Source organism: Lactuca sativa, chromosome 9, assembly GCF_002870075.4.
Source record: "Lactuca sativa cultivar Salinas chromosome 9, Lsat_Salinas_v11, whole genome shotgun sequence".
NCBI classification, from domain to species: Eukaryota; Viridiplantae; Streptophyta; class Magnoliopsida; order Asterales; family Asteraceae; genus Lactuca; species Lactuca sativa.
The window spans coordinates 67,915,649-68,059,827 of record NC_056631.2 but is presented as its reverse complement, the minus strand read 5'-3'; the positions used below and the strand labels follow the sequence as shown (position 1 = coordinate 68,059,827).

The 144,179-nt window shown below is 36.0% G+C and overlaps 7 protein-coding genes across 12 annotated transcripts; 3 read left to right on the top strand and 4 right to left on the bottom strand.

Annotated features, from left to right (window-relative positions):
- The first annotated feature begins 51,553 nt into the window (after positions 1-51,553).
- LOC111901624 (conserved oligomeric Golgi complex subunit 7) lies at positions 51,554-56,309 on the top strand. Its single transcript, XM_023897501.3, has 10 exons — positions 51,554-51,873; positions 52,459-52,548; positions 52,678-52,797; positions 52,900-53,001; positions 53,064-53,341; positions 53,412-53,557; positions 53,643-53,841; positions 53,921-54,575; positions 55,427-55,759; positions 55,833-56,309. The coding sequence occupies exons 1-10, from the start codon at positions 51,589-51,591 to the stop codon at positions 56,106-56,108; spliced, it is 2,484 nt and encodes an 827-aa protein (XP_023753269.1). The 5' UTR covers positions 51,554-51,588; the 3' UTR covers positions 56,109-56,309.
- A 3,831-nt stretch (positions 56,310-60,140) lies between these two features.
- Positions 60,141-63,113, bottom strand: LOC111901622 (uncharacterized). Of its 4 annotated transcripts, XR_008226291.1 has the most exons (9): positions 62,833-63,113; positions 62,493-62,621; positions 62,112-62,151; positions 61,949-62,024; positions 61,662-61,862; positions 61,365-61,577; positions 60,919-61,293; positions 60,564-60,799; positions 60,141-60,469 (listed from the first exon to the last, which is right to left on the bottom strand). XR_008226291.1 is itself a non-coding variant. In XM_023897499.3 (8 exons), exons 1-7 carry the CDS (start codon positions 62,873-62,875, stop codon positions 60,967-60,969), a joined length of 1,029 nt encoding a protein of 342 aa, XP_023753267.1. In that variant the 5' UTR covers positions 62,876-63,113; the 3' UTR covers positions 60,141-60,765; positions 60,919-60,966. The 4 variants fall into 4 exon arrangements, 2 of the variants coding, with proteins under 2 accessions (XP_023753267.1, XP_042753943.1); XR_008226290.1 differs by having other exon boundaries at positions 60,564-61,293; XM_023897499.3 differs by having other exon boundaries at positions 60,141-60,765.
- Positions 63,114-84,140: 21,027 nt separating this feature from the next.
- LOC111901620 (cell number regulator 6) lies at positions 84,141-86,024 on the top strand. Of its 2 annotated transcripts, none has more exons than XM_023897497.3 (5): positions 84,141-84,298; positions 84,409-84,518; positions 85,010-85,124; positions 85,225-85,496; positions 85,581-86,024. In XM_023897497.3, the coding sequence occupies exons 2-5, from the start codon at positions 84,414-84,416 to the stop codon at positions 85,818-85,820; spliced, it is 732 nt and encodes a 243-aa protein (XP_023753265.1). In that variant the 5' UTR covers positions 84,141-84,298; positions 84,409-84,413; the 3' UTR covers positions 85,821-86,024. The 2 variants fall into 2 exon arrangements, with proteins under 2 accessions (XP_023753265.1, XP_023753266.1); XM_023897498.3 differs by having other exon boundaries at positions 84,156-84,298; positions 84,414-84,518.
- Positions 86,025-88,514: 2,490 nt separating this feature from the next.
- Positions 88,515-91,412, top strand: LOC111901618 (NO-associated protein 1, chloroplastic/mitochondrial). The gene is made up of 13 exons (XM_023897494.2): positions 88,515-88,959; positions 89,039-89,224; positions 89,306-89,392; positions 89,468-89,547; positions 89,623-89,704; positions 89,798-89,818; positions 89,919-89,964; positions 90,067-90,185; positions 90,273-90,386; positions 90,487-90,591; positions 90,662-90,751; positions 90,828-90,934; positions 91,025-91,412. The coding sequence occupies exons 1-13, from the start codon at positions 88,537-88,539 to the stop codon at positions 91,281-91,283; spliced, it is 1,719 nt and encodes a 572-aa protein (XP_023753262.1). The 5' UTR covers positions 88,515-88,536; the 3' UTR covers positions 91,284-91,412.
- On the bottom strand, positions 91,252-94,494 carry LOC111901619 (uncharacterized). 2 transcript variants are annotated; one of them, XM_023897495.3, is made up of 15 exons: positions 94,094-94,494; positions 93,626-93,709; positions 93,346-93,419; positions 93,239-93,272; positions 93,057-93,115; positions 92,866-92,980; positions 92,720-92,757; positions 92,535-92,632; positions 92,403-92,458; positions 92,226-92,331; positions 92,029-92,147; positions 91,899-91,952; positions 91,712-91,777; positions 91,559-91,633; positions 91,252-91,483 (listed from the first exon to the last, which is right to left on the bottom strand). In XM_023897495.3, exons 1-15 carry the CDS (start codon positions 94,271-94,273, stop codon positions 91,421-91,423), a joined length of 1,221 nt encoding a protein of 406 aa, XP_023753263.1. In that variant the 5' UTR covers positions 94,274-94,494; the 3' UTR covers positions 91,252-91,420. The 2 variants fall into 2 exon arrangements, with proteins under 2 accessions (XP_023753263.1, XP_023753264.1); XM_023897496.3 differs by having other exon boundaries at positions 92,262-92,331.
- A 1,433-nt stretch (positions 94,495-95,927) lies between these two features.
- LOC111901617 (F-box protein At5g07670) lies at positions 95,928-97,893 on the bottom strand. The gene is made up of 2 exons (XM_023897492.3): positions 96,445-97,893; positions 95,928-96,330 (listed from the first exon to the last, which is right to left on the bottom strand). The coding sequence occupies exons 1-2, from the start codon at positions 97,737-97,739 to the stop codon at positions 96,057-96,059; spliced, it is 1,569 nt and encodes a 522-aa protein (XP_023753260.1). The 5' UTR covers positions 97,740-97,893; the 3' UTR covers positions 95,928-96,056.
- An 18,873-nt stretch (positions 97,894-116,766) lies between these two features.
- On the bottom strand, positions 116,767-123,272 carry LOC111901616 (structural maintenance of chromosomes protein 6B). The gene is made up of 27 exons (XM_023897491.2): positions 122,866-123,272; positions 122,669-122,774; positions 122,346-122,479; positions 122,166-122,221; positions 121,927-122,013; positions 121,526-121,846; positions 121,320-121,439; positions 120,948-121,082; positions 120,782-120,858; positions 120,617-120,692; positions 120,481-120,555; positions 120,277-120,381; positions 120,017-120,186; positions 119,834-119,936; positions 119,640-119,752; positions 119,342-119,546; positions 118,995-119,132; positions 118,790-118,904; positions 118,618-118,703; positions 118,443-118,538; positions 118,105-118,344; positions 117,953-118,032; positions 117,794-117,872; positions 117,447-117,504; positions 117,247-117,344; positions 117,053-117,147; positions 116,767-116,933 (listed from the first exon to the last, which is right to left on the bottom strand). Exons 1-27 carry the CDS (start codon positions 123,011-123,013, stop codon positions 116,876-116,878), a joined length of 3,174 nt encoding a protein of 1,057 aa, XP_023753259.1. The 5' UTR covers positions 123,014-123,272; the 3' UTR covers positions 116,767-116,875.
- Between the last annotated feature and the right edge of the window lie 20,907 nt (positions 123,273-144,179).

The window sequence follows — 144,179 nt, the reverse complement described above, 5'->3', positions numbered from 1 at the left end:
TTTTTTTTGAATTTTTTTTAATAGTATTTGTTATAAGGAATTATTATTATTATTATTATGATAAATATTTAAGATAAATGACAACCTTTGTTCTACAATTTGGGACTTCACGATTGAAGAATATTTCACCTTTTATTGATCACATGAAATTCAGTTTTGGTCAATTTTTCTTTTTTATAAGTCGTCTTTGTTGAATCACATGATATACAAACATGGTTAAGTTTTTAACCAAAATTCTATTATGGACTAAAAAAATGCAAACTTTCTCCAATTTAAAAGAAATAAATGAAAACACCAAAATAGAATCATATAAGCAAAAGTATAATAGCATATTTACGTATTAAAATAAAGTATAAATCATGTATACGTACACATATATATACATATGTATATATCATTAGAAAGGTATCGACGATGCGGTCATTATAAGACTAATGTTGAGTTCTTTCGACATTAGTTTAGTACAAATATCATTAAATCCATTTATAATAGTATTATAGAGGGGTGTTTAGTTGTTTATATAACTAAAAGGTCATTAAGTAATTATGGAGGGTAGTTTTTGAAAATTCAATTAGTATAAATAAGAGCCTTGGGCTCTCATATTTCTTGCACCATTCTCTTGATTCAAGAGTCTTTCTCTCCTTATCCCCCAAGCATTTCGGTCCCTCGTGATTCGACTTCTCTTTCTGTAGCTTAGTATAGTAAGGTGAGCGCTGAAGCGCTGCACGAATCTTTCTTAGAAAGATTCAGCGACGAAGTTCTGCCCCTGCAGAGCCCGACTCCTAGCTAAATCCCCCTTGTAAGTAAGTTATGCTTACCTTATTTTAATATAGCTTATATTTAAAATTAGTATTGTTATTATGAACTTATAATAAATATTTGAGCTATTATTATAACTTATATAAGTGTCGTTATAATATTTTTTGTTAACTACTCGCGGTACGGGGAATCTGGTTTAAAGGGCCGCATAGGGTTGTTGGATTTCAGAAGTGCTATATGCCAAAATGGTCCTGCCCTCCGGTGTTTTATGTCTGGCCCCTGTCTGTACATAGTGGTTGGAAAATATTGTTTAACGCTTATATAATAATAATAATACTAAGACTAATAGTTGGTCACGGTAAATATTAGACTAAAATTTAGCGATAATAATGCTAGGTTTCGTCGAAGGAAAATAGAATCGTTAGAAGCAAGCGCTGCCCGATTTTGGAATCATCACCTTAACAAGTGAGTGCATAGTTACTTTCAACTTACACATAGATATGAAGTATTTTATATAAATTACGTGCTATGTGTGCATATTATCTGAATACTTGTTATCTATGCTAGATGAACGTTGTTATACATGTTTTCAATGATTTAAACTGTATATGTATTTTATATCTACGAAAATGTTGGGGTAAAACATGGGTAGATGCAATAGGTGATGTGTGATAAAATGATGAGAGGCCTCGATGTTGATGTTGTTGATTCTGTCATCTAGCGGAGTATGGATGACGACCACGGACTCTTCTAGACAGTCCAGTGGAACACTAGCAGGCTCGCAACCTGTAGGTGTTTGTGAATGATATGTTCACCGGTGTACTCCATCCCCCACATGGTTGCCTTTAGGACATTTATTGCTGAGGAATCCCCTTAGCAGTAGTGTCCGTCCCAATGATGATCCTTAGGCTAGGTCCCTTATGATAGGTGTTTAGGGACGTAAAGTGAGGATAACGGGAACGGGTAATCGGGTTATTGTTGATCGATGAAATTAATAAACTTATTTATTGTGGGTTGAAAACCCTATGTGCTCACCAGGCTCCCAAGCCTAACCCACTCAGTTTTATGTATTACAGGTAGTGGCGCATGAGCATAGGTGTGATGTTTTGGACAAGGGATTACGGATATAGGCCTGTAGATATGAAATAATGTAGTAAGGCTTATATTGTACTATTTATGCTTTTGATCTGTACGAACATGACATCCCGAGTCTTTTAATGAAATACATTTCTATGGAAATGCTTTTGATAAATCTTTATCATATTTTTGTTTTGGGACAAATTCCGCAACACTTTCATTTAAAATGTAACTCTGATTTTTAAACAAAGCATAAACAAACCGGTCTTTTCTGGCCGTGATTTTGGGGATGTCACAGTTGGTATCAGAGCATTAGTTTAAGCGAACTAGGAATTTGTAGGATTTCTAGACTAAAACTTAGAATGCTAAGCGATGATTGTGAGGTGTGAGCACTAGCTTATTTTATGAATTATGCCTAAAATGCTTTTATGTGCTAAATGCTTTGTGCATAATATGTTGTTAATTGTTCGGATCTATAGTTTGTTGCCGACCGGATCTGGAAACCTTATGTGTTTAGGATTCTAAACGTACGACTACGATATTAGAACTAGCATGTAAACGTTTCGGAGTGATAAGGACGATTTAAAACGTCTATCCTAAATAAAGATCTAAATTCACCTTATTCGGTGTATAGATCAAGATGGCAAGGACCCGTAGCGGAAACGTGAACGCAAATGGAGGTAGGAACCAACCCCCAGTGGTTCAGCAAATACCTGTTGTTGAAGAAGTTGCACCTGAGCCAGTCACCATGGCTGGAGTTCAAGCCATGATTCAGGCTATGCTAGCTGAACAAAGGGAAGAAATGAGACGGATGCTCCACGAAAATAGGGACGAACCTACCATACATGTTGAACCGACGGAGCTAGTTCCCGAGCCATCTGAGGAAAGGAACTATAGCCGCCAAGTGAGTCAAGTAAGGACTCAAGGTGAGCAAAAGGATGGCCCAGAAGGGAGAAACAACAAGGATGGGCGGATGTACAAAAATTTCTTGGGTGCGAAACCACCAAGTCTCTCAGGAAGCCCAAAGCCTGTTGAGATTATGGACTGGATCTCCGAGATGGAGATGGTGTTTGAGAGCTGCGACTGCAGCGAGAAGCAGAAGACTGTCTTCGCTGTGAGACAATTGAAAACTGGAGTCTTGAGCTGGTGGAAGCTATTGGCAGATACAATGCCACGGGGAGAAGCTCTGAAAATGTCATGGGATGAGTTCTTGGAACAACTGAAGGCGCAGTACTGTTCAGAGATAGACCTGATTGATCTGAACAATGAGTTCCAAAATTTGAAGAAGGGGAGAATGAGCATCGATGACTATGCTGCTGCATTTACGGAAAAGATGAAGTTGTTTCCATACCTAGTGCCAACCGAACTTTCCAAAATTGAGAAATTCGCAAACGGACTGCCGGCTGACTTTGGCCCAACAGTCAAGATGGCAACCACTCTGAAATCAGCTGCATGAGCAGCTAAGAACGTGGAGACCCAACAAAAGGAAAGAGTTCTGGAGAGGGCTGAGGTTGGTGAGAAACAGAAGTTCAATGGATCCTCGAAGTCTAACAAGAAGAGTAGATTCTCGAAGTCTGGTGCGAGGGGAGGAGGATTAGAAGCGAAGTGGTGTGACAAGTGCAAGAAGAAGCACTCTGGGAAGCGTGACGGAGGGGTCACTTGTTACAAGTGCGGAAAGCCTGGGCACTACGCCAATGAATGCACCCTCAACCAGAAATCCTGTTATGGGTGCAATGAAGAAGGGCACATTTTGAAGGACTGCCCGAAGAAGAAGGAGACAGGAAGACCCAACATACCACTGAAGCTGAAGGCGAGAGCCTTCTAGATGACGCTCGAGGCTGCAAAGGAGGCAGCAGACGTCGCTTCAGGTACCTTTCTTGTAAATGGTTTGCCTGCAAATATACTATTTGATTCCGGAGCCAACTACTCCTTTGTGTCGCATAAATTTGGTGGGAAATTAGCATTGCCTGTAGAAAAACTAGATAATGCCCTGATTGTAGAAGTTGTCAGTGGCAAATTCGTACCTGTTAGTAATCGTATTAGGAACTTCGTCATTGACCTAAACGGAAACGAATTCCACGAAGAGCTATTACCCATAGAGTTAAACGGTTTCGACATCGTTTTGGGTATGGATTGGCTTAGCGCCAACGATGCTGAGATTCAATGCCGAAAGAAGATAGTAAAGGTAAACCCACCCGGAAAAGAATCATTTATGGTGTATGGGGACAAACGCAGAGTGAATTCTGGAATCATCTCCCTGATGAAAGCCAGTAAATGTTTGTCCAAAGGATGTGCATCATACTTGGCATTCGTAATCGATGCCAAGAAGGAGAAGAAAGAGGTGCAGAATATACCGGTTGTGTGTGATTATCCGGAAGTCTTTCCCGAAGATCTTCCCGGATTACCACCTGATAGGCAAGTGGAGTTTCGTATAGACTTGTTACCAGGAACAACACCGATAGCAAAGGCACCTTACCGATTAGCACCGACGGAGATGAAGGAGCTCATGACGCAACTTCAGGAGCTGTTGGACAACGGTTTTATTCGACCTAGTTCATCACCCTGGGGAGCTCCTGTGTTATTCGTAAAGAAGAAGGATGGAAGCATGAGGATGTGCATAGACTACCGAGAGCTGAATAAGGCAACGGTGAAGAACAAGTATCCATTGCCGAGGATTGATGATCTATTCGATCAGCTGCAAGGTTCGAGCTACTTCTCAAAGATCGATCTTAGGTCAGGATATCATCAGCTAAAGGTGAGAAAGCAGGATATTGAGAAAACTGCATTCAGAACGAGATATGGACACTACGAGTTCTTGGTTATGTCATTCGGGCTAACCAATGCTCCCGCAGCATTCATGGATTTGATGAATAGGGTTTGTAAACCATTCCTCGATAAATCCGTGATAGTGTTCATCGACAACATTCTCATCTACTCGAAAATCCAAGAGGAGCATGGCAAGCATCTACGGGAAGTATTAGAAGTGTTGAAGAAGGAGAAGCTTTTTGCAAAGTTCTCCAAATGCGACTTTTGGATACGGGAAGTCCAATTCTTGGGTCATGTTGTTAACCAGGAGGGAATAATGGTTGACCCCGCAAAGATCGAGGCTGTAATGAAGTGGGAACATCCAAAGAGTCCCACGGAGATTCGAAGCTTTCTAGGATTAGCCGGATATTATCGACGATTTATCCAAGGCTTTTCTTCGATAGCTGCTCCATTAACAGCTTTGACTCATAAAGGAGCTACGTATACGTGGAGTGAGAAACACGATGAGGCATTCGAGAAGCTAAAGAAGAAGTTATGTGACGCACCGATACTTTCTCTACCCGATGGAGTCGAAGATTTCGCGGTTCATAGTGACGCTTCTGGAGTCGGGTTGGGTTGTGTTCTGACCCAAAGAGAAAAGGTGATAGCATACGCATCTCGACAATTGAAAGAGCACGAAAAGAACTACCCCACTCATGATCTGGAGTTGGCAGCGGTAGTTTTTGCCTTAAAGATATGGAGGCATTACCTCTACGGCACGAAGTGCAAGCTCTTCACTGATCATAAGAGTCTCCAGTATCTCTTTAATCAGAAGGAGTTGAACATGAGGCAACGACGCTGGCTAGAACTTCTCAAGGACTACGACTGTGAGATACTTTACCACCCAGGTAAAGCAAATATTGTTGCTGATGCTCTCAGTCGGAAAGTCAATCTGGAAAGGAAAAGGCCAAGAGTGTTAAGAATTGAAGTCGTCTCGACGATTGTGGAAAGTATCAGGAAAGCTCAAGAAGAAGCTTTAGAGAAAAATGACCGAAAGGAAGAACGTTTGGGAAGAACGTTAGTGTTTGGTACAAACAGTCGAGGACTGAAGGTATTCCAATATCGAATTTGGGTACCTAAGACGGGAGGAATAAGAGATCTTCTAATGGAAGAAGCACACAAGACCATGTACTCGATTCATCCCGGTAGCACTAAAATGTATAGGGACCTAAAACCCTACTACTGGTGGCCGACGATGAAGCTCGATGTTGCGAAGTATGTGGCCGAGTGCGTAACATGTGCGAGGGTTAAGGCACAACATCAAAAACCGCATGGGAGTTTAGAACCTTTACCTGTACCCATGGGTAAATGGGAAGACATCACCATGGATTTTGTGACTAAACTACCCAGGACGAAGAGCGAACACGACATGATTTGGGTAGTGGTGGATCGTTTCACCAAGAGTGCACACTTCATAGCAGCCAATGAGAAGTGGTTTATGGATAAGCTCGCAAATGCTTACGTGAAGGAAATTGTAAGACTTCACGGTGTCCCTCTTACGATTGTATCAGATCATGATAGTCGTTTCACATCACGGTTTTGGAGGAGTCTACAAGAGGAGTTGGGTACAAAGTTGTGTTTAAGTACTGCTTACCATCCGCAAACTGATGGTCAGAGCGAAAGAACGATTCAGATGCTGGAAGATATGTTGAGAGCATGTACCCTCGAATTCCAAGGGAATTGGGACGAGCACTTACCTCTGGTAGAATTTTCCTACAACAATAGTTTTCACTCGAGCATCAAGATGGCTCCTTATCAAGCCTTGTATGGGCAGAAGTGTCGTACGCCGTCTTGTTGGCTTGAAGCCGGAGAGAAGCAGTTTATGGGCCCCGAGATAGTCCATGAGACTGCTGAGAAGTTGAAGGTGATTAGGGAAAGGATGTTAGCAGCCCAGGATCGTCAGAAGAGCTATGCTGACAAGAAAAGACGACCGATAACTTTCGAAGTTGGGGATTCCGTTTTGCTTAAAGTCTCACCGTGGAAGGGACTTATACGATTTGGGAAACGAGGAAAGTTGAGTCCAAGGTTTATTGGACTGTTCAAAGTTCTTCAGAAGATAGGGAACCAAGCTTACAAGCTGGAATTGCCCGAAGAACTCAATGGTATTCATAACACCTTCCATGTGTGTTATTTGAGGAAATTCACGGGAGATGTTCCCGACATAATTCTAATCTCAGAGTTAAGGATGGATGAAAATAAAAGGTTGATCGAAGAGCCTGAGGCAATTGTTGACCGTAAGACTAAGAAGTTACGACGCAAGATGGTCGACTTGGTGCTAGTCCGATGGAAACATTCGAATGGGCCGAGTCTCACTTGGGAAACAGAGGATGACATGATGAGTCGCTATCCACATCTGTTTGCTGATGCATGATTTCAGGACGGAATCATCCTAAGGGGGAGAGAATTGTAACGCCCGGGTTTCAGGGCTAAGCATTTTTGTCAATGTAATAGTCTAGGTCAACTCTTGTAACTCTTTTTGAAGTAATAAAGATGAAATATTTGAGTATTATGTGAATTATATGTGTTTATTATTTAATTATAAATGTATAATTAATAAAGAATAAAAATGAGCGTCAAAATTAAAGTGTGAGATAACACCGATATCTCTACATAAAGTTGTACAATATGTCTCAAGGTTTCCGTGTATATAAGGAACGCCGAAATCCGAGTTATAACGAAGAAGTTATGACCCGTCGAAGTTTCACGACAGAACCGGCACGATACCGGGAAGCGTGAATAGTGAATTTACGATAGAGCGAGATTTAGCCTTAGTGATCTAAACGAAAGCCGTAGAATATGTTAAACTAAGAACATCGATAAAAAGAACGCCCAAATCTGACTTCGTATGAAGAAGTTATGAGATTTTAAACAGACCAATCCTGTCCCGGCTTGTTAAAAATATAACTTTAAAAATAAAGTCAAAATTAGCCGACGGAGTCTAAACGAAAGTTGTAGAGTACGTCTTCACCTACGCGTGGATATAAAGAACGTCAAAAACGGAGTTCGTATGAACGAGTTACAAATTATAATAGCATATTTACGTATTAAAATAAAGTATAAATCATGTATACGTACACATATATATATACATATGTATATATCATTAGAAAGGTATCGACGATGCGGTCATTATAAGACTAATGTTGAGTTCTTTCGACATTAGTTTAGTACAAATATCATTAAATCCATTTATAATAGTATTATAGAGGGGTGTTTAGTTGTTTATATAACTAAAAGGTCATTAAGTAATTATGGAGGGTAGTTTTTGAAAATTCAATTAGTATAAATAAGAGCCTTGGGCTCTCATATTTCTTGCACCATTCTCTTGATTCAAGAGTCTTTCTCTCCTTATCCCCCAAGCATTTCGGTCCCTCGTGATTCGACTTCTCTTTCTGTAGCTTAGTATAGTAAGGTGAGCGCTGAAGCGCTGCACGAATCTTTCTTAGAAAGATTCAGCGACGAAGTTCTGCCCCTGCAGAGCCCGACTCCTAGCTAAATCCCCCTTGTAAGTAAGTTATGCTTACCTTATTTTAATATAGCTTATATTTAAAATTAGTATTGTTATTATGAACTTATAATAAATATTTGAGCTATTATTATAACTTATATAAGTGTCGTTATAATATTTTTTGTTAACTACTCGCGGTACGGGGAATCTGGTTTAAAGGGCCGCATAGGGTTGTTGGATTTCAGAAGTGCTATATGCCAAAATGGTCCTGCCCTCCGGTGTTTTATGTCTGGCCCCTGTCTGTACATAGTGGTTGGAAAATATTGTTTAACGCTTATATAATAATAATAATACTAAGACTAATAGTTGGTCACGGTAAATATTAGACTAAAATTTAGCGATAATAATGCTAGGTTTCGTCGAAGGAAAATAGAATCGTTAGAAGCAAGCGCTGCCCGATTTTGGAATCATCACCTTAACAAGTGAGTGCATAGTTACTTTCAACTTACACATAGATATGAAGTATTTTATATAAATTACGTGCTATGTGTGCATATTATCTGAATACTTGTTATCTATGCTAGATGAACGTTGTTATACATGTTTTCAATGATTTAAACTGTATATGTATTTTATATCTACGAAAATGTTGGGGTAAAACATGGGTAGATGCAATAGGTGATGTGTGATAAAATGATGAGAGGCCTCGATGTTGATGTTGTTGATTCTGTCATCTAGCGGAGTATGGATGACGACCACGGACTCTTCTAGACAGTCCAGTGGAACACTAGCAGGCTCGCAACCTGTAGGTGTTTGTGAATGATATGTTCACCGGTGTACTCCATCCCCCACATGGTTGCCTTTAGGACATTTATTGCTGAGGAATCCCCTTAGCAGTAGTGTCCGTCCCAATGATGATCCTTAGGCTAGGTCCCTTATGATAGGTGTTTAGGGACGTAAAGTGAGGATAACGGGAACGGGTAATCGGGTTATTGTTGATCGATGAAATTAATAAACTTATTTATTGTGGGTTGAAAACCCTATGTGCTCACCAGGCTCCCAAGCCTAACCCACTCAGTTTTATGTATTACAGGTAGTGGCGCATGAGCATAGGTGTGATGTTTTGGACAAGGGATTACGGATATAGGCCTGTAGATATGAAATAATGTAGTAAGGCTTATATTGTACTATTTATGCTTTTGATCTGTACGAACATGACATCCCGAGTCTTTTAATGAAATACATTTCTATGGAAATGCTTTTGATAAATCTTTATCATATTTTTGTTTTGGGACAAATTCCGCAACACTTTCATTTAAAATGTAACTCTGATTTTTAAACAAAGCATAAACAAACCGGTCTTTTCTGGCCGTGATTTTGGGGATGTCACACTGTAGAGTATGCTTCTTTATGTGTTAGCATGTTATATGATTGCATGTGTTTAGTGGGCGGGGCCTAAAAGAGACAGATCTGTATACCGAGCGGGGCTCGATGCCAGACGGGGCCCGATGCCGGAGTATTAAATTAATGGTTTGACAATTATGATTTTAGTATTAAATTAAAAACGAAATTTTTGTTCATGATTTTTGGGATGTTACACAATTAAAACAAGTTAGTTGTTTTCTTATGTACAAAAAATAAGAAGTTGTCAATATGTGAACACGGATAAGAGGTAGTTACCCTCCTAAGTCATTTTCCTTTTGAGTTACCAGTTAAAACATGTATTAACCGGTAATATTGGTGTAATTTAAACAATTAAAACAAGTTAGTTGCTTTATTATGTACAAAAAAGAAGAAGTTGCCAATATGTGAACACGGATAAGAGATAGTTACCCTCCTAAGTCATTTTCCCAACTTTTTTCTCACCAAGATGGAATCATACACATCAATTTACTTTGTAACATACAAAGTAAAAAAGAAATGCATTTTGTTTCGTAATATCGTACAGTATAAGTTTAATAAGATATAAGTTTATGAATTGGTTATTGGTAAATAAAATATATATTTATAATGAGTTATTGTAAACTAAAATTTAAATACATAATAAATCAAATTAAACTAATATCATTTTAGAAAATGTTTGAAAGGATAACACAAATGGTAATTAAATAAGAATAGTAATTTCAATTTCAATTAGGATAAGATATTATATAATTTGAATTATTAGGATTAAAAACATAATTTATTTAATTTAGGCATTAAGAAAAATTATAAGGTTTTAGAACAATGTCAAGTGGTAAAAATGAGGTTGTATTAAGGGACACGTATCCAAGTTAGGTTTGTTTATTTGAAACAATACTAATTTTGTAAAACCGTGAGACGCAATCTAAAAATAATTTTAAAATGCAAAACAAAATGATAAATTCAAAAATTCTTTTTTTAATTATTATTTTTGTCATTTTATTTATCTAAAAAAATCACTATATTTTTTTAAATTACATGAAATATTCTAATAGAATACTACACTGTAAATATTCTAATGTGATTTTTAGAATGTTAGAATATTCTATTATTCTACTAAATCTGTCACATATATAAAATATTCTAATATTCTACTAGAATATTTCACAAATATTTCAAAAAAACGATAAATTTTTTTATATTTTTATTTCATTTTCATTCTTTTTGGATATAAAAAAATGACGAAAATAATATTTAAAAAATATTTCGAAAATTTTCAATTGTTTTGCATTTTAAAAATATTTTTTTTATCTACAAAATGAGTTGCTAGGATTGTGTCTTACTGTTTCACACAATATAGTGGTCTCACATGAACATAACCATATATATATATATATATATATATATATATATATATATATATATATATATATATATATATATATATATATATATGTGTGTGTGTGTGTGTGTGTGTGTGTGTGTGTTTTAAAGCAAATTCTAATGTTCTTCTAAATTAACTTATGTCCTAGACCTGATTTGAACATTCGATCTTAAAGATGGATGATAATACGTGGTACCGATGGACTATAAACTCTTTGGTATATGTAAAAATACGTAGATTTGTATTGTTATTGATATTAATATTAATATTAATATTAAATATTAGTTATTATAATTACTATTTTTATAAATAACAACAAAAACAAAATTAATAATCAAAACAAGCAAAAAAACATAAGAATTCAAATTCATGTCTAATTCGTTGATAATGTTGTTGAAATCAACGACTAAACCACAAATTTGATGGATCAACCACATACTAGCAACTGGTGATCACCCACAAACGTAAACATTTTTTATTTTTCGATGTTCAAATATTGTTGTTTTCGTTCCATCTTTAAAATGGATACTCTGATTTTTCAAAAAGCATAAATAAAATTTTTAAAATGACCGTGAATTTGAAGATGTCACATTTGGTGCAAGCCGCTCGAAGGTCACACTATTTTGCATTGACCGAGTCATATTTCTGGCTCGTTTGTCTTCCTAATAGCGCGTGGAAGTGGTCTGAAACACGATCCCAAAAGCTTTGACCTGTTTGCGCGTTGCCGACATCCCTGTCTTGTGATATAAAATTCCAAGCTTTAGCTAAAGTTTCCGCCTCCTCCTCGGTCCATTGCGTACTTTTCTTTTTCCTTGGATCTTTTGATCTTTTTTGCCTTCTATGACTTGGTTGTGTTTGTAACACCCGGAATCATGAGGAGAAATTTTTGGGAATAAGCCTATTTCAAGTTGGACACGACATGCTGGAGGAACGAACACTAAGTGTCTAGAATGGAAGAATCGCGGGGATTAAATGAACCAACACGGCGTATTGAGGTGCCTCAACTCGACGTGTTGGCAGCTGGGAAGGAAACCCTAATTTTTAGGGTGTTGTACCATATTGAAAGGCCTTAAGTCCCTTTGGATGGCCTCTTTATCATCCTCCATTGTTGTCAAAACCCTTAATCGAGTTGTAGCCTTCATTGTCAAGCATTTGAGCCTTGGAAGAAACTTTAGTGTTTATTTTTTGCATTGTGAAGGAGTTAGGAGATCTTGAAGTTTCTAAGCTTGGAAAAGGAAGTCTTGGATCCATAACCACAACCCATTTTGCAAGGAGTTTGAGGTATCAAGTTCTTATCTTGATAGCAAGATGCTTAGATCTCTATTTTGGGTTAAATTGTTATGTTTTAGCCTTGGATTGGATGGATGTTGGGTTTAAGACGTCCCAAAGCCTTGTTCTTCCAGATATGGGGTTCTCATAGACTCTTTTGGCATAAAGGTGTCAACTTTATGGATTTAAGGGCTTCATGTATTCATTAAGTCCCTTATTAAGCCCTTCTTGAGCATTTGAGCTTATCCTAGGCATGTATGAATGTAAAGTTGGCAACTTTACATGGTCTTCCAGCTCTAGGGTGTCAGATCTTTAATTTGGGGCTTTGTCTTTGAAGATTTAGTGCTTTATGGTTAAGCCCCCACTCTTTTAAGTCTAGGGTTTGGGTTTGGACCCATTTCGGTGGTTCCTAGGGGTAAAGTTGGAAACTTTACCCTTATAGATCTCATTTGGGTCGAGATCTGAGCTTTGGAGCTCTTGGATTCGATGAAGGCAGTTTAATGAATTAATTTGTTGGGTATTGGGCGAACTCGGCAAGTTTGTTGGCCAACTCGGCGTGTTGGCTTGGTTTTCCCCGTTTCAAAGTTAATGGAGAAACACGGCATGTTGAAGGGACAACACGGCGTGTTGGGTCAACATGGATTGTTGATCTTGACTTTTTGACTTTTGTCTTTGACCAAGTTTGTCCCAAATGGTACATGAGGCAATCTGAATTGTATTAAGGAAATTATGGGCTTAGGATAAGGCCCATATGGGGTTGAGCCCAATTTGGAAAATTTGGCCATTAGTGGGCATTTGTGGATCTTTTGGTTTGGGTCTTGTTGGTTTTGGGCTTGGGCCTCAATTTTGATTCATGTTGGGTCACGAGTAAAATGGTCATTTTACCCCCAAGTATGGATTATGGATCATAGTTGGAACCCAATTTCTAACTAGGTGTTATTTTGGTATTGATAGCTCGAGGAGTCGTCAGGGCAGCAACTAGGGATTTCTTTCAATGAGCTTCAGCATTCAAGGTGAGTTTCCTCATTAGTTAGTGAGTCTAAGGCACCAAGGCCGGCCCTCGTTTGGTTATGTTGTTATACTTATTGTATGTGTGATACTTATATGTACTTGTATATGTATGTCTATTGGGTGGGGCCTGTTATGTGAGTGTGGGCGGGACCCGTATCTCATTATTATCTGAGTGTGGGCGGGGCCCGTATCTCATTATTATCTGAGTGTGGGCAGGGCATGTATCTTATTATTATCTGAGTGTGGGTGGGGCCCATATCTCATTATTATCATAGTGTGGGCAGGACCTGTATCTCATTGGGCGTGGCCCGTTATTCGAGTGTGGGCGGGACCCGTATCTCACTGCTATTTGAGTGTAGGTGGGGCACGTGTCTCATTATTATATATTATGTATGGTATGTGGTATTTGGGGAACTCACTAAGCATTGTGCTTACAGTTTGTGGTTTTTGGTTTTAGGTACTTCTGGTTCGAAAGAGAAGGGTCTGGCTTGATCGCAGCACGCACACTCGTGTTTTTCCGTATTATGAGATTTTGGGATTTAACTCTGATAATTACTTTATTTAGAAATGCTTTTAAATGTTTGGATCAAGTTACATATGTTTTTTTATTATAATAAAAATGAATTTTTTACCCTTGATTTGGGATGTTACAGTGTTTCTTCAACTCGTTCGTTGTCGTCGTCATTGTCGAGGTTTATAGGTTGAGATTGAGATAATGGAACTTGAGATGGTTGTGAAGTTTGTTGACGTTAGGAAGTTTGTGGTTGAAATTGTGGAGAAGGTTGTTGTTGAAAGGCTTGAAATTAGGGTTGATTGAATTGTGGTGATTGTTGTTGTTGGTAGTAGTGTGGGTGGTTTGGAAGATTGGTGAATAGAAGTTGTTGTTGAATTGGAGATGTTATCAATTGCATGTAGTTAAGATTTGCTAATGGATCATTTGGAGTGTTTGGGGGTGTTCGGGGTGGGTGATGTATTTTGGTTTGGATCCATAAAAATATGTGAGGAAGGAATATTTTTTGGTGAATATTTGTGTTTGTGTTGAAAAAGTGTGTGTTTGAAATGAAAAAAGAGTGTTATATATAGAGAAAGTTATAGTAATTAAATAATTAATTTTTTTAAATGTATCAACACTCGCATGGTGTAAACAATCAAAAAAACGAATAACCAATCAAATGACTCATCTCCGTCTCTGTGTCCACGCCACAGTCAACCCACCGGAGATGGGGGTGGTGTTCACGTGTCTTGGGAACTGACACGTGAGCCTTCACGCGTCTTTTCCTTCCTCATACCGGCCAGTCTTAGTGTGAATATAAATCTTAAAGTTCATAAGCTAAAATTATGTCTAACAGATTAGGGGTTTATCGGATGTTTCCTTCAAATTTATCCCTACACTTTGGGGTTGCCTAAAGTTCGTCTCTAACAATTCATGTATGATATTTTAATAAAATATGTGCAAGGCAACCCACCCGATTGATATTTCTTGAATTTTGTATTGCATTTATGTAAGTGATTTAATTCATGTATGAAATATTAATAAAATATGTGCAAGGCAACCCACCCTATTGATATTCTTGAATTTTGTATTGCATTTATGTAATTGATTTATTTTTCGATAAATTTGTTATTGATTTTTGTAGATTTATGTTTATTGATTTGACTGATATTGAAAGATACTATTAATTTAATTTGCTTATGTATTATATTTTATGCATTACAAAAAAAATCTAGATTTTCTGCAATTTAATAATTTGAAATAACAATTAAAGAAGCAACCGATAAGGGGTGACCTAGTCCATCACTACGCCGTCGAAACCATCGCAAAGTTCTTTGCTAAATATTCAATCCGTGACAAATCTTTCGCAACTTAGTTGCTTGACCTTTGGTTTGGTTGTTATAGTAATTATTTTATAAATGCGTTTAATAAAATTGAATAGCATAAAAGCTATATAAATTAATCTCTTATATGTTTCTCTTAGTATACTGAAGGCCTTGTCTATAACTACTATTTTTTATAATCATAGCATATAACATTTAGGGGTGTTTGAGATTACTTTTTAATATAAAAAATCCTTTTTTAGAAGGACTTTTTATGAAAAAAAAAATTAAATATGTTTGGAAGTAAAAAGTCATCAAAACTATTTTTGGTTTAACTTTTAAATGTAAAACCACAAAAAATCATTTTTTGCAACTTTTAGAACCCCCTCTTTTTTTTCTATGTAAAAAATCATTTTCAAAAAAACTTTTATATTATCCAAACACATATTGATTTTTTTTATTTTTTGAAAAAATTAAAAACCAAAAGTCATACTAAAACGAATCTCAAACATGTCCGTAACTGAAGTTCGATTTGATAATCATATACTTAAACCAGAAATCTCTAAAAATATTAATGCAACTCATAAAGAATTATGGCATCTAGAATGTCACCAACAGAGTTTTCCCATACACAAGTCATGCAAAACAGTTCTATGACTCCTATCATCAAGAATGGTTAATCAATCGTTACACAACACGTGGACTTTCCTAACATTCTAGTTTTATTAGTTTATTATTTTTTCTCAATATTTTTCTCTGATAAAAATCAAGCATACAACATGGATAATGTGATAGCTCAGAAGGAAGCTTCGAAGTAACTTCAATCTCTTGGTTTTTTTCTCTCGTGCAATCTCTATCGAATTAAAAAAGAATTTCAAACTTTCAATCAATCAGAAATGATTGAATTTGCTAAATGAGTATATACAGTTTTTCATTTTAAATCGATATATATAAGTTATTTTCTTTTGTAAAAACGTTACTGAAAAGCATTAACTCGCAATATTCCGAATATATATGGATTGAAACAGGTTTGGTTTAAAACAAGTATTTTTAGGGCATTGGGAAAACCGGCAAATACTTATTTACAATTTTTTTTTTTATAAATAACTAGTTCATTATGTGATTACTATATAATAAATTTTAATTTTTTAATAAAATGATTTAGGAGGTTGTACGCAATAAAATTAACTTTGAATGACCTGTAACCCATCTAACGTGCTCAACCTAGTCGACTAGTTTCCGTTTTAGTTTGTTTTTTCTGATAATTTAACTCATTTTGCGTTCACGAAATAAAACATAACCAAAATCAACTCATTATAAGTCAATGGGTGGAAATAGTCGCATCTAGATTTAACAATGAACGAAATACATATGGTTGAAATCTCGATGTAAGAAAAAATGTTGTATTTGACTTATTTTGGTCTAATTCACTGCTACGTATCTTCTGTTTGCAGTTAAAAATCAAATATATTAATCATAAAGGTATATCATAAACTAAAGAGCGGATGTTTTTGTAGAGGCAGACCTAGAAATTTATCTGGTAACAAAAAAAATTGTTTTCAGCGTTGGTGATGGTTATTTCGGTATTTTTTACCGATTGTCTACCAAAATGCTAATTGTTAGCAAATCAAACCTTTTTTATTGAATTTTTTAATGAATTTTTTAAATGTATAATATTTACTATTAATTGTTAGCAAAGTTCTGAAAAGTTCGTCATGGCTCCGGTATGATGCGTTATGTCTCTAAGGCTTACATGCACGTTTTAACAAAATGTCGTCTTAAGTCATATATATATATATATATATATATATATATATATAAAAATTAATTATAATAGAAAATATATATAGAATTATTAATTATATATAAAACTGTAGCTTTAAATCACGTCTTACAAACGACATGACTCGCCACGGCTCGTAAAAACTTGAGGCTCAACATTGCCGTTAAGTTATGTCTAACGTTATTTAGAACCTTAGTTGTTAGGCATTACAAATTATTAACATAAACATAATTATAACTAGAAAAGGTGTCCCGCATTGTGGGGGTTGGATGGTATTCATTTGTAATACGGAATCGAATATAGTAAGTTGTAGAAAGTATATTAGTATGGGTAAAAGAGTAAAGTACATTGTTATTTCGTGCAATCTAGCCTATATTTAACCAAATCCTTGGGGATTTATCTGGACAACCCTAGCAAAAAATAGTCATTCAATGATGACCTATAGAGGCGGAATGATTTAGATGTTTTCCCGGGTTGATTTGATTTAAAACTTTAAACTCATAATGTCAATGAACATGACATGACATACAGAAAATGGCCACCCAAAATGCAACACCTCAAATACAATTAGGGAAAAAAACCTTTTGTGTGTTTTTATTTAATTGAAATTTTTTGACAACTCCACAAATATTATATCTTGGGCACCTACTTATTTTGTAGCTATCTGAATTCTCAATTCAAGGCAAAATATATGTATGAATAAGCTTTTGATGGTCTCACATCACGGCTATTATATCAATAGCAAGCACCTGCAACAAACCAACTTATAATCCACCAACTCAATCATATGGTTACTTTTAAGATATAGTATAAAACTGTACATTAAAGAAATGGAAGTATGTTGTTGTTATGGGTTAAAAATAAAGTACGTTGCCCATTTTAGTAACAATCGGATGAAATTTTTTAAGAAAATATAGAATAAATAAATTGACCTTATCATGCTTTCCTAACAACCTAACAGAAGAAATAGGGAACTGTTAGAGTAGTGTCATGTCTTGAAGGGAAGTAGTTGATCCGGAAGAGTAAAAGATCGTAAAATCAATAAATTATCAATAAAATATTTATTATTTTTAGGGTTTTACTGTTCTAATATGTTTCCAGGCTTATTTAATTTCTACTAAAAGAGGCTATTGGACAGTAAATTGCTATTATTGGTAAAAAAAATAGATTGTTTATATTGATTAAAAGAGTAAAATTCACCATTTATTTATTTCTCTAAAACTTCTCCTTGTCAATGTCATAATTGTAAATACAATACCACTTGATAGCTAGTCAACTTTAACATTTCCTCCAAAATAATGAGAAATTTGTTAACAATGAAAAAAAATAGTTAGACTTTTCAATAAGATTTAAGAAGCACATTTCGTTGTGCAATAACTTCAAACAAATATTTCACTGAATGTTATTGAGGGGTGATATTACTTCAAAACATTTTGGGAAAACAAAAATGTTGAAACATGAAGATCCCAAAGTGGAAACTTTTGCAATTGTCATGGAAGAGGAAAACCTACAAGAAAAAAAAAGATAAATCAAGGGAAAAGGTAGAGAAAAACATACCAAGACCGACATTAACATCATCATTCACCTTGACATATAACTGTGCATCCCATTTTGCAAGTGTCGTAGAAAAGAATATGCAAGTTTTAGCAGTTAATTCATGATACCCTTCAACATGTTCCTAAGTTAGATTATAAAAACCAATTATTACTCGTGTATTTTCTTTTTCTTCTAATTTTATCCAAATTTGATCTCAATTAAATATTTTATCCATTTTCCAAGAGTTATTATTTTATAAAAAAAAAATAAACATAATTATCCAGACAACAGTTTATGTGAACAAACACTTAATGAGATTAAAAATAAACAGAGCTTCTCCATAGTTAAAGGCTCAATCTAGAATGATCTTAGATGTCAAACTGCAAATAAATATGTAAAATTTAAAAACTGATACAAATTGGGTAGGTAACTTGAATTCCTATAAACGATTTTCATTCCATGTTCTTCCTCATTCAAGGGATTATGTAATTTACTAAACTAATCTGGAAGCTGGCAATGTTCTCCTTGAGTTCAACATATTTACTAGGGACACCATTGAAAACTTCAGTAAAATGTGGGTTGACAACGTACGCAATGTGGAATAAAGAAGATCAATAGTAAAGTAGATACAAATGTCAAATATTTGTACTCATTTTTTAGAATTCAATCCTTCAGTGTCATAGAGTTGAACAGACGACAAATGAAAAAATGACCAAAATACTCTTTTACCTTTCGGGATAGCACAATAGTGGCATCCAAGTGAGTAGAAATGATGGCAGGGGCGGGATCGGTGAAATCATTAGTAGGGAAATTGATAGCTTGGATGGATGTGATTGAACCCTTTTTGTTTATCCAACAGCGGATAAGATACAACCCAATAAAGCAGACACCTTTAAATTTGCCTGAAGAACAAATATAAACTTTTAAGAATATTTTTCCCTTGTTGAATAAAATGTGTGAAATTTGAAAAAGAAGAAGTGAAAAACACATGTGGGTGAAACGGGAAATGTTGTTGATAAAGAGAAGCACATCATGGCATTCATCATCTCCAAAGTGTTCAACGACAATCAGGCCGGTCAACCTAGGAGTTTTTTTATTACCATTTCATATTTCCTCATATTTAATTGTCAGACTATAAGAATCACCTGATGAAGATGAACTGTCACTTTTAAATGACCTTTTGCATTTTTTAAAATAAGTACAATGAAGTCCAAGAATTCATAAAGATTTAAGAACTTTAGTCTTAGAAATCAACTTTTAAGCATTTAGAAGAGCACGGAAATCAACAAAAAGATTTCTTTTTTTCATTTTCAATTTTGATTGCAATAGAAAGATAAAATATTAGAAATTGTACTTGTATTTCTAATACCTGAGCCTTTAACTCGTTTATTCTTTGTATAGATTTTTGTTGTGAAAACGTGCGTCTTTTATATTCGTTTTCAAGCAATCCAGTTAACTTGTATCTTAACTCAACCATTTCCAGAGCTGAATCTGCAACTTCTTCTTTTGCCTTATATTGTTAATCTCTTAATTGTTCTTGCCAACAATATATAACATAAAATTTAAAAACTTACAATACCCATTTTGTATTCCGCTCAAGTGGCTCACAAAAAGTTCATATTAATCTATTTTACATCATAGTAGTTGAGCCCCCATATGATTCACATTCATGAAGATCAAGAATATGTAAACCTACAAGCAGCAAAACAAAAGTGTCAACTAAAAAGTCAGCATACGCAATTATACAATGACATAAAACATGAAAATAAATAAGGTAATAAAGAAAGCTTATCCGATTAGGAAAACTACCAGATTGTGCCGTAGACTGTATTTCCTTGGAAAATCCATGAATAAAATAAAAGATATTTGTATTTGGAAGGACTCTATAAAAATCTTCTTTATGAAGTACAATTGCAAGGAAGTACACAACAGAAAAAATATATTTATTCATATCAAATTGCTTCAAGTTTGTTCAATTTGAAAAGAACCGATTTCAGTATTTAGTCTTAAGTTCCTAAGAATTAAAATGATAATAGTTTTTAGAAACAGATTTACAGTTAATTAGTTAGCTGTTTAGTTAGTTATTAGTCAAAAGGGCATTTTCGTATTTTCTATGAAGAAGTTAGTTAGAAGATTGTTAACTCAACTGACTATAGTTAGAAGATTGTTAACTCAACTGACTAGAACCTGCTTTGTATATATGTTCATGCAATATGTTTCGTTTTCTAACTTAATTAGAAGATTTAGAAAAGGAAACAGATTACATGAACATATATACAAAGCAGGTTCCAATCAGTTAAGTTAACATTCTTCTAACTAACTTCTTCATAGATATGAAGAAAATGCCCTTATGACAAATAACTAACTAAACGGCTAACTAACTAACTAACTAACTAACTAACTAACTGTAAATCTGTTTCTAACAGTTGTTGCCTAAATGGCGTTAACCCTTTTTGAAAAAGAACAACCCATATACCATATATGTTAGGGTGCAAAGTCATGCTTGGATGTAGTGTTTTAGGCTTTCCTCTTTGTATGTGTAAATGGGTTGAGTCTTTCCTATAAATAGGAAGTGAGTGACTCCCATTATGTAAGAGTCCATTTGGAGTGTTATACTAGAGAGAGAAATTATATATAAACCCATTTGTATAATCTTTCTAGATCTAATAAGAGCTTACAAAGATTTATTTACTCCTTGTGTTCTTGAATTTGAATGATGAATCACTAGATCTTTCTAATTCCGCACATGTCATCATAATCAACACCACTACAATTGGTATCAGAGCGGATGTTCTTGATTTCATCAAGAATTGATCCTTGATGGCTATTTTGATTTGGTGATTCTTCATGTTCTTATTGATCTTTGTGTTTTGAGAGTGTTTTGTATTCTAGAAATCGAATTTTTCTTTGATTTGATCCATAATTTGACTTTCTCTCTCTAGAATACTTGTTTGTATCACTTTCTCTTTCTAGAAAATCCATTCAAAATCACTTTCTCTCTCTAGAAATTTTCAAGTTCTTGTGATCATGGTGGATTTGCCATATGATTCTTGGATTGTGATCGTTAAAGATGTGAAATACAAAGTCAATGAAGATCAATTTTATGGGTTGGTGTTAAGCAAATTGATTTCATGGGGGAATATGGTTTCTTATGGAGGTTTGAAGGATGATCATGGAAGCTTAGTATTTCAACCACTTTGTAAGATTGCATGGTTGAATAAAATTGCCTTGTCCATATTAGTTCGTAGTAGAAATCAAAAGGAAGGAGAAGAAAGAGATTTGTTCAATAAGAAATATGTTTCTCTTATTGAAGACCCAAATGATCTTCATGCTCTTAAGTTTGTTGAAGTTCTTGACAATGAAGTTCAATGTGATGTTCTTGATGTTCAAGAAAAAGGAGTTCAAGTTGATTCTCAAGATGAAAAAGTTTTTTGCTCGATTGGAGTTCAAACCGATGATATTTTGTGTTCTTGTGATTTGTTTGAAGGAATGATTCCTTATCGGAAGCCGGTGATCCAAGAAAATCACAAGTATCAAACTCCAAAAGATTTGATTCAAACTCAAAATGTTCATGTTGTTGAAAGTGGGTTTGTTCATGAAGTCAAGTCTTCAAGATGCAAAAAGATGAGAAAGAAAAAGAGGAAGAAGATTAATCGGAAAAATAAGCGGGTTTACTCACAAAAATCGTCAAATGTTGTGAAGCCGAAATTCGTGAAACAAATTTGGGTTTCAAAGCAACAATCTCCAAAGGTTGCATTGAATTTGAAGTCAAAACCCAAATGTGTTGGTGGTTCTTTTGAAAATGTTCTTGGATTGTTGAAGAACACGAAGAACACGAATAATGAGTTGTACATCTTGCATGGTGGGTGGTACAATGTTCGATTTGGAGATTTTCTCATTCCGACAAAAGAACCAAGATCTTCTAAATTTGATTCATTCGTTGAAAATGGATCTCGATTCGTCAAAAAGGTATCTCAAATTCTCAAATGGATTCCAAAACATCCATGATTTCAATTCGTATTTTGCGTTTTTCATTTTTGATCGATTTGCCTCATTGGATCAAATCCGTTTCAACCCCATTGATTGATCCAATTTTTTTTTTAGATCAATTTAAAAAAAACCAAAATTAAAATCATTTTAATTCAATATTCATATTATCACGATTTGAGGCCAACATTTGAATCGTCATTGTTCATTTCCAATAACTTTCAAGCCCAAAATAATGATCTTACTGTTCATTCTAAAGTTGAGCCCATTTCGTTACCTTGATATGACAAACTCATTGATTTTGGTTAAGTGCATAAATCTATTGATTCACTCTCAGTCGTTTGTTCAGCACCATACGCATAAACATGTTGTACATTCATGGACCTCTTTGAAATCGAAGTTCTTGGGTTTCATATTTCGCAAGTATTCTGTTTATCGATTTAGTCGTAATCAGAATGAATTTTGAAATCGATTGTTCTTGAGTTCTTCTTCTTGTTCTCAAATTTTTTTTGATCGGTCTTAAATGAAATTGTATCGTTGATTTGTTACAAAGCAAGGGATTGATGATTGAATCGTTTTGAGTTCACGATTTCATATGATAGTCATTCGATTTGTGTGTCGATCTGGATCTGTTTGAAATTAAAAGTCAAACACGTTTATGTCGATACAATTTCACGATTGGTCAATGTCGGCTTTGGTTCCTCATCACTGAAATTGATAGTTACGAACAGATCTTGAGGTCAAGAAACGAAGGGTTCATGAATCGGAGTCGATGTTGGTGTGAGGTTCTTTGATTATTTCGATTTGAGTTGTTGTGGTTGATAGATGATTCGCATCTACAGGGAAGAAAGAATTGTGATTTCGATGCATATGGAGAAATTGATTTCATGAAGATGATTTTCTTGGGATCGTTAAATATGAACAGATGGTTTGGATAATCGATGATTTGCGATGAATTAGATGGTGTTTGATTGAGAATTGGGGAGTAATGTTCGCAAGTTTGGAGTCGATCTTGATTGAAAAGCGAAAGGTTGACGGATAACAAGTTCGATTTTGTGATTTTGTTTACTGGGAGTCGATATTGCGAAGAATGATTTGGGAATCGAGTTGCTGTAATGAAAAAATTAAGTTCGCATATTGATCTTGTTTGGGTTCGCATCTGCCATGTTTGTTCAATTTGCATTTGTGTGAATCAAAACTAAGTTCGCATTTGTGTGAATCAAAATCAGGTTCGCATTTGTGTGAATGGAATTCACATTTGGTGTTTTGTTCAATTTTGGAGTTGAAGATTTTGATTGTGTTCGCATCTATAGAATGCGAAGGAGATAATGATTCGCATTATATGACAAAATGAAAATGCGAATGGTTGCAGAAAATCATTGTTTTGTGTTCGCATGGGTGTAAGATGCGAAGTCTTTTACTGTGAAACATTCGTGATTTGGGGAAGAACACAAAGAATTTCAGTTTGCACCCCTGATCTTTTCACTAAATTACAGTTTATACCCAACTTCGCAAAATGGGTAATATAAGCTGAGAAATTACAGAATTTACAGTTCTGATCCCTGCAGTTTGTGCGAATTTACGCTTTATGCCCGGTTTCGCAAATGGGCTAGAGTTTCGCATATTTGACTGTTTTTGGCGCAATGGGTCCCTGCAAGTTTCAGAAAGTGACAATATCTACCCGATTTTTGAAAAATCTTGCAACTTTCACCCGAAAAGTCAAAATTTTTCATAAATTGGAAATTTTTTTGTGGCTTTTTCGTGATTGTTTTTCCGTGCAAGATTTTTGGTGATTCATTTTTGGTACACATCAAGGGGAGTATTGTGAAGACTATTCCTTGGGCGCTTCTCATCCTTAGTGAGTTTTATAATCATTTTTTGATTATAAAAAGGGGGAGAATGATGGGTATTCGAAGCTTCTCGGGTTTGTCGAGTATTCATTTGTGGATTTGAAGACCGGTGTTACTTCGAGGGGGAGTTTAGTCTTGATCGCGCTAGCTCGTTGGATATTAAAGCCGGACATCCAATCCTAACTTTGAGGGGGAGAATGTTAGGGTGCAAAGTCATGCTTGGATGTAGTGTTTTAGGCTTTCCTCTTTGTATGTGTAAATGGGTTGAGTCTTTCCTATAAACAGGAAGTGAGTGACTCCCATTATGTAAGAGTCCATTTGGAGTGTTAGACTAGAGAGAGAAATTGTATACAAACCCATTTGTATACTCTTTCTAGTTCTAATAAGAGCTTACAAATATTTATTTACTCTTGTGTTCTTGAATTTGAATGATGAATCACTAGATCTTTCTAATTCCGCACATGCCATCATAATCAACACCACTACAATATATATATATATATATATATATATATATATATATATATATATATATATATATATATATATATATATATATATATATAATATGACAAATTTTTGTTTCTATGTTTTCATATATAAGTTGTAGATAAGAAAAGAACTCAAAAGATTTGATGAATGTCATACCTGTCCTCATCTTGCACATCAACATGATGTGGAGTATTTTTGTCCTTGTCTTGTAAATTTGGATCCATCCCTTGTGATGCAGCCACATGTTGTTCATATTAACAACGTGTTAGCATACAATGTTCTCTAATTGTATTATTAGTTTTTATAATTTTTGTAAATAAAAAAAAACTTACCATTAGTGTCTTTCGGAGAGAACCATTTATGTTCATGTCAGCTTTTTCAATAGTCACATGTTCCAGATCAAACATGTCATCAAAATGATTCATGTTGTTGACTTTTGTTGCATTCTTTCTTGTAATCTGCCAACACATATGAAGTTACAAATTGTAAAATTTTCAGCAATCAAAAGTGTGTGGTTAAACTATTGGAACGAAACAACATAGGTTTTTTTAGGTGTAGGATACGAGAGAGCACAAATCGAACCCAAGAAATACCCTAAACATACATACCGAAGTATTTTTGTAACGGTTGGAAGCATAAGCAAGCAAAATCAGATGCCAACGATTGAAAATGGAGAAGAACTTTCATCTAGGATGTCGTTGGTGGAAAAAAGCAGAAACAGACGACCAGAAATCGAGTACTTGTTAGCAAGAAGAAGTTAAGTTGAAACCTGGTGCTCGACAGTTGACTCGTTGTCGATGTTGGAAGAAAAGGGGGCAGCAGGACGAACTTGAAGCCGGTGAGAGCGACATGATTTTCGACACTCTGAACGCGTCAAAGAACCGGAACCAATCAAAGCAAGAAACCAAGGAAAAGAAAGGGTGGTGAGAAGAAATGGTTTCGAGGAGGGTAGCGGTGGATTCGAAAGGTTCTGGAAGTATTTGGATGGGTTGAGAACAATGGATGAGGGAAGAACATAACACATGTGATATGTGTTGAACACGTATCCGACCATTGATTCAGGGGTCGGTTGGCTTATGGTGGCGGTTGTATGACGGTGAGTAACAGAAGAGACAGATTTGATAGTGAGCGACCGCTTGTAGGACAGTGGTGGTGAGACCCTTTTCAGGTTTAACTGAGAGGTAGAATCTAGAGAATAAAGCAACTGATAAAAACACATATACAAAAAGGAGGTCAGTTATGAAAAAGTGGAGAAGAAGTACAAAAATCGGAATCCGATTGGATGAGAAAACGGTGAAGAAAGGCAGAAGATCACATAGCCACTAACAATATACAAAAAGGCAAAATATGACCCCTTGAAAAACCACCTAGAATTGCAACCTCATCCATAATCAGGGGACCATTTCTGTCAAATAGTTAGGAAATTTATTGTTCCTAACTTTAAACATTTTTAATATATATATATATATATATATATATATATATATATATATATATATATATATATATATATATATATATATATATATATATATATGAAAAAATAGAAACAAAAGCTATTAATATAAGTAAGTTAACATCAATAGGTAGAGGTGTGGAGCATTTACTTTCTTAGACTGGTGGATGTCATATCGCACGTTACAATATTTTTGGTCTGTCACGTCAGCGCTACATCATTTTCTCCCTACCCTCCCCTCATCCCATATAACTGATAGGAATTGTCATCTCTCACTGTCTCTCACCCCCCCCCCCCCCCCGGGTCATTTTTTTTTAATATTTAAATATGTATAGAAATGTATCAATGTTATATATTGTTTATAAGGGATTAAAAACCATAAATTTTGATATATATATATATATATATATATATATATATATATATATTTATAAATTTTTAATATATATAATTTAATAATAATTAAAAAAGAAAATAAAATAAAAAATAAGGTGCTCCAATATCCTCTTGTACGGTACCCTTACCGCAGTAAAACACCCCTGTTATATATTGTTTATAGGGGATTAAAAACCATAAATTTTGATATATATTTTTTATAAATTTTTAATATATATAATTTAATAATAACTAAAAAAAGAAAATAAAAATAAAAATAAGGTGCTTCAATATCCTCTTGTGCGGTACCCTTACCGCAGTCAAACACCCCGATCAGTTTCGTATTCACTGCACCACCACGGTGACACGCATTGCATGGTGCGGTATTAGCCCACTCCGATCGATCAAAATTTTAATATGAATAGAAGTAACAAGTAAAGGTGTTCGCGATGCGGTTTAGAGCCAAAACCACACCGCATATGCGGTTTGAGCTTTTTGGAAACCACAAACCGCACTAGAAAGCATTAAAAACGCATTATGTGATGCAGTTTCGTTGGGTGGTTAGTATGGTTTGATAAATATTTCCAATTTATAACCCTTGTTAGGTAATCATTCAATTTAAACACTGCCAACATACCCTTTAAAAGTCTAATAAATATTGTAAACAAAAAAAATCACAGAATGTTTGATAAGTTCTTCCAATTTATGAATATTGATACCATTATGGCTTTTAATTGATACCATTATGGCTTTTAAGTTTTTACTATACTTAATCATTATGATATAATATAGATTATTCGAAATAATGTTTAAAAGTCGAGAGTTCTTGGTAACCTTGTTATAATAATAAAGATTATATATATATATATATATATATATATATATATATATATATATATATATATATATATATATATAACACTCGGTTTTGGATGGATTTTGTAACGCCCATAGATTCGGGCTAGTCATTTTAAAGACGATAAGCATCAAAAATGAATTTTTGATGGAAAATTATTTAGAATGATTAATCTTAACTAAGTTTCAGTATATGTTACAAGGATTCCGTACATACAAGGAACGTCGAAATCCGAGTTATAACGAAGAAGTTATGACCTGTCGAAGTTTCGCGACAAAACCGGCACAACACAGCGCGACGTAAATAGTGAATTTACGCTAGAGCGATATATGGCCTTAGCGATCTAAATGAAATTTGTAGAATACGTTAAACCGAGAGCGTGCATAAAAAGAATGTCTAAATCTGACTTCCTATGAGGAAGTTATGATTTTTCGAAGTTTCAGCAACTAGCAGTATGCAGCCCGAAACTCGAGATTGAGGTCGAGTGATATTTAGCCAAAACTTTCTAAAATAGAATTGAAGATCTCATAAATAGTAGTCAAACGATAAAAAGACAGACGAAAATGGAGTTCAGATGAAGGAGTTATGAATTTCGAATGGAGTTTTCCTGTCCTGGCCTACTAAAAATAATATATTAATAATATATTAACATTGAAGTCAAAATTAGCCAACGGTGTCTAAACGAGAGTTGTAGAGCATAATCTCACCTACGCGTGCATATAAAGAACGTCGAAAACGGAGCTCGTATGCGAAAGTTATGAATTTTTGAAGTTCAGGGCACGAAATCCAATCCTGTGTCAGAACTCACGACGTGAACTCAGAAAAACATCACCTGGACTCTGTCAGACCCCACTTGTGATGATGCATGCAGTGACGATCAAGACCCACGACGTGAGCACTTAAATCTCATGACGTGAGACCTGAAAATGCCCCTATAAATAGAAATCGAGAGTCAACCGAGTTTGGGTTGCTCCAACTCCTGTCTCTCACTCCCGATACCCTCTATAGCCATCCCGAAGTACCCCGAAGCCCCGGTTTCATCCCGAGACCCGAATCAAGTCCCGAAGCCCGAAGATCCCGAGAAGAAAAGAGTTTCCGAGCCGAAGCTCTGCCCGCGAGAAGCCCGGTTTTTTGTGAAGATCTCCCGGTTTCACCGCAGAATACTACTTCTACAAGCCGTAGCGCTGTCCGATCATCTTCTGATCAAGTGAGTGTGTGGTCACTTTCATCTATCACATAATTATAAAGTATTTGATATGGAATACGTTTTATGTGTACATATTGTTGTTTATATGAGAGAATGCATATTCACTTTCTTCTAACACATAAATACGAAGTATTTGCTATGAAATACATGTTATGTGTTTATATATTGTTTGTCTATTTGAGATGGGCATAGAATTGATGTTTTATACAGGTGTTAAATGATTTAAACTGTGTAAGTATTTGTATCTACGCAAATGTTGGGTAGAACATGGGTAAATGGGATAGTTGGTGACTATGGAGTTAGCGTCTATTGTATAAACCTTGGTGACTGAGACATCCCCAAAATCTCGGCCAGAAAAGACCGATTTTCATTTATGCTTTTAAATATTTTCAGAGTAAATCCTTTTGATTTGAAAGAGTTGCGGAATTTGTTCACAAAAACAAAACATGATAAAACATTGTTTACCGAAGCATTTCATAAAAGAAATGTATTTTCATTATAATCAAAACTCGGGGTGTCATGTTCCGATACAGACCAATAAGCATAAACGAATACATTACAAGTCATATAACAAATATAAACATATGCAGACTTGTAAACAAAACAACTTGATGGTTCATCCATCTCATGCCCTTCCGCCACTACCTGTAATACAATTTAAAACTGAGTGGGTCAGGCTTGGGAGCCTGGTGAGCATATAGGGTTTTCAACCCACAATAAATATCATATTTAATTTTCACCAACCAACAATAACCCAATTACCCATTCCCGTTATTCTCACTTTAATGTCCCTAAAACAACTAACATAAGGGACCTAGTCTAAGAATATTTCATCGGGGCGACAACACATGCTTCGGGGGTACCTCAGCAATATAAGTCAAATAAGGCAACCATGAGGGGGATGGAGTACAGCGAATGAACACCCAAGTTCATTAACACCTACAGGTGGCGAACCTGCTAATGTTTCCACAAGACTGTCTAGAATAGCCAGTGGTCGTCATCTAAACTCCGCTAGATGACTCAATCAAACAACAACGATGCCTCTCATCTGTTTATTACACACCAACTGTCTACCCATGTTCTACCCAACATATTAGTAGATAAAAATATACATTTGTATACATAGTTTAAAGAAAACTTGTATAGCATGCTTTAATCAACACATATATCACATAACAGATGAGGCACACACACACATAACACGTATCTCATAAAGAAATAAGCAGATCTATAAGATAGAAGAGAGTGAATACTCATTCACACATAACACAACCAAATATATACACATAGCACGTATTTTTATATAAAATACTTCGTATTATTGCATTAGAAGAAATAACTACACACTCACTTGATCAGAAGATGATCGGACAGCACTACGGCTTATAGGAGTAGTATTCCTCAGCAGATCTGGAAGATCTTCACAAAAATCGACTTCTCGCGGGCAGAGCTTCGACTCGGAAACCGCGCTTCTCGGGATCTTCGGGATCTCGGGACTTGCCTCGGGGCTAGAGTATGATACCGGGGCTTCGGGGTGTAAAAATGCAGAGCTTCGGCGCAAAGATGAGAAGAAATGAGCAATTTAACCCTGAACCCTCGCATCCTATTTATAGTGAAAATATCTGATGGACCCGCCGAGTAGGGGACACCTACTCGCCGAGTTGGCCCCTACTCGCCGAGTAGGGAACACCTACTCGCCGAGTTGGCCCATGTGGCGGCTTTCTGCTGGTGCCACGTGTCAAACTCTGGGTGGAGCCACGTCACCCCTATCGCGTGTTAGCCTTCGAACTTAGAAAAATCATAACTTTCGCATACGAGCTCCGTTTTTGACGTTCTTTATATCCACGCGTAGGTAAAATCAAGATCTACAACTTTCGTTTAGACTCCGTCGGCTAAATCTTGACCGATCTCAAATTTAACAGTAGGAGGAGTTTAGACTGTTAAATGACTGCGAAGAATTCATAACTCCTTCATACGAACTCCGTTTTCGTCCATATTTTTACCGTTGAGTTCCTATTAATGAGATCTTCAACTCTCATTTAGGTCGCGTAAGCCAAAAACCGCTCGAACTAAAATTCGAGTTTCGGGTCGTGCACTGCTAAGCCGAATCTTAGAAAAATCATAACTTCCTCATACGAAGTCAGATTTGGGCGTTCTTTTTATTGACGCTCTTATCTTAACATAATCTACAACTTTTGTTTAGATTGATAAGGCTAAATCTCGCTCTATCGTAAATTCACTATTTACGCTTCCCGGTGCCGTGCCGGTTTTGCCGTAAAACTTCGACAGGTCATAACTTCTTCGTTATAACTCGGATTTCGGCATTCCTTATATCTTCGGAATCCTTGTTTCGACCACTACAACTTTATCTAATGATATCAAGTTTATTTTACACTTAAATTTTGACGCTTATTTTTATTCTTAATTAATCAAACCACATAATTAAGCAATTAAGCACAAAACACAAAATACTCAAATAATACAATCTTATTATCTCACAACGGGTTACAAAGGTTAACCTAGACTATTACATTGCTAAAAAATGGCAAGCCCGGAAACACAGGCGTTACAATTCTCTCCACCTTAGAATGATTCCGTCCCCGGAATCACACATCAACAAACAAATGCGGATAGCGACTCAACATGTCACTCTCCGTCTCCCAGGTGAGATTCGGCCCATTCGTGTGTTTCCATCGGACAAGCACTAACCCAATCATTTTGCGTCGCAACTTCTTAGTCTTTCGGTCAACAATTGCCTCTGGTTCTTCAATCAACCTTTTGTTCTCATCAATTCTCAATTCCGAAATTGGAATTATATCGGGAACTTCTCCCGTGAACTTCCTCAAATAACACACATGAAAAGTGTTGTGAATTCCATTCAGCTCTTCTGGTAGTTCGAGCTTGTAAGCTTGGTTCCCAATCCTCTGAAGAACTTTAAACGGTCCAATAAACCTTGGACTCAACTTTCCCCTCTTACCAAATCTTATAAGTCCCTTCCACGGCGAGACTTTAAGCAAAACCGAATCCCCAACCTCAAAAGTTATCGGTCTCCGCTTCTTGTCATCATAGCTCTTTTGACGATCCTGAGCCGCTAACATTCTTTCCCTAATTATTTTCAACTTTTCAGCAGTTTGATGAACCAACTCCGGTCCCATAAACTGCTTTTCCCCAGCCTCAAGCCAACAAGACGGCGTACGACACTTCTGTCCATACAAAGCTTGATAAGGTGCCATCTTAATGCTCGAGTGAAAACTATTATTATAGAAAAATTCTACCAACGGTAAATGTTCATCCCAATTACCTAGGAATTCCAAGGTACATGCTCTCAGCATATCTTCAAGTGTTTGTATTGTTCTTTCACTCTGACCATCAGTCTGCGGATGGTAAGTTGTGCTTAAACATAACTTGGTACCCATTTCCTCTTGTAGACTTTTCCAAAACCTTGAGGTGAAACGGCTATCACGATCCGATACAATCGTTAACGGAACACCGTGAAGCCTCACAATTTCCTTCACGTAAGAATTCGCAAGCTTCTCCATAGACCATTTCTCCCTGGCCGCTATGAAATGCGCACTCTTAGTGAATCGATCAACGACCACCCAAATCATGTCGTGACCATTCTTTGTTCTGGGCAGTTTAGTGACAAAATCCATAGCAATGTCTTCCCACTTACCCATAGGCACAGGCAAAGGTTCTAAACTCCCATAAGGTTTCTGATGTTGTGTCTTGACTCTCGCACAAGTCACACACTCGGCCACATACTTTGCAACATCAAGCTTCATCGTCGGCCACCAGTAGTAGGGTTTTAGGTCCCTATACATTTTAGTGCTACCCGGATGAATCGAGTACATGGTCTTGTGAGCTTCTTCCATCAGAAGATCCCTAATTCCTCCTGACTTAGGTACCCAAATACGATCTTGGAATACCTTCAGTCCATGACCGTTAGTACCAAACACCAACGTTTTACCCAAACGTTCCTCCTTTCGGTCATTTTTCTCAGAAGCCTCATCTTGAGCTTTCCTTATACTTTCCACAATAGTCGAGACAACTTCAATTTTCAACGCTCTTGGCCTCTTCTTTTCAAGATTGACTTTCCGACTGAGAGCATCAGCAACAACATTAGCTTTACCGGGGTGGTAAAGTATCTCGCAATCGTAGTCTTTAAGTAATTCTAGCCAGCGTCGCTGCCTCATATTCAATTCTTTCTGATTAAAGAGGTATTGGAGACTCTTATGATCAGTGAAAAGTTTGCACTTCGTGCCATAGAGGTAATGCCTCCATATTTTCAGAGCGAAAACTACCGCTGCCAACTCCAAATCATGAGTCGGGTAATTCTTTTCATGCTCTTTCAACTGTCGAGACGCATATGCTATCACCTTTTCTCTTTGGGTCAAAACACAACCCAATCCAACACCAGACGCGTCGCTATAAACAGCGAAGTCTTCAACTCCATCGGGTAGAGAAAGTATCGGTGCCTCGCATAGCTTCTTCTTTAACTTCTCGAATGCTTCTTTATGCTTCTCACTCCAAGCATAAGTTGCTCCTTTGTGGGTCAAAGCTGTCAATGGAGTAGCGATCGAAGAAAAACCTTGGATAAACCTGCGGTAATATCCGGCTAATCCCAAAAAGCTTCGAATCTCCGTGGGACTTTTCGGTTGTTCCCACTTCGTCACAGCTTCGATCTTCGCTGGATCAACCATTATCCCTTCTTGGTTGACCACGTGACCCAAGAATTGGACCTCACGAATCCAAAAATCACATTTGGAGAACTTCGCATAAAGCTTCTCCTTCTTCAAAACTTCTAACACTTCTCGCAAGTGTCTGCCATGCTCCTCCTGGCTTTTCGAGTAGATCAGAATGTCGTCTATGAACACTATCACGGATTTATCAAGGAAATGATTACAAACCCTATTCATCAAATCCATGAACGCTGCTGGAGCATTGGTTAGTCCAAACGACATAACCAAGAACTCGTAGTGTCCATATCTAGTTCTGAATGCAGTCTTCTCGATATCTTGCTCTCTTACTTTCAGCTGATGATATCCTGACCTAAGATCGATCTTCGAGAAATAGCTCGAACCTTGCAATTGATCAAACAGGTCATCAATCCTCGGCAACGGATATCTATTCTTTATTGTTGCCTTGTTCAGCTCTCTGTAATCGATGCACATTCTCATACTTCCATCTTTCTTCTTTACAAATAACACCAGAGCTCCCCAGGGCGATGAACTTGGTCTAATGAAACCTTTGTCCAACAACTCCTGAAGTTGTATCATCAGCTCCTTCATCTCCGTCGGTGCTAATCGATAAGGTGCTTTTGCTATTGGCGTGGTTCCTGGTAACAAGTCTATTCTGAACTCCACTTGTCTATCAGGTGGTAATCCAGGAAGATCCTCGGGGAACACTTCCGGAAAATCACACACCACTGGAATACTCTGCATCACCTTCTTTTCCTTCTTAGCATCAATCACAAATGCTAAATATGATGTACATCCCTTGGTCAAACACTTTCTGGCTTTCATTAGAGAAATGATCCCAGAATTCACTCTGCGTTTGTCCCCATACACCATAAACGAATCTTTTCCAGGCGGGTTTACTTTAACTATCTTCTTCTTGCACAAAATTTCGGCATCATTGGCGCTAAGCCAATCCATTCCCAAGACGATGTCGAAACCATTAAGTTCGATAGGCAATAACGCCTCGTGAAACTTATTCCCATTCAGATCAATTAAGATGCTTTTCATACGATGACTAACAGGTACAAACTTGCCACTAGCTACTTCGACTAATAAAGCATCATCTAGTCTATCAATAGGCAAAGCTAGCTTTCTACCAAACTCATGCGAAATAAAGGAGTAGTTGGCTCCAGAATCAAACAATATATGAGCAGGTAATTCGTTTACGAGAAAGGTACCTGAAGCGACATCAGCTTCATCTTTAGCAGCCTCAAGTGTCATCTGGAAGGCTCTTGCCTTCGGCTTTGGTGGAATGTTGGGCTTTGCTGCCTCCTTCTTCTTCGGACAGTCTTTCAAAATGTGCCCCTCTTCATTACACCCAAAACACATCCTTTTGTTGTTCGGACATTCATTGGCAAAATGTCCAACCTTTCCACACTTGTAGCAGGTCACATCCTCGCTACATTTCCCAAAGTGCCTTTTCTTACACTTATCACACCACTTTGCTTCACCTCCTTTTCCTCCAAACTTTTTCGAATCAAATTTCGAAAATTTACTCTTCTTACTGGAACCAGATGTTCCTTCAAACTTCCTTTTCTCACCAACCTCAACCTTGACGGTGGTTCTTCCCTTTATCATGTTCTCCACAGACTTGGCAGCCCAGATAGCTGCCTCTAGAGTAAGTGCCTGACGTACCGGCACCTCGTACTCCCATGGAAGTCCCTTCGCATACCGATCCACCTTTGTCAGCTCGTCTGGAACGATACGCAAGGCAAACTCCATCTTATCGGTGAAGTTATTGGTGTACTCCTCAACTGACATGCTACCCTTCGTCAATGTCAAAAACTTATTCTCCAACTCCAACAGATTTTGAGCCGAGCAGAACTTGCGCTTGAACTGCACCAAGAACTCTGCCCATGACAATTGCAGTGGCTCGTTAGGGCTTAAGGTCTTCCCTAGAGTGTTCCACCAACGAACAGCTCCACCTCGGAATTGACGCACGGCATAGATAGTTTGCAACTTACCTCTGCAGCCACACGTCATGAAGGCTAGCTCCATTTCGGAGATCCAATCCATAACCCCAATCGGATCCTCCTTTCCATTGAAGGTCGATGGTTTACAAGTCAAAAAGTCCTTGTACTTGCATCCCATTCCATCATTCCTTCCTTCATGGTTATCTTGCCTAACTATCGGTGGGTTGGCTGGACCAATAGACCCACTGAAGTTTCCTCCTTCTGAGTGCCCTTCATTCAGTTCAGGCTCTTCCACACGAATCGACAGTTCTTCACGATTTTGTTGAAGCAACCGTCTAGTTTCATCCATCTGACGATCCAACATCGTCTGAATCATCAATTGCACACCAGCCATGGTTATTGGCTCAGGTGCTGCTGCTACGACAGGTATTGGCTCAATCACTGGTGGTTGATTCCTGTTTTCATCAGCATTTCCAACTCCACTTCTTGTTCTCACCATTTTGATCTACACACCAAATAAGGTGAAATTAGATCCTCAATCATGATGGATATTCAAATCATCCTTATCACTCCGAAACGTTTACATGCTAGTTCTAATATCGTAGACATACGCTTAGAATCCTACACACATAAGGTTTCTAGATCCGGTCGGCAACAGACCATAGATCCGAACAAATAATATCATATATGGCAACATATAACATTTAGCACATAAAGCATTTTAGGCAACTTTCCTAAAAATAAACTGGTGCTCGTGTCTAAATCACAACAGACACACATCTCAAAACTCACTTAGCATTCTAAGTTTAAGTCTAGAAATCCTACAAATTCCTAGTTCGCTTAAACTAATGCTCTGATACCAACTGAGACATCCCCAAAATCTCGGCCAGAAAAGACCGATTTTCATTTATGCTTTTAAATATTTTCAGAGTAAATCCTTTTGATTTGAAAGAGTTGCGGAATTTGTTCCCAAAAACAAAACATGATAAAACATTGTTTACCGAAGCATTTCATAAAAGAAATGTATTTTCATTATAATCAAAACTCGGGGTGTCATGTTCCGATACAGACCAATAAGCATAAACGAATACATTACAAGTCATATAACAAATATAAACATATGCAGACTTGTAAACAAAACAACTTGATGGTTCATCCATCTCATGCCCTTCCGCCACTACCTGTAATACAATTTAAAACTGAGTGGGTCAGGCTTGGGAGCCTGGTGAGCATATAGGGTTTTCAACCCACAATAAATATCATATTTAATTTTCACCAACCAACAATAACCCAATTACCCATTCCCGTTATTCTCACTTTAATGTCCCTAAAACAACTAACATAAGGGACCTAGTCTAAGAATATTTCATCGGGGCGACAACACATGCTTCGGGGGTACCTCAGCAATATAAGTCAAATAAGGCAACCATGAGGGGGATGGAGTACAGCGAATGAACACCCAAGTTCATTAACACCTACAGGTGGCGAACCTGCTAATGTTTCCACAAGACTGTCTAGAATAGCCAGTGGTCGTCATCTAAACTCCGCTAGATGACTCAATCAAACAACAACGAGGCCTCTCATCTGTTTATTACACACCAACTGTCTACCCATGTTCTACCCAACATATTAGTAGATAAAAATATACATTTGTATACATAGTTTAAAGAAAACTTGTATAGCATGCTTTAATCAACACATATATCACATAACAGATGAGGCACACACACACATAACACGTATCTCATAAAGAAATAAGCAGATCTATAAGATAGAAGAGAGTGAATACTCATTCACACATAACACAACCAAATATATACACATAGCACGTATTTTTATATAAAATACTTCGTATTATTGCATTAGAAGAAATAACTACACACTCACTTGATCAGAAGATGATCGGACAGCACTACGGCTTATAGGAGTAGTATTCCTCAGCAGATCTGGAAGATCTTCACAAAAATCGACTTCTCGCGGGCAGAGCTTCGACTCGGAAACCGCGCTTCTCGGGATCTTCGGGATCTCGGGACTTGCCTCGGGGCTAGAGTATGATACCGGGGCTTCGGGGTGTAAAAATGCAGAGCTTCGGCGCAAAGATGAGAAGAAATGAGCAATTTAACCCTGAACCCTCGCATCCTATTTATAGTGAAAATATCTGATGGACCCGCCGAGTAGGGGACACCTACTCGCCGAGTTGGCCCCTACTCGCCGAGTAGGGAACACCTACTCGCCGAGTTGGCCCATGTGGCGGCTTTCTGCTGGTGCCACGTGTCAAACTCTGGGTGGAGCCACGTCACCCCTATCGCGTGTTAGCCTTCGAACTTAGAAAAATCATAACTTTCGCATACGAGCTCCGTTTTTGACGTTCTTTATATCCACGCGTAGGTAAAATCAAGATCTACAACTTTCGTTTAGACTCCGTCGGCTAAATCTTGACCGATCTCAAATTTAACAGTAGGAGGAGTTTAGACTGTTAAATGACTGCGAAGAATTCATAACTCCTTCATACGAACTCCGTTTTCGTCCATATTTTTACCGTTGAGTTCCTATTAATGAGATCTTCAACTCTCATTTAGGTCGCGTAAGCCAAAAACCGCTCGAACTAAAATTCGAGTTTCGGGTCGTGCACTGCTAAGCCGAATCTTAGAAAAATCATAACTTCCTCATACGAAGTCAGATTTGGGCGTTCTTTTTATTGACGCTCTTATCTTAACATAATCTACAACTTTTGTTTAGATTGATAAGGCTAAATCTCGCTCTATCGTAAATTCACTATTTACGCTTCCCGGTGCCGTGCCGGTTTTGCCGTAAAACTTCGACAGGTCATAACTTCTTCGTTATAACTCGGATTTCGGCATTCCTTATATCTTCGGAATCCTTGTTTCGACCACTACAACTTTATCCAATGATATCAAGTTTATTTTACACTTAAATTTTGACGCTTATTTTTATTCTTAATTAATCAAACCACATAATTAAGCAATTAAGCACAAAACACAAAATACTCAAATAATACAATCTTATTATCTCACAACGGGTTACAAAGGTTAACCTAGACTATTACATTGCTAAAAAATGGCAAGCCCGGAAACACAGGCGTTACAGTGACTATGGAATTAGCGCCTATTATATAAACCTTGGTTACTATGGAGTTAGCGCCTATTGTATAAACCTTGGTGACTATGGAGTTAGCGCCAATTGTATAAACCTTGGTGACTATGGAGTTCGCGCCTATTGTATAAACCTTGGTGACTATGGATTTAGCGCCTATTGAGTAAACCCTGGCGACGATGTGACTTCATGCCTATACCTCAGGTCAATCCTTAAGAATGAAGGATAGATGATTCTTAGGGTAGATCCTTAAGATAAATCGAGATAATGGGGGATGGGTAATTGGGTTGATTGTTTGACGATTAAATATATTAATTATATTATTGTGTGTTGAAAACCCTATATGCTCACCAGGCTCCCAAGCCTGACCCACTCAGTTTTCTTTGTATTACAGGTAATGGCACAAGAGTATAAGTTGGTGATCTTGACGAGAGATTTTGGATTATAGATCAGTAGTTATAAATGACTGTTGTAAGGTCTATTTTATACTGTTTATGATTTTGGTCTGTATCGGAACATGACATCCCGAGATTTTGTTATTTAAAGAAATGCTTTGATAAATTCTTATCATATTTTGTTTTGGGAACAAACTCCGCAACTATTTTCTTTAAAAGATTACTCTGATTTTAAAAACAAAGCATAAACAAATCGGTCTTTTCTGGCCGTGAAATTGGGGATGTCATAGATTTGCTTCATTGCTCGGGGATGCGGCCCAACCATCAGTTGTTATAAGGCTTAGAGCCTTGGGAAATGAAGGATTTGGCCCAATTCGGATGTGGGTATCATTGTATAAGTGATCCAAGTGTTCGATTGTGTCTTCGGAGACCTTGGGTATAATCGTAATTGGATATCTCGATCTTTTATGGATTTTGGGTTTTGTTTGGGAGGTTTTAAGTCTTGGGTGTGTTGTTCGGAGCGTAGGGCTTCTCGCCACCTTTTCGTGGATATAAGGTTCGTTGGAAACGAACCTGGGATGAGGGAGTTATGGTATTTGAAGTTATTGGTAGATTTGGCCCTTGATGGAAAAAGCTTGCATTCCAGCCCCATGCATGCAAAGGTGGCATACGCCCAGCATAATATTGGAAAAAGTGGACGCGGGTGTTTTAGTTGTACGCCCATCGTAGTGTGCAGGATCCCTAAACCCTAAATTTTAGGGTTGGCTCACTATTTAAACACCTTAAGTCCTAGGTGTTAGCCCCTTTCTCATCCTCTATTGCCCTTTAAGCCAAATCTCGAACCCTAGCCTCATCCAAGAGTGTTGTGAGCTCTTTTTGTGCATCTTTGGTGGGTTTTGGTGATTATTCAAGAAGTGGAAGCTTGCTGCAAGGTGGTGGTTCAAGGGAAGGCTTGTAGATCTCGACTCTTTGCTCCATTTCCAACTCTTTAAAGGTAAAAAGTTCTTAGCTTGCTCATTAGAAGTTGAGATCTAAGATTATGTGGGTTTTGGTCCCATTTTGAGTTCATGAGCAAGATCTAGTGGTTGGATACCACTCCAGGAGCTTTGAGTTACCACTCTTAGCAGTTCTGAGGTTATAAGTTCATAAAAATGATTGTTTGATGCTTAGAAATGGTCCATGCATGTTCGTGTTGGGTTTTAATGGATTAAAATGGTTATTGGGTCCCATTGAGTCGTGTAAATGCATAAAGGTGCCGACTTTATGCATTAAGAGCTTAGTTGGAAGGTATTATGAGGTTTTTATGGAAGGACTTAACGGATTAAGTCATGAAATAAGTTTTGGAGAAACAGAAGGCACGCCCCATGTAAACGTAAGTACGCCCCGCGTACTGTGGACTTCGGGAGTACGCTCAACGTAAATGGGCCAATGCCATTTTGGCCTTGTTTGTCATATTTGGGCCTTGGATTTGGGTCTTGGGCCTTAAAAGTTAGACTTCTGAAATGAGGAATTGTTTTTTGAGTTGGACACCTTCTTGGACTAGGTTATGGGATTTCTTTGTTGGTTCTTGTGGTCCTAATGGATTTGGGCCTTTGTTGGCCCAGTGGACTTAAGCCTCGTGGTGTCTTTGGGCTTTCTGAAATTTGCTATTGACCAAGGAATTGTTGGGATTTTGGATAAGGACCATATGGGGATTGGGACCAATTTGGAAAATTAGACCATTAGTGGGCTTTTATGAATTTGTAGTTTTGGGTCTTTTGGTTTTGGGTTTGGGCTTCAGTTTTGGTTAGGGGTAAAATGGTCATTTTACCCCAAGTATGGATTATAGATCTTGGTTTGGGAACCTAATTGCTAATTGGGTGTTATTTTAGTATGGATAGCTCTGGAAGTCGTCGGAGCAACAGCTAGGGATTTCTTTCAGTGAGCTTCTGCATTCGAGGTGAGTCTCCCTTTGTGAAAGTTACAGGTTGAAGGCACCAAGGTCGGCCCCTTATTTATTGCATGATATTATGGTTTTATGTGTGATAATTATCATCGTTTATGTATTTGCTTGATGATTATGTGATTTATGTGTGATGTTATGTGGTAGTGGTAGGAGCGAAATAGACCCTGTAATCGGTTGAAATAAACTGGAGGGTAGGTCCTAGATATGTCTGGCAGGGTAGGTCGGGCACCCAGATATGCCTAGCAGGGTAGGTTGGGCACCCATATATGCCTGACAAGGGTAGGTCGGGCACCTATATATGCCTGACAAGGGTAGGTCGAGCACCCAGATATGCTCGACAGGGTAGGTCGAGCACTCAGATATGTCTGACAGTATGTTTGCGTTATATGTGGTATTTGGGGAACTCACTAAGCTTTGTTCTTACAGTTTGTGGTTTGGTTTCAGTTACTTCCAGTTCGGAAGCGAAGGGCCCGACTTGATTGCGGCGCATACACCCGTGTTTTCCGCAATATGTGATTTTAGGATTTAACTCTGATAATGTGTTACTTAGAAATGTTCTTAAATGTTTGGATCAAGTTACATCTATGTTTTGATTATAATAAAAATGAAATTTTTATCCTTGATTTTTGGGATGTTACAGTATATATATATATATATATATATATATATATATATATATATATATATATATATATATATATATATTCTTAACATGATGCAGTGTGGTTTTAACCGCGGTTTTGTAGCTATAAACCGCAAACCACGCCACATAGTACGGTTTGACAAAATTACGAACCGCAAACTACACCGTGAAATTCTAAACCGCATTATGCGGTGCAGTTTAACGCGGTGTGGACGGTTTATACGGTTTGTATGATTTAATGCACACCCCTAATAATAAGTAAATTAATATTTACGTGGTACAATTTCAGGTTTTACTCTTTTACTCCTATAAACCCATTATTTTTACACTTTACTATTTGAGATACTAGATGTTGGGAGTTTAGGCAATAAACCTTAAATTGAATGAGGCTGAAGGGCAATGACATACTAGTTTTGTCTATTTTTAAAAGATTTTTTTCTCTTTAAGATTCTACTATAATATTTTTTACTAGATTTTGTTTAGCTTTTCCTTTTTTTGAACTTTTCATGAGGACAAACTATTAATTCATTTTTTTTAAAATAAAACTAATAATTTCTGTTTCTAATTATTTTGAGAATTTGTTATGGGGCAGTTGCCCACACTACCCCATGCTTAGATCTTCCATTGTGTTATGAAAGTTGTTACATATACATTTTATTAAGACGTTTAGAGTTTTACAAAAAGATTGTCTATATATCAAATCTAGCATCATCTACTTCATCACATAAAATATTAAGTTTCATACCAACAACAATATACTAAGCAATTATTTATGAAGCACTTAACAATATTGTGTCTCTAAACACAAGTGTTCCTAAGATCTACAGCACACATTAAAATACAAACTCAAACTAGAAAGTCTGATGAAATACATAGGATTTGATTTCATAGCTATTATATATAAATAAAATGAAAAGACAATATTTATGAAATTATTTACTTGTTTGAGAAAAAAATCCACAAAAGTAACATCACGCATCACTACATCAACAATAATATAAAACCAAACAAACCACATAGCAAACAACCACTCATATAATAGCAAACAACAAAAAGCACATCAAACATCTAAGAGTTAAAAGATATCCTCCTTTCAACAATAGCACAATAAGAGTTAAAAGATATCATCCCTTCAACAACAGTATACGGGGTATCATAAATTTCACATCAAATCATAAAGGCACTATCCACCCACCCAAAGAAGCCTCATATCTCACTTAAGTGTTATCCCAAACTCAACAATAACAACACGGGATCGGGAACATCCTCATACTTGATATCTTGACATTGAGAGAGGAGTAACCACTTATGAGAAAATCCATATGCAATGAAAATCTCAACATTTACTTGTTGTTATCTTGATTATGTCCACCGACTTATCTAGAATGATCTATTATCGTTACCGCTTGTCATTGGTGACTAGTACATCAAAACAACACATCAATGGTCATGACCTCTACATCTAACTCATAAGTCACACATGCCTCACATGAAAAAAAATGATATAATGTATAACTAATATTTCAAGTAATATAGCATGGCAACCATATTTTAATAAAACAATAATGAATAACAAACAACAACCTACTATGGCAGATAGATAACATAGTTAGCATAATAGTACACAACAACAACATACATCAACCTATTATGGTAACCGGATAACACAAAACACATAGTATTAAAACTAACAACAACAACAACAACAATCTAAAACCTAACATAGAACAATATGTTGGATTTAAGTTCTGAAAACAAAGAAATAAACTACACTGCTATTATTATGTGAACCAATTTGGTCACATAATTAAGAGCACAAAGAACAGATAAATAATCATGTTTATAATGTATAAATGTTTATTGTTTGCCGATTATTAATAAATAAGAATTAATTGTTAATTTGTTGTGTATTATAGGACGAATAAATAAACATTTATTTATTTGAATAATTAATAAATATTCATTAATTAGTATGGGTTGGTAATAAAAGGGCTTTGGGCTTTTAAGACAAGAAAGATTTGTTAGGATAAATTCCATAACTATTATAAATAAAAGATATCCTTGACAGATAATTCAGTAAGAGACAAAAAATTGCCAAAAACCCTGGTGTCATGAACATCAAAGAAGGGAAGGAAGAATCATTATCCGTTGGAAGTTTATCAACTCTTAATCATGCTATGTGTAACACTCCAAAAAATCACAATAAATTTAAAATTTTCAAAACCAACCATGAACCAATATTGTTTACAAAAAGAGTTATTGTTTCAAAATCATTATTTTAAATCAGAGTTTTCCCAAGACTTGGAGACATAAAATCAGGAAGCTGTGTACGATCACGTCTTTGCCTTCTCACAATCCTCTGAAGTACCTGAAACGATAAACTAAAAACTATAAGCCTGAATGGACCGCATCGCAGTTTATACAACCTATCTAGACCGCTCTACGAGCCTTCGGCATGACTGGACCGCCTCGCAGGGCCTACAGCCTATTTGTATCGCTCCACGGGTTGCCAATCTGACTGGACCGCCTTGCAGGGCCTACAACCTATCTGGTCATCCTCAGGTGTCTTGGCCTACAACACAAAGCATGGTCGCCTCAACCCAACACAACATGTCGACATACGCAACAAATAAACATAAAACATGGAGCCAGCAAATACAAATAATCATACGGATCTACTAAACAGCTACAAACTATCATATCACTATCTTAACCAGGATAAATAATCTAGTGGGTCGGTATTAGTGCCTTCAACCCACAACTAGAATGAGGAAAACTCACCTCTCAGTCTGTATGCAAGCTGAATAAATCTCGGTCCCAAAAATCGGCTCAACGATCACCTAACCAAAACCAAGGACCTAATCTCAATTAATCAACTCAAAATACCTAAAATACCCCTAGGTCAATTTGGTCAAAACCCTGGTCAAAGGTCAAGGAGTCAACTTTAGTTCACTCAGCTGAGTACGCGGGGCGTACTCAGCTCATAGGTTAGGCGTACTATGGCTTTGAGCGGAGTCGGGAGGTTGACCACATATGCACGATACATGTTAGGGTATGCACGACGTATGCTCAGAATCTTCTTTCCTCAATAAGAGCTTAATGCATTGAGCTCTCACGTCCAAATTTCAGATACCACTAAGAGTCATAAAGTTTCCAACTTTATGACTTTTCATGCCCATTAAGTTCTTAATACACAAAATCCCAACTTATTTAACGCCTTAAGACCTTCTAGAGCATGCATGGGGAAAAATTAAGCATCAAGACCACATTTTTGTGACTCAAGACCCTTCATTAGGTCTGAAAGGACGACTTATTCGACTAAGAGCATGCCATGCTCAAGAATCATCATAGTTGGGACCAAAAATACCCTAAATGAAGAAATGGATAGATCTACAAGATAAGATGATCAAGCAATGAGCTTTTTACCTCTTAGAGGATGCTAGCAAGGAGAAAATCTCAGATCCACGTTGCTTCCAAGCTCCAAGGTTTTCCCACCACCTTCTTCTTCTTCAAGAATACCACAAAACACAAAGATAAGCTCAAGATGTACTCTTCTCACTTAGGATTAGCTAGAGGGACGTTTTCCTAGATGGATGCTGATGAGGGAATGAGAAATAAGGTAATAATGATGCTTATATACGGACCAAACCCTAAAAATTAGGGTTTGGGGATTCATCACGTACGCCCTGTGTATGCGGTGTACGCTTAGCATGTCACAACTAGGAATTTTGATGCTTTGTAACAACAACAATGATAATAAATGTGAACCAAAAATGGGAAAGCATGTATGATGCTTATTCAATAACAACAAAACTTCCATCAAACACTTTATACAAGCATTGCAAATAGTAAACAAAGAATTGGAAACCCTAAAAATCCCGGTTTAAATCCATTTTTGGACTAGGATTCCCTTATTGGGCCCAATGGGCCAATAAGCTTCTAATTTGACTATCTTGGGCTTAGAACTCTTAAATGGGCTCTAATTGGACCTATTTCCATTATTTTAATATTTTGGGCCATATTGGGCCTATAATGAAATAAAATACCTTAATGGACCTTATTGGGCCATAACTAACCTAATTAGCCCTAATAGGCCATAAAAACTTATACTTGATTTATTTGGGCCATGAACCCTCTCCCAAGACCAATTGGGCCTAAAATCATCTAATTGAATCATGATATGGGCTTAAGCATGAAAGGCCCAAAATCTTCTTCTCTCTTTTCTCTTTTCTCGACCCAAGAAGAAATCAAAAAAAAAACTAGTGAAATAAGGAGGGTTAGCCACCTCCTTATTACCTTGTGGATTCCCATGCAACATCCCATACATCCATGCAACTCTTTATCTCTCTTCTTCTTCTCTTCATATTACTCTCGGCCAAGGGAAAAAAAAACACACACACACACTCACAAAATTCACTCCAACTCTTTCCAAATCCTCTCAAGAACACTTGCACTCATTCTTCAAAAATTTCGAGACTTAGAGCTTTTCAAGGAGTTTCTTCCACAAAAATCATCATCTTAGGTAAGTTGATGCTTGGATCCATGATCTAGATTCTTTGTTTTATCAAAAATCTCTTCTTAACTCATTTAAAACTCATGATCACCATCTTAGAAACCTCTAAGTTCGAGATCTTCCAAGAAGGCTTGCTAGGACCAAATTTTCTTCATCTCTTCCTTCTAAATCGAAAACAACAAGCAGATGTGAGTTCATACCCCCTCTTTTTCGGTTTTTACAAGTTTTATGGGGGAGAATACAAGTAAAATGTGTAGATCTATGTGTATGTGTGTGCTATGTATGATTTTATGCATGTATGTGTGATTGTAAGTGTTTATGTGGTAAATATACAACAAAAAGAGAAGAAATCTCGAGATCTATGACATAAGAAGGAAAACAAACATGATCTAAGGTATACCAAACTAAACAAGCCAAGAAAAATACCCTCTAAGATTTAAAATAGACATATTGTATCACAAAACAAATTTTGGGGCTTAAATTGTCAAATAAACAAAAGTTGGGTGAAAACTTGCTATTCACGGTTTTCTTGAGGGTCAAAAGAGTTAAAACAGTTAAAATAAATGTTTTTGTGACAATTATGCTCTTCAAAGGACTTGAAAGGTAAATAATAGCTCAATGGGCCAATTTTTGGGCTTTTCGGCCCATTAAGCCCAAGGTTGCGAAAAGTCTGATTTTCAAAGGGCTAAAATGAAGAATTTCTCAAAACAGGGGATAAAAAGGGTAAAAAAAATCATTTCAGGGGTTAAAATGCTTTTCCTTACCAAAAAGGATAAAAAATGTAAAATTTTTGGATTTTGGGCCAAAATTGTAAAAGTTGCAAAAAAGTTTGTACTTCAGTCGAAAAATACTTTTTCTGGAAGGGCTGAAACTGATAAAAGTAAATTTTGAGCTAAAACCATCACTTAAACAAAGTCTATGGGTCAAAAATGACAAGAAAATGGTTTTTAGGGCCTAAAATGTCCTTTTATATATAGAAGGGGTTAAAATTGTCATTTTTATCAAAGAAGGGCTGAAATAGTCAAACCAATATTTTGAGTCGATTATTTTATTATTAAGATATTTGAGTCAAAAATACCAAACCACAACTTAGGAAAAATGGCAAGATGAATATACATAAATTTCCAAATATCGTTATAAATGACCAACCGGTCTCGTATCGATACAAATTTAGCAATTGTTCAATTAAACATTCTAACAACTATACTATACCTAAAACAAGTAAACATTAAATTCTTTGGACTTGAAAGTTCCAAACATGCTTATTGGGCCTTTGTGACCCATTAACATGATTTTTGGGCCCAAGGGGTAATTATAAATGTTATTGGGCCTTCTATGACCCATTTTCATATTTAAAGGACCCTCAATGGCTTTTAAGTGCTATTGGGCCTTATTGGCCCATTAACATTGCTAGTAAGGCCTAAGTAATCAAATGCGAAATGGGCCAACGTGTCCTTCGTATACCCAACAGCCTAAAATAACTCACGAAAGTAGCAGGGCTTTGTATTCCTCTTCTCCTCGTTTGTTAGGCATATGCGTAATAAAAGTAAACAAATACAGGTCGATAATCAATAGTAATCAAATTCAATTGGGATTTAGTGAGTAATAACGGGTGGCACCAACGTGTGCCGGTCGTAGTCTGTAGTTATAATCAAAGTCTCCTGGAGGGAGAGCAAGAGTTTGTGTATAGATTTATATGGAGGTGACTCCCCCACACCTCAGCTGTTCGCTACAGTTAGACTCGGCCAGTCTAGGGTGACAAAATCTTAAGATCAATTCTGGCGTTCACCAGAGTGCCAAGACAGACGAACTAGTCATTATCATGAATGGTTATAACGACTCACATAAATAAATTCAATATAAATCAAGTAATGGTAATTCAAAATCATTCACGTGATGGATAACCATTCAAACCGTTATATGATATTTTTATTTTGGAAAACATCGGGTTTTCTGGGGAAGTTCAACATTTTCACTTGTACGTTTAATACAAAATTTTTCAATTTTACATGTTTTGAAATCATCATGCATATATTTACGGATCTTCACACCTTTTTATAAACAATGGTCTTTATAGAAAATAACGGATTTTCTGGGTTGTTTTCGTTCAAACTACATAAAACATTTTCATATCAAACCTGCTTATGAACTCACCAATATTCCATATGTTGACCATTTTTCAAAATAACTTGTATTCTCAGGTAACAGGTAAGCTGAGGAAAAAGTAGCAAGTATGTCAGTGTGTTTTGCTTTTGAAAACTATCATACAATTTATGTATGGATTTGAAATGTTAAAACAATGTACTTGATGTGAACAATGTCAATTGTAATATATTGATGCATGGTGATGCTTATGTTATGATTCATGTATATTCATTGTGATGATATTCAATTTAAGTCACGCGAGCCCTCAGACGTTTCCACCGTCTAGTTCGGGGGTGTGACAGGTTGGTATCAGAGCTCTGTTTATAGTGAACTAGAATATCTAACTACACACTGATATGCAACTATAAACCAAAGAGGGACAAAACAACTCTGAACAAAACAAAACAAATAAAACACAACGATAAAAACACTCCTACTCGTAAGGCACAAGAAAAATAACATATTACCAAATCAAACAAGATAATGCTAGCATTTTGGTTAAGCCGGGACTGTTCATAATCGTATTAAGGAGTAAATGTAGCCTGATCAACTACATTTCCTCCGAGGTACAACTATCACATGCCCCGAGGAAATCGCGATGGTAGGTAAACCTAAAAACATGACCCTTTATTACCAAGAAGAGAACATCAACTCAATTTATACAATAATTAAAACGTCTTAGGAATAATACTAGCATATTTATACGCTCTCGCAGACAGCATGTCTGGTTTCCATCACCCGGGAGATCCTTATATCCCTAATCATGGGAATAACGGATGCTTGGAAGAATCCGAAGAGGAACCTGAAGAGGACCACGAGGAGGAGTTTGAAGAGGAACCCGAGGAGGAATCTGAAGGGGAGCCTGAGGTGGAAATCGAGGGCGAACCTACTGAGCCAGTGGTGGACCAGGATGAAGAGGAAGTCGAAGGAGGCCTCGAGGAGGAACCCAACGATGACGAAGACGGTGATTCGGACGCGGAGTCCGAAGTCATCAACCCCCCGTATCCGATTAGGGTGTCCGCTTATCGGATGGGCCCCACTGGTCCTACACACCCCTAGGGTATCTACCTTTGGAGGTGGAGTAGACAGCAGGGACAGCGATCCCCGTTCGGCATGTCACGCGAGTTCTATGACTTGAGGGAGGGAGGACCGGCTGATTGTGCACTTCCGGTCATGGTGAGGCGATTGCGGAACACTGGAGATCTAGCTCAGAGCACTGCCGATCAGATGCACCGGATGCGGATTAGGGTCGAGCGTGCAGAGCAGGAGACACGAGAGGTTATCTGAGAGTTCCACATGATGCAGGGTGGGAGGCTTGACTCCGAGATGCGGAACGACAGGTGGCTCGCCTTCAGGGAGCGTCCGCTTCATCGGCACCACCCCCTAGCACATCCCACCATGACTAGGACTAGTTGTAGCCGTCTTTAGTATTATGTTACTATGATCTATGCTATGTACCATCTACTCTATGTTTAAGTGATTACACTACTCATAGAGTTGTTATGCTGCCGAACTTGCACCACTCATATATGCTCTTTGGAGCAAATTTTCATGTATCAAAGTACAGATATTATTAGTGAAAAATATATGTGATGTTGTTATCTATTATGCACTGCGTATCTATGATTGTATGTTAACATGTGAAACAACTTAAGTACATGCACTACACCTAGTTTATAGGACCACAATCTCATAAAAACCATAGGCACTCAACATCTTTCCGTTCCATGACAAAAAGATGCCTCAACGACCAACCCGTGGAAACCCTGGGCCAACCCCACTCGAAGTCCACTCAGTTGCATTCCAAGCAGCTGTATCTGCTACGATCACTGCAACCATGGCGCAAATCCACCAAGGGAACAATGGTGGAGTCAATAGACAAGGGGCTGGAAGTTCAAACAACAGAATAAATCAAGTACCCACCAAGACATGCTCCTACAAAGATTTCACAAATGCCAAGCCACGAACCTTTAATGGCACCGGGGAAATCTATATCGGATGTACCCTAGCCTTAAACCAACACGTCTTTTGAATAAACTTAATGCATGTTTCCATTAGGAGTTTTGATGTGATTATTGGCATGGATTGGTTAAGCCCCCACCATGCTGAGATTATGTGTCACGATAAGGCCGTTCGCCTTCACCTTCCGAATCGCGAAACCCTAATAATATACGGAGACAAACCTAGCACAAACCTTCGTCTTATATCATGCATTAAGACCCAAAAGTATCTGCGAAAGAAGGACGTGATGTTTCTGGCTCATATAGTGGATAAATCTAAGGAAGATGTCAACATTCAAGACATTCCAGTAGCTTGTGAGTTCCCAGATGTCTTTTATGATTGCTTTTGTATATCAATCCCAACGATTGTATTATAGCATCTTTTGAACTATAAATCTCAAAAACTATGTTAGCATCTTTTGATCGTGGTTTAGGTCTATATCAAACTTGAAAAAACTTGAAATTATCATTGTATCCTTTTTTAATTTATATTTTACATATTTTAATAATTATTTGAATACTTTCATAATTGAAAAATGGAAAATAAAAAAGGGACCCACCCTACCTACATATAATTTCTCGTCCTTCCAACGATAACCTACCCTCCCCCCGCCTCCCTTTCACTACCGAACTCCTTTTGACCTACCACCATCACTATAGTTTATATATGTAAGCTCGCTAAGTGAAGTTTGAGTGGGTTTAAGGAATACACACATCAAACCAAAAATAAGTCATACCATGTGACTTCTTTTATTGGTTTTTAAATACCTAGCGGTCAAAATAGAACACATATTGGTTTATGAAACATACATCAAACCAAAAATAAACCATACCATATGACTTCCTTTATTGGTCTTTAAATATCTAGCGATCAAAATGGAACACGTATTGGTTTATGAAACATCTAAAACTCGGAAACCATTGTCTTTTTCTTCAACCTAGTAAACTAAATACCATCTCCGAATTAATCCTACCGTCATTGTCGTTCAATTCTATTTTCTTTCACTCATCAGAAGAAATCATTGAAACATCGAAACCAAAATCGGACCTAATATTAGTGTTGTAACCCCTAAACATAAATAATAAACCAATATCAAAAACATCATAACCAAAAACTGAAACATCACCTCCATTATCATACACTATCATTTTCATTATTCACCATTATCATTCACCTTATTATTCTTTTCTGATTCTATAATTCGTGGATCAGTGGACTAAGAAATTAGAGAGAGAGAGAGAGAGAGAGAGATAAGCCCGTAGCCTTGGTCGGAGACAGATGAATCCTAGAGGCAAGCAAGATAGAGTGAGTTGTCGTCCCTTTATTTCAAGACATGGGTTAGGGTGACGGTGAGGTCTAATATTATTTAATCAAATTAAATGAAAGAAAGATGTAAGGAAAAAAAAGGCAAACTTGACAAGTAACTTAAACCAGAATCAAACCCTCTTAAAATAACTATTTTTGCAAGTTGAAAGATTTTAGTACTACAAAAAGAACAAAGTTAACTCATTCTGTATATATATTTTTTCTTGGGGACCAAAACGTGATGAAAAATAAAATTTGGAGGACAATACCGCAACATATCCAAAACTAAAACGATCATGGTGCAAATATCATCAAATATAGTTAGTTCATAGTTCACCGACTGAAACATTTCCAGTGGTCGGAGAAGATGATGATAGATCTGGGATCGTTCTCCGACGAGAAATTCGATGCCAAGAAATGGATAAACAATGCTTGCCAGTCACGGCATCCTCAGGATCCCTTAGACAAGCACCTAGTGGATCTCGAGATGAAGCTACAGATGGTGTCCGAGGAGATCGCCGCGTCACTCGAGGAACAGAGCTCCGCCGCCATCCTCCGTGTCCCTCGCGCTACCCGTGACGTCATCCGCCTCCGCGACGATGCTCTCTCCCTCCGTCAATCCGTCGGATCGATCCTCCTCAAGCTCAAAAAAGTAAGATCTTATTGTCGATCACAAGATACGCACTCGTAATTGTTAACTGCTATTAAGGTTTGACAATCTATCGGAGAATATAGCTTTGTTCTATTGTGCGACTGTTTCGCACAGTAATTCCATAGATATATGCTAATCCTGCAATGCTGATCCACTTTTGCTGCTAGATTGGGGTTTTATCTTGGAATTTGACGTTTGAGAGATGTATTAATGGAGTTCAATTATATTTTAAAATCAAACACATTTTTGTGGAGTATTCATGTTTGTATACTTTCTAAATGTCCTACGAATTGTCCATCCCGTAGTTTTAGAATCAAAATATCATTAGGTAATAAACATCGTTTCAATATTCTACTTTGTTATGCTATAGACATTTGGCATGATCCTCACTTGGTCACCATTATACTGTAATTGATTGAAGCATAGGAACAGGAAGCAATGTGTGAAAGTTCAGTTTTAGACATAGCCAAATTGTGCATATTTCATCTCTCTTGGCTAGAATAGTAAGTGAATACAAATAGCATGAAGCAAAATACTGTGTCTATAACCTTAACCTTACATGTAATTCTTCATTTGTATCTATAGGCAGAGGGTTCATCAGCAGAATCAATAGCTACCCTTGCTAAAGTTGATACAGTCAAGCGGAGAATGGAAGCAGCTTATGAAACACTTCAGGTGGAAATATACTTGATTCCTTTAGTTCTTCTGTTTAGTTTACCATAATTTGTGTTATCTTTTTCTTAATACTATGCCCTTTTATACTTCAAACATATTGGATCTTTATATATTATGGCTTATGTATAGGATGCTGCGGGGCTAACTCAATTAAGCTCCACTGTTGAGGATGTTTTTGCAAGTAAAGATCTTCCTCGTGCAGCAGAAACCTTAGCCAACATGAGGCATTGTTTGACTGCTGTTGGGGAGGTAAAAGTCAACCGACTTCTCATGTATCATTTATGTAAAATAAAAACTCCTTATAGATAACATCATAATATCACAATAATTTATCCACCTTTCGCCTTTCAGGTTGCTGAATTTGCTAATATTAGAAAGCAACTTGAAGTGTTAGAAGATAGACTGGACTCCATGGTTCAACCTCGTCTAACAGATGCAATAACCAATCGCAAGGTAAATTTTAAAGAACAATCTTTCTGAATTCGCCAATATTTATATATCTTTTCTTTGTTTAGGATAAGGTTGCACAAGAAATGAGGGAAATCCTCATTCGAATTGGAAGATACAAGTCCTTGGAGTCTCACTACACCAAAGTCCATCTAAAACCCATAAGACAACTATGGGAGGATTATGAAATGAAGCAACAACATACTAAAACAAGAACCGAAAGAAACCAAGTTGAAAGCATATCAACTTCTCATGATTATCAATCTCCACCTACAGTTTCATTTCCCAGTTGGCTACCAAGTTTCTATGATAAATTATTACTTTATCTTGAAGAAGAATGGAAATGGTACTAAGGATTATCACATATTTGACTCACATTCTCATTTAAATGACTTATTACACTACATTTCTTTCAGGTCTATGCGTGCTTTTCCTGAAGATTACAAGACTCTTGTCCCCAAGCTTTTAATAGAAGCAATGGTGGCTGTGGGTGCTAGCTTTGTTTCACGCATCAACCTTGCAACTGGAGATGTAGTTCCAGAAACCAGAGCCTTAGCCAAAGGTTATTATAATCTTAACCTCCATTACATCTTAGATTTGACCACATCTTTGACCACATATATAACAGCAGTATGTTACAATTTCAGGTGTATTAGATATCTTATCAGGGGACATGCCAAAAGGTGTCAAAATACAAACAAAACATCTAGACACATTAATCGATCTCCACAATATGACAGGAAGTTTTGCAAGAAACATACAACACCTTTTTGGAGAATCCGATCTTAACGTATTAAGAGACACCCTTAAAGCAATCTACCTCCCTTATGAATCCTACAAACAAAGGTACACCACCTACACATCAGCCAAATCCGTTCTGCATTCAAGGGGCATTTCCGTAATTTTACAATTCTTGGTTATGTAGGTATGGACAAATGGAGCGTGTCACTCTGTCATCCGAGATCGCAGGGATTGACCTAAGAGGAGCTGTTACTCGTGGTGTTGGAGCACAAGGAATCGAGCTGAGTGAAACAGTTAGAAGAATGGAAGAATCAGTCCCACAAGTGATTGTCCTTCTAGAAGCTTCTGTTGACCGATGCATCAGCTTTACAGGTGGATCCGAAGCCGATGAGCTCATTCTTGCCCTTGATGATGTCATGCTGCAGTTCATTTCAACCCTACAAGACATCCTTAAAACTTTAAGAATCGTATGTGGGGTCGATGTTGTTGTTGGTGTTGCCCCTAAGGAAACAGGAATAGAAAAAGGGAGGAAGTTTGAGATGTCAAGTGAGGACGAATGGTCTTATGTCCAGGGTGCATTGCAAATACTCACAGTTGCAGATTGCTTGTCCAACAGGTCATCTGTTTTTGAAGCTTCCTTGCGGGCCACACTTGCTAGATTCAACACAAATTTGTCCTCTGCTGTATTTGGGTCAAGTATTGACCCGAATTCATCACATGAAACAGTTGATGGAGGTGGAGATTTATCCATGGCTGGAAGAGCTGCTTTGGATATGGCGGCTTTGCGGCTGTTTGATGCTCCAGAAAAAGCCCGCAAGCTTTTTAATCTTTTGGAGCAGGTAACTTTTTTTTTTTTATCTTTTCTGTTAAAGTTACAAATTTGGTCCCTTTGGTATACTCAAACTGATAGGCTTAGTCCAAAATTTCGTTTTTGTTACAAATTTTGTCCGTGTGGGTTCATATTGTTGTAGTTTTTGGTCCCTGTGTCGTAAAAATTTAAAATGACGATTTTCCCCTTGGACCAAACCCTGAAGAACTATGTAATTTACTCAGAAAATTCCCATTCTTTTGGGAAATTTTTTGGTAAAGTCCTAAATCTTTTTTTTTTTAACAGTAAAGTCCCGTTATTTTGGGAAGATCACATAATCTGTCATTTTCTGTTAAAATTTTAAAAAAAAAAAGACTTTTTCATTAATTTGGGCAAAATGTTAAATAACCAGGACTTTTCTGTTAAAAAAAAAAAGATTTAGGACTTAATCAAAAAAATTCTCAAAATAATAAGACTTTTCTGCATAAAACCCTAATTTTATTATTAAATTGTGTTTTAGATTATTATGTACTTTATTTTATTCTAAATAGGACAAACTATCAGAGTACAATTTTTGATTTTTTTACAGCGCTTAGTCCAAAATTGATTTCTTTTTTCAGTTTTGTTCCGTATATTAATGTTTCATTTCAATTTTGGTCCTTGGAACCTTGAAATAAGGACCAAAATCGATATGAAACCTTGAAATAAGGACCAGAAATAAAAATGTTCTATTTTTTAACTTAAATCTCTAAAAACCAAAAAGCAAAGGGACCATTTTTGTAATTACTCAAAACAGGAGCAAAACTGCAACAAAATGAAACCACATGGACTAAACTTGTAATTTTGATGATCTTTGTTTTCAACATTTTCTTTCTAAACCAGTCAAAAGATCCACGGTTCCACGCACTTCCAATTGCATCTCAAAGAGTATCCGCATTTGTGGACACTGTAAACGAGCTTGTGTACGATGTCCTTATATCCAAAGTAAGAAAGCAATTGAATGGTGTATCAAATCTACCCATATGGTCATCCGTAGAGGAACAAACCACCTTTCACCTTCCAAGCTTCAGTGCATACGCCCAATCATACATAACAACAGTAGGTGAATACCTTCTCACTTTACCCCAACAACTCGAACCACTAGCCGAAACCATTTCAAACAACGATGCCAATGCTGAAGAAGCACAATTCTTTGCAACAGAATGGATGTTTAAGGTAAATCATAATCATAATCATAATCATAGTCATAGTCATAATAAATTATTAAGTAGTGATGATGATGAAATAGGTGGCAGAAGGTGCTGCGGGTTTGTTTATGGAGCAACTGAGGGGTATTCAGTATATAACGGAACGTGGGGCCCAACAGCTGTCGGTGGATATCGAGTATCTAAGCAATGTGTTGTCGGCATTGTCGATGCCGATTCCGCCGATTTTGGCTACGTTTCATACTTGTTTATCAACACCAAGGGATCAGTTGAAGGATGTGATGAAAAATGATTTGGAAAGTCTTGATGTTCCTACAGCTAACCTTGTGTGTAAGATGCGAAGAGTGAGCCTTGAATGATGATGAGGTAATGTAAGAGATGTTTGGATTTTTGAGTTGTATTTATAGATGAGAGTAGTTGTGAATTCGGTATAACTATTCGTGGAGACATTTATATATGGATTAAAGAGAATTATGATTTTGTCGGATTGAACACATAAAACAGTCAGTGCGTACATTTCAGACAGTTAGAAAAGAAATACACCAACGGGTTTCAATCAAGTTTCTGCATGCACAATTGTCATTTCCCTTATCTCAACATTAGAGGTGTTGAAATTTTTTTGGTGTTGCAAATATGGATGATGTGTTATCTAAAGGATTCTACTTGCCCATAGCTAAATTATTCATAGCATCTGCTCATGTTGTCAGACAATCCGTTCCTACTGTCAACTATGTAGACATTTTGGTCGATGAAAATGGCTCTTACACATTGCTTGATAAATTATTTAATGTCTTTTTGTGATATTATCGTTTGTAACTTTCAATATTGTCTTTTGGTATTTCTAAGAAAAAACATGGTTGTTTGGTTCTTTTAAGAAATATACGGTCATTTGGTAATTTGAAGTAACATTGTCGTTTACTAAATTTAAAAAAAATAAAAATAAATCATATCATATCATCCATCGCAAATTATTAGCAATATGTTTTAATTTCGCAATTTAGCTGTCTTTATAGATAGATACGTATTTCAAAATCCTACTATCAGTTTATTCTATTATCTTTATCTTCCTATTTATTTAAATCAATAACAAATTAACAAAATGGTAATATTAAAGTATTTCCTTATAGTGGAGGGGTGTGAGAGAATGTTAATGGTGTTTGGGAGTATATGTCCAACAAATGTTAACAATAATCACACTTAGAATTTGCCTTTGGATGTAACCTATTATGGATTGATTAATTTGGTGGCTATAAAATTACGTGTGTTGATAATATTATCATATAAATATAAAAGATTTAGATGATGAGGTAAATGACTATTTAGATACTGTTCGTTATGTGTATTCACATACAACTATGTTGTATGCTGTCGATTTTGGTGCATAGAGTTCAAGGGATCAACAACCAGTAGCAATCAAGTCCCAACTATGATGATTTCTCATATTAGGCCTTTGGATTATGTCTGTCCAATGTAAATATAAGAATGTTCTCAATGAGGAGCCTACATGTGATATTATTGGTGCATCAAGGACTGCAAATGGAGCCCGTATCTTTTTGCTTAATGATTCTAAAGCAGACCCATCTCCATCCTTATGCAGAGAAAATTATGATTATTGTAAAGATATATCCTACAAGGAGAACATTGTTGGTGATTTAGTGGGTAAAATATATTCGAATGAATGATTATGATGTGGAGAATGAAGCAAACAAAGGTAATGAAGATTTCAATGTTTCCTGGTGTATGCCTCCTTTATCGATTAACCTAGAACCAGCTATCATTCATAAAATGCCATTGTGCTATGAGCATACTTCACATGTCTCGTTTCGTCAAATGTTTAACGTTAAAGAAGATTTGAATATAGAGTCGGATGAATGTTTTCATTATAAGACCACCAAATCATGCAAAAATATGTTTGTGGTCATATGCTTTTATGAATTTCAATGGCGTATTAGGGTCGTCAAAATTGAAGATGCCAACTATTCCAAGTTCGAGTATTTAAGGTTTAACACACCGGTTCTATAACGTAAATCCATCCCGATCATCATCATCATCATCAAGAAAATAAGTAAGTATTGGGATACTTAGGAACCATGTGCCTCGTTGTCGCTATGGATGGAAATAACAAAATAATTAAGTCTTTTCAACATTAAAGATCATTATGTTTCCTGATCTCCTCTGAAGAATAGGATGCAATCTAGTGCATGTATTCTTCATTGGTAAGGTGGATGTTGGCAATTACGAATCTAAATGATAAAGAAATTGTGAAATAGATTCATAGTATTATGTGATATACTAGATATGTATGGCTAATGTATGACTTTTTATAAGCATATAAAAGAGTATATAAATAGTTCCTTGAGATATTATTTCTGCTAGGCTCTAGATATGTATGTAATTATGGCATTCATTTCCTAAACAAATAAATCCAGTGTTTAAACAATAATTGTGATCTACGCATATGAAACAACCAAAGGGTCTTTTTAGTGTAATAACTAATAATGGGTAATGAGCTTGTACTTATAAACAACCATAATCCACACATAAAAAAACATATTCAAATATTACTTAAGCTTCAAAAAAAAACCCTATCTTTTCTAACTAACAATCAATGGCGGGAAAATTGAGAATTAAGTCCCAACTTATCGGTGAAATAAAATATGATCTATGAAAGGACTTTGAAAAACATAAACTTGTTATGGAGTAATGTGACGATATAATGGCAAGGTATTATGAAAAGGGTGAGATGCTTCAATAGCTTAATTGGTTCCCGTACTACACAAGAAGGTAAATCACACAACTTTATTTCTTGGGATCTAGAGCTAAAGATTTGGAGATCCTTGTGGCGATGATTAATCTTTTGTAGGTATTTGGTCATAGAGTGAAGCATGAGATGGAAATTCTTGATAGGGTTCAATGTTTTGAAGGTTCACGTTAGGTTTGAAGGTTTATGGTTTTGAAAGTTAAAGGTTCAAGTTTTAAGCTTCTTTTTTTTTGACGTTTAAATGTAGTTCGGTTTTTTTTTCCCAAAGTTAAATCTTTGGGTGTTTTGTAAAATCGTCCAATTTTAATATGAACAATGCGTGTGTAATCATCATCATAACTATCATGTCTGAAACAAATAAAAAAGTTATTTGAAGTACATTTGATTAGGTGATGATGTCATTGGTGAGAAGAGAGTGAGAGCTTGAAGATGGTGAACTTGTTGATGATTGTGAGTTTGAATGATAGGAAAGACACAATCAAGATAGATGTTTGTCACAAATTTAGGTTCTTCACGGATGAAAGTAATAGATTAAGGAGAGATGAGATGTAAAATGACTAAAATACACTCACATGAGAGGCACATAGGTTGAGTTAACGGATGAGAGGGGTTATATCCATAATGAAACCGACTAAGAGGACCAAATTTGCCATTTTTGAATATAGACCAAAACCTAAAAAAACGGCACATGGACCAAATTTGCATTTTTCTCCTATTTTTATTTTTTATGAGACAGGATTTAGTAGGGTTGCCCAATTGGGACTCATTCTTGACATGAACTTAAAAGAGGATAAAATTAGTCTATTATCAAAGGATGAAGACCTTCTAAGGTCGTATATAGGTACTAACTAGTCTTTTGCCTTTCAGATTTGGACTTTGCGTTTTCGACTTGGCGTCTTATGATTTGGAGCCATGGTGAAACCGTGTGATTATGAAAAATTCTAAATTCTATATCAACATCATGATTTGTGATTGTGTAGAGAAGATAAATCGCTAACTTCAACATTACACTCAACAAAAATACAATAACGAGTTACTTTGTGTATTTGTAATTGTGTTGCCTACAAATACCTATGAAAATAATGCTTCTTTGACATTGCTCATTTATGTGGTTTAAAAAACTTACAGGCTAACTACGTCTGACCGTTAAATGCTTGTGGAATGACAAATTTTCCTTTATTTTGTCTTTTCTTATTTTATCTTTTTATTATTATTATTATTATTATTATTATTTATAGTTTGATTATTAAATAAAATGCACAACACCACAACACCAATCTATTTAGAACCAATTGAAAAGACTTTCCTACAACCCTAGACCTTTGTATGTGCACAATCACCTTCCCCTATGAATGTATCAAAATGATATCTCATATCACGCTCTACATAAAACATCATTGACATCTCCTATCACGTTACATTTCATTATTCTCATCATGTTTGAATTAAAACCCAACTTATTTAACATAAAAGTGTCAAAGATTGAAGAAACATGAAACCCAATATATGAAAATAAAGAAAATTTTGGTGTTTGTACAAAGGAGGTTTTTCTTTTTCCCAATAACTTTTTACACTCAAATTAATCAAAGTTGGTTCGGGATGACAAAATGCCTAGATTAAGATCCTTGGATAGAAGATCTCAAAAACTTTATGATCTAAATGCAGACATCAACATTTTACAAAGTTCATATTGAAAAAAATGTTTTAAATATCTCAAATACATTCTAAAAACATAAAACTCTTGTAAACTTTCAACCTTAATACTATCCCAAATAATCAAAACAGTTTAATAGCAAAGTATTAAACGGATCACAAATGTGATCTAACTTTCCTGCAAAAACAAAACGTTACAGTTTCAAGTTTCAAGCTTTGGTTACCTCTATGAGCTTCTTCAACACCTTTTTTGTAAAAGAATCATTCAACACATACAAAAAGCAACTTCAGATTCAGATTCAGAGGCTGCATCATGCGTATCATATCATCTCTTTATCATTCATAAACTTCACAACATGGTGATATTGTAAAGATTGAAGATTTAATTGTGGGTGGTTACCTCAAACCATGGGAAAACCATCATGATGATTTCTTTCACCAAATCTTTGTGTTCTATTTTTGTATAAACTACCCTTTAAAACAATTAGTCACCAACCAAAGATTATGAAAACAGATGATTATTATTATTATTATGCAACAACAATTTAAGTAAAATACCTCCCTTAAGACTCTTTTTCTCCTTTAGTTATATCTCAACAAAGCTGTGAGAACAAAAAACAGGTTCACTTCACTTCACTTCTCCCATGAACAAAAACCATAACACAGTTTAAGACTCCAAAACACACGCATTCATAGAATTTCTATTACGAGAAGTTATATAGAATTTTTTTTTTTTTGAAAAAAAAAAGGTCTACCTCTTCTGACTTTGACATTTTTGATTTTTCTACAATCTTTCTCTCTCACTAATACGGACTTCTGGATGACCTCCTTCTTCCACCATGTCTAGGGGAATGAGACCTGCTTCTGTCCCTGTATCTATCCCCTCTCCTGTCCCCACCACCACCATTTCTGTAACTGTTGTTGTGGGCCCTACGATCCGATGTTCTTCCAGAATCCCGAGATCCTCGGTTTCGATCGCGTGATGACCTGTCATTGTAACGATTCTTGTCCCTGTCAGCAGATCCACTTCTGTGTTTACCTTCAATTTCTTTTTCTCTTTGTTTCCTTCTTTCTTCTGCTTCTTTCTCCCTTGCTAATCTTTCCTCTTCCCTTGCCTTCTCCTTTGCCTCCTGCAATCACATTCACAATGAATTTTATAGAAAAGAAGAAATCAAGATTTTGAATCTTGAAATTTGCTTACTTTGTATTCAGAAAGGAAATCTCTGACCAATCCATAACCGATATGCTGTTTTCCAGTGACATGGGATTGGGTTCTTTCAAGAGCATCATTTGCTATCAAAAAGGAACCACATGTTTCACAAAGAGCCATTTTCTTTTCTTGAGCAAGCATTAGAACTTTTTCATTCTGTGGTTGAAGGGTCAATGCGGTTTTCTCAATGTTAAGCAGATCCACCTGTACAAAATGGGAATCAAGATTCAAGAATCAAAAATCAAAGTTTTTTTTAGAAACCAAGAAGAACCCTTTTACTTTTAGTACCTTTCTCATGAGTGCTTCAGCTTCATCCACCTTTCCAGCTTCCCCAAGTGCCTCCACTGATTCTAGAAGGTTCTTGATTTTTTCTTCTAGAACAGATAGTTGTTCGGATTTCTCAGCTGGAATTGGAGGAGGAGGAGGAACTTCAACCTCTTGAGCAAGTCTCTCACGTCCACGTCTAACTCTCCTATCTAAGTCCATCACCTGAAATTGTTGCAAGAAAATATAAAAATCTTACCATATTATGTAACAAGAAGTATCATATCAAATCTATGTGAAAGACTTCTTACCAATTTTTCACAGAAATGAGCAAGTTCTGCTTCAAATCTTGGCACATAAGAATCATGCCTTGGAGAACTCTCAAAGCTATAAAGCAAAAAAGAAAAAAGAAATTAAATTTGAATAACAGTCTATTACAGTTTATAAAACATGTTTCAGAGTTCAATTTGTTACCTTTCTTTCAACTTCGGATCATGGATTTTAGGGCATGGACCTGAGAAAAGAAATAATACAGAATCCATAACTTCATGATAAAGAATCCATGACTCTTTCAATAGTCATTCATAAAATTCTGCCTAATGTAGCATGTTAAGTTAAATCGTCTAAGTTGATAGTCCCAATTTCAAGGCAACTATTGTTGTGGTTTGCTTTATCAATTACTGTTTTGAGTTTTCCATTGAAATTCTTTTATTTAAATATAAGTACACCTTTTTGAAGCTTGAAAGGGACAAAAAGGAGAGTTGTTAAACAGACAAATTTTATTTTTCAATCTTTCCGAACATTAACATAGAGAAGCTAGTTGAATACAATATAGGGAGCTAATGCAAAACCCACCTAGATCACTTCGAGTGTTCACGAACAGATCGTGTGGGCAAAATTTCACCATGTAGAAGCCACATACTTCCTTATCATCCCAAGAGATCTCCTTGTGTCCCCTTCTCTCTTCTTCAGTCAAATTGCGAGCTAAAATACACCACCGATAACCAAAAAAAACATAAGTCATCACATCAATTCAGATAATTAGGGTTTCAAAATTTCAGGTCCTAACATGCACCAATTGCGATGGACTTAAGCTTAATCCAAATCCAAGATCCCAAAATTAAAACCAAATAAAACCGAAAACATAAACACGAGAATGACAAGGATTGTGCAAGAACATATAGAAAATATAAACCTGAACCCATGAGCTCATCTAGCAATGCTCTTTGGGCGTCCATGACTCGGATTGCAGGTAAGCAAAGAATGTATGAAACCCTAATTGATTACTTAGTAGAAGATCGAGTAGGATGAGGGAGAGCTGACGGGGTTTATGGTGACGAATTGGGATTCTGTCTAGGGTTTCATCATGATAAATTTTAGGGCGATGCAATCAAAAGAAAGGGGCGTAAAATAAGTATCAATGTCGAGGAGTACACCTGTTTGGGTGCTCGGTTATCTTTAACCCCTGTTAGTATGAAAAATGTTGCAACTACCAACTATTATCATTTATTTTGTAAACGATAATTATTTAATTATACTAGATCTAAATGTTTTATCAATTTTCCATTGCACATTCCACTTAAAAAAAAATTAATATATATAAAGTGCAATAATTTTATGCTATCATGTAAGTCGATTTAACGTATACAGTATATTTTATATGGGTCAATCAATTTTTTTAAATAAAAGAACTCAAACAAACAAACTAGTTTTAGGTTTTATATACAATACCCTAATTCTAAAAACTAGGTACAAAAGTATGATATATACATTTGCATCTCCACTTAAGAGTTAACAATTGTTTTACATAGATGACAATCTATATGTGAAATTTATCTCACGATTGTTTATAAGAGACTAATAAAATTGAAAGCAACTACTAACATTAAGACTCAGACAATATATATCATTTGAAAAGTAAGAATATATTAAAAAATAATTAATCATACTATTTCACTACCTTGTTTATAATTTGAAAGGACAATGTAACTGTAACCAAATTTTTAAGAAAAGAAATAAGATTAAATATAGGTCAGGAGTCCAAATTAGATACGAGATTGGAGACCGGAGGCAGAGGGAGCACGCTTGATTATCATTTATCACTCATTTCTTAATAATCAAAATTAGACGGTGGATGAGAGCTATTAAGGTGTTGAGTCTAAATGAGAAGTCTGATATAGTTAGCGTTGTAGCTCCATAATATGGAACACGTCAAAAGAGTTTTCTATGCGGAAGCCAAACTTTTTAGAGACAAAAGATTTCATGAAATAAAAGATTGTGGAAGGAAGAAGGATCTAAAACTCAATTTGAAGAACAATTCTCAACTAAGATAAGTTTCTCCAAAATGTTTGTTATTACATTTCAGAGCATGCGACTTTTCGAAACTCTTGTCTTGGAGAATACGATAACATTGTGGTTGAATATTCTATCATAGGGGTCATTAGGCCAACATTGGTTCTTAGGTCATTTAGGTTAACTGGCTCATATATATATATATATATATATATATATATATATATATATATATATATATATATATATATATATATATATATGTATCATTTAGTTTAACCTAATTGTACTTAAAAAAGAGTGTGTAGGAATTATTAAGAGTGCAACTAATTAGTCGCTATTGTATTAGCATTCAAATTAGTATTAGATGTTACACCAAACTTGTTAGCTAAAGCATGTTACATTTCTCTTATGTTGAGTTGTGTTTCTTTCATTGGGGTTCCTTCATGATTTCACAATTAGAACCTTGTGATACTCTTGCTCTTCCAATACATACTGGGTTTTCATGCTCCATATTTCAAAGTTTTCCACATTTAGTTTGATACCCTTGTTAAAGTTTCGCAACAATGTTCTTTAATGTAGAAGTCAGGTTTAAACATAGAGTTCTATAACAAACATATATGCAACAATAATTAATATTCATTCATACATACAACTCAGTTCATAACTGATTAAATAAGTTGAATTATGACTTATAATAAATTATGGTGAAAAAGAAGAGTACCTTATATTATAATACTATAAACAACATCATTAATTATGCAAATCCAATATAGTAAAAAACATATCTATAATCATGATATAACACTTAGAATTTAGAAAGTAATTCACATCAACAAATATAAAAAATAAAATTATCACGAACCTAAACAATATGTCATACAAATAAGCACAACTGGGAATACTTAAGTTTTTCCACATTTAGTTTGATACCCTTGTTAAAGTTTCACAACAATGTTCTTTAATGTAGAAGTCTGGTTTAAACACAGAGTTCTATAACAAACATATATGCAACAATAATTAATATTCATTCATATATACAACCCAATTCATAAATGATTAAATAAGTTAAATTAGGACTTATAATAAATTATGGTGAAAAAGAAAAGTACGTTATATTATAATACTATAAACAACATCATTAATCATGCAAATCCAATATAGTAAAAAACATATCTATAATCATGATATAACACTTAAAATTTAGAAAGTAATTCACATCAACAAATATAAAAAATAAAATTATCACGAACCTAAACAATATGTCATACAAATAAGTACAACTAGGAATACTTAACATTTAATATTTGATATAAATATCATGATCTATGTTAGAAACATTAACGAGGTACCCAAAGTTAAAGTCCGATGAGTTATTGTTGTAACTCCGTAACGTGGAACACATCTTCTATGCGGATGCCAAACTTTTGGAGACATAAGGTTTCAGGAGATAAAAGATTATGGAAGGAAGAAGGATCTAAAATTCAATTTGAAGAACAGTTCTCAACTAATATAAGTTTCTTTGAAATGTTTGTATTACATTTCAGAGCATGACACTTTTTGAAACTCTTATCTTGGAGAACACGTTGACATTGTATCTGAATCTTGTATCATAGGGGTTAATGCATGGGCCAACATTGGTTCCTAGATTATCTAGGTTAACTCCTTTATATCTTTATATATATATATATATATATATATATATATATATATATATATATATATATATATATATATATATATATATATATATATATATATATGTGTGTGTGTGTGTGTGGAAAAGTGAATATACTTTTAAGGGTATATAAGTTTAGGTACCAAAACTCACAATCTTACGTTGTTTTGTATCATATATACACATTGTAATTGTCCAATGTTCTTCTAATTCAACTTCTAACATAATTTAATTCCAAGATTTTTATAAATTTTACATTTATCTTCCTCTTACTTAATTTTCATTTTTAACTATATATATATATATATATATATATATATATATATATATATATATATATATATATATATATACACTAGTAGGTGTTCGGCATAAATATGTGATGTAAAACGAAGATAATAGTGAAATTTCGAAAATCTTGAAAGCAAATCAAGTTAAGGGTTGAAGTTTAAGAACATTATAATGAATATATAAAAAAACGACGTATTATGGTAAGTTTGGGTACATAAGTTTATATACCCTTAAGGGTATATTCACTTTTCTCATGTATATATATATATATATATATATATATATATATATATATATATATATATATATATAGAGAGAGAGAGAGAGAGAGAGCTAGGTTCAAATGTGGATTGACATCTATTGTGTGGACGTGTGGATAATACTATTCTATGAGAATTACAAAGAAAATATGTTGTTTGATAATATGAATACGTTCAATCTTATATAATTATTTTAATTATTAAGCATTTTCACTAATTAAATTGTCTATAAGGTTATTCTACACTTTTTTTAATTATTCTCATTCTGTCATAATGTTATTAGGATGTTTATTGAGTCGTATTCTGTAAGAATTAAAATAAATAAAAAATGATGAATGAGAACAAAAATGAATTATAATTGTTGAGAATCCATTAAAAATGTTAAGTATTCATAGTTGTACTTATTTGTATGTCATAGTTTGTTAACTATTAGTTGCATATTCTTTAGTTTCATGATAATTTTATTTTTTTATATTTGTTGATGTGAATTACTTTTTGAAAATTTATGCATTATATCGTGATTATATATAGGTTTTTTACTATATATGACTTTGCATGATTAATGATGTTGTTTATAGTATTATAATATAACATATTAATCTTATTCAACATAATCTATTATAAGTCATAATTTAACTTGTTTAATCATTTACAAAGTGAGTTGTATATATGGATGAATATTAATTATTCTTGCATATATGTTTGTTATAGAAATATGTGTTCGAAGCTGGCTTCTACATCAAAGAACATTGTTGCGAAACTTTAATAAGGGTATTAAACTAAATGTGGAAAAGTTTGAAATATGGAACATGAAAATCCAGTATGTATTGGAAGAACAAGAGTGTCATAAGGTTCTTACTGAAATCATGGAGGAACCTCAGGGAAAGAAACACAATCAACATAAGAAAAATGTATCATACTCTAGCTACCAAGTTTGGTGTAACATTCATTACTAAATTGAATGCTAATACAACGATGGCTAATTAACTACACTCATAATTATTATTACACTCTTTTTTTTCTTACAATTAGGTTATATATATATATATATATATATATATATATATATATATATATATATATGTTATAATGTGGATTGACAACTATTGTGTGGACGTGAGAATCCATTAAAATAACAATAGTTATGTGAGATTGAACGTATTCACATTACTAAACAACATATTCTCTTATTAATTTTCATAAAATAGCATTATCCACACGTTCACACAATAGTTGTCAATCCACATTATAACCTAGCCACATATATATATATATATATATATATATATATATATATATATATATATATATATATATATATATATATATATATATATATATATATAACCTAATTGTAAGAAAAAAAAGAGTGTAATAATAATTATGAGTGTAGTTAATTAGCCATCGTTGTATTAGCATTCAATTTAGTAATGAATGTTACACCAAACTTGGTAGCTAAAGTATGATACATTTTTCTTATGTTGATTGTGTTTCTTTCCCTGAGGTTCCTCCATGATTTCAGTAAGAACCTTGTAATACTCTTGTTCTTCCAATACATACTGGATTTTCATGTTCCATATTTCAAACTTTTCCACATTTAGTTTAATACCCTTATTAAAGTTTCGCAACAATGTTCTTTGATGTAGAAGCCAGCTTCAAACACATATTTCTATAACAAACATATATGCAAGAATAATTAATATTCATCCATATATACAACTCACTTTGTAAATGATTAAACAAGTTAAATTATGACTTATAATAGATTATGTTGAATAAGATTAGTATGTTATATTATAATACTATAAACAACATCATTAATCATGCAAAGTCATATATAGTAAAAAAACATATATATAATCACGATATAATGCATAAATTTTCAAAAAGTAATTCACATCAACAAATATAAAAAAATAAAATTATCATGAAACTAAAGAATATGCAACTAATAGTTAACAAACTATGACATACAAATAAGTACAACTAGGAATACTTAACATTATTTTGATATAAATGTCACGATCTATGTTAGAAACATTAACCGGGTACCCAAAGTTAAAGTATGATGAGTTATTGTTGGATCTCTATAATGTGGAACACGTCGAAAGAGTCTTCTATGCGGATGCCAAACTTTTCGGAGACAAAAGGTTTCAGGAGATAAAAGATTATGGAAGGAAGAAGGATCTAAAACCCAATTTGAAGAAAAATTCTCAACTAATATGAGTTTCTCCAAAATGTTTGTTATTACATTTCAGAGCATGTCACTTTTTGAAACTTTTATCTTGGAGAACATGTTGAAATTGTAGTTGAATTTTCTATGATAGTGGCCTTTGGGCCAATACTGTGTGTAAGAATTATTATAAGTGTAGTTAATTATCCACCATTGTATTAGCATTCAATTTAGTAATAGATGTTGCACCAAATTTGTTAGCTAACTCAAGTTACATTTATCTTATGTTGAGTTGTGTTTCTTTCTTTAGGTTCCTCCATGATTTTAGTAAGAACCTTGTAATACTCTTGCTCTTTCAATACGTGTTTGATTTTCATGCTCTATATTTCAGTGTTTTCCACATTTAGTTTAATACTCTTGTTAAAGTTCTGCAACCATGTTCTTTGATGTAGAAACCTGGTTTGAACACATAGTTCTATAAGAGACATATATGCAAGAATAATTAATAATCGCCCATATATACAACTCACTTCATAAATGACTAAATAAGTTAAATTCTGATTTATAAATTATAATATGTTATGGAGAAAAAGATCAATATGTTATATTATAATACTATAAACAACATCATTAATAATGCAAAGTTAATATAGTAAAATCATATCTATAATCATGATACAATGATTAAAATTTTCATAAAGTAATTCACATCAGCAAATATAAAAAATAAAATTATCATGAAACTAAGGAATATGCAACCAGTAGTTAACTAAGGGGTTGCTTGATAGTTGTTGATTGAGTCAGATATGACTGAGTTAGAGGCTTGACCGAGTTTGAAGCTCTGACTAAATTTGCTTCTTACTGAAATTATATGTTTGATTACGCCTCTGACCAAGTGTGTTAAATACTGAATATGACTATTTTACCATTTTGTGTTGTTTTGCGCTTATATAACCAATAAAATCATATTGAATCATGCTTGCATTACATAACTCCAAGTTTTCAATCCAATTGTATGGAGCTTTATAGCTCTATTCGACACGTAAATAAATAAAATACATTACGCTAATCTAGTCCAAAATCTAATCAAAGTGCATATATAACCAATGAATTTACTGAATTTACATGACAACAACAATCAACACATATACAAATGTAACAATCACAAAATACCATTAGCAATTCTAGCAGCCAACCCAAAATTAGCAAACTTCATCAAACCATTAGCCGAAAAGATTGAGCAGCTTCATACACTACCTTCAATGACATGACAATATTTAAGAGCAACGTCAATTCCTTCATTTTTTACTTTGAAAACAAACCATCTTCCTACATCTGATGAAGCAACCTCCCACCAGAGCAAACCATATTGTATCAAATTTTGGCAGAGGCAAGACATATGAGCATCATAAACAAATATGCTATGATGATTGAAATTAAAACAGCCTAAAAAATCCTTTATACAGTTCAAGTAGCCTTTTGATGTTTGATTCATATTAGATAATGAAGGTTTATCAAGAGTATACAGTTAATGATTTCAATTAACAAATCACATGATATACCCACCATCTGATTGCTAACAACTATGAGAATGACTATCAAAACTCAGCCTTGTTCTCGTTTTTTTTTTCTCCAGGCCTGCAATTTAGATTCAAGGGAAGAGGGAGATGTTTAAATTCTTTATTCCATAACATCTAGAATTTGATTTCAATATGGCATTTTGTCAAATACATTTTCTGCAAAATAAGACAAACTCTACAAACATAAATCAAAATATTCTAATAACACGAACCTTGAAATGTAACATAATTTGAACACCTTTAACACAACTCTTGTATGAAGTGGAACACGGCCGGAGCTTAGGGAGGTGACATTAGATGAGGACGACGACGACACCGGGGGGAGGAGGTAAGAGTAACACATATGTCTAAGGTAAGATTTGCTTTTGTAGATGTCGCATGTTGGAGGTGGGCAAAGGAGAATGTGACATCCCCATTTTCACGGCCAGAAAAGACCAGTTTTGTTTATACTTTATTTCAAAATCAGAGTAACCTTTTAATAAAAGAGTTGCGGAATTTGTCACAAAACAATAATATGATAAAGATTTATCATGAGCATTTCCTTAGAAATGTATTTCATTAAAAGACTCGGGATGTCATGTTCGATACAATACATAAGTATAAACAATACAATATAAGCCTTACTACATTATTTCATATCTACAGGCCTATATCCGTAATCCTCATCCCAACACATCACATCTATGCTCGAGTGCCACTACCTGTAATACATAAAACTGAGTAGGTCAGGCTTAGGAGTCTGGTGAGCACATAGGGTTTTCTGATAGCTTCATTTTATTTACTTCTTTTTATAGTTTATTTTAACATATTTCATTCATAATTTAGATAATTTCCATGCATATTTTTCTTTTTGTTATTTTATGGCCAATTTCGGGTACTTTCCAGTTTTGTGAGCTTTATTGCAGATTTCATGGAGACTAGTGGAGAGGGAATGTTCGGGACGTATGGAAAGCAATTAGAATAAGAGGACGTCGAGGATTTTGGGCTTGATGGGTAGTGGAGATGATGCATGGAGTGATCTTGATGATTATTTGAAGGCTTGGAGAGAAATAAACATTTAAATTTGCAAGATGCGGGAGTGTATTCAAGCATGCATAGATTATTAATCGGGCGAGTTTACGAGCTATGAATCATTTGGAGAAGCCAAATTGGGCTTAAATTGAAGAAAACTTGAAGAAAAATGGGCTAGGAGCTGATTGGGCTCGCACTGGGCCAAGTGGGCTAAGCTATGGAGGCCCAAAACCTCAAAGATGCTACATTCAGGGACCACCCGCGCAGCCTACCCGCGCAACAGCACGCGGGTCGCGCAAGGCCCTGCAGGGGCAATTTCGGGAATCCTTCTTTTGAGCTATTTGAGGAAGGTTGGTGCCCATCTTTTGCAGACTCTTGGACATCCGATTTTTGGAGATTCTCTCTGGAGTTTTGAAGACTTTTGAAGGCCAAGAACACTTGAAGAACATCATATTTTTACCTCTTGATTCTTGCTTAATGTTTGGTACAATTTTCTCTAACTTTGTTTCTTTGAGTTTAGCCATGCTTGGCTAAACTAATCTTGGTTGACTTTTGGTTAATCCTTTGAACTTTTGTTGAATGTTGAAGAACCCATGAACATGTTCTTGAATCTTTATGAGAATGTTTTGTGTTTTAACATCTTATCACTACTTGTATGTTTTAGTTCATGAGTTTAAATGTGTTTGTGGTGATTAGTTGGCTAATTTCTTGATTAAGTAAAGGATCCTCAAATTAGCAAGCAACAAATGATTTTTGTGTTGTTTTTGCTTCACACAATCATAAAAACATTTCCTCCAACATGGTGGTGAAAGCATTTGACCCCTCTTGGATTTGGTGACTTTTTGGTTCTTAATGCTAGTTGACTTTCACTAATTACATGCTATTTGGAATTAGTGACTTTGACTAAGGAAATTGTTATGAGCTTCTCTAGCCATTTCAACAATTAAGAAAAGTCTAGGTAATCTCAAGCTCCTTGGATTACTATAGCCAAATTAAGGATTTAAATCAAAGTATTGCACCATTGGATTCTAATGATATGTTCATCAAAAGTCAAAGTGAGGAAACTTTAAGTCAACCATCTCTCCCTTATTGATTTTACATCAAACTCTTATTTTTGTTGCATTTGTCTATTTAAATCATAGTTAATTCTAATTTGTTTCAAGTATTTCAAAACACCAAAACCCCCCATTTTATTTTTATTGTCATTTTACAAGTATTTTTAAAAAGAGATTTTTCATAGAGTTATAAATTGAACCGATCTCCGTGGATTCGATCCCTTTACCACTATACACTATTTTAGTGTGTAATATTTAGGGTTATTATTTGTGTTGGCCTCGACAACCACCAAATTTTTGGCGCCGTTGCCGGGGATTGGTTTTGATTTAATCAGTTTGTTTCTCTATGCCTACATTTCATTGTGCAGGTAATCTAATTTAAAACCCCGAAATTAAAAAAAAAGTATGATTTGGAAATGAACACTCCTTGCACCGAAGACCAACTTTCTGAGCTAGCTCAGTTAGTTATGATGATTGAAAGTGACCAGAGTGTGCAGTTCACACCTCTTCTTTGTGATTTTTGTGCCCAAAATGGACAACATTCCGACATGTGTTCATATTTACAAGGAGAATGGGAAGAAGTGCAAGATAAGGGAAGCTACTACCGGTCAAACCAATGGAGTTATGATCAGCCTCAAAATGATCAATGGTGGGACAACAACCAAGTTTGGGGAAATAACCATTACCAAAACCCATACCAAACATGGGGAAATAACCAATACCAACCAACTCCACTGTTCCAAGAACCCTATCCTTACCCTCCTCAACAAACTGAAACGCCAAGCATGTCCTTAGAGGACATTGTGAAAAGCATTGCCACTTCTACCCAAATTTTCCAGGAAACAACTCAAGCTAGCCTCAAAAGCTTAGAGCAACAAATAACACAAATTGCTCAATCAATTAGTATAATGGAAGCTCAAGAAAAAATACCATCCGAAAAGAGCCCATCGCATAGCGCATGTTCCATTCCTTTGAATGATGAGAAAATTTTTGATGGCCCAAGAGTGTTACATGAAGAAAAGGAAGAAGAAGTAGAAGTGAAAGAGGTTACTAAAGAAGAAGAAGAAATTGAAAAAGATGACAATGAAACTATAGAAGAAGTGATATGGGTTAATGAAAGAGAGGTTGAGCCACCCACTACCATTGAGAAACTAACTCCATTGGTAGACCAACCACAAGAGCCAGAAGCGATAAATTTGTCGAACTCTTCAAAGGATATGTATTACAAGAAAGAAGACGCCCAACCGGTCACCTACTCAAAAACCATGTCCAAGAGTTTAGAAAAGAAGGAAGAGTTGGTCACCTTAATGAACAAGTACAAGAAAGAATATGGTTGGATGATTGCTATTCTCAAAGGTCTGAGTCCGGTATGGTTCTCCCGTAAAAAGAAAGTCAAATACAAGAAAAGAGTCCCAATGGAGGTGTGGAAATTAAAAAATGTAGACACGGGGCAAATTTGCAAGGTTAATGGACATCGATTGAAGCCATTCAATGAAGGTTTTGATTCAAATGTCCAAGATGTCGTCCATTTGGACGCCCCATTGTGTTAAAGTGAAGTTTGGAGGTGTCTCGCCAAAGACGTTAAAGAAGGGCATTTTTGGAAAGCATTGTGTTTTCGTGTTTTTAATTTGAACAAAATGAGTTTTGAAGATGCTTTTGGGATTCAAAAGAGTTGTTTTTTGAAGAAATCAAGAGTTTCTAGGTGTTTGGGGCCTTCCAAAGCAAGAACGGATGAAAAACGAAGAAAAATGAAGCAAAAATGAAGATCAGGATCAGGAGGTTGCGCGACCCGCGTGCTGTTGCGCGGGTGGGTTGCGCGGCCAGGTGTGATGAAGCGACATTGGCCCAAGACTTAACTGCAAGGTCTGCGCGACCCGCGTGCTACACTGCGCGACCCGCGCACTGTGCTGGGCAATTTGGGCTATTTTTGGCTATTATTTGACCAAGTGTTGACCAAAGGTTTTAATGAGTTGACCTTTTGACTTTTCTTGACCAACATTGACCGAAATTGACCCTTTTTGACCCATAGATTAAAATGTTCAGCTTCCCTTCTCCCTCATTTAATCATCTTGACCTCCCACTCCATTCCTCTCATATAACCTTCCAGCACCCACCTCACCGGAAAATTCAAGATTGTCGGAGTTCTACTGGTCGTAATTTCACGAAACCACCGCCACAAACATCTCCCGTCATCCAATCCCCCGATTTAGGTCCTTTCCGCCCTTTCCTTAAGCATTGAGGACAATGCTTGTTCTTAAGCTTGGGGTGGGGCATATCCCTTATCTTTTATTTTATTTCTATTTTTTCATGCATTTTAACTAGGTTGCATAACATTTTAGTTTTAAGCTAATTTTCATTCATTTTTTTATTTTTTTAAAATTCCAAAAAGATTTTATTTTCTTCTTTTTCACCTTTTATATTTTTGCATAACATTTAGCTTAGGCATTAACATTCATGCATTTTTGTTGTCCGTTTATTCTCACCCCCTGGATGCCATGGAATAGGTTCACAGTTATTGTATCATTATTGGTCCAGGATCTTGTTGTTACCTCACCCATCGAACTGAGACCATTAGCTGCAGTTTGGGATCTCATACTTGGGATCAGATGCTGGTAGCTTAAAGGGGTAAGTGATCATGGACAGGTAGTTTTCATGAAGAATTATGCATACAATACTAATGACTGTAGGATATACTATAGCAATGGATGTCTTAGCCTTGCGGTCACTACCGCCGAGAGGATCACACTTGATCATGTTTGAACCGTTAGGATGAAGCACTAGTGCTTGTCCCCGAGTAGAATCCATATCCGGTCTCTTTGCATCACCATATCTTTTTGCGATTTTCTTAGGATTTTAGAGAAGTCTTTTAGTCCGCATGTGGACATTTTCATTATTTGTTGAAAAAAAAAAAAAAAAAAAAATCACAAATTTGAAGAGGAGCTTGCATTATATATTTATGCTCCACACATGGTCATTTTCTCGCCTAGACCATTCGGATTATATTACTACCCTTTCGGTTCCACTTACACACTTTAGGAACCAAATTTTGAGTCAAAGGGTTGTTATTACATTATCTTAAAAAAAATAATAAATAAATAAATAAATAAATAAAATAAAATAAAATAAAATAAAAAAAAAAAAAAAAACAAAAAAAAAAAGGGGGCAGGCAAATTCCCAGCTGCAGAAATCTGAGAAGGGTGGCCGGTTCAATTATTGAACTAAATCTTCCAACATTTTGGTCACCCGACGTTTGATATTCATTTATTTAGGAATGTTTTATTGTATATAGATCGAGTTGTTTTTCGCAAATTGGTGATGTTAGGGAGACTGTCGAGTCGGATACTACGGGAGGTTTGGGCCAACACCAAGTGAACCAATTCCTACAACGGTACCTGAGCGATTAAACCAAGTTACACATGAGAGAAACCGGTAAACGTGAGATCAGAGTGTACACTTAAAGAAGAGCTCCACCCGAGCCCATCCAACTGCTTTCTCCCTACTACAGATATTCTTCATTGTATGCATGTTCCATTGAGGCTGCGACTGCTCATCCCTCCTTACTCACCTAAAGGAGTTATCCTGGCTGTGGTTTATGGTACCATTGTCATCGGATGAAAAAGTTGTGAGATAGCAGCGAAATCAATTCTGACCATGTTGACTAACGTCGAACAGGTTCCATGGTTCTATCCATTCTTTTTATTTCTAGGGTAGTTCATCCCAAGTTCATTTAGTTTTGTCTTACTTGAGGACAAGTAAGGTTTAAGCTTGGGGTGATTTGATAGCTTCATTTTATTTACTTCTTTTTATAGTTTATTTTAACATATTTCATTCATAATTTAGATAATTTCCATGCATATTTTTCTTTTTGTTATTTTATGGCCAATTTCGGGTACTTTCCAGTTTTGTGAGCTTTATTGCAGATTTCATGGAGACTAGTGGAGAGGGAATGTTCGGGACGTATGGAAAGCAATTAGAATAAGAGGACGTCGAGGATTTTGGGCTTGATGGGTAGTGGAGATGATGCATGGAGTGATCTTGATGATTATTTGAAGGCTTGGAGAGAAATAAACATTTAAATTTGCAAGATGCGGGAGTGTATTCAAGCATGCATAGATTATTAATCGGGCGAGTTTACGAGCTATGAATCATTTGGAGAAGCCAAATTGGGCTTAAATTGAAGAAAACTTGAAGAAAAATGGGCTAGGAGCTGATTGGGCTCGCACTGGGCCAAGTGGGCTAAGCTATGGAGGCCCAAAACCTCAAAGATGCTACATTCAGGGACCACCCGCGCAGCCTACCCGCGCAACAGCACGCGGGTCGCGCAAGGCCCTGCAGGGGCAATTTCGGGAATCCTTCTTTTGAGCTATTTGAGGAAGGTTGGTGCCCATCTTTTGCAGACTCTTGGACATCCGATTTTTGGAGATTCTCTCTGGAGTTTTGAAGACTTTTGAAGGCCAAGAACACTTGAAGAACATCATATTTTTACCTCTTGATTCTTGCTTAATGTTTGGTACAATTTTCTCTAACTTTGTTTCTTTGAGTTTAGCCATGCTTGGCTAAACTAATCTTGGTTGACTTTTGGTTAATCCTTTGAACTTTTGTTGAATGTTGAAGAACCCATGAACATGTTCTTGAATCTTTATGAGAATGTTTTGTGTTTTAACATCTTATCACTACTTGTATGTTTTAGTTCATGAGTTTAAATGTGTTTGTGGTGATTAGTTGGCTAATTTCTTGATTAAGTAAAGGATCCTCAAATTAGCAAGCAACAAATGATTTTTGTGTTGTTTTTGCTTCACACAATCATAAAAACATTTCCTCCAACATGGTGGTGAAAGCATTTGACCCCTCTTGGATTTGGTGACTTTTTGGTTCTTAATGCTAGTTGACTTTCACTAATTACATGCTATTTGGAATTAGTGACTTTGACTAAGGAAATTGTTATGAGCTTCTCTAGCCATTTCAACAATTAAGAAAAGTCTAGGTAATCTCAAGCTCCTTGGATTACTATAGCCAAATTAAGGATTTAAATCAAAGTATTGCACCATTGGATTCTAATGATATGTTCATCAAAAGTCAAAGTGAGGAAACTTTAAGTCAACCATCTCTCCCTTATTGATTTTACATCAAACTCTTATTTTTGTTGCATTTGTCTATTTAAATCATAGTTAATTCTAATTTGTTTCAAGTATTTCAAAACACCAAAACCCCCCATTTTATTTTTATTGTCATTTTACAAGTATTTTTAAAAAGAGATTTTTCATAGAGTTATAAATTGAACCGATCTCCGTGGATTCGATCCCTTTACCACTATACACTATTTTAGTGTGTAATATTTAGGGTTATTATTTGTGTTGGCCTCGACAACCACCATTTTCAACCCACAATAAATTTATTAATTTCATCAAACCAATAATAACCCTAATTACCCATTCCCGTTATCCTCACTTTACGTCCCTAAACACCTATACAAGGGACCTAGTCTAAGGATTTTGTAATCGGGATGGACTTTACTGCTAAGGGGATTCCTCAGCCATATATGTCTATAAGGCAACCATGAGGGGGATGGAGTACACCGGTGAACATCAAGCCCACAAACACCTACAGGTTGCGAGCCTGCTAGCGTTCCACTGGACTATCTAGAAGAGTCCGTGGTCGTCATTCATACTCCGCTAGATGACTTGAATAACAACAACATCGAGTCCTCTCATTAATTTATCACACACTAACTATTTCATCTACCCATGTTATACCCAATATATTTGTAGATAATATATATATATATATATATATATATATATATATATATATATATATATATATATATATATATAGTTTAAATCATTTTAAAACTTGTATAGACATTCATGCAACAACCATCTAAAATAAACAATCAATATATATACACATAGCACGTATTTATATAAAATACTTCATATCTATGTGTAAGATGAAAGTGACTATACACTCACTTGATTTGATGATAATTGGGCAACACTTCGTTTCTTAAAATGATCGTTTCTGATAAAACCGGGAGTTTTATTGAGAAATCGGGCTCTGCGAGGGTCGAAGCTTCAAAACCGAAAAGATAAAATTTTCCGGGTCTTCGGGCACTTCGGGACGTGTTTCGGGTGTTGGAAATGATATCAGGGCTTCGGGGGAAGTCAAAATAGTCAAAATATAAGCTTAGGGGTGAAAATGACATTTTTCTAATTCTAGCCGGGAGATCTCGCAACCCCCCTATTTATAGGGTGTGAGACCGAAGTTTGAATGGCTGAGAAGACTCCACGTAGCAGCTGCGAGGCTCGGACACGAAGGGGAGACGTGGCTCATGCGAGCTTCGGACACGCGAAGGGCAGGTGGCGCGCATGCGAGGGGCCAGGTGCGAGGCTCGGAAGTGTGACACGGGGCGAGGCGCGTCAGACGCGCATTGGACCGAAGTTCTGGGCAAATCGGACTGTGACGCGTGTCGGACACGAGGCGTGATCTCGCGAGGGTGACGTGGCCGACTCCAATCCATGCGAATTTCTGGGAAATTGCACCCAAACCTTCTAAAATCCTTAACTTTCGCATACGAGCTCCGTTTTTGACGTTCTTTATATGTACACATAGGTAAAATTACGTTCTACAACTTTCGTTTAGACTTCGTCGGCTAATTTTGACTTTAATTTTTATATCATTATTTTTAACAGACCGGGACAGGAAAATCCGTTAAAAATTCATAACTTCTTCATCTGACGTTCGTTTTCGTCAGTCTTTTTACCGTTGTACTACTATTGACGAGACCTTCGATTCTCGTTTAGGTTTTGTCGGCTAAAAATCACTCGATCTAAAATTCGAGTTTTTAGCTGTCTACTGCTAAGCTAAAACTTAGAAAAATCATAACTTCTTCATACGAAGTCAGATTTGGGCGTTCTTTTTATGTACGCTCTCGGTTTAACGAACACTACGACTTTCGTTTAGATTGCTAAGGGTAAAAAGTGCTTTATCGTAAATTTACTTTTTACGCTTCCCGGTGTCGTGTCGGTTCCGTCGCGAAACTTCGACGGGTCATGACTTCTTCGTTATAACTCAGATTTCGGCGTTCTTTATATCTCCGGGATCCTTATTTCGACCACTACAATTTTCTTAAAAGATATCGGCTTTTTCTAATATTTATTTCAATGCTTATTTTTAGTATTAATTAATTAAATCATAATAATTAAACAAATAAGCACATAATTCACATAATATTCACATAATTCCTATTTATTACTTCAAAATGAGTTACAAAGGTTAACCTAGACTATTACATCAACAATAATGTTTAGCTTGGAAACGCGGGCGTTACAGAGAAGGATCGCAAACAAGAAGAAGGAGAAGCCGAGAAGGGCAAATAAGGGAAAGGAAGGTTTTTTTCTTCAGTCAACGACATTTTCTGGGGGACCGAATCAACGATTTCAGGACCGAGTAAGAGGTACTTTAGGACGGTATCAAACACGTGATTTGGACTGGGTCAGATTTTACCTCTTACTGGGCTCAGTAAGAGGTATATTAATCAAGGCCTAACTATGAATATATCAACTAGGAATACTTAACATTAATTTGATATAATGTCATGATCTATGCTAGAAACATTAACGAGGTGCCCAAAGTTCTCATTTACTAGGAAAGACATCATTCAAAACACAAAGTTTTTTTTTTCTGAACTATGAAACAAATTCCCAATAAATGATTTCACTTCTTTAAATAATTGTTTTCAAATTACCACTTTGTATGCCATTACACAAAATAACTCAAGAATAAAGTTTTTATAATCAGGTGCAAGAAAACTTTTCCATTGTAATCCATAATTTTCTTTAAATGATTGTTTGATATACATTCATGAAGGATCTTATGATTCGTCACCATTTAAAATACGTTGAATGTGCTTTTGAATTTTTTTTTATTAATAACAATGATGTAACACATCAAGTAGTTTAAAGAATAGTCATTTTTTGTTTCCATTGAGGTAGCTATCAAATCCACTAACTGAAGTTTGAATCGATAGTCACTTCTAATTGGCTTGAAATTTGGTCCTGATGCAAGTTTTCTCACGGTCATGATATTTTTTATACATATATGAAAGAGGAAATCAAAAAATGATTAATTCCCAATGTTTAAATGTTTATAATCCCACTCTTCATTAAAATAATTTCAAACATGTAAGCTTTATATTTCTTTAACTGTAAATACATAATAATTTTCAACAAAGTAATAAGGGATTGTTTACTTCTATAAGATCAAATAGAGACACGTATTTACTATGTAATCCATATATTTCCAGAAACATGGTTTTGTTAATGTTTAAAAAAATAAAAAAACTAGTCGTAACATGTAACGCCTGGGTCCTGGTACGTATGTAATTCAAAATATTATTCACTTTCGTATAAAAACTCGACGAGTTGGAGGCCCCAAACTCATCGAGTAGGAATGGAATTGGACATGGGTTGGAAAGTCTACTCGACAAGTTGAGAGCCTCAACTCGACGAGTAGGACTGACAGAGTGAAACCCTAATTTTCAGGGTTTTGCACCCTATTTAAACACCTTAACCTCTATAGGCTGACCTCATTTACAACCTCCATTGTCCCAAACCCTAAATCTCGAAACCCTAATGCTTTGTGTGAGCTTGTGAGTCATTTTTTAGAGAAAAATTGTGTATTTGAAGCCTGTGGAAGAAGAAGAAGCTTGAGGTCTCAAGAAGGAGTGAGTAGATCCAGAAACTTCACCCCATCCTTTTCACTTTTTGGTAAGCAAGTCTCAAACTTGCTTAATGATTACTTAGATCTCTTCGTTTTCACTTTTATGGGGTTTTTGGTCCAAATATCTTGATCCTTGGGAAATGGACGTCCCAAGTGAGTATACTTCCAGATCTAGGACCTTGGAGGGCTTTCATGGCATAAAGGTTTAAACTTTATGGCCATTGAAGCCCCATGCAAGCTTTAGGGTGTCATTTTGGCCATTTAAGCTCCAAAAGGTCATGCATGGAGAGAAAGTTAGAGACTTTATGTGTTCATGTAGTGTCTAGGGTTTAGATCTCAGTTTGTATGCCTTAGCTTGAAGTATTAATGGCTTTTGGATCAAGATCCAGGTCTAAAGAGTTAGGGTTTGAGCTAAATACATTAAGGAAGGGTATTAACGGGTAAAGTTGGAAACTTTACCCCTAAAAGGACATGTTCAGTATGTATATGAAGTATGGAGCTTAGATATGAAGGATAGGAGCTTAATCCATTAAGATAGGTTAATAGACTGAAGAACTCGATGAGTTCATATAGGAACTCGACGAGTTGGGTCGAAGTGTCCCGATTTTGTAAAAGGAAGAACTCGACGAGTTCAAGGGTAACTCGACGAGTTGAGTGGAGAAGTCCCGATTCTGTGGATAGGACGAGCTCGTCGAGCTGTGAAAGAACTCGATGAGTTGGATCGTGATTTCAGGGTTTATGATCCATAGAAATCGACGAGTTGATGGACCAACTCGGTGAGTTAAATCAACCCATAATGTTGACTTTGACCAAAATGTTGACTTTGACTTTAACCTTGACCAAAGATGACCCTTAAGGGGTTATGAGTATGAAAGGGGTAATTAAAGGAGATCTTTTATATGTAGAAGTTTGAGTGGAGTTGATTTCAGACCCGGGGACAGTTCATCTACTTCACAACATTTGAGGTGAGTTACCTTCCAGTAGGAGTGGGTCGAAGGCACCAATGCCGACCCACTAGTAATTGATAATAGTCGATGTGATTGTATTTGTGATAATTGTCTGGTATGCCACTAATTGTTATGCTTTATGCGCTAGTGTGCTATGATATTATGTGATAATGGTAGGAGGGGTGAAATAGTCCTCGTTACCGGTTGAAAGAGACCGAAGGGGTAGGCCAGTACTCATATATGCTAGGCAATATGGGACTTGTTTGTTTATGTACTAGGATGATATGTGGTAGTGGTAGGGGTGAAATAGTCCCCCTTACCGATTGAAAGATACTGAAGGGGTATGCCAACACCTAGATATGCTAGGCAGTTACCGGTTGAAAGAGACCGAAGGCCAACACCCAAATATGCTAGGCGGTTATCGGTTGAAAGAGACCGAAGGGGTAGGCCAACACCCATATATGCTAGGCAGTATGTTATTGTATGATATGTGGTATAATGGGGGAACCCACTAAGTTGTATGCTTACGGTTTTTCAGTTTTGGTTTCTTTAAAGGGAAATGAGTCAGCATGATTGTAGCGCATCACACTACACTTTTCGCACCGAAGATCTTTGGGATTTATACTCTGATAATGTTTTATTATGACATGTTTTGACTATCGACACATTAGCTTTTGATATGAGTGATACTATGATTGTTTTCAGACAAATGGTTTTATAATTGTTTAATTTAAAATAAAATTTTGACCTTAAAGTTTGGGATGTTACATAACATTTTTGTCCATGACGAGTGTGTTGGAAAATTTGTTAGAAAAAATGAAGTAAAACTTCAACTTATTATAGTTTGAAAAGTATGAACTCTTTTATTATTTGGATAAAGAGATTCATGTATATTCGGTGCATTCATTCCAATCTTTTAATCTAGTTTTTTTAATAAACAAACTTTGTCCAACCTAGATCGGGTACTACGTAAGATCATTTTTACGTTTGCAAGACCAAAATCATAAAATCGGTATCGGGATCCTAAAATCCAAAAAAATAACATAAAAAAGTAATTAATCATATATAAATATTTATACGGTATTTCATGGTTAAATAGCTCAAAAAAGTTAATGATCATGTAGAAGTTAACGATATGGTTAAACAACCTAAAAAAAATAGTAAGACTGATCATATAAGATACAACAATAAGAAACTAGTAACCTGTATGTTATTTGTTTTAACTAGAAAAAAATCAATAACAATTTTAAGCTTAATTAAAAACCATAATTTCTCAAGCTCTTAAGGAAAAGGGTTTGAGTAGTAAAAGAAAAGAAACCAGAAAAAGGTTCACTTATACTGATGAGTTTGAACTATTAAAAGAAGAAATTAACAACAATCTGAAGCTAAATATCAGATTCTACCATTGATGAAGGTAAAATGTAAAAAGAGAAAAAGAATTATAGGATTGTTAGGATTACTTATTTAATGTGTTTATTAGTTTACTAGTTATGAAACCCGTTATGTTATACGAGTTGGATAAAACAAAAAAATTAAATATAAAGTTTTAAACAAAAATTTATTTAAATTTAAAATTTAAAATTTAAAATTTGAATGTAAAAGGAAACATATTAAATATATATGAGTTGTAATATTTTAATTTATTGGTTATTTTCAATTAAGACAATTATTAATTGAGGTGTAAATATGATGTGTTAATTAAGAAAATATAAAAAAAAAATGAGAAAATGACAAATAGAAAAAAACATTTATTCAAAAATACCAAAAAATGACATGTGTCCAAGTTAATGAGAGAGTGACATGTGACAAAATTATTTTTATTTATTAGGAAGGATTATGGTTTGACACTGCTAATAAGTAATTTTTAATATTTGAATAGATTAAAACTAAAAGTGTTTATTGACTTAAATAACGAGTTTTTTTATAAGTTAGTGGATTCTAACTTATCTAAAATAGTTTATGACTTATTTAAACCAATTTATCATTTTATCCGACCCTTATTTGTCATTTTACATCTATAAAACAGAAATCACCAAACACCAAAACCAAATAATTAGCTTATTATGTTTTAATATCAAACAAACTAATCCAAACTTTATAATACTTCGTGTCGACACCGGAAAAAGTAATACTCTTTTACACATAAGCATAAGTTGTTTTAAATATGCATAAGAAGACCTTTGATGACAGTTGCGAAACTTCCATAAACCTGCTCCTAATGACAATTACAAAACATTTTTCATGAGCGGGTCAAACCCGGGTGGATCCAAGTCAAAAATTTCAAACAAATGAAAACACAAACTTTGTGGTTTTCTTTCTTTCTTTCTTTCATATCTTTATTTTCTTAAAATAACGAAAGAACATGATGTAAAATACTTAAAAGTCCATTGTTTAAGATAAAAGTTAAAATAGAAAAAGTCAAATGAACTAATACCGCATATTGAAATATAGTGCAGGGACTCATTATGTAATTAGCTTTAAAATGGGGGGTGCTCTACAAGCAGTAGATTGCAACTCGCTTGGATTTCCGTAGAAGTCAGAGACCTGTTTCCTTGTTAAATCTTCCTCCAATATCCGTTTACTTCCGGACCGAAGATCATCTGCATTCGTATCACAGATTTTGTCTTTGACTAGTTGCTGAATTCAGTCAAGGGTATGGACAACCCGCCGGAGCTCCGGTCGATGTCTTTGTATTCAACTCGCTTGATTACTTTAGAATTTCGTCTGTTCATTTTTTTATAATTCGATCACTCGTTGTTTCAGATCAGATGGCGGACGGAGATAATCCATCGCGGTATGTAAAGTTGAACAAAGATCAAGCGCCTGTCGAGGTTAATCCGGGAGAGCTCAATCAGCCTATTGAAGTTCCTCAGGTTTGATCACGGCATGTTTTGTGTACCAGTTGTAGTTAGTTGACCGATCCGGTTAACGTTCAACGTTTAATCAATTAACTTTAGGGTTTTTCGGATTTTAAGGACGATGAGTGTGATTACGTGGTATGGAGCTATGGACATTGCTTGATATGAACGTACTCACTTGTTAGCTTAAAAAGCCCTTTGTTTCAGAAGAATACAATCAACCAATTTCAATTACTTGTATAAGTTCTGTTAGTTCTTAGAAATTCTAAAGCATGTTTCGAGATCTGGATGCATTCTAATCCTTGAAATTTTACTTTCAACTAGTTCAAAAGTAAACCTCTTCAGAAAATTCAAAATTTAGGGCTTTTTTTTGTGTGGTAACGTGGTTTAGATCTTTCTTATCTAAATCAACTCAAATCAGGATAATTCTTTAGTTCTTTTGTTACGATATGACATATTTCTTTCTACAAATTCCTTACATCCCTTTAATCTCACTTAATTTACAGTTAAATGTGCGCAAGTGCAATGAATGTGGACAACCATTACCTGAGAGCTTTGAGCCTCCTGCTGTTGAGCCATGGACAACCGGTATATTTGCTTGTGCAGAAGATCCAGAAAGCTGTAAGCTTTTCTCTCAAACCAAATTGCTACACTACACTACACTACACAGCATATATAAATCTCATCTGATTTCCCTATTATATTGTTACTATATGTTCAGGTTGGACAGGACTTTTTTGTCCATGTGTTCTGTTTGGGCGCAATTATGAAACCCTAAGAGAGGACTATGGCTCTACAACAACTCCATGTGTTCTTCATGCAATTTTCATTGAAGGAGGTCTTGCACTTGCTGCAACAACAGCAGCATTGCATGGAGTTATTGACCCAAGAACATCATTTCTCATTTGTGAAGGGCTGCTGTTTAGTTGGTGGATGTGTGGTATATACACTGGGATTGTTCGACAAATGTTGCAGAAGAAATACCATCTTAAGGTAAAAAAAGACGTGAATACCCTTGTTGTAATGTAGTTATTTGAAGCTATGATGTAATGTATATAGTTTATTTGAATTTGGCAGAATTCACCATGTGATCCGTGTTTGGTGCATTGTTGTATGCATTGGTGTGCGTTGTGTCAAGAACATAGGGAGATGAAGGGAAGGCTTTCTGATAACTTTGTGATGCCAATGACTCTTGTTAATGCTCCTCCTGTTCAGCAGATGAATTCTGCTGATGATAATAATCAAGAGTCGTCATCATCATCATCAGCTGTGAATGGACATGAACATCATACCAATTTGGAGATGCAACCTCTATGATATCGAGCATTATAAGTATGAAGTTGGTTTTGCTTCTACATACATAATTAAATATGGTTATTTTTATGATTTTATAATTGTTATTTGATAGGAGGAGGGAGTATGAAACTATGAGTATGAACTTCATTTTAGTTTTTACCCTTGGATTGATGGTTAGCATCTTATGTTTTTGGTTGGGGTTTAATGACTAAATTGTTTTTTTTTTTTTTTTTTTTTACTTAATGAGCTAAATGTGGACATGATTTAATCTAGTAAGGAGTGTTTGAAATTTGCTTATTTAAAGTGTTTAATGACTAAATTAGCTTATTGTGGTTTGGTTAATAAGTTACTTTGAATGTTTAGATTGTACAAAATGGTTTATGTTTGTTGTGGTTTATGCTATGTTTTGTGAATTCTACAACTAAGGTACTCATGATGATGGCTTATAAGCTAGTTTTATAAAAAAGTATTTGAGATAGACTTTATAATATATTTGAGATAGTTAGTTACTATAAAATGAACTTTTTTTTTTCGTGCGACACTATATTTTATAAATATAATAATTGGTTTTCTATATTTTTTTTTATTAAAAACTTTAGTAATAAGATAAGTATATGCAACATATGTTTATAGGAAAAAATGTAAATTAATGTTTGAAATAAAAGTTATTAATACATTTTAGTAAAATTCAACTTTTATGATTAAGATTTACCACAAAGAAACAAAATCCGGTGTTTTTCAATAAATTTGATTCTTTCTTTCATTTACTAAGATGAACAAAATTGTTAATGTTAGAGAGTGGAGCCATTAGAAATGAGAAATTCATAATAATATTGCAAATATGATATATAGTACAAAGAGAATGTGCTAAACCTAAATATAGTTGCTTTTTTAGTTTTTAGTTATTCTAAACGTTCTTTTATATCATTCTATATTTGTTAGGGGTGAACAAAAACCGAACCGAAACCCAAAAAACTGAAATAACCGTATAAACCGAAGCCGAAATGAAAACCAATAGTGCGGGTTTTAATTTTGACGAAACCGAAAAATTGCGGTGCGGTTCGGTTTTATGTTTAATAACCGCATCAAATTAACCAAAATAACCGCAAACCGCATAATTTAATATATTATTTAAATATTTATAATACTTATATTTAATTAATAAAATAAATTATCAATTTTATATCTTACGATTTTTATTGTTTAGTTTTTGGTGTGTAAATGGTGGTTAGTAATGTTAGGCATATTGTTAATTATTTGAATTCAATATAACATAATAATATGCAACTTGAAAGAATAAATATGGACCAAAATTGTGATTTATTTGCAATGAAAATCTTGAAATAAATGAAAGTCGACTAAATTTTATGTTTTGAACATGAAAAACCGCACATTTTTAACCAAAAAACCGCACCACCTCAATTTGTGGTTAAAAACCGAAACCGCACCGAAATAACCGCAAAACCGAACTGAATCAAAACCGCAATTTGCGGTTGCGGTTGTGGTTTTATACAAAAACCGCACCGAACCGCAGCATGCTCACCCCAAATATTTGTCATCTAACTTCCAAACTAGTTTCCCCCACCCCACCCCATACACACACCCCACTATTCACCTTCTTTTTTTACCTAGGGAATGATCTCTCCTTCCTCTCCTCCCCTTTTTATTTTTGTTGTTTAAATAGAAATAAAAACAATATTAGTTTACTGAATAAAAACTTTTAACAAATACAATTAAAATCAAAACATTTCATTAAAAATTAATTAAGAGTTAATGTTATTGAAAATCAACATACCATTTTTTTTTTCAAACCGGACATGATGAGTTTGTACCAAAATACTATTTTTCAGTGGATTCATAATGATTTCATTTGAATCCAACTTTTAAAAATATAGCATTTAAAAAAAAAAAATAAAGGAGAGAAGATAGATGTTGGTTGCCATTCAATTCTCCCACAAAGGAGGTGTAAGTGCGGGTCATTACATAGGGGAGGGGGTGTTCTCCCTCTCCACCGAATGCCACATTGTCTTCTTTGCATACTTCTCCATCTTCATACATCATAGTATTATCAAACCAGAAGTAAATTTTCAGTTAAAAACTATTTTTTTTTCAAGTAGCGAGTCAAACACAATCTAAATACAACTAATAAATAATTTTAAATAAATTGTTTCATTTTAATTTACGGTGTGACACCGTTAATAAGTACTTACGATGTATAGCTTCTCTACAACACAACTCAATATAAAATGTAAATAAAAAGAAAATTTCCCATTATTATTTTTTTCAAATAGTCATATATGCCCTTATTTAATTTTTCTCTCGACCATTTTTAAGTACGTTGTTATTTTTCAATATATCTTATAAACTTCAAAATACTAAAATATCCATAATAAAAGCTTATTGAGAGTTTTTTTTTGGATCAATAAGCTTGTCAAAAGTCAAACAAGCTATCGATGGAAACTCTTTTACCATGAATCTTTTCATTTTGCTTGTAAAATTATAAGCTATACACATGAAGCTTTCTATTTAATTAAGTAGTTTTTTCATAACAATCTATTTTTCGATTTGAGATATAGCAAGCCAAATAGATTAATATTCGAGCAACACTATTGATAGGACTAAAGTTAAGGGGCAAAAACGTAAATAAATAAAAGTAAAGGGGCCATAAAAGCCAACAAGATTCTCAAAAACGTTTTTAGCTCGAAAAAACCCACCCTCAACACTTCTGATTCCGATAATGATTCCTAAAACCCTCTCCCTCACCTCCTTCTCCACGTTCCTCCTTCCTCACCATTTCAAAACCCTTAAATTCTGCAATTCGAGTCGAACCATAATCATTTGCAAACCCATTAATTCACAGTCCCAACAACAAAATCCACCACCAACTCAAACCCAATTATCAGTCTCAGCACCTGAATCACAAGGAACCGGAGCTGCCGCCCCGACCCGAGGCGATATCTTCCTTGAACGACAACAATACTTAGCAGCTTCAGCTCTCGTTCTTGAGAAAAAGAAGAAGAAGAAGAAGAAGAAAGAGAAAATCAATGGTTCATTGAAATCTACTTCGACATCAACTTACAGCTGTTACGGGTGTGGAGCCCCGTTGCAGATTTCAGAATCGGATGCCCCGGGTTATGTTGACCTGGAAACCTATGAACTGGTATAAGAATTGAAATTTGGGTACTTGTGTTCGGACAATTGTTTGTTTCATATAACTGATTTGTTTAGTGTAATTGCAGAAGAAGAAACATCGTCAGCTTAGAACAGTTCTTTGTGGGAGGTGTCGCCTGTTATCTCATGGGCATATGGTCACCGCGGTGGGCGGAAATGGAGGTTACGCCGGTGGAAAACAGTTTGTTACTGCGGAGGAGCTTAGAGAAAAGTTACGCCATTTACGCCATGAAAAGGCTTTGATTGTAAAACTGGTGAGGATTTCAATTGTAGAATCATAATCTGTAAATAGCTTTAATGGTGAATTGTTGTATGTATGTTTGATTACTTTTTAGGTTGATATAGTGGATTTCAATGGCAGCTTTTTGGCTCATGTACGTGATCTTGCTGGAGCAAATCCAATTATATTAGTTGTGACTAAGGTGAATATTCTTTCGCTTTTCTCCATTTTTTGGTTTATTCTCGTTGCTAATTTTTTGTATTAAATGTTGATGAAGGTTGATCTTCTTCCAAAAGGGACAGATTTTAATTGTGTTGGTGATTGGGTTGTGGAAGCCACCATGAAAAAGAAGCTTAAGTAAGACCCTGTTTTCATTCTGATTTTTCTCTATTAAGTCAATCCTTCCACATTCATTATATATATTTGTTGCAGTGTTTTAAGTGTCCACATGACAAGTTCAAAGTCATTAGTTGGACTTGCTGGAGTTATCTCTGAAATTCAGAAGGAGAAGAAGGTAAAATCCAGTTTCCTTTTTTATTTATTTTTTTTTATTTTATCAAGTGTTGTTTGGATAAATGATACATAATACACTTTTTTATTTTTGCAGGGGCGGGATGTGTACATTCTGGTTAGTTATTAAGTACAAGGGACCCACAAAATTAACTTCTTAAAATGCCAAAACAAAATGCTAGTTTTTTTTTTTACTACAATTTTCTGTGTTTCTTCAGGGAGCAGCTAATGTGGGGAAATCTGCATTTATCAATGCATTATTGAGTAAGTTAATTTTTGGAGTTTGATAAAAAAAAAAAAAAATCTTTAAAAAGCAAGCGAATGTTGCAGATATATTTATGTTAATGACCAATTTAACATATACAGAGATGCTTTCAAATAAAGATCCGGTTGCTGCAATGGCAAGAAAATATAAACCAATACAATCTGCTGTTCCTGGCACCACAGTTGGTCCAATTCCAATTAACGCTTTCCTTGGAGGAGGGGTATGAATGTCATTTTGTTTCAACTTTTAGTATGAAGAAGGGCCATTTTTTTAAAAGTTTAAATTGTTGGATAATTCATTAATTCAGAAATTATATGACACACCTGGAGTTCATCTCCATCATAGGCAAGCTGCTGTGATTCATTCACAAGATCTACCTGCTCTTGCTCCCAGGAGTCGACTCAGAGGTCAATCATTTACAGTATGTTTTCCTTTCTTGTAATAGCAATGTACTTTCATTTACTTCTGTTTTCAAACTATGTAACAGTGAAAGTATGTTGCTATTTCTTGGAATTTAACAGAAACAGGTAGTCTTGGATCAATGGGTAAGTGAGAAAATGGAGTTTAATGACTTAACTGGTTTTTCCATATTTTGGGGAGGCCTCGTTCGAATCGATATTTTGAAGGTATTAACCTTCTAATGTTTTATTTATTCTTCATTTTACATTTTTTTAATGTTTTATTTCTATTCTTCAGGTCCTTCCGGAAACATGTTTAACATTTTATGGACCCAAAGCCCTAAAGCTTCATATTCTACCCACAAATAAAGCAGAACAATTCTACAAGGTATAGTTCGACTTAAACATATGTACTATGCTAAAAATTATGTTAAAAATTGAAGAATCTTGTATAACATGTGTAGAAAGAAGTAGGAGTTGCTTTAACACCACCAAGTGGAGAACAAGTAGCCACTTGGACAGGACTCGAGACTATTCGCCAATTACAAATAAGATTCGATGACACACAAAGGTATGTATTTAAACATCATTGAATTTTATATTTTTGTAACATCTATTGAGTTTTATATTTTTATGGCATTAAAAGACTATAATTTTATAGACCTGCTTGTGATGTGGCAATCTCGGGTCTTGGGTGGATAACGGTTGAACCGGTTGGTCTTGGTCAAACGGTCAAAGAAGTGGGGTCAAATTTAGTGGAAGAAAAGGATATGGAGATATCATTGGATGTTCATGTTCCTAAACCTGTTGAGATTTTTGTCCGGGCCCCACTTCCGGTTGGTAAGGTGGGAGGAGAATGGTATCAGTACAGAGATTTGACAGAAAAAGAAGAAGAAACCAGACCCAAGTGGCACTTTTAAGAACCATATATTTGGTATATGAATGTACACGTGTCACCATTTTTGTATTATTGTAAATGAGACAAAGTTTGAGTCTTTATTGTAACATTAACTTTGGAGATGAAAAGTCAACGATTTGTACTTGTGAAATGCCCAATCTACGTTTCATCATGTTGACCAACATTTTCTTTAGAGGCGGAGGATATACCTTGTTCAATACGCTGGATAAACATAATAACATGACAAAATATTTAAGAATTAACTGATAAGAAACATGAATGGAAACTGATGTTTACCTGAAGAAGATGATTATGGAGCCAGTCAAGTGTTTGAGGGAAAGTTGTTGTGGATATGTTGGCTACTTCTGAGCCCTGTTAACATGAATAATAAAAATATGAAAAAGTTGACCAAAAAAAGGTGTCGTTAGTTTAAGAGAAAAACAAATGTACTTGTGATGTGAAAGAGCACAGATAATCTTGAATGGTATTTAGGTTGCTAATCAGTTTGTCTTTATCCTGAAAAAGTCCACAAAAAAATTAACTTTTAACTATCCAAGTTAATATACAACTCAAAGTGAAAAAGACGCATCCTTATAGAATAATAACAGATAAGTTGAAAGGAAAAGAAACATTCTACCTTGATTGGATAACTGCTGAATTTACGTGTAGATATCCACTCTTCTAGTAATGCCTGTAGATGATAGGAAGTCAAGAATAAAAACAAAAAAAAAATATTTAAATGGAATTAAAAGTTAACATGTTTTCACCTTATGATCAAACTCAGCCATCTTTAGGACAATAGGAATTACAACTGGCTCTGGGGCTCCAGATTTTTCTCTCTTATGAATAGCCTTTCTTTCCACTGCTTGATCTTTCATATTGTGAACTGAATAGCAAATAAACAATTAGAATTAAGAAAAAAAAAACTATAGAAATATTGCAGGAGGTCAAATCAACAGCTAACTTGTAATATTCTCAGGAACACTTTCAGGACCCTTACTCATCTTTTCAGCATTCTTGTTGGTATTTCCATCATCGATTAGGTATATGCTTGGATCCACATGCATTCCCTACAACCATAAACATTTTATTTTCTGTTTCATAACTCAAAAAGGTGAATCTTTGTGTTCATATGAACTACCTCAATAATGATTGGCTTTCCATCTTTCATTGCTTTCTTTAAATCACCAGCCAAACCTATGTCAAAACTCAAAACATGAACATATACAACTTATGGACATGTTTCCATTATTATCTGTATCTATAAATTTACCTTTTCGGACTATTCTACATTCTCTGCAAAACTCAGTTATTAACTCATCAGAGGAGCTAAAGTCACGTGCCAATAAAGGTGAAGATGCCAATGGTGCACTGAGTTAATAAGTAATAAAAAGACCATTAGTTATATGTATCATGCAGATTATGGGAGGAAAAAGTAAGTATGGATAGTTTACTTACTCTGTTGAAGTCCTTAGCAATTCATAGACCATATCAGTCTGTCATATATCAAAGATTCATGAATAATGAATGTTAATCTGAATGGAGTTTATGTATCTTTTATGCACAAAAGTTTGTCAAAGAAAACATTATGTAAAAGGATTCACCTGTAATACGTTTGGCAAGTTTAACCTTTGTGCAAGTTGGGTAGCAATTGTAGACTTTCCAACACATGCTGTCCCACATACAAGAATGACCAGTGGTACCCTTTGATGGTGAAATCTATGGAGGATGTAATTATAATAAAAAAATTATAAACAATCACCAAGTTTATTTATTTCATGCTCTTTCATTTTACCTTGTCATCATCCTGTAACGACTTATATACTCTTGCCCATAGCCACGCCAGTTCATGAGCTGGAAATGGAGACAAGCAATGAAGTTTCATGCAGAAGTTTTAGGTCAATCAGAACTTTGTAATTCAGTCAATGGATAAAGTAGCATAATATAGGAAAAACATGGATCTTGCAGATATATTACCTTAAACAAATTAGTTTCCAGATCAGATTGAGAGCTGCAGAACAACTAAAATGAGATATTTGAAGCAACAAAAGATAGCAATCAAAAGATGGAATATGATGACATACACATCAAGAAGGCTATTGTCTACCAGCAACTTCTTGAGTTCAAGTGCAATTTTGAGAGCAGTATGATTAGGAATCTGAAAATAAAGCATGATAATCTTGGATTTAAGGTTATCTTAAAGTATAACATAAGTATAAACACTGGTGGTAGGTGCATGCTTTTTTTCATCCACAGGTAATTCTTCTTTTCTCTATTTCTAGGACATTGAAAGTTTATTTTAGCTTTTTCTATTGGACCTATCATTCTTGAACCTTGTAAGAAACCATTGGTTGAAGGCCGAACCTTAGTAACAGTCAACATTCTGCTAAGCAAAAATCTTGAGAGGACATAGTAGTGATCAGCATTATCACCCAACCATACTTTCACCTGAAATCAATGAAACAAAACTCAGCCAATAATAAAATCATTTGCATAACCCAGGACGTTGATATAGTACTTATTCATTCGCAAATGCTACATTTTAACTCAAACTGTGAGATATCAGATATGTTTACTCTTCGAATTTCAAGTTGATTTCATTTGGCACCGTTTTCATTCCAAACACCTATTTCGTTGTTTTTACTGGAAAGATTAAGCAATGGAGTAGTTTCGTATCCAGCCACCTTTTAATTTATAACAAGTACTGATCAGGGTCCAAATTTGCAAGAACATTCGTATCGGTTTTCATTTAAAAATTACAAGGTCCGAAATTGAAACTCAAAACGTAATTTATCAGGACGGAGAAATCGGATCAACGTGAACGAATCAAACCTTGACGAAATCGTATTTGGAGGAACCATTACGAGTAACAATTGGCAAGGGGAAGTCGTAAGTAGTTTGTTTTCTCTCTGATTCTTCTTCTTCTCGTACAAATAACCTGTTCGAAGAAGATGTTTTAGCTACACCACTTCCGCTAGGGTTCTCTATTACTACTGATTTATCCTTCTTCATCGTCTCTCTATATCCGTGCAGCTGCAGAGAATGAAACGGCGAACACTGAAAATCAGCGATCAGAGGAGCGTGAGTTGCATATATCTCTTATCGATCGATCAAAAAGATGATGAACAAATGAATGAGATTTGCACAAAAAGCGAAGCTCTCCCTTCAATTCGACGATTTTGACACTCGACAAATGGTTTAAGGCTAGCATAGCATGTTGCCACATAGAATTAAGTTTTTTTATGAAACTTACCATGTTTAGCACAAAAAGTGAAAAGTGAGTAGAAGTGGCACAATTTAATATGTTTAATTGCGGAGAAAAAAAAATATATATAAAGAAATAAAATCAACCAATTATAACACACCTTCATGTTTTTTCTCTCCTCTCCTACACCCATACACCCATGGCATCTCTTTGACATAAAGTAGGGATTGGTGTAAGGCTGTGGGGTGTGGGTGCGGTCTTTACTGCACCTTTTGCCACATAGGTAGGGGAACACCGCCCCCTGACTGCGGTTTAGGCCCCAGTACGGTAGATTTTTGCTGCACTTTCACTCTCTTTCTCTTCTTTTATTTGTTCTCTCTTCTCTTTCAATCAATCACCTTCTTCTATTTTTTTTTCTTTTCTCTCTTATTATTATAATCTCACTCCCTTGGTGTGGCATGAAACCACACTTGTGTGGTAAAAAATAACGTGACGCATATGTGGCGGTGAAGGGAGTGCGGTTTCGGTGGCACCATTCCCTCCGGTCTAACACCTTTAGCACCTTCTTTAACACCTCCACTCACTTTAGCCTAAGCATTTGTTCTTTTCCTAGTTTTTTGCATTTCGCATGAAGAAAAGACTAAAATATTTTATTATTATTACAGGCGTATTTGGAAAGGAGTTTTTAAAATCTTTTTAAAATTTTTTAGTTTTTAATGAAAAACTCTGAAAAAAATTATTTGGCAGTGGGAGGTATTGTTTTTTATTTTATACAAAAACCTTCGAATTCAAAATTACTTGGAGTAGTTTTTGGAAACTTTTTGTTTATAAATAGCTTTATATATATATTTAAAAGATAACAACTATTTTAAACAAACATCTCTATATAAATAAAAGTTACTTGTAGCTGCTACCTATTTTTTTCCAAATACGATCCTAGTTATTTTGAGTTACATTTTGACCAATATTGGTTAAATATATCATGGTCTACCTTTACATACAATAATAAATAACAATTAAAATATTGATGAAGTATAACAAGTTTTGATTATCATGTTTTATGTATTTTGTCTTTATAACACATGAATCTTATTAAAAATCATATTTTTTAATAATAAATTATTTTCTCTAAATAAGATGATTTGTAGTTATAAGCATTTGAAAACACGTTAAGCCCCCATTTTCCACCTGTTTCATATGTCTTTTATTAAATTTAAAAGACACAAATATTATACATTGAATTGAATGAGTTGAAATTGTCAATCTCTAAACATTACTAATACTGTAAATATATAAAAAGAGTATCAAGAGTTCAAGACCCTTGAGGTCCTAATTCTTTTGCCCATCTCCAACACATTTGGGGCCTAAGGAGTTTGTTTTCACTTAATGATTTAATAGATACATGACTTTACTTTTGTGTGTTAACCTAATACAGAAACAAAAAAACCCAAAAGGTAGTAATTGCATAAAGCATTGACATTCTTTCATACAACAAGAATTCTATCAAGTTAGTAATTAATACACATTAATACACAACAAGTGCAAGTGCTACATAATCTTTACAATCAACAAAAGTCTTAAATCACATGTTCAAATTTGCAACTTTTTAAAGAACTTACCCCCTCGTTTACCCATTCCGGACCCCACAAGACTCGTTGAGAGAACCGATCTATTATCAGGCATCCATTTCAAGTCTTTAAGACTATAAAACAACATAGAAAGCACAGGACTCACTTCATCATCTTTCATATTTTTACACGATATCACCTTCAAGCTTTCAAGCTCCTTCAAAGAAAGGACAACAGATTCTAAACCTTCTGTTGTTACCCTTGAGCATCCTTCTATCCACAGAAATTTAACCCTCCTATCAACACACAATCATAATTTGTATCAACATCAAATAGCACAAAAAAAGTTGTTTTTTTTTTATGAGAAGATAAGTAGTGAAAATTAAGAAATCAAGAAAACAAGAAACTACCTGCACAAATTGGCATTGAGAAAAATGCCATCTGTCAAACCCCAGCAATCTTTTACAACCATTTCTTTAACAGATCGACACACAAGAAAAAGTGCTCTCAGACTTTCCTTTTCACATAATCTGCACCTTTCCAATTGTAATCTTTCAAGCAATCTACAAGCTCCCAAGTGTTCATCAAGTCCAGGGATTTGATCGATGGTTTTACACGAAACTAACCTTAAAGTTTTCAAATTTTCACAGTAGGAAAGAGCTGACAACCACCCATTATCCATTCGATGATCACAGAAGGTGAGTTCTTCTAGCATTTGACAACATTGTCCGATTGCTCTGATTCCATCATAACTCCCCTCGCATCCTCTGAGTTCAAGTTTCACTAACCTTCTACACCCTTGAGCAAGAATTGTTAACCCTATGTCTGAAACCAAAGAGGAATAGAATCCGTCAATGGTTCCAATCAACTTCAGTATCTGCAGATTTGTAAATCCCGCAATCCCATGCAGAATCTGATCATGGCAGTGATGCAAAACCATTTCTTGTAAATTCGGACACCCTTCTGCAAGACTTAGTAACCCAATCTCGGAAGAATTTAGGAGTACAAGTCGTTGAAGATTGGGGTATGCGGTAGCTAAACATTTCAACACAGAATCTACTTCGTTAACAGGTCGGAAAGTATGGTTGTTTGGTGAAAAGACATCGGATTCGATGCAGAAGGGGCCAAATTCACGGCCTAAAGAGAGACCACAGCTTTTTAAATGGCTGCTAGAAATTACGCTTCCGTGAAGTAAATCAATGTCAATGAGGTTAGGGAATCTAGTGAACATACGACCAGATGTAAGGAAACTCCAATCGAAAACCCTAACTGACCTTACCAAACGACCTTGGAGATTGAACCACCATTTGGAGACCAAAGAATTCGAATTCCTTTGAGATCTGTCAGGAAGTTTGGAGAGAATTTGCAGGAGTGTTTCATCGGAAAGGAGGGAAATGAAATCATGAGAGGGGACTACTTCGGGAGAATCAGGAAGTAGGGTTTCGTTGTAATGGGTTTGCTGAAAATGGGGAGAAAGAGGAACAACGGTCACTTCCGGTGGTAGTTGTTGTGGCGGTGGTGGTGGTTGCTGTGGCGGTGGTGGTGATTGAGGAGTGGGTGGGGGTGGGGGTTTTCTGTAGAACGAGCGACGGCGGATAGTTGAAGAGACATGATCAAGAGCTTTCTTGTTCTTCAACCAAAGGTTGGACCAATTTAACGGGGAAGAATGGTTAGGGTTTTGATTCTCCACAGAACACGACGACATTGGAAACTTGTTCCTTCTTCTCCACTTCACATCTGATTCAAAGATCTTTAGAACTGGTGTGCTAATTTTTGTGTGAATCAGTTGGTGGCTTTTTTCTTGAATCTGTGTCGAGGGATTTGAGCTGCTTTTTTCTTCTCGATTTATGGATTTTTGAATCGAGTTTGCAGCCAAAGGGCAACGGCCATTTTATGTGGGTCCCAATATTCTTTATTTAATATTTTGTATATTATTTTCTTGGGACACATGATTTTGTGAATTATCAATGATCAAGTTTTTCTCAATTTATGGATTTTGCCACCTCTTTCCAAATGGATTATTTTACATACAGAAGTTCGATATACCAGTTCGTTTATTTGGTTAAATCAACTTTCATATAAACAAATACTTAAGAAATATTTAGCGGGTAAACGAACAACAAGCTATGTCGCAACCAAGGCCAGTCTAAACATATACGAGACCCGGGGCAAAAAGAAAAAAAGAACCCCTCAAAGACAAATATAATAAATATTAAAAAAATATATCATTTACTATTTAATATAGACGTGTTCAATTAGCACTAATAAGTAAAATAAATTGTTTATCTTTTGAGCTAATTTGAGTTTCAACCAACTTTACGCCCTAATCATTTAGATAATAATTTTTTATATATATATAAACTACGTAACCCATAAATTTTGGGCCCCCTGGAGTCGTGGGCCCTGGGCGATCGCGCGGGTTGCCCACCGTCTGGACCGGCCCTGGTCGCAACCATTTTTTTTATAACAAAACTAATTTTTTTAAGAAGAAATTACTAAAACCGTCCTTATGGTTTCTTATGGTTTGGTCAAAATTTCACGTTTGATCCCTAACTTTTTTTTGCACTCGGATCATCCCTATGGTTTGATTTCGTTGCGATTTTCATCCCTATGGTTTGGTCAAAATTAAACGTTTGGTCCCTAATTTGATGTATGTAAGGGACGAAAAACGTAACAAAATCAAACCACTGGGATGATCCGAGTGCAAAAGAAAAGTTAGGAACCAAACGTGAAATTTTGACCAAACCATAGAGACGATTTCAGTAATTTACTCTTCTTTTAAAAACAATATTTATAGATCTTGGAGTCAGAACATTATTATGCATGACCCGTTGGACTCTATTGAGTAACTTCACAACTTCTGATGCAAGGAAACCGAAAGTATCAAATGCAAAGGATATAAACGTGTGTTGATTTTCCATGTACGCTTTCTCATGTTTTGCCACTTTGTTTGATGCAGTTTTTAAAGCAGTTTGCCCCAAAGTGAAAACTTCACTCCCAAGCCCACAAGAGGGGAAACCCCTGTTAGATCCACGCATACATGTTTTTCTCCAGCCCATCCAAATACTAAAACACCAGCTGGTCTAAGTGTTGATCTACATTCCAATGGGTCAGTCACAAAGTTCACAGGTGCCTCTTTCTTGGCAGAAACCCCAGCGCGGCTAAATATTTGGTCTCTCATGTTAACCAAAAATTTGAAATGCGGTCCATTGCACTCGATATACCAGTTCAGATTCTATCAAAGATTTCGATGGGACAAAATCCGATTCATACCAATTCGGAGTCGGAGAAGATTACATTGTATCAGGTTAGCTATCAACTTTTAATGTCCACATTTCTTGTTAAAATTTCATAAAAAATAGTCTAAATCTTAGTCTTAAGTCCTAAATATGATGAACAATATTAAATGGTCCAGTTTTTAGTTTTCAGATTACAGACAAGTTTTTTGGATGTGTTTTGTACTATGTTACTTTAGTTAAAATTTGTGCTTCACCACAAAGTGATGTATAGTTCTAACATCTACATAAACTGTGCAATTTTTGTCTAATTCGGAGACTGTATCATTCTACTCATAAAGTTCGCGCTCCACTCCAAAATTGAAAAGTGTCATTTTCACCCCCTAAAAAGTCCCAAATTGTCGAAATAACATCGCGGGTGGTCACAAAGTAATGTATAGTTTTAGCATCTACATATACATGCAAATTTCGTCCAATTTGGAGACTGCATCATTCTACTTGAAAAGTTCGTGCGCCACCCCAAAACCAAAAAATGTCATTTTGACCCCCTAAAAAGTCCCGAATGGCCAAAATAATATCGCAGGTGATCACAAAGCAATGTCTGGTTTTAGCATCTACATACACTATGCGAATTTCGTCCAATTCAAAGACTGCATCATTCTACTCGAAAATTTTGCAAGCCACCCTAAGCCAAAAAAATGTCATTTTGACCCCCTAAAAGTCCCGAGTAGACAAAATAATATTGCAGATGATCACGAAGGGATGTATAGTTTTAGCATCTACGTACACTATGCGAATTTTGTCCATTTCGGAGACTGCATCATTCTTGTAACACTCGATTCTAGGTATGAAATTATTTCCAAATGTTTTTGTAATTCCCTTTGAACATGGCATGGTGAAGCCTCACCACGGCGTGTTAGTAGAGCGTTGGGCAGCGGATTTTATTGGACCAACATGGCGTGTTTGTATCTTAACACGGCATATTGGGGGCTGCTGGGGAAACCCTAATTTTTAGGGTGTTGCACCCTATTTAAAGGCCTTAACTCCTCATGGTTAGCCTCCTTAGCAGCCTCCTTTGCTACTAAAACCCTAAAATCGATCTTTAAATCTCTTAGTGGTGTTCTTGAGCTAATGAGAAGCTTTTGGTGCTCATTTTTGGTCCTTGTGAAGAAAGAGGGGATCTTGAAGTTGGCCAACTTGGTGGAAAGGCTTTGGATCTAAAATCATCTTCTTTTGTGCAAGCTTTCTAAGGTATCAAGTTTGAACCTTGACTTATAGATGCTTAGATCTCTTCATATTGTGCTTTGTTATGCTTTTGGCCCCTTTTGGATTGATGAGTGAGTGAAGTCATTTTTGATGGGTTTTGGTCATAAGACATCCTATGTGCTCATACAAACCCTAATGCTTGGATCTAGGTTTCTCTATTGTACATGCTTTGAATCCAAGACTATAAATCGATATTAACATATAATTAGGTTTATGATATTACCTTGATTGTTATGTAGCAATAACAATCCCAATTCCTCCTTGAATTGACTTTGGAAGGCTTAGAGTCACAAGTGTCACTCCTCTAATGGCTTACAAACACCATAAGCAAGAGGATGAAGAGGAGAGAGGATGGAGGCTGCCAAAACCGTGTGAAAACCCTAGCAAGAAGCTTGTCCACGTTTTTGGTCCTTAAAGGATCTATATATAGTGAGGCAATTAGGGTTATCTAACAAGGAAACCCTAATTTGGATGCTTAAGCCCTAAGCAACCCATGGAGCCTTTTCCATAAGGCCTTGGACGATTTCATATGGGCTTCCCCCATAGAACTCGTCCACCTTATAATAAAAGGCAATCCATGGCCCAAATTGCAATTATCTTATAATTACAATTCCAGTCCCTTAAGTTTAATTAATCTCTTTTAGTCACAAAACTAATTACCAATTAATTATTGACTAATATTAATTAAACAATATGATTTCTCCTTTAATATGTTATTCCCATAATATATTAATAAATCATATTTAATCCTTTCTCTCCATAATTCATCCTATCAAGTTGCTTTGGTGAAGGCAACCCAAAAGGACCATGCACCATCGGGTCAAGTACACACCAAAATAGTTATGGACTTAGACACTAATCCAACAGTCTCCCACTTGGATAAGTCTAACAACTATTCTGCGTATGACTTCAGATCTTGATCTGCAATCGTAGCTTTGCAAAGCCGCTATCAACTCTGAGCCTATTAGATACGCGTGTCCTTAGATAAGGGATCATATATTCCTCCATTCTAGATATCATATGAGATATGATTTCAAATCATTCTCTTTGTACTATATCTTGATTCCCGATTTATGACGACTGACTAATTGAACAAATCAAATTAGCCCTAGCCCGGCCGAGCATTTACGTTTGTCATCACTAAATCATCGAGGGGCCCAAAGATATCGTTTTTATCCTACTTTGGATAAAAGGAACGGATAAACTTTGATACAATGCTTGCTTGCACTTACTAACCAAATCACACACAACAATATGTTTTATAATACCAAGTTACTAGTGCGTTTACATATTATCAATGTGCAACCGATTTGCAAGATACAACTCACACATCTTGGTTTCAAGAATATAAGATGTTATCGTCTCACCAATCACTCGTGATACAATTCATGGAGTGATCCAAGTGAGCGTGGGTTTAATCCAATGCTCAAATCACATTCATAAGCACTCATGAACGTTGCAGCAAACATTTGCTTATGTCTAACGCTCTTTAGACAATCCACACACCAATTCACGACAGTCTTCATTCATACTTACTTCCAACATATGAACGACTGTGGCCCGTTCGAATAATTCGATTATTCTTAATAAACTCAATCATTCTGGAAGTCAAAACATGCAAATGTGAAACACAAGAATAATACTAATCTCATATGGCCTCAAACCTTTGAGTATAAATAAAACTCCTTTTATTTATCACCATATTGAATTACAACACTTGTCCCATGCTCCTACTATGCACACAATGTTTACCTATGGTTCTTACTTTGTGAAATAGATCACATTGAACACATTTCCAATCATTCTCATTTCACAACTCCAAATCCTTTTTCCATAAGCTAAAGAATATCAAATTCTTGCTACTTATAGAATATGCCATATTCTAACATTCTATGCAACTTATCCTTTCGTAATGTCACTGCACCAAAGTCACGAAGACTATTGCCAATGAGATTACAAAGTCCTCTATCGGAGATTGTTACAAGGCAATTCCTTAGATATGATGTCTCTCACTCAAAGTACATTCCTTTGAACATCCTTTTGCATAAAGTTTCTAATCTAGTCATAGATTTCTCAATATTCAATTCCCAATTTGGACACGCTTCCATATTTTCCATGTGACAACTCATTCTTAATAGATTCTTATCTATTCGTAATGATGTCGATATGGTCCATCCAATATGGAAACATTTCCATATTTTCCAATACTATACTTCCAACTACTCACAAGCGACCAATCCTCGTCGAACTTTGGATTGTCCTTTGATAGTTGTTTAATTATTTTAGTCAAAACCGATTCTAGTCATTTTTCCCTCTAAATGCGCTAGACATTTGGAAAATTTTAGAATGGTCAAACATTAAAGCATTTGCAATCGATCCTATACCCGAAGCGTATGGGACACGACGCATAATGTTTTATTTTCTATGTTCTCAAAATTCAAATTGTGAGGAGGAATGCCGTAATCATAATCGAAATTTTAAGAACATACTATGTACCCTTGACTAAAATTATTAACATTTCTCAACCTAATCTTTTAGATTTGAAATGAAGCATAAAATTCTCTCCCTTAATTATTGCAAAACAACTTTACAACCCTTACTACTTTGCAAGGTATGACTCTTGTTTTCTATAATTAATATTGCCAACTTGCAATACGTGCCTTAATAATCATACAATCATAACATTTATGCTCCCACTATCATGATGATTATTATAAAACATAACACTTATGCTCCCACTAGCTTCGACATGTATTCATAAACATCTTAACTTTCAGAAAAACAATGCTTATTGAATTTCTTAAGTTCATGTTTCTAATACTTAGTGCTTTGATAATCTTTTATCAAAGCTTCTTGGACTTATACACCTTTGCCTTCGATAGTTCATATGTGTGTCTAAACTCTTAAGACTAATTGCTAAACCTCACAATTCAAATTATGGAAAGGGATACCGTAACCATAATCGAGTTCGAGAATGCAATTTCACAATCACTATCTTCTTAAAATCTCTCTTAGTGAAAGCATCTCCTCACAATCATTTTCATGAAGGAGGAAATCTTATGACACTTAGATTTAAACAGTGTATGTGTTCCTATCCATGTGAATTTGTTAAAACTAAAGTTTACGACAAATTCAAACTCATATGGACCGAGCTTTCTTAATCTTGATTTCTTGCCTTATGGTAGCGCAGCTCCCCACCATGTCTTCCAAGTAGTTAAGCAGCTCACCCTTTCCTATCAATGTACCTTTCATTGATTAAGGTGCTTTGCCTTTTATGCGTTCAAAATGAGAACTCATAGAACTCACATGCATAATTAACTCGATTGGATTGGCACAGAAACAAAATGATGTCAACATGATAGGTTGTAAACCTCAACTCGTGTGCTAGTGATGATCGATAAGGTTTATTTGATTTGTTCTTGAAACCTTTCAAGACCATTAAGACTCCCACTGACTCCTTGACATATAAGATTCTATTGTCAAAACATTTCTTGACAAATAAATATTCAAGAGTTTGTGTAGCTTTTATCAAGATAAAACACTTCATAACTTTGGTCCTAGTTGGTCTTTGTCTTATCCAAGACATCACAACTTTCCACAATTGATGAATGTTATAAACCTTCTTAATACTTGTCACTCATTGTCACAATCTTAACTCTAAGACTTGTTTTGGAACGAAGTATGATTGACTTCTTGATTTAACCATTTCTTCAGTCCTTGATTCCTCTTCTTAGACATACAATTGTACTAAGACTCACTTAGAGGATCAATTGAGATATGGTTCTTAATCATTAAGACCTATCATAAAGCATAAAAGGTACTCTCCCTTCTTCTTAGAATAGATAAACTTTTATCTTTCTGCCTACTTGATTCTTCTTATTCGTTCTGCTATTGATCTAAACCCTTTAATCAATTCTGAATTACACTTAATCTTATAAGTGTAATCATATTTACTAAACCTTTAGTAAATCATGACGAATATCTTTGTTATTTGATAGTTCATTTTATTTACTTCTTTTTATAGTTTATTTTAACATATTTCATTCATAATTTAGATAATTTCCATGCATATTTTTCTTTTTGTTATTTTATGGCCAATTTCGGGTACTTTCCAGTTTTGTGAGCTTTATTGCAGATTTCATGGAGACTAGTGGAGAGGGAATGTTCGGGACGTATGGAAAGCAATTAGAATAAGAGGACGTCGAGGATTTTGGGCTTGATGGGTAGTGGAGATGATGCATGGAGTGATCTTGATGATTATTTGAAGGCTTGGAGAGAAATAAACTTTAAATTTGCAAGATGCGGGGGAATATTCAAGCGTGCGTAGATTATTAATCGGGCGAGTTCACGAGCTTTGGAGGATTTGGAGAGGTCAAATTGGGCTTAAAATGAAGAAAATCTTGAAGAAAATGGGCTAGGAGGTGATTGGATTTGATCTGGGCCAAGTGGGCTAAGCTATGGAGGCCCAAAACCTCAAAGATGCTACATCCAGGGACCACCCGCGCAACCCACCCGCGCAGCAGCACGCGGGTCGCGCAACCTCCTGCAGGGGCAGTTTCGGAAATTCTTCTTTTGAGCTATTTGAGGAAGGTTGGTGCCCATCTTTTGGAGACTCTTGGACATCCGATTTTTGAAGATTCTCTCTGGAGTTTTGGAGACTTTTGAAGGCCAAGAACCCTTGAAGAACATCATATTTTTACCTCTTGATTCTTGCTTAATGTTTGGTACAAATTTCTCTAACTTTGTTTCTTTGTGTTTAGCCATGCTTGGCTAAGCTAATCTTGGTTGACTTTTGGTTAATCCTTTGAACTTTTGTTGAATGTTGAAGAATCCATGAACATGTTCTTAAATCTTTATGGGAATGTTTTGTGTTTTAACATCTTATCACTACTTGTATGTTTTAGTTCATGAGTTTAAATGTGTTTGTGGTGATTAGTTGGCTAATTTCTTGATTAAGTAAAGGATCCTCAAATTAGCAAGCAACAAATGATTTTTGTGTTGTTTTTGCTTCACACAATCATAAAAACATTTCCTCCAACATGGTGGTGAAAGCATTTGACCCCTCTTGGATTTGGTGACTTTTTGGTTCTTAATGCTAGTTGACTTTCACTAATTACATGCTATTTGGAATTAGTGACTTTGACTAAGGAAATTGTTATGAGCTTCTCTAGCCATTTCAACAATTAAGAAAAGTCTAGGTAATCTCAAGCTCCTTGGATTACTATAGCCAAATTAAGGATTTAAATCAAAGTATTGCACCATTGGATTCTAATGATATGTTCATCAAAAGTCAAAGTGAGGAAACTTTAAGTCAACCATCTCTCCCTTATTGATTTTACATCAAACTCTTATTTTTGTTGCATTTGTCTATTTAAATCATAGTTAATTCTAGTTTGTTTCAAGTATTTCAAAACACCAAAACCCCCCATTTTATTTTTATTGTCATTTTACAAGTATTTTTACAAAGAGATTTTTCATAGAGTTATAAATTGAACCAATCTCCGTGGATTCGATCCCTTTACCACTATACACTATTTTAGTGTGTAATATTTAGGGTTATTATTTGTGTTGGCCTCGACAACCACCATTATTCTTATGGTGAACTTGATCAACACACAACTTTGTGTACTCAATCTCCTAGTCCTTCACTTGACACTTTGTCAATGAATTAGTCTAATTTCCAAATATGAAATTTCTCATTCATCGTGCAACCAAGTTGCATGATTCCAAGTTTCTATCCAATTGAAACTTGGGCGATGAGAAACTCTCCCTATTTGGTAAACTCTCGACTTTCCATAAATAACATAATAAGAACCAAATCCATTATTGCTAATAATAGAAACATCCAAACATCAATTTTTCATATTCGCCATTGCAAGGATAAATAAATAACATAAAATCAAATTTTATTTTATTGCGGAAAAAAAATTTGTCCTTACAATGCAATTCATTGAAAAACTATGCTAATACATCTTTCTTAGCAATCTAATTCTAACTCTAAGTAGTAGCTCAAGAATCTAATCTTCAAGAAATGCGATCGAAATCCATTCCTTCATGGTTAGATTCTGCTCACTTCTTCCCTTAAGCTTCCTTTCTTTTTTTCGATCCTACAAAACATCAATCGCAATCTTATCACATTATGTATTTAGAATCTAGAATGAATCTTAAAAGATTTAGTCAATGGATTTTACCTAAAGCAAAGACATACGTTTTGACTCTCCCATCTCTTAGATCTTTTAGGTAAATAGGGCAGCTTCGTCTCCAATGCCCCTTCTCTTGGCAATAAAAGCAGATTGACTCTTTTAGAACAGGACATGGAACTACTTCAGACATTGTCTTTCTCTTATGATCAAACTTTTCGATCATAGCATGTCTTTCGTTGCCATTGTCTATATCCATAGAGTTCTTGAAGGCAGATTCACCGATCAACTTTGCTTTTCTATTGCGCCAAATCATTGCTGATTCAGCAGCAATAAGCATATAGGTGAGATCTATAAGGGTCACGTCGTAGTTCATCATATAGTACTCTCTTACGAACTCACTATATGAGTTAGGAAGTAACTGAAGAACCCAATCAACAGCCATTTCCTCACAGACAACGGATCCCAACATTCTTAACCTATCAATGTGTGACTTCATCCTTAGGACGTGTGCACACACCAACTTTCCTTCTTTATGTTTACTTGCCAAAAGGGCTTGAGTGATCTTGAACTTTTCAAGCCTTTGAACTTGTGGGTTAGGGAGAATAATTGGAGGAGGAGGAGGAAGTGAAGCATGATCTCTTGCTCCTCGATCGAATCGTGGAATATCATCTTCATGTGGAATGCTTGTTCCACGGGATTTGAGAAGACCATAGTTGTCAAACTTTGACATCTACAAAACGGGAGAAAACGAATTCAAGTTAGTTGATTGATTGAGTACTTAGTAAATCACCCAAATGAGATACTAAGGCTAGGACCCAACACAATATTCCACAACTCGGGAGAGGGATGTCGTAACCCAAATTGCAGAACATTTGAAGGTAAGTGAATGACGATTCACTAATTTCCACCATGAAAAACGAAAAAGAAATTTAAGTTTTAAATCTATGAAAATTCCTAGATCCTATGAGGTTCATTGAACATTTCAATGGCATGTTTAAATCTCGATATGCCCCTCTTGTTTGTGACTGGGATGCCGAGGATCACAAAGCGGGTGTGAATAACCATACAAACTTACATGGTGCCCTCACATGTTACAGTCACCTATTCGGTGTGCCGGTAAACCACACACGCTCCACCGAACTATGAAAAACATTGAGTCACCCTTTGCTAACTTTGCTTAGAACCATTTAGTGTGCTGGTAAACCACACACGCTCCACTAATGTCTTCGCAAGGGCACAAAGTGTAATTTCATGGAATTGCATCAATTCACTTTTGCCTAAGTAACTAAGATTGGGAATTTTATGAAAACATTAGTTACTTTTATACTTTATTATACTTATAATGGAAGGTTTCGTCCTATCCTACCCGTTCGGCTAACGACCCTCCACTAGTCAAGAGTGTGGTGGGTAAGAGTGGATACCCATTCAATCGCCATTTTATAGGCAATTTCCTTAAACACCCCTTATAGACCAGCTTCGTGAATGAGGCCTACTAACGGTAAGACTAACTTTTACTCATACATATATATATATAATGTTAGACTTTTAATGTTATATATAGTATAGGGTGTATTTTATACTTTCAAAATACTAGGTGGTCTAATTTAACAATCATACTTTTAATTCAATTAAATTGTAAACCTAAACTTTTATGGATTTATTAAACCTCTTTTAATTATACACCTTAATTAATTAATAAAACCATAAGGGTGTGATTTGAACTTTTTCAAAACTATACTAGAGTTTTAGAATTTAACATTCCTAATTAAACTTTTAATCAACTTTTAAATTCCAAAACTTGAGGGAAAGTTTTGAAACATTTCAACACATTAGGGTTTAGAATTTAAATATACATCGAAATTAAACCATTTAATCAAAATTTAAATTCCAAAACTTGAGGGCAAGTTTTGAAACCTTTTCCAAAACATTAGGATTTTAACTATTTAAATTTCAAAACAACAAAAATTTTGGGTTCAAAATTAAACTATAAAACCTAAGGGGAAAATATGAAACTTTTCATAACAACAAAGATCAAATAACAAATAATCTAAATTAACAATTAATCACATAATTATCCATATTTGACTTATTTAATGATTTCTTGCAAAACAATTTATCAATTTAGTCAAAATAATTAATCAATTATCACATAAAGAAACAATTATCTTATTAATTGATAAATATCTTCAATTAGATAAAAAAATATAGTCATATATATCAAAAAACTCGGATTTATATTGATCTAATATGATAAGGTAACTATCCATAAGCAAAAACAACAAGAAATCGCGAAATACCCTCCATCTGACGAGTTGACTCGTCGAGTCAAGCTTGGACTCGGCGAGTCCAGCCTCCAGAATCCAAAAAATCGAAATTTTCAAACATATTAAGCATCAATACAATAGAAACCAGTCTAGGCTCTGATACCACTGATGGGTTTTGGTCATAAGACATCCTATGTGCTCATACAAACCCTAATGCTTGGATCTAGGTTTCTCTATTGTACATGCTTTGAATCCAAGACTATAAACCCTAATTCTAGCATATGGAAATCGATATTAACATATAATTAGGTTTATGATATTACCTTGATTGTTATGCAGCAATAACAATCCCAATTCCTCCTTGAATTGACTTTGGAAGGCTTAGAGTCACAAGTGTCACTCCTCTAATGGCTTACAAACACCATAAGCAAGAGGATGAAGAGGAGAGAGGATGGAGGCTGCCAAAACCGTGTGAAAACCCTAGCAAGAAGCTTGTCCACGTTTTTGGTCCTTAAAGGATCTATATATAGTGAGGCAATTAGGGTTATCTAACAAGGAAACCCTAATTTGGATGCTTAAGCCCTAAGCAACCCATGGAGCCTTTTCCATAAGGCCTTGGACGATTTCATATGGGCTTCCCCCATAGAACTCGTCCACCTTATAATAAAAGGCAATCCATGGCCCAAATTGCAATTATCTTATAATTACAATTCCAGTCCCTTAAGTTTAATTAATCTCTTTTAGTCACAAAACTAATTACCAATTAATTATTGACTAATATTAATTAAACAATATGATTTCTCCTTTAATATGTTATTCCCATAATATATTAATAAATCATATTTAATCCTTTCTCTCCATAATTCATCCTATCAAGTTGCTTTGGTGAAGGCAACCCAAAAGGACCATGCTCCATCGGGTCAAGTACATACCAAAATAGTTATGGACTTAGACACTAATCCAACAATTTTATGGGCTTGCTATTCCAGATCTAAGTTGTATTGGACTCCTTGAGCATAAAGGTGCAAGATTTATGAGAAACTTTGGTTACATGCCTGCATTAAGTAGCTTATTAAGTCCCTTTTAATCTTAAGAGCTTCATTTAGACATGCATAAATGTAAAGTTGGTAACTTTACATGGTTTTCCACCTCAAGGAGGTCAAATCTATGTTTTGGGGCTATGTCTTTAAGAGTTAAGTGCTTATTGGTTAAGCTTTGTGCTATTAAGCCTTAGGGTTTGGGTTTTGGACCCTTTTGGTAGTCCTTATGGGTAAAGTTGGAAACTTTACCCTTCTAAACCTCGTTTTGGTCTAGATTTGGCCTTTGGAGCTCTTAGAGTCGAAGAAGGTAGCTTTATGAGTTAAGTTGTTGGAACTCAGGAAAACATGACATGTTTGCAAGTCAACATGGTGTGTTGTCTGGGGTTTTCCCCAACTACTTGGATGATGGCAAAACACGGCGTGTTGTCAAGTCAGCATGGCGTGTTGGGTAAACATGGATTGTAGACCTTGAGCTTGACTTTTGTCTTTAACCAAGTTTGACCCTAGGGGAGGGTGTTGAGATATTTTGAGTTATATCTAAAGATCTGTCATTCTTTAGGTGTCGGGTGGAGCTGATATCATCACAACACACGAACACAAACATAACAACACACCCACAACCACCTTTCACGGTGGCTAGTGGCGGCAAAATAGGGTAGCATGGAGGCAGCAACAACACTTACGGTGGCAGAAGAGCATTCCCGGCGATAGCCACCATGGTGGTCTTCTTACGTTTTCCAGCCAACATCTCACCTACACATGCCCGTAATATCTTCTGAAACACACACAACGTAGTCATTCTTATGGTGATATGCGGTGGTATGAGAGAATACTGTCAACATATGATAGTCGTTGGAGCGGCGATGGCGATGGACGCAAGGAACGACCGGATAACGAAGGAGGTGTAGGAGTTCGTTATTAACGAAGAAGGTAGAGGCAACAACGGCCACTCACCATCTGTTTCTCTTATTCTATTGTTGGCAACAACAAGTGGTGGTAGGCTTCGGCGGTTCGTTGCAGCAAGGAGCATGGCGACAGCGGTATCCGGGCTCACGGTGGCCATACGACGACTGGAGGAGTGGAGGGACAAAGATGGTGTAGGTGGCGGCTGAAGATACTCCTAGGGTTAGGGTTCTGGAAGGGTGACAAGTTTATATACCCGATTCATACAACTTCAGCCCATGATGATGGAAATGGCCCCTCCTTCTCCATTTTCTTTCAAATTTAATCCAAATATTACCAAACGGCCCTTCCCATACAAAACCCTTTTCAATTTAGGTCTAGAATTTACCATTTAGTCCCTTCCCCCAAGAATCTATTCAATGTAAGTCGAAATAATATCATACACCCCCTGACTATTGAAAATCTTTGCAAAATAAGTCCCGAAACTACACTTTAACCCCCGAAAACCCAATTTATATAATTTAGCTCCCCGAAACCAACACCCCGCTAAATATTATGGGTTTTAGGGCTACTATTCGCTTATAAATTTTTATCCATTTAATCATCTAATAAACGGGATGTTATATCTGATACCAATTGTTAAGAATAAAACTTGAATGATAGATTATATCCAAACATGTAAAAGAATCAAAAAACAGAATGAAGATCAAAGTTGTGCCGAATGATTAATAAGCACAACTTTAGAAGAGCTCAATGAAGAACTGCTACTATAAAGATTGTATAGGGTTTACAACTTCGACAAATTACAAGATATGGTGCATGCATGCACTTTAAATAGTAAAACTCTAATAATAAATTAACCGGGTGGACAGGCCTAACTCGCTATACAAAACATGGACTAAATAATGCAATCCATATGACCCAACACACGTCATTTTATGAGTTTTTATATTTTATTAATTTTCATATAATATTTTAATGTAATAATTATAATAAATATAGTAATTAATAGATATTAATTTCATTAATGAATTCATTTTTTAATTTCAAAATTTCCAAAATTAAAGCTAATTAGTTTTTTGTATTTATTTAAATTATTTGTTTAAATTTAAAAGATAAAAAATATTTTCATTATAATAATTCATTATTTAACTTTTTTTTTTAAATTAATTCATGTAATACATGGATATCACAACTAGTTATAAATAAAGTAAGAATGTTTAGTTGATGCAAGGCGCCATGATAATTAGAGATAATAATGTGAATGAATATATAATGTCTTTGAAAATCTTTATAAAAAATTAAAGATAGGAAAGTAGATGGAGTTAGATCAAAGGCGTACAAAAATAGGATTTTGTTTTATCCAGATTGGATTAAACTAGAATATTCCATATTAGACTTTAGATCAGACCGGATAAATAAGAACTTTTATCGAAATTCAGTAATAATACGAATAAAGGTTTTTTTTTTGTAATTTCAATAGAAATTGCAGCATTTTATAAAAAAATCTAGTTGAGTTAGATTGATATATCTCATATTTGTTGTAGACTATTTCTATTGTTCGAATTTATAAGTATTTATTCTATAAAATATGAAAATATATATTATTAACAATTTTCAAACTAACTATATAACATTAAATAATAAAAATCATATAGTCTAACATTGTACAAAACAAAACATAACATAATAAGTGACTAAATATATAAAAAAACAAAATTGTGTATCTTATAAGTTATTATCCTTTCTTTTACTATTATATGAGTTTTTTAGATGTTAGATCAACTCTTAGAAAATTATAAATTGTCGTTGCTGTAACATCCCAAAAATACGAGCCAAAATTTTTATTTTAAAACATACCATTTGCAAAACATTATAAATAAAACATTCACGGATCATAACATTTCATAAAAGATGTTGTTTGTCTGGAAACCATTTCGTAAAACATAATACTATCAGAGTACAAAACCCCAGGAGGATCCCATAGCGCGGAATACAATGCATGTGTGTGATGTACTGCTACCGTGTCGGCTCCTTCCCCTTCGAAGAAGAGGTACTTGAAACCAAAACTGAAAACTCTAAGCACGAAGCTTAGTGAGTTCCCCCATATTACCACATACCATACAATTATATATCATACTCACTGCCGGGCAATTCTGGGGTGCCCGACCTACCCGGTACGACCATTCTGGGGTGCCGACCTACCCGTGTCAAGCCGTTCTGGGGTGCTGACTACCCATGTCAAGTCATTCTGGGGTGCTGACTACCCATCGGTCCTAACAACCGATCCTCGGGGACTATTTCACCCTTACTGCTACTATCACATATATCATAACATAACATATTATCAGACATATCTAGGGTGTCCGATCTACCCTTCGGTCTTAACGACCGAACTTGGGGACTATTCCCCTCCTACTACCACTATCACATATAACATATCATGCCAACATATAAACATATCATCACATACTGTCAGACATATCTGGGGTGTCTGACCTACCCTTCGGTCCTAACATCTGAATTCTACTACTATCATATATACATATCATGCTAGCATATAACATATCAGGTAGTAGCAAACCTAGATGATATCACAAAGACAATCATCTAACATACAACTCCTACTGGTGGGCCGGCATTGTGGCCGTAGACCCACCGCTACTGGAAGGTAACTCACCTCAAAGTAGTTGCTGATCTATGTTGGGAACTGACTGTCTTCTGCTGCTGCCGCTCCGGAAATCCTCCGACTATAATTCCCACAAAACCCTTAGTCAAATACTGTTAACCGACCTCAGGGTAAAATGACCATTTACCCCTTACCAATCAAGAGTCAAAGTCAAAGTCAACTGCCAGTTGGCCCGACTCGTCGAGTTGACTTGCCAACTCGCCGAGTCCCTATCCCTTTGTCCGACCATAAACCCATCTTTACTCGTCGAGTTAAGCATTGACTCGACGAGTCCTCCTTCTAAACTAAAGGCCAATAGTCCTTCATCCTACTCGCCGAGTTGTATGAACAACTCGCCGAGTTCATCTTCATCAACACTCTATGCTGAGACTCACCGAGCTATATGAACAACTCGCCGAGTCTGTTCTTGAGGCAAGGAGATTGCCTTGAACTCGCCGAGTCATGGAATTGACTCGCCGAGTTACTTCATGAGTGAGTCTAGCTTCCGACCCACTAAGTTACACCCCATGACTCACTACTCCAACCTGCAACACGAAAAAAGGGAAAAACTCGGGGACTCGCGACTCGACTCGCCGAGCCAGATGAACGACTCGCCGAGTCTGCCACATGCAGATACTATACACGCGATTCTGCTTGAATCCAGCTCATGTCATTCATAGATCTGGGTTTCTAGGGCCTGATTAACACGTAAAGTTTCCAACTTTACGTGTAAATAATCACCCATGAGGGTTTTAGGGCTCAAAATGCACCAAAAGAGTAGATCTAGGGCTTTCATGCAATATGGCTCCATAAAGGCTATCCAAGCTCCTGGAGCTCAATCATGCCTAGATCTAGAGGCTAAGCAACTTATTACGAACCCTAAAACACAAACAAGCTTGGGGAAAGGCTCAAGAAGGACTTTCATGGAGCTACAAGGGAAAATAAGCATGAAAACAAAGGGAAACTAAGTTATACCTCAAGGAATCACTGAGATAACACAAATATGTCTGGCCTCCTTCTTCTCTTCTTGATCTACTCTCCTTCCCTCTCCAAATCTTCAAGAAAACACACCAAAATGCTTCAAACTCACAAGGAACAAGGCTTGAACGAAGTACAGAGCTCTGAGGGTGAAGGGGGCGAGCTCGGGGGCGGATAAGAGGGTTTAAATAGGGTGCAAACCCTTGAAATTTAGGGTTTCATCAGACAGCGGGGACTCACCGAGTCCAGAATATGGACTCGCCGAGTCGCCAACTTAAACGTGTTCCGGATCCCGTCTCTACTCGGCAAGTCGGACCTACAACTCGTCGAGTCCAAGGATAAAATGAAAAACACTAAGATAAATTTTACGTATCAGGAACCAGGTGCTACAGTTGCAATTATTTATTTTGTATATTTTGTCTCTATATTTAATAATATAATTATATTGCATATAATAGTTTTATTACTTTTAACTAATTAATCTACTTTGCTAAATATACAAAATAAAATGACTATAATATATAAAAAAGTATATCATTAAATTTCAAAACAATCAAAATTAGACAAATATTGAATGTCAAAAACATTACAATATCAATATCTCTATCTCTTTTTTATTGTTTTTATTTATTTGAATGTTACTGTCAAGTTATAAATTTCTCTAAATTTGAAATAAATATTTTACTGATAAATAATTTACATTTATAAAAAATGAAAATGTTAGATCAATTGAAAAATGATTTTTGTTTACTGGTTTTTATTATAAAGTAGTTGAACCAAATTTAATAAACGGTTTAGTTTTAACTTATAAGCTAATTTATCAATAAATTGTCTCAAATAGTTTATCAAAATATTAGCTTATAAGCTAGTTTATAAATTTCAAAAAACTATTTTGTGGCCTTAGCAAACGATAAATTGTTATAATCTAATTTATACGCATCAAACAAAGCATTAATTTTAATATAACATGTCACACGAGATAATGTTTTGATTTGCTTTTGTCACTTGAAGTTTCAATAATTAGATGTTTAGGTGGTTCAAATTTTTGACAAACTTCAATCATACAATGAACTAATAGATTATCAAAAAAGTCAAATGGTACATTATGTTAATTTTTTTTTTTGCACCGTGGCACTGTATTATTTTTGTTCTATATGGAACATCGTATTTTCAAAATTTGTTCAACTTGAAAAACTTCACCAAGACCCTTTTAGGATATCCGATTTGCCATGTTTAGTTGGAAAATACTATGTTTAAAAAAAATCTTTAGAACAAAAAACTAGAAAATGCATGTCTAAATAAAAAATGAAAATTTAGTAAATTGTCTCATTGAATGGTATAGAAATAGAAGTGCTCTGTATTTTCCTCTATGCTTGATATGTCGAAGTACATGGATATATATAGGTAGAAATAAATCACTAGCTAATTAACTAAGGGGCAATTTGACTTGTACTTAGCAGGTTTGGTCAGAAAATTAATTAAAAAACATAAATTCAATATGTGGACTAAGAAGTATTTCTAACCCAATCAGTAACTATCAAACGATCCCTAATCCTTGAAAACATGTCAACTATACCTAGGAGACTAGGAATACAATTTGAACAAGTCAAATAATTTCTTTAACATAGTATCACTTTTACTTTTATCATGTTCTTAAATGGAAATGAAAAGGTCAAGATTGAACAAAATTGGATAATGCATGTTCAAATTAATTTCTTTTTTTTGTTGTCAAAAGAAAAAAAAAATGAAAAACAGTGTCTTGTGTTGAAGAATCAGTTTTATATCAACTACTTTTTAAATGTTTAGTGTTATATGATATGCCTAGTGCTATCTCCGTCCCAAATTGATAGTCCATTTTTGACTTTTGTAGTCTTTTTTCTTCAATTTTTACATTACATATTTTTGTTTTTGATAGATAATACTTGATACAAAATATATGAATGGTTTGTATTTTAAATGTTTTTTCATTGTTATAAGTTTTATAACACAAATAAAAATAAAAATATTTAAGGTCAAAATTGAAGAAAAAAGACTTCAAAAGTCAAAAGTGGATTATCAATTTGCGACGGAGAGAGTATTAAGTAAGCAAAACAATTCACAAGCATAATAAACTCTATGTAACATAGATAGGGATCGTGCTACATCTTATACTAACCCATAATAACAGTGTAAAAATTAACTAGAGCCAATATCTACATTCATACACTGGAGCAAAAAAAAAAAACACAATATCATACAAAACCCAAGATTCAGTTATAAAAACTTGAAGCAAGATAGAATAGATAGATGTGATGTGAGTGATGTTTACAATAATGCATTAACAAAAGCAAAGCAAAGCTTTGTTTATGAGCGAGGAGCTGCCATTTGTTGCTTCTTTATCCTCTCATCATGTTTTACCATGCTGCATTTAAATATATACATCTCAAGTAAACTCCACATAAAATGTGACAATACTATTCTTTATTTTTTCCTAAATTGTTAAAAACATTTCTTTTGTAAGTAAATAAAGAAATGATTTACCTTATATCATGAGGTGTAATAAATATCCACTGTGATCCTTGCGCCAAAGCAAAATCCACAATCGTGTCCAAGCTTATTTTCCTACTCACAGCATCCTGCAATATCAATATAAAAATTATTAAACTTAAAAACAAACCCCACTCATTTTGTTTTTTTAAAAGAAATTTAATTTGGTTAAAAAGAAGTAATTTTACCATAAAGACATCAAACTCATCCATAGCTCGAAATGGAGCTTCTGTCATCTCATGAAGTGCAAGTGCAAAACATAGTGTTGAGAACGATCGCTCTCCTCCTGTTATTATAAACACATATCAACATTAAAAAAAAAAATAAAAAAAAAATGCCTGATGTAAAAGTTATCCGAACATAGTTATAAAAATTAATAAGAGGAAACCTGAAAGCCCTCTAGTGTCGCGAACATTGCTGCTAGTTGCATCTTGGGGCATCTTAACCTACATAATAATATAAGTAATAACCAACCAAATTAGGGCTATAAGGTATATTTACTATTTTGGTCCTCAAGTATTAACTCATTTTTTAATAAAGATTGTTATTTATAATAAGTTTAAATTACTTTGGGCCCACTACCCCCTTCTTCTCAAAGTAATTCAATAACTATTTAGACTACGTTCAAACTTTTATTTAAAAAATAAAAATAGATAAAGGGTAGCATAGAACAAAATGGTTACAAAATCCTCAAATAAGGGACCAGAATTGTATTTTACTCATGAAGTTACTTGCCTCTATTGAAAGCTTCTGCTCCTCATAACTAACTTTAATGAGCCCACTGATCCCCTTCTTTCTCAGATGCCCATTAAATCTAAACCACAGATTTCAATATGACAAGTGAGAAAACAAATTCTCTTGAAATTTTAACAGATAAAAGGAGGAAGAACATACTGCCACGTCAGCTGTCTCTTTAAAAGAGTGGCATTCCTCTGAAACTTGCTCCATCGTTTGTCAAGAGCCGTATGAATTGCCTAATATAGTAAATTTCAGAATATGAAAGATGTAAAATACAAGAATTGAATTGAAGGGGAGAAAAGGGTTACAGAAAGTTTGTCTCTAAAAGCTTTGTAAGTTTTCTGTTGTTTGATAATCTTTCTTTGTTTTTTATCATGCATCATTCGAAGCTCATCAATGGATTCCTGATGTCTTTGGCTTTCCTGTTGAAGCCTCTGTTTAAGCCTTGTGAGATGGGCTTGGAGTTGATCAGAACTTGTGTCATCACATCCTCCTAAACTCTCAATTTCACTCTCAGGGCATATGATTGAAGCTTTCTCATAACTCGCCTGTATTTTTATTTTTATTTTTAACATGATTGTTCAATAACTTTTCTACAGGAAAAAAAAAAAAAAAAAAGTTCATATATGTTTATAAAAGTAGACACCTTTCGCTCGCTTTCCAAAGCCTTATAATTTTGTTTTGCGGTTTCAATTCCTTTATGGACCTTCTGCTGCATAAGCCCTTCATAATGACGTTTTTCCTATAAAAAAAAATTTAACTTTTAAATTTAGCACAAATAATATGATAAATATCATTAGGGTATCATAAAAGTGAATTACCGCTTCAGCAGCACGTAAATCCTCCTCGATCTGAGTCAACTCACCCGTTGCTTTGTCAAGAGCGCTGATGTCAGCTTTTGCCGATTCTGTATAGAAAAAAAAAGGGTAGAAAGAAAACGAAAATATAAATGTAATTTTTATATAATTGTTATTAAAAAAAAAAATAGCATACCACAAAGCTCTTCGAATGATACTTTGAGTTCATTTGCTTTGGCTTCGGCTTCCTGCAATCTCTCCTGAATCTTCTCAAGTGACATCTCAAATTGGTTTTTATCGTTTTGTAATTTCTGGAAATTAGTTTAATTAATTAGAACATTTGATTTGAGAATACAAATGTTTTACAGGGGTAAAATGGGAATTTAATATAGAAAACAAACCGAAACTTCTTGATGGAGCTCATCAACATTAGATACGGATGAAGCTGCTGCTTCTGCTTCTGCAGCAAGTGAATTCTTCAAATCTTTTAGTCCAAGATTCTTGCTCATTACACACTTCTCTGAATTCATCCGTTGTCTCTAAATAAAGATTAAAAACATAAGTACTAATATTAACATGTTTGGTCCCTTAGTATAGCTTATCTTTCTAACACATATTATTCTTACTTATATATTATTAACATATCTTGTTAAATAAAAATTGTTAGGAAACTTACTTCAAAATAAGGACAAAATTAGCACGAAAACAACTTGGACAAAAATGTAATTTACCCTAAAAAGCATCTTACTTTTGCATTTTGAAATTCATCTTGAAGATTCTTAACCCGTTCTTCAAAAGTCCTTTTCTTTCCCCGGATTTGTTTAGCTTCTTCTTGCATGTGGATTGCTTCTCTTTCATAAATTTTAATTTGATCATCATATGAACTACAAAGACGCCCACTCCTTGCATTCTTATTCGGGGGTAAAGTCGTCTGTGCTGAACCACGAGAAAACCTAGAAACAAACAAAAAAACCCAATATCTCTTCACTTTCACTATTTTGTATTAACTAAATAAAAAAAGAAATTTTAAATTATATTAATCTTACATCCTCTGACCCTCTAACGTATAAACCTCCTTCAAATTTGGAATCCTTTGATCAAAAGCAATCGTTTTTCCCATATCATAGTCTCTTACAAGCACCTGTCTCTCAGCCCCACCCTGCATAAACACACCAACATTTATTTTTTTTCACTAAATATAAATCAAAAATAAGAAAATGTGAAAGTCATTATCATTTACCACATCCACCAATACATTGACTACTGTTGGACTATCGGATTGCATTACTGAAATAGCAGTTGGATGATTTGTTTGAGGAAGCATGTGATTTGGAATTTGTAATCTACACTCAAAGTTTAATTTTCAGATCTTGTTATAATCATATAACTTATGTTCCCTAAATTAATAAAGAAACATACATACCTTGGTATAGAAAAATCATAGATAATGATTTGAAGGTGGTGGTAGTTTGCTTCTCTAGCACATGATCTTAATAAAAGAGAATCTTTATGATCTGTTACTATGAAAGCATTCAGTAATTTTCCAACAGCATTTTCAACAGCAACAGCCCATTTGTCACCATGGAGTAATGCCTGTGATTATAAATCAAATCATCATATAAACATATAAGAACAATAGAGATGATAATTAATTAGATAGTTATTTATTAATTTAGTACTGACCACATGTGCTCCTAAAGGACCAATGGGAGGCTTTTTGAACTTGTGGTGGTTCCTCTCAATAGCTTTTAAAAGACTGGTAACTTTGTATCCTCCAAAAGCTGTCACCTGTTGAAAAAGATACATACAATCAAAAAGCTACAATTTTTAATAAAACATGAAGATATGTGAATTGTTGTTTTTAGTTAAATTAAGAAATTACAAGACCTTGTTTGTCTGATTCAGGCGTAGGTCACGAATTCGGCGTTGACTATCACTTATCTTCTTTTCATACTCATCAATCTGAAAGAGAAAAAATAAATAAATAAATTTGGTAAAGAAATAAATGAAAGCAATTCCATACCTCAGAAGTGATCTCTTTAAGCTCATCTCTTGCAATCGCTAATCTTTCTGATAAATCATCCTCAATATTCTTCAATCTGAAAGTTGATAAAATTAACAAAGCATAAAGAGATTATTATTATTATTATTTATTAAATGTACACAAGAACCATGAAACAAACAAAACCTTAGGCAATCTGACTCAGCAACATTGATCTCTTCTTGAAGCTCCTTTAGTTTATTCTCCATCTCATGTTCTTCAGCCTACAAAATCCAGATATGATATTAGATATCCATGTTCATTGTAAATTGCTAAATATTTATACAAGTGAAGATGATATAGAAATAAAAACCTGTGTGTCTTTCATATGTTGTTCACTGACATCATTGATTTGTTGCTCAAGTAACTTGATCCGTTTAGCCATTTTAGCAACATTGTTCCTTCTTCTGCCATATTCTTGCTCTAGCTCAATCCTCTCCTTGGTAGCCTTGTAATTGATATTTTTATTAGTATGAAAACCCAATTTTTAGAAAATAAACAGTGATTTATAACAGCTTTTGAATAGATAGTCATTTGCTATTTACCTTCATTTCTTAACATAAGGATAAATAGTCATTTACTCGGATACAGACAGTTCATTTAGTCCAAAAAGTTTTATGTATACAACACTTTACTCAGAGCCCCTTTATCTATACAAGACTTGATGTCAGTTTTTTAAACATACCAAAGATAGTTTCTGCTCTAATTCACTCTTCCTTTTCCTAGCTTTTGAAGTACTTTCCATCATAACTGCACTTTGAGCTTTCTTTTTGTCTAAACAATCCTGCAAGTCTGCTACTTTTGCCTATCAAATACATCAATATAAGTTTTTAAGAAGTACCCACAAATCAAAATTCATAAAGAAAGTACTTGAACTCTCTTCTTACTTACAATTTGTTGATCAATTCGAGCTTGACACTGAGGTATTCTCTCTTCAAATTTTTTAATCCTTGCAGTTTCTTCTTGGATTTGTTTATCTATGTCATATACCAGTGACCATGCACATTTTTTGGTCAACAACTGAACCTTCTGTGAAATTTCTTCAATATGTTCCATGCTTTTAATCTTTCCTTGTAATTCATTCAATTCCTTTTCTATAGGTGCTATTGACCTTTCCAACTCAACAACCTCACTATTTGCCTTGTCAAGATTGTCTTTAACACTTTTCAGTAGATCATCCACTTGACTTAAAAGTGTAGCCTTGAAAAAGAACTGAAAAACAATATGTCAAAAAAAGAACCCTATAAAGATTTTACATCCAAATATTATATACATGTTAATGAAAGAAAGACCTTGAATTTATCTTTGTCATTCCCTGAATGCAAAAACTCTCGGCTCTTGTCCTGGCTCATCACCACACAAGGATTTTCAACATCAATCTGCACATGGAAATGCAAGATGTTTAGAACATGTATGAGACTTAGTGGTGTGGATCTTTATATGAGTTGTACATAAGATTAAAATATGAGGTATATAATAATAAAAGTAACATGTGACTGTGTGAGATTTAGCCATTTAGGCAGATACTCACGTTAAAATGTTCCACAAGCTCACGGATGTCTTCTTTCCGGGTAGCTACTTTTTTCCCTGTTACATATCATTGAGTAAAAGATAAGGATCAAAAGATGGATTTTGTTTCCAGCATATGAATCTTTAAGGATGGATATAAAATTCAAAATTATGGAGAGAAAGGAGAAAGTAAACCAAAAACCTTGTTGATCTTTAAGGACGCTGGTACTGGTTGATTCAGTAATCCTGCGCTCTAATATTATAACATCTCCAAAAATGCCATGCTTAAAAGCATCCTCTCCCTGATTTTTTATTTCCAAATGAACAAGGGCGTAGCTGGAAACAAGTATATAGTATCAAAACATAGATCTTGTGAATAAAGAAAACTAGCCTCATGTCTAAGGTTTAGATCCATATGATATATGCAACAGCAGCAAAGCAAAGAGTGACGATAGAGAGGGCAAAATTAGCTTTTACAAAACTACAATATCTGGATTTCTGAAACAAACTAAAGACTATACAAACCTGCAACCAGTCTTTATAAACTCCTTCAATGTCGTTGCCCTGTCTGTACTTTTTGCTCGACATCCAAAAGCAATACACAAAGCCGTAAGTATCGCACTCTTTCCACCTATAAGACAAAAAAGACCACTCAAATGTGATAAACTTTTGACAGAGAGCAGATGAGATCTAAAGAGTAACAGAGAAAAAGCTAGACTGACTTCCGTTTTGTCCAGTGATGAAATTAACACGGTCGCCAATATCAATTTCCATATGAGTATGGCACATGAAGTTCTCTAATCGGATTTTGGTGATGATGCCTGCTTGCAAAGCCCCGGCGGGTCCATTGATAACCCTAGCATCGGCCATCTTTAGGGTTTTATCGCGAACTACAGTATGTTAACTACTGATCATACGAGTCACGCTGAATTCCGAACCGATTTCAATTCGCATCGTCATCAACAACAACAACAAGCGGTTGTCGTTGTTCCTTGCTTTTTCTCCCAACTTTTCTCTGCGATTAGGGGAAAATTGGCGGGAAAGAGTGCTACGCCGTCGTTGATTGCTCAAACGATTGGGCTTTTCTGGACTCTGACAGAAAAGTATAGAAAGGCACGCTTTTGAATTGTATCGTGAAATTTTAATACAAATATATGCCATTAAGTATATGTTATATTTAAAAATTCATTTTTATAGATATTTTGTTTTTGTTGGTCTTTTATTTTTATTTTGAGTTTTCGATATAATTATACGCAATAAGTTATTTAAGGGATAATTACTTGATAAGGTAAGATACTTTTTGAAATATATATATTTAGTCCTTATTTTTATTTTTTTTGTAAAATAAACTCTTATACTTTATTAATATATACACATTAGGTCATTTTCACCGGATTCTACAGGTTTTGCTGACATGGAAGGGTTTATTTTACAAAAAAAAAGAATAAGGACTAAATGTGTATATTTCAAAAAGTATCTTACCCTATCAAGTCATTTTCTTTTCTTTTATTTTGTTGAAATGAAATACCCAGGTGGTATCTACATATCCACAACGAGATTTTTCCAACTTTTATTCATCATGAAAAAGAGGGAGAACCCCGATCTTCGCGCGACTCCTTTGTGTGTTCCTACACATCACTGGTAGCAATGAGGAATGGTGGCAAAAACAACAAGGTCGAAGGGGGGAGGCAGGAGGAAGTAGAAACGGAAGTTGGCGGCGAGGAGCGGCTCTGGTAGCCCCCTCGTCGATTCTTTCTTCTTTTTTTGGCAACATATCTCAAAGATAGAGACAAAGAGCGACAGATCGGAGAAACATAATAGGTAAAGGGTGTTTGGCTGTTGTTGTTCGACCGAAAGGAAGAGAGACGAGAAAGAGAAGGGTCGCCGCCCTTTTCTTGTTGCTGGAGGATCACCCACCTCCGGTGACTAAGCTAATTAATTGCTATTTAGTGCCACTTGTGCTTCCACATCAGCAAAAGCTGTAGAATCTGATGAAAATGACCTAATTTGTACATATTAATAAAGTATAAGGGTTTATTTTACAAAAAATAATAATAATAAGGACTAAATGTGTACAATTCAAAAAGTATCTTACCCTATCAAGTCATTTTCCCTAAAAGAAAATTCGTATATGACCGGTATACCGAGTATAGCCGGTCACAAGGATTGCATTGTTACAAAAAAAATAAAGTATAAGGGTATATTTTACAAAAAAATAAATAAATAAATAAAATAAAAAAAGAATAAGGACTAAATGTGTATATTTCAAAAAGTATCTTACCCTATTAAGTCATTATCTCGTCATTTAATTATGATGTAATTCAGCTTTTGAATAAAATGAAATTAAGGAGTTGTTTGATTTGGTGCTGACCGGTCCGGTCAAATGTTTTTGTCTGACTCGGTCTGATCAAAGCATTTGATATGCATCTGACACATTCCACAGCTCTGACTTTGCCCAACAAAAGTATGTGACTCAGTCCGTTAAAATAATGTTGTTAATCGAGTGAACGAAGTTTTACCCCATTTTACCCATCTACTGTCACAATTGTCAATTAATTTATTGATTTCTTCTAACGCCCTGGACGACTCAAGATACGCTCTGCCCTCATCCTCATTCCTCACTACCACCGACGCATCCATCATGCTAGTCCTCTATCCATTTTTCCCAAATCGCAACCTGATTTTACATCACAGTTGGAATTAAGGTCATCGTCATTGGGTAATTGTGATCATCTTTGTCGCCTCCTTCCGATCGAAATCAAGGCATCCCAAGGTTTCTAAATCCAATATAAAGGTACTCTTAATTCATGAATTCTTCATTGCCTTTTTTGAAATATTTGAATTTCCCTAATAGTTATTTACTCGGGTTTGACCAGGTTTTGAGTTCGGAGAAGTGATAGTAGGTAGAGAGCATGTTGACTTCTCATCTTCAAACTTATCATAGGATTGTACACATTAGAACAGGAAGAACTTTATCCCATCGAAGGGTATTTTGGTCCTAGGTCCTTGAATCCAAAAGGGCAGCATTGGAGCGAAATCAAGAAAAACAACTTTTCGTGTATAAACAATCAGGATTGTGCAATTAGAAAGAATGCATGTAAGAACACGTAGGGAAATGTTAATTGTATCATTGGGAGTCAACTTGTATTGGTCGAAGAGAATGAGAAACCATTGAACTACATCAACAAAATTGCATTCTGTAATAGTGTTTCCACCCATGTATATGTTTCCTTTATTTGTTGCATTAGATGTCTAAATAGTGGGTATGAAAGTTATATTTCAATTTTGATATTTGAACATGTTATTGGTTTAGATTGAAAATCAAATGTTTGTGTGTGTTTGAAATGTTAGCAAGTAACAATAGGTGAATGGAGTCGCTTAATTAAGAAATTAGTCCCCTTGATCAGAAATAGAGTTGCATTTACTAGATTACTTTTCAATTTTTCACTGCTTAATAGTTACTAGTGTTGGAAATTGACATTAGGCATTAGGCAACTGCTTGTGTCAAGATCATGTTATGAAAGTAGGAAGTCACATCTTTCCATGCTTCATTGATTCAAGTTTAGGTTCTTCTGGAAGTAAATCACTCTTTTTCTACATGCTTCTTATATAGGTAAATGTTGGCATCCTATTTGTTATAGTAGAATGGATGATGATGCAGATACAAATGACTCTGCTAATGATATAAAAAAGGACAAATCTTTTGAATGTTAATTCGTTTAATTTGTAAGTAGTATTTAAAGTGTTGAATATTTTTATAAAAATGTAATGTTAAATGGTAAATCGTAAAGGAATTATTATAAAATATATTGTTTGAGGGTAATATAGCCATTTTGCTCAGTCAGTCAAATGCAAAATTAAACAACAAATTTCAGTTAGAAGTTAACTCAGTAAGAACTTTTAAATCAGACAGCTTCTAACACAATTAGCAACTATCAAACGATCGTTAAATGTTAAGCTTTTTCTTAAAGGGTGTTTGAGATTCAATTTCAAAACAACTTATTGATCTATTGATTTTTTTAAAAAGTTAATAAGTCAAAAAAAATGTTTGACAAAAAAGAAAATGACTTTTAAAAAACTTCTCTTTAACCCTTCAAAAAAAATTAAGAAGTTAGAATTTGTAACTTTTCTAAACTATCTATAACTTTTTGAGTTATGAAATAAATATTATCCTAAAATACACTTAAGTTAAGACAAACATAAAAAAAGTAAAAAAAAAAAAAACAAAACAAAAGTTATTGTTTTATCGTATTTTCTCACCACAAAAACTAATCCAAACACTTTTATAAAAACTCATTTTTCTATCATCATAAGCCAATAAGTTTTTTTGTCTAAGATGTTTGTTTTTTCAAAGACAAAATAGCTACAGTCTGCGGACCAAATGTCTACGATCTGCAAGAAGAAAACTATTTGTTTTTAAAGTCTACTAAAAAGTAAATTATTTTGTTTTAACTTAAAAAATGTTGAAAAAAAAGATTAATAAACAAATTTTAATAATTCACATACGATGTAAAACTTTTAACAATTTCTATTGCATTGTCAAGCAAAATAAAAAAGATCATTTCGAAGACATTCATATACAAAATTAAACAATCTAAATATAATGAATCAAAATAGCCAAAATACATTACATTTCAAATTATCCGAACATCAAACTCTGAATCACATTCTCCATGACATCAACATTATATTTCATTGTGCTAACCTATGAAATACTTGGTATTACAATAATATTTGCAGTGTTGGAAAATTGGTGTTAACCAATTTATAAAAAATGATTTTTCCCCATTTTTTAATACGTTTGAAAACGAATTTAAGATTAATGAAAAGTTAATCCTTAAAGTAAGGATGTTGGAAGAAATAAATAAAAGAGTTTAATGGTTTGGAGAAATAAAAGAAAAGTTCAGGGATTTTTCTTGCAAATATTTCTTTCTTTTGTAACTGAAATTATAATTAATATTACAATTGAATTACACGCTAAACACACATTAATATTGTGATTAATAGAGGTGTTTAAATGGGATGTTATAAAATGTGTAGTATAAATACTACTACTCTACAACCAGTTGTTCACACCAAATAACGGAACAAACTCTCTTCTTTCCCATTTCATCTTCTTATTTTCTAACTACATTAAAGATATAGTCCATGCCTATTCAGGTTCATATGGTATAGAAGAACCACTTCAAACGGTTATATTCTGGGAAACAACACTTGATAGCGGGCGAATTTGTTTTAAGAACAATGTGTTAAACATACGCCTCAATTTTTTTTCTTCTATTTTCTTGTTTTCTTTTGTACATTTCCGTAATATTATTCCTACAATCTTAAAACAAATTTGGTTGTACGAAACGAATTAGAATTAACATGTTTAAAAAAATTTATCTTATTTGTGTTTTGTTGTTGTTTGGTTTTAAAGGTAAGAAAAAAAAATATGTTTTTTCCTCTGTTGCTGCTCATTTACAGCAAGCAATACAGAAAAAAAAAATCATTTTTGTATAAATCAATTATTCAACACATGATTAAGGGGAAAAAATGTTCTTTTGGGTGGTAGTACTGCCACTGAAAAATAAAATAATCATTTTTCTTGTTTTTGTCTTTTTTAGAACGGCAGAGATTTTATAAAAGAAACTAGCAAGAAGCTAGCAAAATATAGTCATCACAACAAAATACAAGCTAAGAGGGGATTATGAAGCCAAGAGGTCCAACTAAGATTAGCTTTTCTACACCTATTGGAAATCCAAAAGAAAGATCTATCAATCACTTCATCTAAAATGAAAGATTTCTTGGGTTGAGTCGTTCCAGAAACAGTGGAATTACGAAAATTCCATAAACACCATAAAGTAGTCGAGATGACAGTGTCAAAAGCTTGTCGTTGCCCTCTTTTAACGCTAAGAAAATCAGACCACGAGAGGAGATGGTCAATAGAGGAAAAATGAGGAAGTTGGACACCCCACCAAACAGCTATCCGAGTCCATATCTCGACCAACTGATTGCTGTAACGACCCAAAAATCACGACTAAAAATTTCTTTTAAAACATTACTAAAACCATATTTACAAAACTGTATCATAAGTCATAACATAATTTTTAGAGTATTAATTCAAAACATAATCTCATTATCAGAGTCAAACATTCCCAAGCTAACTGACTGTGGTGTGTGCACTGCAATCTTCCCGAGCTCCTCTTTTGAAAAATGAGTACCCGAAACCAAAACTGAAAACCGTAAGCACGAAGCTTAGTGAGCTCCCCCAATCTACCACATACCATGCAATAACATATAAAGCACATACTGGGTCTTGCCCACTGCATCGGACCGAGGTCCGGACTAACTGGGGCCTTGCCCCCTGCATCGGACCGAAGTCCAGAAACTGACTGGGACCTTGTCCCCTGCATCGGACCGAAGTCCGGACTAACTGGGGCCTTGCCCCCTGCATCGGACCGAAGTCCGGAAACTGACTGGGACCTTGTCCCTTGCATCGGACCAAAGTCCGGACTAACTGACTGGGACCTTGTCCCCTGCATCGGACCAAAGTCCGGACTAACTGGGGCCTTGCCCCCTGCATCGGACCGAAGTCCGGAACTAACTGAACATCACTTAACATAAACATATCAACTAGCATGAACACACATATATTGCATACTGCATCAGGCTGTAGCCCGGAACACATAACACATAAATCTTGTCTGAGCCACGAAGGCATCAAACATACTAACTACTGCATCAGATCAAAATCCGGAAACTACTGCTAGCTAAACGGGCCGACATTGTGGCCTTAGACCCGTTCCTACTGGAAGGAAACTCACCTGAACTGCTGAGCTCCGCCGATAATCCTCTGGCTGCTGATCGACAATCCCTTGAGCCGCTGCTCCTCCAGCTCTCCGAGCTACCAATATCAATATAACACTTAGTATGACAGTCCTTTAAAAGTCAACAAGGTCAACTCTGGTCAAAGTCAAAGTCCTGGTCAAAGTCAACCTTCCAGGTCAACCCTACTCGCCGAGTCCACCTAATGACTCGCCGAGTTCATATGCTCAGGGTCTTTCTATTCGCGACTCGACTCGCCGAGTCAGTCCATGACTCGCCGAGTCCAACTATTTCCGAGTCCTGACCTGTCCAACTCGCTGAGTCTCCACCCGACTCACTGATTCGAATCTCAACTCGAAGGGATTGGGGTTTCGCGACCTGACTCGCCGAGTCCACTAATAGACTCGCCGAGTCCAAGGCAATCTTCGGCCAACTCATCGAGTTGTTCTTCCAACTCGCCGAGTTCATGCTTAACTTCATCTGACTCGACGAGTTGTTCATCCCACTCGTCGACTTCCTCCTCATCTTCATGCTACTCGCCGAGTCCACTCGAAGGTCTCGCCGAGTCCATACATATCTACATACATGCAAAGGACTTTTGAGTCATTCATGGACTCCAAACTGTAGATCCACTCTTCTAAAGCCTATTCCTTACGTAAAGTGGCAAACTTTACATGTAGCTAACGAGATCTAGGCTCAAATCACTATAAACTAGGGTTTGAGACAAAGGGGCTCAACAATCAACCCATAGACTGATGCTTTATGATTCTCTAGGCCAAGATACACATAGATCTGAAGTAGCAACTTCAGATCTGGGCTTCTAACTCGAAATGGTTCATAAACTTGTCCTAAAAGCCCCAAATCCCCTGATAAAGGTTGATCTATATGCAAAAGAGGGAAGGTAGCGACTCATTACCTTCAAAAGCTCTGGAAGACCTCACAAACTCTGGATCTACTGCCAATTCTTGAATCCACAATGTGTGCCTTCCTCCTTCTTCCTTCAAATCACCCAAATTGGCAAGAAAGCTTGATTGAGCAACAATGGAGGCTTAGGGTTTCTGGTTCTAGACTATAGGTCCGCAAATGAGCCCTAGGGAAGAGATTAAGATGCTTAAATAGGGTACCAAGTCCCGAAATTAGGGTTTCCCAACCCAGACCTGACTCGCCGAGTCCACTTGCCGACTTGCCGACTCGGTCACTTGCTTTACACCCGGATCCCGCTCCAACTCGCCGAGTTCCTCCCTGGACTCGACGAGTCAACCCTCTTTAACTTAGGGTTTTTCCTTTCCTTTCTTGACCTTTCTGATTTCGGGTGTTACAACTCTCCCCCACTTAAACTAAACTTCGTCCTCGAAGTTTGCTATGGCCAACTGTCCTGCGAACTGCCTCCAACTCTTTGTCTGGGAAAACTAACACCCTTTTGTCCATCACTCTAGCCACTCACAGTGCTGGTCACTACTGTTGGTACATACTGAATCCTTCTCTTTTCCATAATTTCCTCAACGTTACTTCCTCCTACTGAAAATCCTGTTGCCCCTCATCCGCCTACCGGATGCACTAAGACTACCCAGGTCTAACTAATCTGCCGATATCTGAGTTACCGGACTCCCACCGGTCACTACACTCCATCGCAATCTCCTAGTCGCTCCCAGCGACTCCCGAAGATACTTCGACTATCTATAACTGTTCTATCCATTCTGCCATCCATATTGAATCGATGCTGCTGGAACCAGCCTACTTATCTCTCATTTGACTACTCAATTCCTACTAACTCGAGCCTTCCATCCTGAAAGAAAAGCTACCTGCCTAGCTATCCTTACAGATCACTTATACTTGGCAGAAGGCTCAACTGATCCTGCTGAGAGGGACTTGCCATTTCCAAATCAACCAACTATACCGTCAGCACTTGCATTCCAACACAAATACTAATACTGTCCAAAACTCTGAAACTATCCAGACACTAAACTGCCTGCAATACTGAACATGCCTGAAACTCTAAACTGCCTGAAACACTGAACTGACTGAAACACCGAACTGCCTGAAACACTGAACTGACCGAAACACTAAGTTGCCTGAAACACTGAACTGACTGAAACACTGAGCTGCCTGAAACACTGAACTGCCTGAAACACTGAACTGCCTGAAACACTGAACTGACATATGGCTACTTCCCAAATATCTCGAGACCCTCCTGGTCTCCAGTCATTCGTCGGTTATTTGCAACACTGAGTTCCAACTCAACTGTGGAGTCAAAGGACTCCTCACTTAGTCGCTCCCACGACTTCTGAACGAAATCTTTCTCTGGAACTAGTTTCCACTAGTTATCCTGTCACTGTGGCTCTAACAACCTTCCGATCCAACTGATCGGGTCCATACGTCACATCCTGACATCATCAATTCCACGACTAACAACATGATGGCTCCCAGACTGACGGTAGCCCTTAACATACCCAAACCCCAACGATCCACTGCTACTCTGATCTCATAACTGATGTGACGATCTATAGTCAAATTGTTGACTTAGCCATAACTGAACCATTTGGGAAATCCGAAATCTAACCCGTGGATTCCCATATCCTCACTGCTGCACCCGAACGGGTGGGAACTACTGCTTTCTCGCGTCCAACAACGCGCTCATGCTACCTACCAATCTGATAAAGGCCACGACTACACCCGCGGACTTACAACTCTCTAATACTATCTGGCTGCTAATGAATGCTACGGCTACCCCCGTAGACTTACAACACTCCACTACTATCTAACTGCTAGTGAATGCTACGGCTACCCCCGTAGGCTTACAACACTACTACTACTATCTGACTGCTAGTGAATGCTACGGCTACCCCCGTAGACTTACAACACCACTACTACTATCTGACTGCTAGTGAATGCTACGGCTACCCCCGCAGACTTACAACACTCTACTACTTTCTGACTGCTAGTGAATGCTACGGCTACCCCTACAGACTTACAACACTCTACTACTTTCTGACTGCTAGTGAATGTTACGGCTACCCCTGCAGACTTACAACACTACTACTACTATCTGATGACATCCTGACTATCCCTAGTCCTGTTAGGGATTCCTCATCCTGATTTCTCAAAACTAGCCCTCAGTCTTTGAATACTGCATCAACCTCGACATCTTATATCCTTGATATACTTAGCGCTTCGTCGAGGAATTCTTCGGCTTGGTTCCCAAACCAACCGTCTACTAATCTGGATACAAGAAGCTATTGTTGGGAAGTTTCCAAACTCCCAACTCCTGATTCTACACAATTCTGCATGCTGACTCTGTCACTGGCTACTAATACGAAAGCATCTCTTGCTAACCGTTCTCAGGATCCTCATTCCGACTCACTTGAGCCCTACAGGGGGTCCTCCAATCCTGGATTCCCAACCAGCTTCTAACCCTCTCGATTACATGAACTAACTGTTGGGAAGGTCCTCGAACTCCCAATTATGAACTTCTCAATCCACCAATCACTATGCTACTATCTTTTCTTCTCAGAGGCCGCGCACTCATTCTGGGTCTACGTGGCTCTTATCCTTGTATACCCGGAGGGTTCTCCCCCACTTGGATTCGGCTAATTCCTTACTGCTCACTGGTCGAAAGGATTCCCAACCTTCCTTCCATTAAAAGGGCGATATGCTGTCCGCCAATGTTTACCCTTGCCAGCGCTCCAACTAACTCTTATCAGATCCGCACCCTTCTTGCTTTCTGACTGAGCACCCTTCGATCCTTAACTGTATTTGCTTTAGGGACTACATCCCGAGAACCTGCGTTTGGGGTGCACATCCCCAACCCACTTCCTTACTGACCGCTAGCTACTCCACTAAAAACTCTGGATTATCACTACTGAGAATATAACTGATCATTACCCGACTAACGCCTTCCGCAAGTAGTAAGGCACTACTGAATCTTACACATACATGTTACAGTCACCGCATCTGAAGTAACCTGATCTAGAGGGAACGACCTCCAATTCACCATTCTAATCCCATGGTATGCAGATGGCATAACACTCCGTCTTAAGTAGGTAATATAATACCCCCAACACATATACTTATTGATATCAATGCAACAACATAACAAATAATAACATGAATAATAATTGACAGGGAGGTAAAAGATACATACCTCCATCACTCAGCGCTGCTCGAATCCTTGCTGAAATCAACCGGAAAACTCGGCTCCGAGCCGTGGGCGCCCTTGCCCGGCCTCGACAACCACTGGCGGTACTTTAAGTCCCAAGGACATGAGCTGGCATCTGCCCTGCTGTATACAAACTCGGACAGTGGGCCTTCTTGTGGCCCCTCTGACTACAATGGAAACATATCGGATCAAGTCCATGGGCGATGGTAACAGTACAATCTCTGCTAAAATGGCCATTCTGGCCGCACTTGAAACATCCAGCATCACCACCACTTCTACGCCTGCATGTACCCATGTGCGTCCTACCACACTTCCCGCATCGACTGCGGCTCTGATAGTTCCTCGTCCTCAAATCCGACCCCTTGGGCCTCTTGCCTGAACCTGCGGCTTCCTGAGTCTCATCCGTTTTCCTCTTCCTTTCCGATTCCCTGCCCGTCTCTCGTTCCTGCGTTCCCTTGTCGACACCGCCCGTCGACTGAACAATAGCTGTCTGATCCTGAAGCTTCGCAATCAACCTATCAGTGATCCTCACAACCATGTCGGGCAGATCCTCGCGAATGGCTCGCGTAACCTCTTCAACTATCCAATCATGCAAAGGTCTCTCTTGGAGACAGGGTGCCCCACTCACTCCTGTCCCCTGATGGCAAAAACTAGAAATGGGATCTCCTCTCCCTATGGACCCATGAACTCCATAAGAATCGGGGTCTAGACGAGCCCCAATTTGTCCTAAAACTATCCCGGCCTTAAAGGCCTCAAGATGACTGTCCATGAGCTCCACAATGGCCTCTCTAACCAAACCGAAAATCACTGGAGTCTGATCAATGATGTTGCGCATGATCTCTGCGGAAATGAAATCCCTCATCTGATCCTCAAGCTGCCCGACTCTAGAGCCTGAGCCAGATCCCTCCCCGGCACCTGAACTGCCAACTGATATCTCGCGCAACGTCACCATGCTGAAAATATAACAATTCCTAATCAATTTACACACTACTGCTGAGGGATCTCTCACACACTCTACTAGTTCCATGGTTTTGCCTTGGCCCCTCTTGAATCGAGTACGAATCCTCTGCTTTCAGTAGTACGGGCCCATACTACCTTCCACATCTATCCGTACTTTCCTCAAGAGTTACCTCAACTCCACCAAGTCCCCTTTTCTCTACTACTGATCTCTGCTACTCTCATCCTAGGCTTGCCCTAGGGAACCTCTGATTCCACCCAAACCAATCCTCAGCTGTTGAAGGCCTCCTCGTAATGCCAATTAGCCACCACCTGAATAACATCACATGCAATGAGGCTCAGATAATCCTTCGAGTAAAATTCTCATCCCTACGACGGTTAGACTCAAACGAGAGCTGCGCAGTAGGGCCAAATCCAACACTCTGAGATTATTCAACCCTGATCACATGTGATGTGACGTATTCACCTAATGGCTAACTCCCATCACTCAGAGTCCCACAAAGCACAAAGCAAGCAACATTTGGATAAAGGAAACATACTCAGGCAATACTATTCTCATAACAAGAAACTGTACTAGCATACAATGCTAAGCTCATACTATCAGGCATAACCTACACAGGCTATCCTACTACTGTCTACTCAATACTAGCATGCTGTTCTACTGAAACTGAAACTGAAACTGGAACTGGAACTAAAACTGAAACTGAAACTAATGATCATAAACTTGTACGGGTAATTTGGGAGTACTTACTTGAGCTCGGCTGATTGCATGCACCACACCCTTTTCTCTTTTCAAAATTCTTTTCGCTTTTTCTAAAACTCTTTTCTTCATACTTTTTCTAAAATTGTTTTCTTTTCTCAAAATTCTTTTGTAACCATGGTTTTTCTCTTGAAAACTTTATACCTCTTCCTTAGTTTGAGTTCAGACACATTCAGGAGTGCGTCCGAATCCCTCAAACCAAGGCTCTGATACCAACTTGTAACGACCCAAAAATCACGATTAAAAATTTCTTTTAAAACATTACTAAAACCATATTTACAAAACTGTATCATAGGTCATAACATAATTTTTAGAGTATTAATTCAAAACATAATCTCATTATCAGAGTCAAACATTCCCAGGCTAACTAACTATGGTGTGTGCACTGCAATCTTCTCGAGCTCCTCTTTTGAAAAATGAGTACCTGAAACCAAAACTGAAAACCGTAAGCACGAAGCTTAGTGAGCTCCCCCAATCTACCACATACCAATAACATATAAAGCACATACTGGGTCTTGCCCACTGCATCGGACTGAGGTCCGGACTAACTGGAGCCTTGCCCCCTGCATCGGACCGAAGTTCGGAAACCGACTGGGACCTTGTCCCTTGCATCGGACCGAAGTCCGGACTAACTGGGGCCTTGCCCCCTGCATCGGACCGAAGTCCGGACTAACTGACTGGGACCTTGTCCCCTGCATCGGACCGAAGTCCGGACTAACTGGGGCCTTGCCCCCTGCATCGGACCGAAGTCCGGAACTAACTGAACATCACTTAACATAAACATATCAACTAGCATGAACACACATATATTGCATACTGCATCGGGCTGTAGCCCGGAACACATAACACATAAATCTTGTCTGAGCCACGAAGGCATCAAACATACTAACTACTGCATCAGATCAAAATCCGGAAACTACTGCTAGCTAAACGGGCCGACATTGTGGCCTTAGACCCGTTCCTACTGGAAGGAAACTCACCTGAACTGCTGAGCTCCGCCGATAATCCTCTGGCTGCTGATCGACAATCCCTTGAGCCGCTGCTCCTCCAGCTCTCCGAGCTACCAATATCAATATGACACTTAGTCTGACAGTCCTCTAAAAGTCAACAAGGTCAACTCTGGTCAAAGTCAACCTTCCAGGTCAACCCTACTCGCCGAGTCCACCTAATGACTCGCCGAGTTCATATGCTCAGGGTCTTTCTATTCGCGACTCGACTCGCCGAGTCAGTCCATGACTCGCCGAGTCCAACTATTTCCGAGTCCTGACCTGTCCAACTCGCTGAGTCTCCACCCGACTCACTGATTCGAATCTCAACTCGAAGGGATTGGGGTTTCGCGACCTGACTCGCCGAGTCCACTAATAGACTCGCTGAGTCCAAGGCAATCTTCGGCCAACTCGTCGAGTTGTTCTTCCAACTCGCCGAGTTCATGCTTAACTTCATCTGACTCGACGAGTTGTTCATCCCACTCGTCGACTTCCTCCTCATCTTCATGCTACTCGCCGAGTCCACTCGAAGGACTCGCCGAGTCCATACATATCTACATACATGCAAAGGACTTTTGAGTCATTCATGGACTCCAAACTGTAGATCCACTCTTCTAAAGCCTATTCCTTACGTAAAGTGGCAAACTTTACATGTAGCTAACGAGATCTAGGCTCAAATCACTATAAACTAGGGTTTGAGACAAAGGGGCTCAACAATCAACCCATAGACTGATGCTTTATGATTCTCTAGGCCAAGATACACATAGATCTGAAGTAGCAACTTCAGATCTGGGCTTCTAACTCGAAATGGTTCATAAACTTGTCCTAAAAGCCTCTTTAACTTAGGGTTTTTCCTTTCCTTAGGGTTTTTCCTTTCATAAACGAGTCAACCCTCTTTAACTTAGGGTTTTTCCTTTCCTTTATTGACCTTTCTGATTTCGGGTGTTACAATTGCACTAGAGAAAAAGGTGGTCAATAGATTCGACGATATTGGAGCAAACAGGGCAAAGAATCGAGTTTATAGTAATCCCACAGAGGGATAGATTCTCTATAGTCAGAATACTTCATAACTGCAATCTCCAAATAAAAATATTCACCTTGATAGGTACCCAATTATTCCAACGAGTTTCAGGACCCCCTGAATGTAACATATGACTATCAAAAAAGCCTCTTAGAGAATAAACAGTAAAGGAGTCTGAGACATCAATAGTCCACCCCAAACGATCCGAAGTGGAACGAAGAAGAACTCCTTGCATTAAGGAAGTGAAAGCAGTCCATTGAGTCTCCTCAATACCCCCTCTAGGTGTATGCCTGAGACTGTCCAGATTCCACCCCGATAAGCACTCTGTCACGGACAGAACTAGACTTATGAAGATCTAGAGCATAAATCATATGAAAAGAAGTAGCCATTTGGATATCCCCCTTCCAAACATCATGCCAAAAAGAAGTGCTATTCCCATCGCCAACTCTAATAGGACAGAAAGATTTGAGATCAAGATCACGATTATTAAGTTGTACAAGCATCCGAATGACACCATTCCAAGGACCAATCAAACCTCTTCTTTGATAAAAAGAGCTACAACCACCATCCGGACCATAAAGAGCCTTTACAATTTTAACCCATATCAAATCTGGATTATGAAATCCAACGCCATTTGTAGAGCAGGGCCTGATTAAAGGAAAACATATTGCCAACACCAAGACCCCCATCCTTTTTTTGAGCTAAGACCTGGTCCCAACGAACCCAATGCATGCATCTCTCATCTAGTTCAACACCCCAAAAAAATCTAGCACGGAGAGACTCCAAGGTGTTGGCAACGGAGATTGGAACTGTGAAGATAGACATCAAGTAGCTTCCAAGACTTCCAAGGACCGATTTGATCAAAGATAGGCGACCTCCAGATGAAAGGCATTTCGCTTTCCAACCTGATAGTTTTGACCGAAAATGATCAACAACTGAAGACCAAGCAACAATCTGAGACATGTTCTGGCCAACAGGGACTCCTAAGTGATTAAAAGGACAAGAATCTGGAGCACACCCAACCTTGCGAGCTGCCACCTCAACCTGAGCCAAAGGAACTCGCACTCCAATCAACTTACTTTTTTGTAAATTGATTTTTAGCCCTAAATCTAAATAAAAGCAACGCAAGATACGAATAATACGAGGAACATTTGTTGGGTCACAATTCGATAACAAAACAACATCATCAGCATAGAGCAAGTGTGAGATATCAATCCCACTAATATAAATGCCGCAAAAAATGTTTGCGATATGAGCTTTTCGTAAAGCGAGATGAAGCCCCCATAACCAGAATGAATAAAAAAGGGGATAAGGGGTCACCTTGTCGCAGGCCACGATGAATTTGAAATTCATCAGTAGGGGACCCATTAACAAGAACAGAGGCCCTAGCGGATCTGAGCAGCTCCATAATCCAGTCACATCACAACTTACCAAATCCCATAATCTGCATAATCTCCAAAAGATACTCCCACGAAACAGAATCAAAATCCTTCTCAAAATCCACTTTAAAAATCATAAGTGGATTATTCGTGGACTTACTCCAAGCCACCACCTCATTAAGAAGAAAAGGACCATACAAGATTTGTCTACCTCTAACAAAAGCAGACTGCTCTAGACTAATAATAGAACCAATAACTACCGCCAACCTATTAGCTAATAATTTACCAATAATTTTATATTGGCACCCTATTAGTCTAATAGGTGTAATGTCTTTAATATTCTTAGGATCACGAACTTTAGGGATGACCGTAAAGAAAGAAGCATTACAACCTTTTGGGACCGAGCAGTGGCTGTGAAAATGTTGAGCGAAAGCCACCAAATCATCAAAAATAAGATCCTAATATTTATTCAAGAAACCAAAAGAAAAACCATCCGGCCCAGGAGCCCGATCTGAACCACAATCCCAAACTGCCCTTTTAATTTCATCATGAGAGAAAGGAGCTTGAAGGAGAAGAACTTGATCATCCGTGAGGGTACGAAACAGATTAGAATCAGTAGTAGGTCGTCTTCCTTCTTTCTTCAAGAAAAGGTTTTTATAGTAATTTTGGAACTCCTTCTTAACCTTCCCAGGATCATCCTCCCGAACACCATGAATCATGATACCCCTTATAGCAAGATGACGCCTCTTACGATTAATAGTTCCATGGAAAAAACTAGAATTCTCATCCCCTTTAATGGCCCACTGAATCTTCGCTTTCTGAGCTAGGTTAATTCTAGAAAGATGATCTACGTCAGTCAATTCTTTAATAGCCGAAATTCTTTGTTCACGGAGATCAACACTACCCCCATCTAGCATTAGAGAAGCGTCGATCTCTTCCACTTTGTCTTGAAGGAATTTTCTTTTGCTAGTCAAGCGATCACGAGCACTAGAGTTCCATTGTCTTAAGTTAGATTTAAGAAGTTGGAGCTTCTTTTTAAAAATAACCCAAGGATTATCGGTCCCATTCTAAAAAATATTGGAATTCCAAAAATTATGAATCACATCATCAAAACCATCTAGCTCGAACCAAAAATGAAATATACGGAAGGAGGATGGGCCACAATCAACCCGATGCTCTAATAAAACAATAGGTCAATGGTCAGGAATATTTTCTCTAGAACCAAACCCATAATATGTGGAAAACACTGCAAAAGACCTTCAGTGACCAAAAAACGATCCAACTTGGAAAACTTGGATCCCCATTTGTCACTCTACGTATAACGCCCCCCCCCCCTCCATAGGAATATCAACTAACTCGGTCTGATCAATAAATTGATTAAAGGTTCTAGCGGGAGTATGTTGGAACTGAGAACCAAACCTTTCAGACTCGCTTCTGACTTCATTAAAATCCCCCTATGACCACACATTCTCTAGAGAAAGAAGTAATCAAGATAGAGATTTGATCCCACGGTTGTCTTTTACAATCATCTTTTTGGGGAGCATAGACAGAGATCAGCAAGACATCCATTATAGAGACATCCCAAACCCCCTCCACTGCCACATACTAGTCCGAGATGGTAACTTTATTATGAATAAAAATATTTGGGTCCTAGACAACTAAAATACCCCCCGAAGCACCATGAGAAAGAGAAAAAGCATGAGAGAACGCAAGATTACCCCAAAAAGTACGAACAAGAGGAAGATCAATTAGATCCTTCTTTGTTTCTTGAATAGCCAGAAAGTTAATTTTAAATTTGATACAGAGATATTTTATCCACACCCGTTTCTCAAAAGATCCCGCTCCTTGGATATTAATAGATAAACAATTTATAACTAAATTTTATTAAATCGCCCCTCTTGAATAGTATTTTTAACATGCTCTGTACAACTATTCATATTTAAACCAATACCCCATCCTAAAGAAATTGTTTTTCAAGATTCAACCTCAATTTGATCCGTGTTAAAAGAACTTATGAGAAGACATCATTCTCTCCATATTTCATATTTGAAAATCTAGGTGGATGAGATAAGGAGTCCTCCATAGAAGGAATGCCTGGCATACGAATATATCCACCTGAGAAACCAATCGTAGCTTGTTGAATATAGTTTTATTTCCAGATTGAGAAGACACAGAATTAGCGAGAGGAGCTACAACAGTGGGGACAACCTTCAAAGTGGATGAAGCGGCAGGTGCTGCTTGCGGCTCTTCAGCAGCAGCGTCCAGAACAGTTGTTGCAGCAGCTATGAGGTCGACAGCCGATCCATGGGCATCGGATTGGGGAACCTGTGAAGCAACAGGGGAGGTTGAAGCATTGCAATCAGCAGGAGAATGAGAAAAAACATTTTCCATAACAAAATTCCCGTTTTGCCCCTGAGATCTCTCTTTGTTATATTTTTTTAGCATTACCCCAACTATTAAAACCTTTATGAATATCATTGTTGGCCTCATCTATTTTCATTTTTTCAATAGCATCATAAATGCCAAACGAATCCGATGAAACCTCCTCATTCCTTTCAGAGCAGTTAAAGTTGTCTTCACTCTCGGCCAGTTCAGGAGCAGGAAAGTCATGAACAAAGGATGGGGTCAATCCTGGGGGTTCTTTGACCCTAATCCAATGTATATTCCCATCAACACGCACTTTGATTACCTCTAAGATGATAGTTTGGATAGTTGTAAGTATGCATATTCTATTCTTGTAAATATCTTCTCCCAAGTCGTCATCTAACTGTGCTATTGCTCCCCATTTAGATAGAATTTTTCTGAATGACTCCTTACTCCAATTAAAAAGAGGTACTCCTTCAGCATCCACCCAAACTATACGTTCTGATGGAACAAAGGTGCGATCCCATGCTCTTTTTTCTAAAATCCAATGATCTATAGCTTGACCACTCATAAAGTTGCTACATGCATTATTGGAATTAAATTCAAGCAGCACCCACAAACCTCCAACATATTTCATCTCAAAATTATCAAATCCCTCGTCCAAACTTAACACCCGGAGATTAGGAAGTGTAGAAAAATATCTTGCCTTAACAAGGCATGCCCTTTGTCTCTTTTCAACTATGTAGTCTCCAGAAGGAAGATCAATGATCTCCTCCATGTTAGTGTTATTTCTTATATTATTAGGAAGACCTCTGACAACGTTTGTATAGGATTTTACATTCACTTTGTGATTAGCTGATGTGGAGATGCCAACAGATTAGAGGGAACGGTTATTATTTCCCAAGGAACGGTTAATGTTTTTGTCTTGTTATTTCTTGTAGTTACACGTAAAAGAAAGAAAAAAAATAGAACATATTATTATTATTATTATTATTATTATTATTATTATTATTTGGAAAATCTTCAGAAAAGTCCCAGAGTTTTGGGCCAGTTTATGATCCAATCCTAAATTAAATTTCATTAATGAAAAAGGACAGGAAACCAATTATTGTAATCACTTTGATCATTTTTACCTTTTCAGCCCGTTACCTTAGGCTATAACCCTTATTCTTCCATCAGTCTTTATCTAACACTTCTGCAAAATCAAATTCGTTTCCTTCTATGGGCTCGAATTAAAATCACCAATTTTTGTGTGAATAACATCAATGGAGTAGCAAATTTGACTACGTCGACTCTTTTGCAAAATTGAATTTGACATTGAATTTAACTTTTCAATTCATAACTTCTAAAGTCCACTATGAAAGATTGAAACTTTGACTTTTCATATAAAACCAAATTGACATTCATTCCAGTTTATGCTTTTGGCCATCGTAATCTAATTCAATCATATGAACATATAGAAAACCCAATTTGTATGAGTTTTATCATCAAACTCTACTTAACACTAATTTTGAATTGAATACCAATTTTGATTCAACTTTTGCATCATCAAAATTTAATTCACCCGCTTCAATACTCAATGTTAGTTGTATATTTATTTGTGCATTGTAGATTACCTTTGTATTTTTGGTATTTGTGTGGCCTTCTATATTTTGCCCTCAATCATAGCTATTTCCATAGTTTGTACTATATATTGGTGGAATGCAATATTATATGTTATAGGAAATTCATTGACTAACATGGTATCAGGCCTTAAATCAACCCTAGTTGTCTTCTTTTCCTCTTGATTTCTTATGAGTTTCAGTCGACATTCCCACATATCTGGTCTTCTGTTCTTCTCCCTTTACTCAATTCATTGGCTTTTTACCTTGATAAGATGTATGGAATCAACAACATCAAATCATATGTTCCTTTGATCCTTAACCTTGATGGACTGAACTACGATGCATAGCGTGAGTTTTTCAAGAATCATTGCACTGCATATAAAGTTTTCGGGAATCTCGATGACACCAACCATAAACCAACAAATCAAGATTGGTGTACTGCTAATTCAATAGCGAAACAATGGTTATTTGGCACTCTCTTTCAACCTTTCATCCAAACCATATTGATACCTGATGCAACAACCGCTCAATTGTGGAATGCTATTGAAGACCTTTTTCGTGACAATAAGGAAGCAAACGCAATTGAACTTGAGAATCAACTCCGCAACATTGTTATAGGTGACTCTACTATTATGGAATATTACACTTGCATCAAAACCATATCTGATCTCCTAGCCAACATTGGTTCACAAGTTCCCGAGCGCACCCTCGTTACATACTCTCGTAATGGTCTGTCGTCAAAATTCGATCACATCGCCACTACAATTCGTCATAGAAATCCGTTCTTGTAACAACGTAAATTTTCAAACAAATTTTTTATTTTTAAAACCCAACTCATTCATAACAAAACCCATTGTATCACATAATATCTCAATAAACAACCCCAAAATCTCAAGTACATAAATCTTCATCAGTGTGTACAGATCATGTCGGTGCCTTCCCGCGATCCTTGCTAGTACCTGAAACACATAACACAACAACTGTAAACATAAATGCTTAGTGAGTTCCCCAAATACCACATACAATACATACACCTTTCTAGGCCATAACTCCGTGGGATCTTCCGATCCAAGTGTCTCAGGGGACTTCCGTCCCGAATCCCAGTAGACCTTCCGGTCCTACCCGTATCGACCTTCCGGTCCGTAACCTCTAGACCTTCCAGTCCATGTCATCTTGACCTTCTGGTCCATATCATCTTGACCTTCCGGTCCTTACCATACATACATGCATAGCACATACATATCACATAACCACATATAGCACATACATCTCATAGCATATAAGACCTTCCGGTCACACATAGGTACCCTTCCAGGTACAATATAGTGAGAAGACTCACCTCCCATGATGTCTAGTAAACATTCTGGCTTGATAACCTCGATCGAGCCTCCGCCTAACACATAAGGCAAACATCTCTAATTAATACTTTCTCTTGTTCTCATCACTAATAATGGGTAGAAGACCATTCTACTCCTCCCTGGCCTCTCTTGAATCAGCTAGACCAAGACCCCTTGGTCAACTGAAGTCAATTCTAGTCAATGGTCAACTTTGACCAGACTCGTCGAGTGCACTCAGGTGACTCGGGGAGTCCATGCTTGTCCTCTGAATCCTCCTAAGGTCTCACTCGACTCGTCAAGTTAACCTTTCACTCGACGGGTTACCACTGGTCACGAATCGTGGGGCAACCCAACTCGACTCGTCGAGTCCCCATATGGACTCGGCGAGTTCCCTCCATGGCATCACTCAAATGACCTTCTAAGGTCAGATCTGTTTCTCTAACTTATAGATCTGACCTTCTTACACCCAAAAGTCACATAAAGGTTCAAACTTTAAGCTCATGCAACACTCTTATGCCCTTATATGAAGAAATAGCTCCTAAAATGGCAACCTAGATCCATATCTCCAATGGAACAACATAAAACAGAATGGTTGGGACTCTCTTGACCTCTTAAGGTCCAGATCTAAGACTTATTCCACCTTGGGACAATCAACTCGACGTGAC

What these genes read in the sequence shown, in the direction of transcription:
- LOC111901624 (XM_023897501.3), top strand. Translation starts at nt 51,589, where the DNA reads ATGATGATAGATCTGGGATCGTTCTCCGACGAGAAATTCGATGCCAAG. An exon ending in GTTTGACTGCTGTTGGGGAG is followed by an intron (nt 52,798 to 52,899) that starts GTAAAAGTCAAC and finishes TTCGCCTTTCAG; the next exon opens with GTTGCTGAATTTGCTAATAT. An exon ending in CAACAGAATGGATGTTTAAG is followed by an intron (nt 55,760 to 55,832) that starts GTAAATCATAAT and finishes ATGATGAAATAG; the next exon opens with GTGGCAGAAGGTGCTGCGGG.
- LOC111901622 (XM_042898009.2), bottom strand. Translation starts at nt 62,875, where the DNA reads ATGGACGCCCAAAGAGCATTGCTAGATGAGCTCATGGGTTCAG. An exon ending in CTCATTTCTGTGAAAAATTG is followed by an intron (nt 61,863 to 61,948) that starts GTAAGAAGTCTT and finishes CAACAATTTCAG; the next exon opens with GTGATGGACTTAGATAGGAG. An exon ending in ATTTCCTTTCTGAATACAAA is followed by an intron (nt 61,294 to 61,364) that starts GTAAGCAAATTT and finishes ATGTGATTGCAG; the next exon opens with GAGGCAAAGGAGAAGGCAAG.
- LOC111901620 (XM_023897497.3), top strand. Translation starts at nt 84,414, where the DNA reads ATGGCGGACGGAGATAATCCATCGCGGTATGTAAAGTTGAACAAAGAT. An exon ending in AGCCTATTGAAGTTCCTCAG is followed by an intron (nt 84,519 to 85,009) that starts GTTTGATCACGG and finishes CTTAATTTACAG; the next exon opens with TTAAATGTGCGCAAGTGCAA. An exon ending in AGAAGAAATACCATCTTAAG is followed by an intron (nt 85,497 to 85,580) that starts GTAAAAAAAGAC and finishes TGAATTTGGCAG; the next exon opens with AATTCACCATGTGATCCGTG.
- LOC111901618 (XM_023897494.2), top strand. Translation starts at nt 88,537, where the DNA reads ATGATTCCTAAAACCCTCTCCCTCACCTCCTTCTCCACGTTCCTCCTT. An exon ending in AAATTCAGAAGGAGAAGAAG is followed by an intron (nt 89,705 to 89,797) that starts GTAAAATCCAGT and finishes TTATTTTTGCAG; the next exon opens with GGGCGGGATGTGTACATTCT. An exon ending in ATTTATCAATGCATTATTGA is followed by an intron (nt 89,965 to 90,066) that starts GTAAGTTAATTT and finishes TAACATATACAG; the next exon opens with AGATGCTTTCAAATAAAGAT.
- LOC111901619 (XM_023897495.3), bottom strand. Translation starts at nt 94,273, where the DNA reads ATGAAGAAGGATAAATCAGTAGTAATAGAGAACCCTAGCGGAAGTGGT. An exon ending in CCAAATACGATTTCGTCAAG is followed by an intron (nt 93,710 to 94,093) that starts GTTTGATTCGTT and finishes CATTGATTTCAG; the next exon opens with GTGAAAGTATGGTTGGGTGA. An exon ending in GACAATAGCCTTCTTGATGT is followed by an intron (nt 93,273 to 93,345) that starts GTATGTCATCAT and finishes GTTGTTCTGCAG; the next exon opens with CTCTCAATCTGATCTGGAAA.
- LOC111901617 (XM_023897492.3), bottom strand. Translation starts at nt 97,739, where the DNA reads ATGTCGTCGTGTTCTGTGGAGAATCAAAACCCTAACCATTCTTCCCCG. An exon ending in CTCAATGCCAATTTGTGCAG is followed by an intron (nt 96,331 to 96,444) that starts GTAGTTTCTTGT and finishes GTGTGTTGATAG; the next exon opens with GAGGGTTAAATTTCTGTGGA.
- LOC111901616 (XM_023897491.2), bottom strand. Translation starts at nt 123,013, where the DNA reads ATGGCCGATGCTAGGGTTATCAATGGACCCGCCGGGGCTTTGCAAGCA. An exon ending in CATCACTGGACAAAACGGAA is followed by an intron (nt 122,775 to 122,865) that starts GTCAGTCTAGCT and finishes TTTGTCTTATAG; the next exon opens with GTGGAAAGAGTGCGATACTT. An exon ending in ATGAATTTCAAAATGCAAAA is followed by an intron (nt 119,133 to 119,341) that starts GTAAGATGCTTT and finishes ATCTTTATTTAG; the next exon opens with AGACAACGGATGAATTCAGA.